The 144179-nt window shown below is 44.7% G+C and overlaps 1 protein-coding gene, 2 non-coding genes and 1 pseudogene across 4 annotated transcripts; 2 read left to right on the forward strand and 2 right to left on the reverse strand.

Moving 5' to 3' along the window:
• Window positions 1-23769: 23769 nt before the first annotated feature.
• Window positions 23770-24223, forward strand: LOC129036919 (large ribosomal subunit protein eL27-like; annotated as a pseudogene).
• A 4633-nt stretch (window positions 24224-28856) lies between these two features.
• MTMR12 (myotubularin related protein 12) lies at window positions 28857-112833 on the reverse strand. Of its 2 annotated transcripts, XM_054488620.2 has the most exons (16): window positions 112572-112833; window positions 76527-76587; window positions 73821-73963; window positions 71669-71741; window positions 70654-70784; window positions 68540-68633; window positions 64374-64503; window positions 56957-57032; window positions 50332-50438; window positions 49564-49688; window positions 45091-45169; window positions 43640-43710; window positions 40587-40759; window positions 36561-36728; window positions 35380-35541; window positions 28857-32091 (listed from the first exon to the last, which is right to left on the reverse strand). In XM_054488620.2, the coding sequence occupies exons 1-16, from the start codon at window positions 112650-112652 to the stop codon at window positions 31522-31524; spliced, it is 2244 nt and encodes a 747-aa protein (XP_054344595.1). In that variant the 5' UTR covers window positions 112653-112833; the 3' UTR covers window positions 28857-31521. The 2 variants fall into 2 exon arrangements, with proteins under 2 accessions (XP_054344595.1, XP_063520764.1); XM_063664694.1 differs by lacking the exon at window positions 35380-35541 and having other exon boundaries at window positions 112572-112823.
• Window positions 36370-36479, reverse strand: LOC129037629 (U6 spliceosomal RNA). Its single transcript, XR_008502871.1, has one exon. It is a non-coding gene; the product is annotated as a U6 spliceosomal RNA (small nuclear RNA).
• LOC129037628 (U6 spliceosomal RNA) lies at window positions 109462-109566 on the forward strand. The gene has a single exon (XR_008502870.1). It is a non-coding gene; the product is annotated as a U6 spliceosomal RNA (small nuclear RNA).
• Window positions 112834-144179: the final 31346 nt, after the last annotated feature.

Consider the following 144179-nt stretch of genomic DNA (forward strand, 5'->3'; position numbering starts at 1 on the left):
TGTTGTGATGGACATTTAACTGATGTCCAAATGTTCACTATTCCAATGGTTCTGCCATAAACTCCCTTTTACAAACAACTGCATGCTGAGTGTTTCTATAAGATACATTCCATGTCATTAATTAAATATGAATTGATGAACAAAGCAGCTTATGTTGTGTTTGTTTGTTTGTTTTGAGACAGGGTCTCACTCTGCCGCCCAGGCTGGAGTGCAATGGCGTGATCTTGGCTCTCACAGCAACCTCTGCCTCCTGGGCTCAAACGATCCTCCTGCTTCATCCTCCCGAGTACCAGGGACTATAGGCATGCACCACCATCCCTGGCTCATCTTTGCATTTTTTTGTAGAGATGAAGTTTCGCCATGTTGCCCAGGCTGGTCTCGAACTTCTGGACTCAAGCGATTCACCTGCCTCGGCCTCTTAAAGTGCTGGGATTACAGGTGTGCGCCACTGCGCTCGGCCACAGCTTATGTCTTGATTTCCCCAACTGACATGAAACATACTCTCTGACACCCTTTTTTCCTTTGCCTTTAACTGTTTCTTTTTTTTTTTTTTTTCTTTTTTGGAGATGGAGTCTTGCTCTGTCTCCCAGGCTGGAGTGCAATGGCACTATCTCGACTCACTGCAACCTCCACCTCCCTGGTTCAAGCGATTCTCCTGCCTTAGCTTCCTGAGTAGTTGGGATCACAGGTGCCCGCCACCATGCCCAGCTGATTTTTTTGTATTTTTAGTAGAGACAGGGTTTCGCCATGTTGGTCAGGCTGGTCTCAAACTCCTGACCTCAGGTGATCTGCCCGCCTCAGCCTCCCAAAGTGCTGGGATTACAGGCATGAGCCACCACTCCCAGCCTCGTTTAACTGTTTCTTTAGTGACTTCTCCCAAGGAACTTTAGAATGGCTACTCACTAAGGAAACAGAATACCCTAGTGGCAGGAAAATTAAGATTCCGAAGCTGATGTTAGGTAAGACCTAGAATTTGAGGTGAGCAATTGGAAAGCAATTTCACTCTCCCAAGGAGTTTCTTAATGAAAGTGGCCTTGAAATAGATTTACCATTCTTGGTAACTCTACTATTTTTAGTTCCTTGGGTAAAGTTAATACTCGGTTATATTATAGGCTTTTAAAATAAAAGAAGGCCAGGCGCGGTGGCTCACGCCTGTAACCCCAGCACTTTGGGAGGCTGAGGCAGGCTGATCTGAGGTCATGAGTTCAAGACCAGCCTGGCCACACAGTGAAACCCTGCCTCTACTAAAAATAACAAAAATTAGCCAGGTGTGGTGGCAGGCTCCTGTTATCCCAGCTGCTCGGGAGGCTGAGGCAGGAGAATTGCTTGAACCAGGGAGGCAGAGGTTGCAGTGAGCTGAGATGGTGCCACTGCACTCCAGCCTGGGCGACAGAGTGAGACTCCATCTCAAAAAAATAAAAAATAAAAAATAAAATAAAAAAATGAAAGAAAGGAAGGCTTATAACACAAATGTAGAAAGTTTCCATTTGAATTAGTCATCTCTCACCGTAGACAGCCATCCTGGGGACAACATGGAAGCATCATTGATTCTTTTTTTTTTTCTTGAGATGAAGTTTTGCTGTTGTTGCCCAGGCTGGAGTGCAGTGACGTGATCCCAGCTCACTGCAACCTCCACCTCCCAGGTTCAAGCGATTCTCCTGCCTCAGCCTCCCGAGTAGCTGGGTTTACAGATGCATGCCACCATGCCCGGCTAATTTTTGTATTTTCAGTAGAGACGGGGTTTCACCATGTTGGCCAGGCTGGTCTTGAACTCCAGACCTTAGGTGATTCACCTGCCTCGTACTCCAAAAGTGCTGGTATTACAGGCGTCAGCCACTGCGCCCGGCCCATCATTGATTCTGTTATCCTATTAGTCTCTGCTAATACATTTGCCTGATTGTTCTAATGGGTACCTCATGACCTGGAAATTTTAATATCTTTTCCAAAGGTCATTACCCACTTTGAGGTAATATAGCCTTAGCTAAGTCTGAAATCATAGCTCTTTTCAGCCTTTTGGTCTGTCCTATCAGTTTTATTTTTATTTATTTATTTGTCTCAGTAAAAGGGGAAAGGGGAGAAATGAGTAGGTTTGCTTTCTGCAAAGGCCAGACCACTGGGCAAAGAGGAACATAAATGTCAGATGGGCCTTACACACTGAATTGTACTGCACCTGACATGTTAGTAAAACAATGGCAATTCTTCCAGCTACATCAAAGACACACCCACCATTCTGAGATGTGCTCCCACTCTTAACCAAGCTCTTAAGGGGCCGGGGTGTCAATTCTATTCCAGTTACCGCTGACCTGACATCTCCCACTTGTTCCTCATGAGAAAAGTTTCTTTTCTTTTTTTTGGAGATGGAGTGTCCCTCTGTCACCCAGGCTAGAGTGCACTGGCGCAAACTTGGCTCACTGCAACCTCCGCCTCCCGGGTACAAGCAATTCTCCTGCCTCAGCCTCCGGAGTAGCTGGGACTACAGGCGTACGCTACCATGCCCGGCTAATGTTTTTTGTATTTTTAGTAGAGATGGGGGTTTTACCATGTTGGCCAGGCTGGTTTCGAACTCCTGAGCTCAGGCAATCCACCCTCCTCAGCCTCCCAAAATGCTAGGATTACAGGCATGAGCCACCACGCCCAGAAAAAAAGTTTCTTTTCAATGGTGGTTTGTTTGTTCATTGACAGGCATCTTTCAGATTGCCTCGCTTCAAAAATAAAAGAATGTTTTTGGTTTGCAATAGAAAAATAAACCTACAAAGGCTATTAGAATTTGAACTAAGAGTTGAACCTTAAGACAGGGATGATATGAAATTACGAAAGATGAGATTGAAGAGATCAGTTCTTTGGCTGATGGGATTTAAATGGCTGAAATAGACAAGATGAAGTACCAGTGTCCAGCCCCCGTGGTCTCTCCACTGTGCTATTTCATCAGGAGTAAAGTAGGGAGAGTAACAAAGTGGTGTGATGGAAGCAAGGAGGTCCCTCCATCTTTCATTTCTGAAACTTATTACCATCCTTTACTTCCCTCCCTGTCCCCTTCCATTAAACATGCTCATAACACTCCACAATTATCACTTTTGTTTTTCTCCTGCCCCAGGTAAATTATTTCCATGGAAGTAGCTCAGTTATATGTGTGTGTGTGTGTGCGTGTGTGTACAGGTGGTTATTATGACTACCAGTGGTATAGAAAGTTTTAGTTGCTCCCCATTCTTTTTTTTTTTTTTTTTTTTGAGAAGGAGTCTTACTCTGTCGCCAGGCTGGAGTGCAGGGGCACGATCTCGGCTCACTGCAACCTCCGCCTCCTGGGTTCAAGCAATTCTCCTTCCTCAGCCTCCCGAGTAGCTGGGATTACAGGCACCCGCCACCACGCCCGGCTAATTTTTGTATATTTAGTAGAGATAGGGTTTCACCGTTTTGGCCAGGCTGGTCTCGAACTCCTGACCTCAGGTAATCCGCCCGCCTCGGCCTCCCAAAGTGCTGGGATTACAGGCGTGAGCCACCGCGCCCAGCCGTTGCTCTCCATTCTTGCCGACAACTGGTATTGCTGGCTAAACATGTTTTACATATTTGTGTAAATATGTAAAATATGTGGAGTGTTATGAGCATGTTTCATGGAAACATGAAGGCACTGTCTCACTGAGGTTTTAATTTTCATTTCCTTGATGATTAATAATGTTGAGCACATTTTCTTTGCTTATAAATATGCATACATTTTTAACCCAGCAATTACATTTCTGGGACTTTACCCAGAAGAAATACACATACACACACACACACACACACACACACACACACACACACAGAAACCGGGAATATCCAACAATTGCATTTTGGTGAAATATATTATTTTTGGTGCATTCATACTGGGAAGTATTACAGTTGCCTAATGATAACCATCACCATTAATAGCTCATGGTGGTTAACTCTAAGTGATAGAACAAGTGATTTTTAATATGTTCTTAGCTTTTATTTTCTGACTTTTTCATAGCGAATATATATTCCTTTTATATTCAGAAGAAATGGCAAGGGATACTTCTACTTTATTTTGGAACAAACAAAAAATACAATCTTAACCTGACAGAATACCAACAATTCAATCATGAGCAATGTTTTTTGGAGGTCAATGAGTTCCTCATTTAAAATGCAAGAGGTGCACCCATGTCTTTCTAAGTCCTATTCTATCTTTAAAAAAAATTGGGACCCCCTTGGAAGAATGGCTGGATATGGGGCTGGGGCAGGAAAAGCACAAGGTTAGCCAGGAACACAGGAACATCCTGATATGCCAGAAAGTAAGAAAGTGAGAAGGAAGGAAGGAAGGAAGGAAGAAGGAAGGAAGGGAGGGAAGGAGGGAGGGAGGGGAGGGGAGTGGGGTAGGGAGGGGGGAAGGAGGGGAGGGGAGGGGAGGGAAGGGAAGGGAAGGGGAAGGGGAAGGAAAATACGGGGACATGTCAAAAGGACAAGAGCTAGTTTGAAGGAGAGCCCGCTGGCCAAGTCTGGGATAATTTTGAGCTAAAAATAAATCAGGACAGTAAAGGATTACAACTTATTAAATAAAACATTAATCATCAGGTCAGGTGCGGTGGCTCACGCCTGTAATCCCAGCACTTTGGGAGGCCGAGGCGGGTGGATCACGAGGTCAGGAGTTCAAGACTAGCCTGACCAGCACCGTGAAACCCCATCTCTACCAAAAAAAATACAAAAAATTAGCCGGGCGTGGTGACGCGTGCCTGTAATCCCAGCTACTTCGGAGGCTGAGGCAGAAGAATCACTTGAACCCAGGAGGCAGAGGTTGCAGTGAGCCGAGAACGCGCCACTGCACTCCAGCCTGGCAACAGAGCGAGACTCCGTCTCAAAAAAAAAAAAAAAAAAAATTAATCATCAATTCAGGCTGCTAATAAGTAGGTAAATAAATAGATGGAGGTAGTAAGGGAGGGCTTTCCTTATAGTGAGATGTACATTAGATTGATACATGTGGAGGGAGGGATGGGGTTGAAAAATCACTGTTTTGCTACCATCAAAGCAAAAAATTGGGCAAGAAATAGCATTGATTGCTAAATCTAGGGAGATAAAGTTTGATGAAAGACAGGATATTTAGTCAGTCCTAACGTGGCTCTCCACAGATTACTTATTAGTTGCAAAAGAAAAATAGTAACTCATCAGTGAAGAAACTGGACAATACTGGGATCAGGTGACTAAAATTAACCCAGGGACAGATTGACACAGTGTGCCTCCAGGTACCCTGAAAAGAATATAACATCACTTTTTTCATAGTTTGGCAGGGGACCAAAAACCTGAATTAAGTCACGAGGAAACACCAGGCAAGCCCAACTGAAGAATATTCTATAAAACAACCGATTTGTGTTCTTTAAATATATCAATGTCATGAAAGAGAAAGAAATTCTGAAGAACCATTCCAGATTAAAGAAGATTAGAGAAACATGACCCCTTCAGGCATATGTGATCCGTGGTTGAAACTTGGACTGGGGGGATCCTGTAAAGAACTTTATTGGTATAATCGACAAAATTGGAATATGGATTATAGAATAGGTGAAAGTACGTATCAAGGTTAAATTTTCTGATTTGATAATTGTATTTGGATTATGTAAGAAACTATATTTGTTCTTAGGAACTACACACTGAAGTATTAAGAGTATAATGAAGGCATGATCTTTATAACCTCAAATGGTTTGGAAAAAATAAATACAGAGGGAGAGAAGAAGAGAGAATAATTAAACAAATGTGGCAAAATGTAAAAAAGTTGGTTAATCTGGACTGGGCGCGGTGGCTTACGCCTGTAATCCCAGCACTTTGGGAGGCCAAGGCGGGTGGATCACGAGGTCAGGAGATTGAGACCATCCTGCCTAACACGGTGAAATCCCGTCTCTACTAAAAATACAAAAACAAAATTAGCCGGGCGTGGTGGCGAGCGCCTGTAGTCCCAGCTATTCGGGAGGCTGAGGTGAGAGAGTGGTGTGAACCCTTGAGGCAGAGCTTGCAGTGAGCAGAGATTGTGCCACTGCACTCCAGCCTGGGTGACAGAGCGAGACTCCATCTCAAAAAAAAAAAAAATTGGTTAATCTGAATCATGGCTATATGAGAGTTCTCTATTACTTTTGCAACTTTTCTTTACATTTGGAATTATTCAAAATCATGCCCGGCCTAAAATTTAATTTTTATTTGCTCCCAACCACTTGATTTTGCCCTCCAAAGAGCAGCTACACTTATGACTAAGACTTTTTGTTTTATTTGATGAATACCAATGTTAGTTCAAGAGAAATCATTCCAGTAGATGAGATCAGTTGTTGGGTGGAAATGTGTGTTTAGAAATGCTGCTGATACTTCAGGGAAATATCCACCCAGCACTGCACCAAGTCCACACATGGTCCAAATAGAACTAGGGAAGAAATGCTAATCTGAATTTTTTAACCTCTTATATAATGAACATTTCATGGTATAATTTATGGTTTTTCCAACCACATTTCAGCTTGTATGACTAAGTAAAGCCTGCCAGTTTATTATCCAGAATACAAAGTTAGGTGTGCAAAAACATAATCTTGTGTGTCTATAATTAGACTTTATTTATTTATTTATTTTTCTTTTTTTGAGATGGAGTCTGGCTCTGTCACCCAGGCTGGAGTGCAATGGCAAGATCTCGGCTCTGCAGCCTCCACCTCCTGGGTTCAAGCAATTCTCCCACCTCAGCCTCCAGAGCAGTTGAGACTACAGGCACACTACACCACGCTCAGCTAATTTTTTGTATTTTTAGTAGAGATGGGGTTTCACCACGTTGGCCAGGCTGGTCTCGAACTCCCAACCTCAAGTGATCCACCCGCCTCGGCCTCCTAAAGTGCTGGGATTATAGGCATGAGCCACCGCGCCCAGCCTTTAATTTCTATCTAAAGCCTTCACTCTGCTTTTGTATGAAAACTTAATTTTAGTCAATTTGGGTGAAACTGTCAATTCAGGATGTTTTCAGTCGTTTCTGGGTTTTCCCACTTCTTTTTAGAGTCCTATATAGGCTTTAAGGGGAGATCCTCTTAAACAATACTAAGACGTGGCATGAGAAAGGAGCTTTGTAGTGAATTCCTATAATTTTACTTTGCATTCATTTTGAACGCAAGTGGACTTCCCCATACCAGAGGCAAGGTTTAGTCACCCTTGACACAGTTTCCCATTTTCTTTCTTTTTTTTTTTTTTTTTTTGAGACAGAGTCTCGCTCTGTCGCCCAGGCTGGAGTGCAGTGGCCTGATCTCAGCTCACTACAAGCTCCGCCTCCCGGGTTCACGCCATTCTCCTGCCTCAGCCTCCCAAGTAGCTGGGGCTACAGGCGCCCACCACCATGCCCGGCTAATTTTTTTTATATTTTTTAGTAGAGATGGGGTTTCACCGTGTTAGCCAGGATGGTCCCGATCTCCTGACCTCGTGATCCGCCTGCCTCGGCCTCCCAAAGTGCTGGGATTACAGGCATGAGCCACTGCGCTCAGCCAGTTTCCCATTTTCTGCCTCTGCCCAGTTCCTCAATGCAATGGATCCAGATGTCTGCCTTATGCAACCACTACCTGGTGACCACTCCCTCCCAGGGACAACAGGATACAACCCACTTCATTGGTCCCACTGATCCCCGCACTGCACTTTGTACGTATGCTGCAGTCCCATTGTGACTCCGGGGATCTGCCACCTGCTTGCTGTTAACCTGCCAGGTAGAACTCCCTGCAGGAAACTCACCTGAGGAACATCCTGGAGCCCAAACCCACAGGTTTCTCTGTCTGTTTATTGCTCCCCACTTGTTGATGGAGCGCACATGTCCCAAGATAGCACCCTCCTTCCATTAGCCTTGTGTGTGAGGCGGTCACCCGCTTCCCTCTGGGATCTGTAAGTCATAAACTACTTCTGCTATTTCATGTTTCATTGAGATGTCGCTTTTACGTCTCACCTAACTGCCACGCAGAGCCCAGCTTCTTTCCTGGCCAGGGCTCTCCTAGGGAGTGGTGGTCTTGGCAGGAATAAACTGGACAGAGGTCAGACAAGAGCTGCAAGGGTGTCTGCCAGGATAAACAAGTTTATCCCGTGAGAGGGACAGCTGATAGAGAGTTGGACACAGGCATCAGGTCAGCTGCTAAAATTGAGAGGAGTCCCCTAAAAGGCACATCATAAACATCGTGATCAAATCTCCTGAAGACCTGTCAGGGCTCGGCTAGAGTTTACAGCCACTCTCCAGAGGAAGACCTCAGGACCAGATGAGAGAAAAGTAGAAGGCGGCTCTCTACGGGCCTTTGTGGCTGCGTGTCCCCGCCCTGCACAAGACCCTTCGAATTCCTTGACCCTCTCCGCTCCTCCAGACTACTCTTGGGGGTATGGAAACCATCTTGCTCTTCTCCCCTGCCACTCTAGACCACCTCGGACTTCTCTTATGATATGCCTCCCGGCCCTGCCACCCCATCATCTACCCTACCAGCCCTTTCCATGGTGTGTGGGGAATTCTACGAAATGTGCTCTTTTGGGGGCTACCAATGGGGAGTGAGACATAGGTCTCCTCTACTCTCAGATTCCCAAGTCAACATTACGGGTTGCAGGGCAGGAATGCTGACATTCCTCTGCACATATTCAGGGGACTCAGGGGCAGTCCCAGGGAGCAGGGGGCTCTGCCTCTGCCCTGCTCTCCACAGACTCTTCTTCCCAGAGGAGCTTCAGTAAAGGGAGGTGGGGGAAAGGGAAAAAGGAGTCCTTCAGGGCCCTGCTCTGCTCTTAATACTTGCAGTGTCTTATGCTGAGCTCACGCCTGTAATCTCAGCACTTTGGGAGGCCGAGGTGGGCGGATCACCTGAGGTCAGGAGTTCGAGACCAGCCTAGCCAACATGGAGAAATCCCATCTCTATTAAAAATACAAACATTAGCCAGGCATGGTGGGCACCTGTAGTCCCAGTTACCTGGGAGGCTGAGGCGGGAGGATTGCTTGAACCCAGGAGGTGTAGGTTGCAGTGGAGCCAAGATCACTCCATTGTACTCCAGCCTGGGCAACAGAGTGAGACTCCGTCTTAAAAACAAAACAAAGCAAAACAAAACAAAAAATACTTGTAGTGTCTTTTATGATGGTGTACAAATTAAAAGCATTACACAGGAAAGAAATCACATCCATTAACTTTTTTTTTTTTTTTTTTTTGAGACAGAGTCTTGCTTTATTGCCCAGGCTGAAGTGCAATGGCATGATCTCCGCTCACTGGGTTCAAGCAATTCTCCTGCCTCAGCCTCCGAAGTAGCTAGGATTACAGCTGCCTGCCACCGTGCCCTGCTAAACTTTTTTGTATATTTAGTAAAGACTGGTTTTTACCATGTTGGCCAGGCTGGCCTTGAACTCCTGACCTCAGGTGATCTACCCACCTTGGCCTCCCAAAGTGCTGGGATTACAGGCATGAGCCACTGTCCCTGGCCACATTAACTGTTTAAAATACTCATGACCAAGTTTTTCCAAAGTTGGAATCAGAGGAAGCATGGTTTCTCTTCTGTGTAAACTTTAAGGTGTTAGTCTGTCCAGCACTTGGAAGGGAGGGTGTTTGCTACATGAACTTTCACTGCATGGTGCAGTGTTCCTAGGGTGGATTCTGCAAACTGGTTCACCCGGTGTGCCTCTCTGACCTTCTGCTAACACGCAGCTAACCACATAGCACTAACTAAATGCTGCACACTATTTTGTTTGAAGCTTTTTTTTTTTGACACAGGGTCTCACTCTGTTGCACAGGCTGGAGTGCAGGGGTGCAATCACAGCTCGCTGCAGCCTCTGCCCCCTGGGTTCAAGCAATCCTGCCACCTCAACCTCCTGAGTAGCTGGAACCATAGGTGTGTGCCACCACGCCCAGATAATTTTTTGTATTTTTTGTAGAGGCAAGGTTTTTTCACGTTGCCCAGGCTAACTTTAAATGTATTAATTCATGTCATCCTCATGAAATCCCTATGAGGTACATACCACTATTTTCCCCATTCTCCAGATGGAGAAACTGAGGTAAAGAGAGATTAATTAATTTCCCAGAGTTATAGTTAGAAAGTCACAAAGGATTGGAACCTAGGTAGTCTGGGGTCCGAGTTTATGCTATTGATAACTACAGTATGCTACTATGATCAGAAACATCTGTGTTAGCTGAAAATGGAGGAAATCCATTTTTCCTAAACAATTACAGATACAGGCTCATAATTTTTTTTTTTTTTTTTTTTTTAAGGCAGAGTCTCACTCTCTCACCCACGCTGAGTGCAGTGGTGTGATCATGCCTCACTGCAAACTCAACCTCCTTGGGCTGAAGCCTCCCACGTAGCTGGAAATAACTACAGGCCAGCTAATATTTTATTTTTTGTACAGATGGGTCTCACTATGTTGGCCGGGATGATCTTGAATTCCTCGACTCCAGTGATCCTCCTGCCTCAGTCTCCCAAAGTGCTGGGATTATAGGAGTGAGCCACCATGCCTAGTGACTCATATTTTATTTAACAATTCTGTTGACAGAACAATAATTTTCATTGCACACCCATTTCCTGAAAAAGAACCATGTTTCCAAAAGAATCATGAAAAATAAAATAAAAATAGATTACATTTTGTATTAGGAAATCCTCGGTGATCTACTAAGGACTGTGGCAAAATAACCTACCACCAGATGTGTAGGCACAGCTCTGCTAGATCTGTCAGCTCTTGCAAGATCTTTCCACTTTAAATTTCGCTTTCAGCTTAGTTCCAGCTCAGCAAGAAGTAACCTTCCTTCGTGAAATTTACGACATGTTCTCAACATGAGGCGGCTGCTGGCTAAGTGTTTTAGCCAACTGTTCTACATAACAAATTACCCCCCCAAATTTAGTAGTTTAAAACAACCAAACAATTTTTATGATCTCACAGTTTCTGTGGGACAGTTTTTGTAAGGCGGGATGGCCTAACCAGATCCTCTGGCTCCAGATCTCTTACAAAACGGCAATCAAGGTTTGGTGTGGAGCTGTAGACCAGGTTTCTGGCTCACTGTTCAAACGGGGGAGGATCCATATCTGAGCTCATTCATGCGGCCATTGGGAGGCCTCAGGTCCTCAATGACTGTCACCAGAGACATCACTTTCATGCCACACTGACTTCTCCATAGGGCAGCTGTACACAATGACAGCTTCCCTTTCTCAAACCAAGGGCTCCCACAAAAGGCGGAGAGGTGTCACAGTCTTCTGTGATCTAATCACTTTCGCCATGTCCTATTTGTTAGAAGCAAGTGACTAGGTTCCCCCATCCACGAGGAGAGAAGATAGAGAAGATTACACAGCCATGAACCCTGGGAGCCATGTTAGAGGCTGTCTGCCCTACCGAGTAATTTTTTTCTTCCTGTTAATTAGCATTTTTGCCATCCTGGTTTGTTTTTTCTTTGATGCAGGGTCTTGCTGTGTTGCCCAGCTGGAGTGCAGGGATGTGATCACGGCTCACTGCAGCCTTGACCTCCCGGGCTCAAGCAATCCTCCTACCTCAGCCTCCTGAGTAGCTGGTTCTGTAGGCATGCACCACTTTGCCCACCTATTTTTAAAATTTTTAGTAGAGGTGGGATCTCCCTATATTGCCCAGACTGGTCTCAAACTCCTGGGTCAAGCGATCCTCCTCCCTTGACCTCTGAAAGTTCTGGGATTACAGGTGTGAGCCACCACGCCTGGTCTCCATCCTGTTGTAATAAAATGTTATAATAAAAAGAAACCTCATCTCTACTAAAAATACATACATGGAGGTATGTGTTCAGGTATTTGGACTCCCACATGAACAATCTGTAACATTTGGAGGTAGGAGGCTCCCTTTGTTTGGAACATGCCTACCCGCCTCTGGTATACCTTTGCCCTGCCTATGATCTGTGAGTTAGAGTTAATTACGCACGAAAAGAGACTGAAGAGACCCAGTGGGCATCCAGGTCTGGGAAATGCAGCTGAATAGAGCGGCAGTGCTGTGGGACCACCAGGTCCACTGTGCTTCCAAGACTTTGTTCTGAATAGTCTTGGGGCCCAAGCTCGGTGTGGAGAGGGTGAATGAAGGATGGGTGGTTTGGGCAGGGGAGAAGAAATGCAATTGGCACGAAAGCTGCTGAGAGGACATTCTGTGAATCCTCTAGGGGGGTGGCTTGGCAAGTCATTTCACCCCTCTGGGCTTGAGTCTATCCTCTCTAAAATGACACGGTTGAAGAAGATACTCTCTACATTTTGTGACTAGTAGAGAGAATTCGTGAGACCACTAATTAAGAATGAGTATATTATCCAGCCTGGCCAACATGGTGGAAACCTATCTCTACTGAAAATACAACAATTAGCCAGGCATGGTGGTGCACACCTGCAATCCCAGCTACCCGGGAGGCTGAGGCAGGAGGATCACTTGAACCCGGGAGGTGGAGGTTGCAGTGAGCCGAGATCGAGCCACTGCACTCCAGCCTGGGTGACAGGGAGAGACTCCATCTCAAAAAAAAAAAAAAAAAAGTATGAGTTTAGGTGTTTAAAAATGAGAGGTAGAAATAAATGCTGATTTACAATGTTATCACAATCTATGAGATTTTAATAATTTTTTTTCTAATTTTAATAAAGTTCCATGTTGTTGTGAAGACTATTGCTTTGTAAATAGTGTGGGGGGTACGTGTGTGTGTGTGTGGACAGTACATGTATGTGTGTGTACAGAAGAGTACACACACACACATGCACACCACACATGATTACCATGGAAGCCGCCATGTCAGTGCTCCATGATTCTGACCGTCTGCAGGTGACTGGCTTAGGGCTGTGTACTTATCCCAGCTGAGACACTCTCAATCCTTACTCTGGAGATTTAGATCTGAAAGTCCCAGGGTTATACATTTTTAAGTCAAGGGCTTTAGGACGCACATTTTCCCTCACTCGGACCAGAGAAAACTGATTCAGAGAGAAAGTGGGGAGGGAACAGAGTAAACAAACTGAGAGAAGCTCCTGAGATGGAGAAAGAACGTAGGCAGCATTTGCATTTCTGGTTCCAGTAACTGGGGAGGCCCTGCTGTTTCCTGTCATTGAGTTTCTGAGATGGAACAGGATCCTTATGATAACTTCTCCCTTTGGTTAAAGCATAACCAATTTGGGTTTCTCTCTATTGCAACCAAAGGGAAAAAAATCAATAGCTAACTCACAAGTTCATTGTAGGGAAAAAGTTCAGTTAAAAAATATATAAAGAGGCCGAGTGTGGTGGCACATGCCAGTAATCCCAGCACTTTGGGAGGCTGAGGCGAGTGGATCACTTGAGGTCAGGAGTTTGAGACCAGCCTGGCCAACATGGAGAACCCCATCTCTACTAAAAATACAAAAATTAGCTGGGTATGGTGGCGGGTGCCTGTAGTCCCAGCTACTCAGGAAGCTGCAACAGAAGAATAGCTTGAACCCGGGAGGCAGAGGTTGCAGTGGGCTGAGATTAAGCCACTGCACTCCAGCCTGGGTGACAGAGCGAGACCCCAACTCAAATAAATAAATAAATAAATAAATACATGAACATCTAATGTGTCAATAAAAATAAAATATAAAAAGAAGAAAAAGATGACCAATAAATCCATCGCTTTGAGATAACTTATCTTAACATTTGGGAATGTTTTCCTGCTACTTTTCTATGCATTTATGTAAATTAAACTAGAATTTTGACTTTTTTTTTTTTTGGAGACAGAGTCTCACTCTGCGGCCCAGGCTGGAGTACTGGAGTGCAGTGGCGCGATCTCGGCTCACTGCAACCTCCGCCTCCCGAGTTCAAGCAATTCTGCCTCAGCCTCCCGAGTAGCTGGGACTACAGGCACCCACCACCAGGCCTGGCTAATTTTTTGTATTTTTAGTAGAGACAGGGTTTCACTGTGTTACCCAGGCTGGTCTTGAACTCCTGAGCTCAGGCAATCCACCCGCCTCGGCCTCCCAAAGTGCTAGGATTGCAGGTGTGAGCCACAGCGCCCAGCCATGATTTTTAAATTCATACTTTTTTCACTGAATATATTGTGGCAAGACATACTATTTGATTGCACAACAGGGTGCCTATAGTTAATAATAACTTAATTGCACATTTTTAAATGAGTGTAATTGGATTGTTTGTAACACAAAGGATAACTGTTTGAGGGGATGGATACCTCATTCTCCATGATGTGCTTATTTCACATTGCATGCCTGTATCAGAACATCTCGGCCCAGCACAGTGGCTCACGCCTGTAATCCCAGCACTTTGGGAGGCTGAGGTGGGTGAATCATGAGGTCAGGAGATGGAGACCATCCTGGCTAACATGGTGAAACCCCGTCTCTACTAAAAATACAAAAAATTAGTTGGGCTTGGTGGCGGGCACCTGTAGTCCCAGCTACTCAGGAGGCTGAGGCAGGAGAATGACTTGAACCCGGGAGGTGGAGCTTGCAGTGAGCCGAGATCGCATCGCTGCACTCCAGCCTGGGCAACAGAGTGAGACTCCGTCTCAAAAAAAAAAAATATATATATATATATATATATATATATCATGTACTCCACAAATATATACACCTACTATGTACCCACAAACATTTTTTAATGTTAAAAAAAGAAAATATTATGGACATTTTCTTATGTCAGTTAATATACTTCACAATATGATTTTTTTTGACAGTCTCACACTATTGCCTGGCTGGAGTGCAAGGGCACAATCTCAGCTCATTGCAACCTCCACCTCCTGGGTTCAAGTGATTCTCCTGCCTCAGCCTCCTGAGTAGCTGGGATTACAGGTGCCCGCCACCACGCCTGGCTTATTTTTTGTATTTTTTAGCAGAGATGGGGTTTCACTATGTTGGCCAGGCTGGTCTCGAACTCCTGACCTTGTGATCCACCCACCTTGGCCTCCCAAAGTGCTGGGATTACAGGCGTGAGCCACTGTGCCCAGCCCACAATATAATTATTATGATTATGACAATTTGTGTTTATGAGATTTTTGTAAATGTATTCTTGTAGTATGAGTGCAAAGAAAAATTCAGTTTGATTTGATCTATTTCTGAGAATAAGATCTGTGATGTAATTAATAGGAAAGAAAAAATGACTAACATGGACGGGCGACATTAATTTCTACTAAACGAGATAAAGAATAAAGTCTTTGCATAATGTAATTTCCTTAGAAAACTGATAATTGATAAAAGCCACTCTTTCTTTCTCCTTTACCATTTACCCAAACACAAGGAAGTAGTTCTAGAAACACAAATAGTTTTTAGAAAAAAAAAAAAAGTCAACATTTACTAAGCACTCCCTATGACCAACATTGTACTATGCACCTTTCATGGTTTACTTTTTAAAATACTCAAGTATTTATATGTAATATCTAGTCAAAAAATGGGTATTTCAAATTCCCCTCTTGATACTTACTGCAAGAGAAATGACATCAATATAAGTTTTGCTGGCCAGGTGCATAGCTAGACTATACCTATATTCCTAGCTACTCAGGAGGCCAAGATGGGAGGATTGCTTGAGCCCAGGACTTTGAATCCAGCCTGGCCAACATGACAAGACCCTATCTCTAAGAGTAAATATATAAACAAATAAATAAAATGGGGGTTCTCAATAGATAAAATATTTATTTATTTATTTTTAATGGTTTAATGTTTAATGATAATCATTGTTTTGCCATAGAGTAACTAGACATGACTGGCAGTTTATATAAATAACCCATAATCAGTCCACTTCAGTACAAACCAAATAATCAGTTTCTCTCTTTCCTTTTTGTGAATTTTCCTGGGTCATATTGACAATTTTTCCTAATACTACACACTGTTTCATCTTTGTCTTTTTCATGCATGCTTCATTGACACATATAAAATTAAATGTCTGCATCTTGAAGGTCCCAACAGTTAGTTCTTTGGTTCCCAAATCTTTTGTTTGTTTATTATTGTTATTATTTTACTTTAAGTTCCGGGATATATGTGCAGAATGTGCAGGTTTGTTACATAGGTATATATGTGCCATGTGGTTTGCTGCACCTAACAATCCATCATCTAGGTTTTAAGCCCCGCATGTATTAGGTATTTGTCCTAATGCTCTTCTTCCCGTTGCCCCCAACCCCCAACAGGCCCCAGTGCGTGATGTTCCCCTCCCTGTGTCCATGTATTCTCACTGTTCAACTCCCACTTATGAGTGAGAACATGCAGTGTTTGGTTTTTCTGTTCTTGTGTTACTTTGCTGAGAATGATGGTTTCCAGCTTCATCCAAGTCCCTGCAAAGGAGATTATCTCATTCTTTTTTATGGCTGCATAGTATTCCATGGTGTATATGTGCCACATTTTCTTTATCCAGTCTATCATGATAGGCATTTGGGTTAGTTCTAAGTCTTTGCTATTATAAATAATGCTGCAATAAACTAGATAAAAGATTTATAATAAAAGTAGTATTATGTTAATATAAAAGTTGAGATAAAGTACAAGGTCAAAGCCAAGGTCTGATTACATTGCTTTACCATGAGACCCCCTTCACTTCCCTGAAAACTGATGCTGAACAATGCAACATAGCTTCTATCCTTGGGTTCCTTTCTCAAGCTTTTTCTAATCATTGCTTTTCTTATGTGGAAGCAGGCAGGGGCCTAGTGATGAAGGGTCCTATTAGGCTGGGACCTGAGGGGCTGAGGAGTCATATTTATCCTAAGGGCAACTAGAGGACTTAAAGAATTGTATGTAAGTGGCATGATCTGGTTGGCATTTTAGAAAGATTCTGGCTGCAAAGTGGGGCTCAGATTGGAGAGAAACAGGAAGGATGTGATCAGAGAAGTTGATAAAGGAGTCCAGGTGACAGCACAGGACGGCAGGGTGCAGGGTGGTGACAGTGCAATGGAGAGAAGTGGAAGGACTCAGTGAACCTTGGGGGTCAATTAGGGCTAGGGAGTGAGGGGAAACAAGACATCTAGAACAGTTCCCAGATCTCTAGCTTAGACAACTGAGCGAACGGCACACACATTTTATAAGACACAGAGTTCTGAAGGAGAAGCCAGTTTGGAGAGAATAAAATGAGTTTAATTTTGGATGTGTTGAGTTTGCAGTGCTTTTAGACATTCGAGTATTGTGATATGGGTCGAAGCAGGAGATGAGATTTGTTGGTCATCTGTGTATAGGCAGGAGGTAAGAATTTGGAGGTCATCTGTGCACACGAAATAATGAAGGCCACCTCCCCCAGGAAGAGGATTCAGAGTGAACACAGCCAGGCGGGGTGGCTCACGCCTGTAATCCCAGCACTTTGGGAGGCTGAGGCAGGTGGATCACCTGAGGTTGGGGGGAGTTCAAGACCAGCCTGACCAACATGAAGAAACCCTGTCTCTACTAAAAATACAAAATTAGCCGGGTGTGGTGGCGCATCCCTGTAATCCCAGCTACTCGGGAGGCTGAGGCAGGAGAATCACTTGAACCTGGGGGGCGGAGGTTGCGTGAGCTGAGATGGCACCACTGCACTCCAGCCTGGGCAACAAGAGTGAAATTCTGTCTCAAAAAAAAAAAAAAAAAAAGAAGAGTGAACAGAGACCGACGGAGGGCAGGAGAAAGACTATTCTCCCAGGGAGGGCGAGAAGGAGCAGCCAGAGGGACGGAAAGGAAGCCCCGAAGTACAAGATCATGGAGATCAGGAGAAGAGAGGCGTTCAAGAAGGCAGTGGCCCACAGAGCTGGCCACAGAGGGAGCCAAGCTGGGTCTGACAGACGTTGACAGGAGCCTTGCCGTGTCTGTTCTCTCCTTCCTGGCTTGTCACACTCAGTTCTAATTGATAGAGAAGCTGAGAACTTGTCCTGAACACTGTCCTTTGGGTTTGGTGGCCTGGAGTGGACTGACAAGTGAGTGTGACACGGGTCAGTGAAAACTCAAATGAAGGTGACTCTTTAAGGCACCCCCAGCCCGTGGCCTATTAGGGACCGGGCCGCGCAACAGGAGGTGGGGGGTGGGTGATGGAGCATTACTGCCTGAGCTCCGCCTCCTGTCAGATCAGCAGCAGCATTAGATTCTCATAGGAGCGGGAACCCTATTGTCAACTGTGCAAGCAAGGGATCTAGGTTACACACTCCTTATGAGAATCTTAACTAATGCCTGATGATCTGAGGTGGAACAGTTTCATCCCAAAACCATCCACCCCAACCCCCGCTCCTCCTTGGTCTGTGGAAATATTGTCTTCTCAGAAATCAGTCCATGGTGCCAAAAAGGTTGGGGACCACTGCTTTAAGGAGTTTGGCTGGCCAAGCGCGATGATGCATGTCTGTAGTCCCACCTACTCAGGAGGCTGGGAAGATCCCTTGAGCCCAAGAGTTCAAGTACAGCCTGCGCAACATAGCAAGACCCCATCTCTAAAAATAAACACATAAAAAATATTATTATTATCATTTTTTTGAGACAGAGTTTCACTCTCATTGCCCAGGCTCGAGTGCAGTGACACAATCTTGGCTCACTGTAACCTCCACCCACTAGGTTCAAACAATTCTCCTGCCTCAGCCTCCCACATAGCTAAGATTACAGGCATGCAGCACTACACCCGGCTAATTTTGTATTTTTAGTAGAGACAGGGTTTCATCATGTTGGCCAGTCTGGTTTTGAACTCCTGACCTCAGGTGATCTACCAGCCTCAGCCTCCCAAAGTGCTGGGATTACAGGCATGAGGCACAGCGTCTGGCTACATTATTCTTAAAATAAATAAATAAATAAATAAATAAATAATAAGTTTGTCAGGCTGGTGAAGACAGGGAATAGGGGTGGGGAGTGTAGCTTGAAGAGGAAGGTAGGATCCAGGCATTCATTTTGTTTTGAGATAGGCTAGACCAGGGCACATTGAATGGGTGGGGTCTGTAGAGACCAAAGGACTGGGAGACAGAACATAATAGAAAGCAAAAGGCTCCTGAGGGATAATGGAGGGGGGGATTGGGAGGGTGGGGGGCACAGGTATAGGGCCTGGGTGTGGGGAGAAGGAGGCCGAGACTTCCCCTGGAACAGGTAGGACTGCAGGAGAATGGTGGGCCATGGGCCATGGAGCCTGGACTGGTGCAGAGAGAGGAGCTGGAGCCACAGCCTCCCTTGACAGTGCTCAGTTAGATCCGCAGGGTTCGGGAGGAGTTTCTTTCCTATCTTCTTTATTAATAAAACTGCCCTTTCATCTATTTTTTTATTGGTTTTTATTTTGGGAGACAGGGTTTTGCTTTGTCCCCCAGGCTGGAGTGCAGTGGTGCGATCTCTGTGCACTGCAGCCTCGATCTCCTGGACTCAAGCGGTCCTCCCACCTCACAGTTCCTGGAGTAGCTGGGACTACAGGCCTGCACCCAGCTAATTTTGTTTTTGTTTTTGTAGTGATGGGGTCCCACTATGTTGCCTAGGCTGGTCTCGAACTCCTGGCCTTAGTCAATCTCCCACCTCGGCCTCTCAAAGTGCTGGAATTACAGGCATGAGCCACCATGCCTGGTCCAAACTGCCCTTTTTATCTCTGATTGTGGCTCTATCTACAAATATTAAAGATGATTTTTTATAATAATATAACAAATCTCGAACCTAATGGTTTAAATTCACCCTCCTGAATTAGCTTCTTCAGCATGTATTTACTGAGTGAAAATTAGACAGCAGGGCTACCACGCCAGGGCAGTCACTTCTGTGTCCTACAGTAGGTCCCTAGTTAAAATGAATATTTGGCCAGCAGCCAAAATGGAAAGACAGGCCTCAAAGAAACTTACAGCTGCGGGACAACTTCCCTCTCCCCAGCCTGTCCTTTCTGAGAGCCACAAATACCTTCGACCACCTGATTTAAGCAGAGGAGTACCCAAAAATGCGAGCCGTTGGGGCCTAACCACAGAACTACATCTCTGAACGGAGCAGCCGTGGCTGTCGCGCTGGAATTCACGTGTCTAAGCTGCTCTTTGTCTTGACAATTTGGCTCCTTTCTGCTTGAGTCAGTCCAGAATAAGTTCTCCTTGTGCCTAGAACACACTGAGCCCTTATTCCCTGGCATGTGCTATGTTATTAGGAAGAAAACCAGCAAGTTTTGAATCTGCTCGCACAGTAGAACTATGCATCAAACTGGTTATGCAAAAGGCAGGGAATGGTATGTGTTACGTTACATTTTTCTTACCACCTACCATAAACAGAGGCTGTTTAATTTCTTGGCTTTTCATTCATTTTTTAAAAAAAAATCACGAAACGTTTCTTTCCTGAACAGTGTTCTGTAGTGTGAACGATTTGGGGGTGGTGCTGCACATTTGAGAATGTTACTGTGCTTCAAAGGCTTGGCAGGACTTCTTGAACTGAGATGAATGTAGAGGTGCTTTGTATATTCAAGGAGTTGTACGGGTTTTTTTTTTTTAATTTTATAAAAACTCCACATTAAGGATTCAATCACATAATCATCTAGTTAGTTTTGCCATTTCCTGTGAAGCAAGGGGCGGTGTGGGTCAAATCTTCAAGAGTTCTGGAAAATCAGCCCCATACCCAGAAGCCTCAAGACAGGATGAAACTCGATTCCCTGGTAGAAATAGGAAGGGCATTTTAGACATGGCCCCCAGGCTTTGGGAATCTAAAAATGATGCCCCTTCATAAAGGGGAGGCACAGGCAGCCCACAAGCAGGACTGGGGAGAAATCAGGCAGTTTCTGTTGAGGTAGGAGGGAGCTGAAAGCGTTAGTGAGGAATGGGCCTGAGACAAGACTGTCACAATTCCCTGCACGTGCCCTTTGAGAAGCCGTGGAAAAATGCACTAGAGGCTGGGTGCGGGGGCTCATGCCTGTATCCCAGCACTTTGGGAGGCCGAGGAGGGGGATATTGCTTGACTTCAGGAGTTCAAGACCAGCCCGGGCAACATGGTGAAACCCCGTCTCTTCTAAAAATACTAAAACGAGCCAGGCGTGCTGGTGTGCGTCTGTAGTCCCAGCTATTCAGGAGGCCGAGGTAGGAGGATCGCTGGAGCTTGGGAAGTTGAGGCTGCAGTGAGCCCTGATTGTACCACTGCAATCCAGCCTGGGTGCCAGAGCAAGATCCTGTCTCAAAAAAAAAAATAAAATAAAATAAAATAAATAAATAAATAAATAAATAAATGTATTAGAACTCCACCTCAATTCAGAGCAATTTCCATGAGACAATGCAGACTGAGAAAAGCAAGATAAAGAGATGTGGTATAAACAATACCCCTGCCCCACCTCAGATTCATATGTTTAATTTGAACCACATGAAAATGTCATTTTTGTAGTAAAGAGTGGTCAAATGTTGGCAGTGTCGTATTGGTTCAAAATGGTTAAATGTTGGGAATTGGGAATCTTATATATATATATATACACACACATATATATATACATATATATATACATACATACACACACATATATATATATACACATATATATACATATATATATACACATATATATACATATATATATACACATATATATATATATATTTTTTTTTTGGAAATGGAGTCTCACTGTGTTGCCCAGGCTGGAGTGCAGTGGCACAATCTTGGCTCACTGCAACCTCTGCCTCCCAGGTTCAAGGGAGTCTCCTGCCTCAGCCTCCTGAGTAGCTGGGACTACAGGAAGGCATGCACCACCACGCCTGGCTAATTTTTTTTTTTTTTTTTTTTGAGACAGAGTCTCACTCTGTCACCCAGGCTGGAGTGCAGTGGCACCATATTAGCTCACTGCAACCTCCGTCTCCTGGGTTCAAGCAATTCTCCTGCCTCAGCCTCCGGAGTAGCTGGGATTACAGGCATCCACCACCACGCCTGGCTAATTTTTTTATATTTTTAGTAGAGACGGGGTTTCACCATGTTGGCCAGGCTGGTCTCAAACTCCTGACCTCAGGTTATCCACCCACCTCAGCCTCCCAAGGTGCTGGGATTGCAGGCAAAAGCCATTGTGTGCGGCCCCTAATTTTTTTTTTTTTTTTTTGAGACAAGTCTCACTCTGTCGCCCAGGCTGGAGTGCAGTGGCTCAATGGCTCACTGCAAGCTCCGCCACCATTCTCCTGCCTCAGCCTCCCAAGTAGCTGGGACTACAGGCGCCCGCCACCACACCCGGCTAATTTTTTTGTATTTTTTAGTAGAGATGGGGTTTCACCATATTAGCCAGGATGGTCTCGATCTCCTGACCTCGTGATCCACCCGCCTAGGCCTCCCAAAGTGCTGGGATTACAGGCGTGAGCCACTGTGTCTGGCCTGTATTTTTTAGTAGAGGTGGGGTTTTGCCATGTTGGCCAGGTTGGTCTCAAACTGCCAACCTCAAGTGATCCACCTGCCTTGGCCTCCCAAAGTGCTGGAATTACAGGCATGAGCCACTGTAATCCCTTTTAAAATAAAAAAGGTAAGAAGCTGTAGCTGCCTCAGAGAAAAAGAGGGAGACTATTACTTAGAATTTGTGGAAACCGAAAATTATCAGCCCCACATTTAAAAATTCTGCCTTGACTAAAAAATGATAGCCTGTTGACACAATTGCTTTAAAAAGACAAGGCCCTGAACTAGCCATGATACCTTTTTTTTTTTTTTTTTGACGGACTCTCACTCTCGTTGCCCAGGCTGGAGTGCAGTGGCATGATCTTAGCTCACTGCAACCTCCACCTCCCGGATTCAAGCAATTCTCCTGTCTCCCGAGTAGCTAGGATTATAGGTACCCACCACCATGCCTGGCTAATTTTTGTATTTTTCGTGGATACAGGGTTTCACCATGTTGGCCAGGTTGGTCTTGAACTCCTGTCCTCAGGTGATCTGCCTGCCTCAGCCTCCCAAAGTGCTGGGATTACAGGTGTGAGCCACCGTGCCTGGCTGTTTTCTTATTATTTATTTATTTATTAGAGTCTTATCAGAGCAAGACTCTGTCTCAAAAAAATATATATATACATATATACAATTTGGGCATTACCTCATGTTGCAGAGGCCTGGCCCCTGGGTGGGGGATTGTTACACAGTGTGCTTGGCTAGGCTAGACCAAGCCAGCCAGGTGCCTGGCTTGGAGGCTTTGTCAGAGATGCTGTCCCCAAACTTGCTGTGGCAGGAAGGCTGTCCATCTCCCAGCGGACCCCATGGACTGCAGTAGGCGGTCCCTTGCCCACATCTCTGGCAGTCCCTGCACACACCAACAGATTCCCAGGAGCAACCCGCCCTCAACTAGTGGGGAGAGGAGTTGTTGTCAGTACCCCAACTTCCTCACTCTCCTGTGGGACTATTCCAAACATGCTCCACACGGTCTCTTGGGGGTCCCCAGGGGGCTGGCCCCAGTTGCCCACAGTAATCACTCGTTCCTCACTGTATTCGTTATTCTTTGTTTTCCCTTTCTCCGTTCCCCATCATTTCACAGTGGTACCTGGGAACACTGCCCAGATAAACCACTTGCACCCAAATCCTTGATCCAGAGCCTGCTTCTGGGAGAATCCAAACTAAGACATATAGACCTCAGGCAAAGAGCTCCTAGGCAGCAGCCATGGTGCACAGAAGGCCACCAGCAGAATTCATATGCCCTGGGCTCCCGCACAGCTCTAAGGAATGAGCAAGGAGGCCCCCAGATATAACCATGAATATCCAGTAAATCAACTATAATGTAATTATGATAGAATTTCCAGTAAATCTGGTAGGATATCATAGATTGACCTAAGTCAACTTGGCCATTCGGCAATGGTGATGTCCTTCTGGTGTCAGTAGCTTCTGGCAGTTAGAGGCAGGCAGGGCTATAGCTCCCTGCTTCCATCACCACCACCTTCCCAGCAGTGGTGTTTTACAATGACAGCGGGAGCCTTGGACTTTTGTTAACAGCCCAAAATTTCCGCCTTTTTGCTGTAGGCCCAAGTGGTTGCTGCCAAAATGGGCAAATTCATGAAACCTGGGAAGGTGGTGCTTGTCCTGGCTGGACGCTACTCTGGACGCAAAGCCGTCATTGTGAAGAGCAACGACGATGGCACTTCAGATTGCCCCTTCAGCCATGCTCTGGTGGCTGGAATTGACTGCTCTCCCCTCAAAGTGACAGCTGCCATGGGCAAGAAGATCTCCAAGAGGTCAAAGATCAAGTCTTTTGTGAAAGTTTATAACTACAATCACCTGATGGCCACAAGGTATTCTGTGGATATCTTATCCCTTTAGACAAAACTGTCATCAATAAGGATGTCTTTAGAGACCCTGCTCTTAAACGCAAGGCCCGACGAGAGGCCAAGGTCAAGTTTGAAGAGAGATATAAGACAGGCAAGAACAAGTGGTTCTTCCAGAAGCTGCGGTTTTAGATGTTTTGTTTTGGTCATTAAAAATTCAAAAGAAAAAAAAATAGTCATATTCCCTGTTCTTAGACTCTGTGGAGGATTCCCACTCCGTGTCCTCAGGCCTCCACACAATACCTTTCATGAAAGTTTTACTCTTAAGTTAGATACAGGCTGGGCGTGGTGGCTCACACCCATAATCCTAGCATTTTGGAAGGCCGAGGCAGGTGGATCACTTGAGCTCAGGAGTTAGAGACCAGCCTGGGCAATATGGCAAAACCCTGTCTCCACTAAAAATACAAAAATTAGCCGGGCACGGTAGCACGCCCCTGTAGTCCCAGCTACTAGGGAGGCTGAGGTGGGAGGATCACTTGAGTCTGGGAGGTGGAGGTTGCAGTGAGCCATGACTGCGCCACTGCACTCCAGCCTGGGTGACAGAGTAAGACCCAGTTTCAAAACAAAAACAAAAAGATGCAACGAGACAGCAGGACCAGCTAACCCTGCAGTCCGTCTGGTGATGTGGAGGGTTTTTAGGCCTTGTGCTCTGCTCTGATGCATTTATACTGCTGGGCCTGATGGATTTGTATATCCTGTAGGTGAGAGTGAGGCCTCTTTGATATTTCTAGCCAACCACATACCTCAAGTACCCGCTCATTGCACTTTTGAAAGATGATTTTTAACATTCCATGTGCTGCTCAACAAACCTTCTGGGATAGATTTTGAAAACATTTGAAGTGCTTATGTAGCCACCTTTGGAACCTGGGTTCCTGTTTAGGATACTTCAAATGTTAATTGTTCCTGGGGTGGAGATTAAGTTTAAACACACACAGACACACACATGCACACACACACACATCCCTCTGTTTACATGATGTATGTAAATGACCACACACATAGATAATAATAGCTCCATGTATTGAATATTTACATTATAATAGACACTTATCCTTAACCCTCCGACTCTCCAGTGAGGTGGGTTCTGGGCATGGTGCCATTTTACTGATGAGCAAATGGAGATGGAGGGATGTTATCCTAGTTTGTAAGCTGCAAAGCAGGGGTTCAGACTCAGGCAGTCTGGCTTCAGAGAGCCAGAACCCGGCACGGTGGCTCATACCTCCAAACCCACCACTCTTGGAGGACAAGGCAGGAGGATCACCCAAGCTCAGAAGTTCAAGACCGGCCTGGGCAACATAGTGAGACTCCATTTCTACAAAATGGAGGTCAAGGCTGTAGTGAGCTGTGGTCACACCACTGCACACCAGCTTTGGCAACAGAATGAGATCCTGTCTCAAAAAAAAAAATTTTTTTTTTTGGCCAGGCTCAGTGGCTCACGCCTGTAATCTCAGCACTTTGGGAGGCCGAGGTGGGCGGATCACGAGGTCGGGAGATCGAGACCATCCTGGCTAACACGGTGAAACCCTGTCTCTACTAAAAATACAACAACAACAAAAAAATTAGCCGGGCATGGTGGTGGGCGCCTGTAATCCCAGTTACTCAGGAGGCTGAGGCGGGAGAATTGCTTGAACCTGGGAGGCAGAGGCTGCAGTGAGCCGAGATCGCGCCACTGCACTCCAGCCTGGGCGACAGAGCAAGACTCTGTCTCAAAAAAAAAAAAAAAAAAAAAAAAAGATATACAATGCTATCGTCTACCATCACTCCAGAACATTCCCTTGTGCCCCTTCCCAGTCCACCCCTGCCCCATCCCCACCAATCTCTACTGTTTCCCCCCACCCCACCCCCATCAGCTGGGGAGAGAGGAGAGGTCTTTTCCATCCTCTCCCGGAGGCTACTGCAGTAGCGTTCCAAGCAGAGTCCTCAGGGTCAGTCTAGGGATGAAATGCCATCCGTCTGCATTCTTTTCCTTCCCAGGAATGGCATGCGCTTGTGCCCTTTCAGTGCTGGGGATGAGTAAGCACAACATTCATTGGGCCCCAGACTTCTGCGAAGACAATTTGAAAAGTCCTCCATTCAGGATTTCATAAAAACATTCAGGGCCAGACAGCCCTTTATGCAACTGGCTAGCAAAATGAAAGTTTTTTAAAAACAAGTCCAAAAAGCTTATGTGTGTGAACCTACAGATTATATATCGAAAAAAGCTTACTGTGAGTATTTTCATATGGTAACACACTTCATATCCTTTAATTGCTAAGGGCAGGCAATATAATAGGGGATTTAAAAAGAAAAGAACCTGGGTCTGAACCACAAAACAGGCTGAGATGTCTGTTTTTAGACACAAAACCACTCAAATTACTTTTCAATATATGATATTTAAAACACTGATTTTGCACTACCCACAGCTAGCCTGGTTATCAACAAACTCAAGTGTAGGCACTTGGACACATCCCCGGTTACACTGGAACCCACGGTACAAACAGGATCTTGCCTCTCCCACCCTCATGCTAGTACTTTTCAGGGTGTTGTACGTGTGTGTGGAAGGTGGACCCAATAAGGCCATGCATCTCTATAGCTCTTGTCTGTGCAGCAGGGCAGGGGCATCCTGTGTGCTCAGCCCCAAATTGCCCTGCCCCAGGGATGCATTTATAAATAATCTAGAGCCACAGTGGGACACAAGCCCAGCACACGACCACAGGAAGGGCTCAGAAAACAGGCTTGCTTTATTTATTTATTTATTTATTTATTTATTTTGAGACAGAGTCGCACTCTGTCACCCAGGCTCGAGTGCAGTGGTGTGATCTCTGTTCACTGCAAGCTCTGCCTCCTGGATTCATGCCATTCTCTTGCCTCAGCCTCCCAAGTAGCTGGGACTTCAGGTGCCCGCCACCACGCATGGCTAATTTTTTTGTATTTTTAGTAGAGACGGGGTTTCACCATGTTAGCTAGGATGGTCTCGATCTCCTGACCTTGTGATCGGCCTCCCAAAGTGCTGGATTACAGGTGTGAGCCACCACGCCTGGCCAGAAAACAGGCCATAGACAGGCCCCCCTCTGCCTCCAACTCCCTTAATGATAGGGGACATGAAGGCACAGGGGCTAGTTCCCAATAGGAGCCGACCCCCCATCCTGTTTCACACTGGACGGAGAATGTTCCACTCTTTACTCCCCAAGTCCCTCCATGCCCTCACCTGGACATCAAGGAACAAGCAAAATCAAGAGTGAGAGACAGCTAAGTCCACCAAAAGTACAAGAGCTAAACAAATGTGGAAAATAAGATGAGAAGCTGCTAAACTCTATGGTCACAACTACTACTTGGGAATTTAATACAAACACCAAAGAAGCAAAACATCTGAAAAGCACGTGGCATCCATGAGAGCTTATTAAATTCCAGGGATGTCTCAGAGCTAGCTTTCTGGACATAGCAGTGTGCTGGCCAGATAGGAAAGCGGGATGGGGACAAGCAGCAGAGTGGGAAGCCTCCTCTGTAGGTAGGAAAGGTCAAAGAAATATGAGCCTTGTTTCTCAGAACATACAAAGTGCTATGTCTCAATCTAGTTAAGTATTAAACAAAACGAATTAGAAACAAATCCTACTCTCATAAGCCATCTCACCCTGTGCTCGCTCACTTAACCTCTCTGGAAGCAAAAACAAAGCCTTTTTCTATCTTTCGTGGTTTAAATGTACTCAGATCTCTTCCAGCAATTTTTATTCCAGAGTAATAGAATTCTAATTTTACAGATCCCCACAAAAAGCAAAGAGGTAATAATATTTAATTTCAGAGTTAAAAACTCTTTTCTTTTAATCACCCTATCCCCACCCTATTTTTTCTTCAGCATTTTATCATCACCTAGGATTTTTTTTTTTTCTCAGACAGAGCCCTCCTCTGTTGCCCAGGCTGGAGTGCCGTGGTGCGATCTTGGCTCACTGCACCCTCCGCCACTCAGGTTCAAGCGATTCTCCTGCCTCATCCTCCCAAGTAGCTGGGATCACAGGCATGCGCCGCCACACCCAGCTAATTTTGTATTTTTAGTAGAGACAGGGTTTCACCACATTGCCAGGCTGGTCTTAAACTCCCGACACTTCAGGTGATCTGCCCGCCTTGGCCTCCCAAAGTGCTGGGATTACAGGCGTGAGCCACAGTGCCAGCTAGATTTTTTATTATTTTTACTTTAGATTCAGAGGGTACATGTGCAGGTTTATTACATGGGTATATTGCGTGATGCTGAAGTTTGGGCTTCAATTGAACCTATCACTCAAATGGTGAACACAGTACCCAATAGGTAGTTTTTCAACCCTTCCCCGACTCCCTCCCCATTTTGAGTCCCCTGTGTCTGTTGTTCTTATCTTTATGTCCAATACCCAATGTTTAGCTCCCACTTATGAGAACATTCAGTATTTGGTTTTCTGTTTCTGCATTAATTCACTTAGGATAATGGACTCCAGCTGCATCCATGTTGCTGCAAAGGACATGATTCCATTCTTTTTTATAGCTGTATAGTATCCCATGGTGTATATGTACCACATTTTCCTGATCCAATCCATCATTGATGGGCACCTGGGTTGATTCCATGTCTTTGCTATTGTGAATAGTGCTGTGATATACATGTAACTGCAAATCGCCTATTTTAAATATTTGTTTGGTTATTGGTTCCCACCATCAAACCTGCCTGTGCTCCACAAGAATGCAAACTGCACTCTTTCCTGCTGTCCCCATTGGCCCTGCCAAGTACCCAGTACATGCTCAATATTTCCTGAAAGAATGAAAGGGATTACTCCATGTGTTATGCCAACCACACCAAGTACAGTATTGCTTGTAAATTGTGCTTTAATTTCTGCAATCAGATATGATGCAGTGAGATACAAGTATAAACTTTCATTGTGCATCCAGAAAATAAAAAGCACAAGTATACAGGTTTAGCTCAACAGCTTATTCCCTTATAAAGAAAAAAAAGTTTTGAATTAAAGCTAGTTTATCTTCAGTGTAAAAACTTGGAGGTATAAACAAACTCAAGATATTATATACAGTAAATTAATTTACATTTCCAAACTTGCACAGTACAGCATTTTAAACAAAGTAAATGGTCTCATTTCAGCTTTCACTGTTAAGCATAATCCACATCCCAATCTCAGATAAAAATTTCACAATATATAAATCCATTGAGAATTCTGTACACAAATACAAGTTATAGAAATCTGATTTCAAATATAAATACAAAAATTGTCATGACCTTACATGTTACAACAGCTTATTTTTCTATTGTAATTTTAAAAAATCATAGAAAAATATTTCAATGCACATTCAACTGCTATGACAAAGGCCATGACCTTGTGCCTTTAAACCATACTTTGTAGAGTGTAAAGCATCACACCGGGCATTTTTGGAATGAAAATTACAAAGCCTGAAGAGGCTACTGTATAAATATTCACGTTATAATGTGGTAACAAAAATAGCTCCATAGCATATTTGGGAGGCAATGGGGCAGAGAAGGAAGTGGAGGTTAGTGGCAATTGAAGAAGGCCTATAGAATGTATGTGAAGGTAGCTAAGGAACTAGTTAGTGTATTTTAAAATCCCTATTGCAAGCCTAACACTGACCTCGCTAGTAACTCTTAAGGCAATCAAGACGGAACATGTGCTTGGCCCCCAGATGCATGAATCCTGCCCTCCCCTCAACCTTTGTTCATCTTAACAGACCAACCTGGCTCCTGCATTAATATGGAGTGGGGAGAACAGCAAAACAATTCACCGTATGTACAAAAGACAATTCAGTGCAAACCTAGAAACTTCTCTTAGTCAATAGTTTCCAGTTTTCTTTTTTTGAGACGAGGTCTTGCTCCATCACCCAGGCTGGAGTGCAGTGGCACGATCTTAGCTCACTGCAACCTCCACCTCCCACGCTCACGGGATCCTCCCACCTCAGCCTCCCAAGTAGCTGGGACTACAGGCATGCACCACCACACCCGGCTAATTTTTGTATTTTTAGTAGAGACGGGGTTTTGTCATGTTGCCTGGGCTGGTCTCGAACTCCTGGGCTCAAGCAATTTGCCCACCTGAGCCTCCCAAAGTGCTGGGATAACAGGCATGAGCCACCACACCCGGCCTCAAATTTTCTTATTGCCCTTGAGCAACTGAAAGTTTTTCCAAACATGTAACATTCAAATTGGGATCCATACTGAAGAGCAAATATATGTAAAAGGCAAACATTCAATTTAAAACGTTCTAATGAGTTTTTTTTTCCTTTTATGCGATTTGACAGGGTTCCATTGAGAACAAAAAAAACTGCTCCTTACAAAGTATACTTTCCTGCATTAAAAAAAAAAAAAAAAAATTTATATATATATATATCATTTAGACAGCAGATCCAAGAAGGTGACCAGGCATAGTCAAGTTTCTTCTATGGCTTTTTAAAATCACTGAGGTATCATATGATAATCATCACTTCTGATATTTATGTTTAAGCTGCTTTCCTATGAAAGCCACATTCAAAAGTGACCCAATCCCATCAGTCCATAAAGGTAAAAGAATGTGAGGAACTCGGCTCAGGGGCTGCGGCAGAAAACTGCAATCACAAGTGCTCCAAAGCCTCAGCAGGCAAGTAGAAAAAGGCGAAGCGATTTGTTCCAAACAAGGAGAGACTCCAGAGGAATGGAAGCTCCTCAGGAAGGATCTCAGGCAAAGAAACAGATCCCCGCAGCGTAACCAAGAGGTTTGGCAGTGAGACACTGGGACTACACGCACCAAGGCAGGGAGTGCAGAGGGACAGCGGCGAGTGGTGTGGAGCAGGCAGAGGAAGACCTGGGGCTGGCAGCACAGAAAAGAGGGTGGTGGCTTGCTAGCCCCCACCCACAGGCAAAGTGACACGGTCTGTGAAGAAGGGAGGGCGGTCTGAAGCATCAGGATGGATGACACCAGTGGAACTTCCCAGGTGTTTTACAGGCAAGGGGGCGTAGAAAGGAAAAAATGTGATGGTTTAAGTAAATGCCACACATCTTAATACCTCTATCTGAATCTTCAACTCGCCATACAAATACATAAAGCTGAACTTGCTTCTATAATTGAGATGGGTTACACAGAAACTTACTATTCCCAATGACTGGATAAATTATCTTGGCACAAAGAGGATCTGAAGAAAGTATCAAGTCCAAGAATATCTTACTGAAGCCCTTTCTGGTAGTAAACTGGCCATTGTGGGCTCTGTATAATACTTAGGCATCAGAAAACAGCCACAACCCTATTACGGGTCAAGTAATAATTCCTTCCAATTAATAATACTACAGATGCGGTTTTAATTGCATAGTCTTTTAGAATCATGAAAAATAATGAGAGCCACCTCTTTGCCCGAAGGCCCAGGTTTATTCCAACGGAGTGCTGGGCTAAGGACCCTGCCAGCATTAGCTGTAGCATGACACGAATCCAGGGATCAGCTGTCCCAATCTCCCACATTCCTCTTTCACAATCACTCAACAAACAGGTCACACATCCCCTAGGTCCACGAACTCATCTTCTCGTTTGGCTAAATCGTCTTCATCTCCCAAAGCTTTCCAGCCACTGGTGGGTAAGACAGGCTTAGAGGAATGTCGCTGGAGCAGAGCGAAAGGAAACAAAGACGAGAGGCGGGCAGAGTTCCTCAGCAGGCAGGGGGCCTCGGCCTGGGGGACCTGCTGACTATGGTGTCTCTCGTCGATCTTCTCTTGTAAACTCTGGACTTCCTCCATCATTTCCAAGAGTTTGCTCATAGTGGCCACTTGGCCACCACCTAGGATTTGGGCTTCTGGAATCCAACGCAGGTAGCGCTGGGCCCAGACTTTGATTTCGGGCCCCTCGATATGCGGTAACAACAAACCATGGTAGTCAGTGGACTTGCTATGCCAGCTGTCATAGAACTCTCGAAAGTTGTCTTGGAGCTCATCAGAAGAATTAATAAATTTGCTAATTCTCTTGCCCAGAAGGTTTTTAATTAAATGATCTGTTTCTTCCCTGAAAAATCCTCTTTTGGGAGATGACTTAGACTGTGTAAGTGGCAAAGAAAGTTGTCGTTGATGCTTTGAGAGAAAACACAAATAAAAATCGCTGGTTAACATAACAGGCACAGTTAACAGATGTTACCTTAAAAAAAAAAGAGCACAACCCTGCTTTAACAAGTTCCAAGAGACATCAGCGTTGCCATGTGAATGCACACTCATTAACACGCTGTAACATCCAGAGGTGGGGTATTCCTGTGTATTCCCATGGTGCACACTGTACCAGAAACAAATGGGAAAGCAGGTGCACGTGGCAGCTGTGCAGAAAGGCATGCTGGGACACAGAGAAAGGAGCTTTTGGTGCCCTCCTCCTCTGTCACAGGGGCACCACAGGACAGAAAGTACTTCTGAAAAAGCTGTTTAACTTAAGATAGTTTAATGATTTAGGGGAACTTGTGGGTCAGGCCTATTCATGTTCTAAAGGGAAAAAGATGTTTCTTCTTTGAGAACTTTAAGGCTGTTAACCACTACAATCTTCTGAACAACTGCAAGGAGGCACTGCTAACTACCAGAAGATACTATCGCATGGGTGAAATAGCAGCTTATCAGGCATCCAGTGGGAGTTTAAGCCTAAGTCATAAAGATTCTTTTAGATAAAGAAAACAGGCAGGTGAGAGCAAAGAAATGTGATGAGCCAGCTAAGTTGACCAGGCTTGTCTGGCAACCTGCATGGAGTAGAAAATGGGAGAGCATTTTCACATTTTCATATTTCCCCCCTTGGTCATTCTCTCTGTGGCCAGAGCAGAGTATTATATTTGGGGGTGCACTGTGAAAGGGTTGTGAGGCTGGGCGCAGTAGCTCATGCCTGTAATCCTAACACTTTGGGAGACCGAGGCGGGCAGATCACCTGAGGCCAGGAGTTCAAGACCAACCTCAACCTGGCCAAAATGGCAAAACCCCGTCTCTACTAAAAATACAAAAAATTAGCAGGGTGTGGTGGTGGGCACCTGAGGCTGAGGGAGGAGAATTGCTTGAACCCAGGAGGCAGAGGCTGCAGGGAGCCGAGATCACGCCATTGCACTCCAGCCTGGGCAATGGCAGCGAAACTCCGGCTCACACACACACACACACACACACACACACACACACACACAAAAGGGTTGTAAAAGATGGATGTGGTCGGAAGGTCACGAGGGTTCCCCAGTGCCCAAAGCAGAAGTAAAAACATGTGGGGAGAAGCTGTTTGTCCAGCTCTTTTGCTACTGTTCATTTGAAGTAAGAAGAGATAACAACTTAATTTTCAGGCTCACTCTAAAACTCTCTAACATATTTCCATCAGTGGTTCTTCCTTGTAAAAAGATATTCTTTATTGTAAAGAAAATTATTTCCTTATTATGAAATATGGAATAACAATAAAAACACTAAAAAGAAAGCAAAACCACCCACAAGACCACAACTCAGAGGTGACCAGGATTTGACTTTCCATCCAGGGTCAGGAAAGATGAAGGCCAGGATTCAGTGGCCTCTTTTTCTCCATCGTGAAGTCCAGGCAGGGCAGGGACTACACTGAACCACCACCCAGTGCTTCCTGCCTGCCTGCTCGGTTCTGTGCTCAGTACTCACATTCACTGAGCATCTCATTCTCAAAGTCATTATTATTGCCCCACTTTACAAGCAAGGAAACTAAGGCATAGAGCTGCTGACATGCCAGCAGCTCTGCAGGTCAAAGCCTGGCCCGGGCCTGCGGGTGACACCGAGGCTGCACACTGGAATGGGTCCCCCCCACCGTGTGGCATTTGCACGGCTGCACCACATGCTGCTCAGCCCCTGCTTCCTCAGAGTCTCTGCAGAACTTCCCCCAGGCCACCAGGCCACTCAACACGTCGCCCCACCTGATATCTGGTCTTCTTACCCAAAGGCTTCAAGGTTTCTTGTCGCCCCCATCCCAACTGTGATTTAGCTAGTGCAACCTGAAATTCTCCACCCCTTCAGCTCAGTCCTTTCCCACCTGCCAACTCCTGGAGCTTAGGCTGTCTGTCCCTATCTCCCAAGGAAAAGAGACGATTAGAAAAGCTAGGTCTGAGGAGAGAAATGAAATCCATTATTGGAAGAGGGAGCCTTAAGTTCCCCCCCATAAAACAAGGGACATTGTCCTCGCTGTCTCTGAGGTCCCCTGCCACTCTGGCACAGGTTAGTTTCTGTGGTGCCAATCCAGCTCTCATGACAATGTGCATGCAGCCACCAGGGGGCGCAACACACTGAAGAAAAACCAATTTCTGGCCAAGCTGTTCTGGGGCTCAGGGCAATTCCGGTCAAACCGGCAGGAGAGGCTCAGCCAGAAAGGGGAAACTCCATCCTGGGCCTGCAGCCCCTAAAAGGGCAGAGTGGCTGTTCTGAGTTGTTCAGCAGCCAACATCGTCTCTGCTGGCCGTGGCTCACCCAGGTCCCCAGTCCTCTTTAGAATGGAACCAACTCTGACACCAGAAAGGGCCAGGCTTTCTGAAGCCCTCCAGATCAGGCAGGATAAGGATGGCATGGAGAAGGCAGTGACACGCATCGACTTAGACTTACCATCACTGCTCTCTCCTTTGTGGACTCTGTGGGGGAGAAATTCTGGGCCTGGAGACAGAGCTAGGAAATGTCAGTTAAATAATTCATCAGTTAGGGAACTTTGGGATTATCAATTAAAATGAATTTCTGGCATTTGTGGTTCATAGCATAGGTCAGCAAACTGGCCACCCTTCAGGCCAAATCTGGCCTGGCGCCTGTTCTCGTAAACACTGGAACACAGCTATGCCTACTTGTTCACCTACTAAGACTCCTTTTTTTTTTTTTTTTTTTTTTTTTTTTTAAGTAAAGGAATAAAGAATGGCTACTCCATGGGCAGAGCAGACTAAGGCTTCTTTTGTCCTACAATAGTAGAGGGGTAGTTGTGACAGAGACTTTGCAGCCCTTGACAGTTTTGCAACCTATGGTTTACAGGCACAGCTCATTAAGAAAAGTCTTACTATTTATTATAATAAATGAACTGGTATTGGCCAAGTAAAACCCACACAATCAATGTTCCTTTTACTCTACTAACACACACACACACAGGCAGGACAAGAGGCACGATTCCATGGAGTATGACCAGGGCGGCAGCATCCACAGTGACATATGGCAAATGGCCCTGTTGCACCAGGGCAAAGGTGATTTGCTGAAAGCAAAGGATTCTAATGGCCCTTGACAATTTGACCATCACAAGTCTCAACTCTGCAGACTGCTTCGAGGGGTAGAAAATGCTGGCAGACAGGATCCATAAGTACCTTTTATCATTACATGCATGGGGTCTGGGCAGCTGAAGGGGGTTTAGACATGTGGACATCTTACTTTGAAGCGCATTCCTTTCCGCTGGCCTTTGTCCAGTTTTGGCTTTTCCACATAAAGAGGGTTTTTGAGCAATGTCTGGGCTTTGGGTTCAAACTGCACCGACCAATCCCACACGGTGAGCAGATTCAAAGGCTTGCTCTGTGCATCCTGGCCTTCTCTACCCTGCCAAAACAAGCACAGGTCATGCTGTCTTCCAGGGAGGGCTGAGGAAGGCAAACACATACTTCTGGACACAGGCACCAGGAAGCATGCTCCTGCTCTGCCCTGAGAATGAATAATCATGGGCATTTAAGGCTGAGGCTACCTGTGGTTATTCACTACAAGCTTTTGGTGGGGGAGGAGGGCAAGAACAAGGACGCTTCCTTTCCAGCAGTCTACATGCCAGCCGCTGTGCTGGGTGCTTCCACAGCCTCGCGAAGTAACTGTTGTTTTTCCAATTTTATATTTGAGGAAACCAAGACTCAGAAAACTGAACTGCCCAAGGTCACAAAGCTGGTGAGTCACAAGGCTGAGCTCTGACAGCAGGGCTGTTGCTCCTACTTCACTGGGGGATTTGGTAATCCTCCCAGCTCAAGCAAAGCCTGTAGCCCTCAGGAGGCTGCTCAGAAGCACTGAGATTATCTAATTGGGGGTACAGTCCAGGAAGGGCCAAAAGGGTTAAGATGGAAGGAAAAGGCTAGCTTCCCTGCTCTGCTGGTCCCCATTCTCTTCACAGAGGAGTTCCAGGCATCAGGCAAAATGGGAGGACATCTGGTCTGTCTTTCAAATGGACAGCTTTGAATTTTGCTTAATTCCCCAGCTTCAACACTTGCTTCCGGTTCCAATATTTACCATGTGACCACGGGTGAGTTACTTATCCTTTTTTTTGCCTCAGCTTCCTCCAGGATAATAAAAATGCATACGCCATAGGGTGCTGTAAGGAGTAAATATTAATACCTAAGAAGCTCTTAGACCAATGCTTGGTATATAGTTAGTGTTCAATATCTTTTTTAAAATACGGAACGTCTCATGAGTTTGCATGTCATCCTCTCGCAGGGGCCATGCTAATCTTCTCTGTATCATTCCAACTTTGTTCAGTGTATGTGCTGCCAAGTGAGCACCATTTTTAGCATCAGTATTACTGCATCCTACTTGTGAGAAGAAGCCTCTTTAATACACAGGTTCCTAAGAGGGACTCTTACCATGTTCGCATCTTTTTGATGAGGTGAATTGAAGAAGAAGGTGCTAAAAATAGGTATGTACAGGCTATCTGACAAAACAGTCAGGTAAGTCTCTGTGAATTCAAATGCCGGGGGATGCTGGTGCACCAGCTGCCAGACACAATCTAGGAAAAGCAGGAACACAGGAACCTGCATGAAAACAAGATATGTTACTTGGTGGGTAGAGCCCAGAGCAAGCCATCCTGAGTTCAGGGGGTAGCTACCTCAACAGCTGTAGAATAAGCACTTCTGAGGACTTCATTCTCTGGGAAACACAGAACACTCCAGAAACACAGAATACTCCATTCCATCCCAAGTGAGAAATACGCTCAGCTGAAATCACATGCTTGCGACCTACATGCCTATCTGTGTCAAAGACATTTCAAAGATGAAATATGTAAAAACCTCATTATGGATCAGTGTTACAGATGAGCATCTGCAATTGATTCTGATAACAGAAAACACTAACTTAGAAACCCGATTAAGCAAAATATTATCTCCTCCAAAAAAATTCCATTCTTCCATTAGTAGTACTGTATTACCAAAAAATGTACTTAATTTTGAGTGCTACTTTGTCAATAAAAAGTTATGAGGGGTGGGAGGGAACTTCCATTCCCCACCTGCCCACACACTAACTGACAAGGTTTGATCTTGGAGACCAACTTGGAAGGAGAAGCCTCCTGTCCACCCCTCAGTGAGGGCCCAGAAGACAATGGGGATGGGAGACAAGGGAGAAGCAGTGAAAGTGAGTTTCAAAATGTTTTCAAAATGTATCTTTACAAATCTACAAGCCTCATTTATTAGCTCCCAGAGGCGAGCCCTTGATGAGCAGGGAGAGTAGTTTCTAGTGTGCTTTACCATTTAGAAAGCGCTTATCCTCCCTGATTCACCAGTGATCCTGCCAGGGGGCTAAGAGAAGCTATGTTAGTCTCTCCCTTACAGAGGAGGAAAGGGAAGATTGGAGATGCCTGGAGGCCGGTCCCCAGGGTCTCACACAGGGCTCACATTTCTTTTCAATTTTCCTTCAAAACTCCAATATGTCCATGTTGAGATGCTAAGAAACATTTGTACAGCAACTTTATTTCACACTTCGTTTTATGCATAATATCATTAAATAGAGTGGAAAATATTTGAACTGCAATGTATAGGCAGGGCAATAGGCTCAGAAAATACGAGTGACTTCTCCAAGGGCTGGGTGAACAGCAGCAGATCAGGTCTCTTCTTAGACCTTAGACTCTTTCCCCATTAGACATGGTGCCTGCTAGTCCCCCTTTTCTCAAGATAAACAAAAACATATGGGTAGGCGCGGTGGCTCATGTGTGTATTTCCAGCACTTTGAGAGGCTGAGGCAGATGGATCGCCTGAGCCCGGGAGTTTGAGACCAGTCTGGGCAACATGGCAAAACCCATCTCTGCAAAAACTACAAAAATTAGCTAGGCATGGTAGTGTAGGCCTATAGTCCCAGCTACTCAGGAGGCTGAGGCAGGAGGATTGCTTGAGCCCAGGGGGTTGAAACTGCAGTAAGCCATGACTGTGCAACTGTATTCCAGCCTGGACAACAGAGAGAGACCATGTCTCAAAAACAAAACAAGGCCGGGCGCTGTGGCTCACGCTTGTAATCCCAGCACTTTGGGAGGCTGACGCGGGTGAATCACCTGAGGTCAAGAGTTCGATACCAGCCTGACCAACATGGTGAAACCCTGTCTCTACTAAAAATACAAAATTACCCAGGAATGGAGGGGCATGCCTGTAATCTCAGCTACTTAAGAGGCTGAGGCAGGAGAATCACTTGAACCCAGGAAGAGGAGGTTGCAGTGAGCCAAGATCATGCCATTGCACTCCAGCCTGGGCAACATGAGCGAAACTCCTTCTCCAAAAAAAAAAGAAAAGAAAAAAACAACCATACTCGTCTCCACAAAGTATCAGCTCTCTCTGCCTCCCATGTTATGTAAATGCCATCAACCTTTCAAATTAGTTCCTTCAAGTCCCTTCCAGGACTGAAAGATGTGATTTCTATTCAGCTCAATGGGACACAGATGAGTACAGGCCAGGCCTGAAAGAAACCATCTTGCTCAGTGAGAGAGACCTGGATCACCCAAGGAACCTGCCAAGCCCTTACGATCAGGAGCCATGGCTCTGCGTGCCCATAGCATTCTGTGTCAAGCTGTTCTGCACCACAGACAGACATGCTGACTACCTGGAGTATGAAAAACCACAAGTCACACTGCTAGCATACGTCAGCGCTGCAGGTGAGTTGATTAAAGAAAGTTTGTGTTTTCATTTTTCCTTCCACCAATCATCAATAAGGCAGCCAAGGGAGTGTGTACAGCTGTCATCTAGACATGTACACCACAATTTGGGGGGCTCATTTTCACCAAGTGACCTAAAATGCTAACTCTCATGTGCCTGAACTTGGAGGTCCAGGCCTGGAGTGATTAATCCAGACAGAAGCAGAAGAGGCTGTGGGGACAGTCCCACCCATGCTACCACTAAGGCCCTGGTAACAGATGGCATTAACATAACCCTGTGCTTTATTTCTTTTTTTTTTTCTTTGAGACGGAGTCTCATTCTGACACCCAGGCTGGAATGCGGTGGCACAATCTCGGCTCACTGCAACCTCTGCCTCCCGGGTTTAAGTGATTCTCCTGCCTCAGCCTCCCGAGTAGCTGGGACTACAGGCATGTGCCACCATGCCTGGCTGATTTTTTGTATTTTTAGTAGAGACGGGGTTTCACCGCGTTAGCCAGGATGGTCTCGACCTCCTGACCTTGTGATCCGCCTGCCTTGGCCTCCCAAAGTCCTGGGATTACAGGTGTGAGCCACTGTGCCTGGCCCCTGTGCTTTATTTCAAAAAGGTTTATGTGCAAGGAAAATTGACTCTGAATGGCCAGGTGCAGTGGCTCATGCCTATAACCCCAGCACTTTGGGAGGCTGAGGCAGGTGGGTCACTTGAGGTCAGGAGTTCAAGACCACCCTGGCCAACATGGCGAAACCCCATCTCTACTAAAAATACAAAAAATTAGCCGGGCATGGTGGCGCACACCTGTAATGCCAATTACTAGGGAGGCTGAGGCAAGAGATAAGCTTAAACCCAGGAGGCAGAGGCTGCAGTGAGCTGAGACTGCACCACTGCACTCTAGCCTATGCAACAGAGCAAGACTCCGTCTCAAAAAAAAAAAATTGACTCTGAAAATCTGAAATCATTCAGTTCCAAAATCTAAAACTTTATTTATTTTGAGATAGGGTCTCACTGTCACTCAGGCTGGAGTGCAGTGGCACAATCATGGCTCACTGCAGCTTTGACCTCCCGGGCTCAAGCAATCCTCTCACCTCACCTTCCCTAGTAGCTGGGACTGTAGTCAGGAATCACCATGCCCAGTTTATTTTATTTTATTTTTATTTTTGGTAGAGACAAGGTCTGTCTATGTTGCCTAGGCTGGTTTCAAACTCTGTTCTCCCAAAGTGCTGGGATTACAGGTGCAAACCACCATGCCAGGCCTCCAATTTTTGGATTAAGGATGCTCGACCAGTAATGGAGTGCAAATATTCCAAAATCCAAAACAATTTGAAATCTGAAACACTTCTGGTCCCATGACTTTCAGACAAGGCATGTTCAACCTATATTTTCTGTAGAAAACCTGCACCCTGCATATCTATTTATTGCAAAGACTAATTTTGTAGAAAAGGTAGGAGTCTCCCTCACCGAGTTACTTTATATTTAAGTCTTATTAATAAATATTATTCCCACTGTGAAACATGTATACACCCTTGGTGTACACAATTTAGAAACCTCTGAACATACTTGTTAATATCTCTTTCCTCTGGGAAAGGTTTCACTATTATTTAAAGTATCCAAAGTCATCACACAATGAAATGATCCTAGTTTTCTAAACAAACCTGTTCGGCTTACACTTTGCAAGCAGCAATCCTACATCTGATGACAGGTATTAAATAAGAGATTCAGTAGTTCTCCCCATGACGGAAACAGTCTGCAGTGAGGGAACTCACCTCCTCTTTGTCGTTCTGGCGGAGATGGTTGCAGCGATCCAAGAAACAGTGGCCACCCATGACCCACTCCTTTTGGATGAGGCTCTGGAAACCAATTCTGGTTCTGCAGTGGGGGTCCATCATCAATTGCACCAGAGAGGAAATGAGACAGCAGAGGTCGGATGCATTCTCCTCTAGGAGAGGCCCCAGCAGCAGTGCAAAGAGGAAGGAGGACATAAAATGTTAAAAAGTTTCAGAATGCTCTCACTTGCACAGTTAAAAGTAGGATTCCCAACACCAAGGTCTACTATTAACGGTCATGTTCTTACTCCCTAAAGGCAAGGGCCAATAAAAAAGGGTTACGTTTTCAGACTGAGAGATGAACTGCTCTAGCATGTCTAGTACAGGTTCTGGCATACACTGGTACTAAATATGGATTTGCATACTGAATAAATAAATGCAGCATTGCAAAGCTACTTTCAGCATGTGGGGGTCTAGGTGTGCCACACAGAGACAGCAGAATCACCCACATAATGATGACCAGCCAGGCTCCGCAGGCCAAGACTAAAGCTCTTCCCTCCTAGGGTGTGGAAGCCTCCGTCACTGAACTCCTCCTGGGGTGTGGACGCCTCCGTCACTGAACTCACTATTTCACGGCTCAGCTGCTTCTCAAACTCACCTCAGACATCCCTTCCTCTACTCCTAAGTCCTCCACTAACTCTACTTTGGAGGAAGTTTAATATTTCTTGACTGTAGCAAAATTATTTCTATTTTCAGCTCTAAGGCTCTGTCCTTTTCTGTTTGAGGGGCACAGAGGTGCCTGCTTCTCCTGCCTAGCCTAGGAGACAAACTCTCCTTGGTCTACTTCTACATGCCCACCTGCCATGCACTTTCCAAAACTCATCTGATGAAAAGTCCACTCACATACTTGTTTAACATTCATGACTTAGAGCAAAAGAACCACATATCTTTATCCGTGCATTTGTCTTAGAGTTTTAAGATCCTAAAAGTCCGGGTCTACATCCCCATAGTTTCCCTTTCACAAAAATAGGTGCAACTCGAGTTGTTTTTAAAAAATGTCCATGAGGAGGATGGTGCTAGTATCATTGGCGTTAGAGAAACTTAAGAATGAATTGTAGGCCGGGCGCGGTGGCTCATGCCTGTAATCCCAGCACTTTGGGAGGCCGAGGCGGGTGGATCACGATGTCAGGAGTTCGAGACCAGTCTGACCAACATGGTGAAACCCCAACGCTACTAAAAATACAAAAATTAGCCAGGCGTGGTGGTGCACGCCTGTAATCCCAGCTACTCAGAAGGCTGAGGCAGAAGAATCGCTTGAACCAGGGAGACAGAGGTTGCCGTGAGCTGAGATCGCACCACTGCACTCCAGCCTGGACAACAGAGGGAGACTCCGTCTCAAAAAAAAAAAAGAATGAATTGTAACTAGGGAGGTGCTCATATTGTGATAACTCTTTCATCCTGACCCCTATAATCACAGAGCACTATGAGTCCAAGCTTACACTTCTCCCTCCAGGAAACAAGCCTCAACTATGGGATGACATGGGTTACAGAGAAACAGATTTTTATTTTTGTCTTCTAGTGCTATCAGTTTTCAAAACAAGTGTTTTTTTTTTTGGAGACAGAGTCTCACTCTGTCACCCAGGCTGGAGTGCAGCAGCACAATCTCGGCTCACTGCAACCTCTGCCTCCCAGATTAAAGCAATTCTTGTGCCTCAGCCTCCCGAGTAGCCAGGACTACAGGCACACAGCACCAAGCCCGACTAATTTTTGCATTATTAGTAGAGACAGGGTTTCGTCATGTTGGCCAGGCTGGTCTCCAACTCCTGGCCCCAAGTGATCTGCCTGCCTTGGCCTCCCAAAATTCTGGGATTGCAGGCATGAGCCACCATGTCCAGCCACAAGTTTCATTTTTAAGGAACTCTTTCTTCTTGGATCTGAAGGGTGTTAATGATACTCCCTTGGGTAATGGAATGAGGGACTAAAAGAGATTTCAGTGGTGAGACAATTCAGTAGTCCATCCAGGAGTGAAGGACGTCTCAGTTCCATCAGTCAAAGATTCAAATTTCACTTTATGCAACTCTGTGATTAATGTGTTCTGGCCCTGAGTCCTTCCATTTCTTAGACCTCCAATCTTTCTCTCTCCTCCTTTTCACTAGTTGCTCAGTACTCAAATAATGCTCTGTTCTGTCACGGCTGGTTAGATCTTTTTCAATAGCACACTTAAGGCAACTCTCTCATTAGGTTGTAAACTTCTTGAAGGCGGAACAGAGCCCTGCACATGGCAGGGGCTCAATAAATGTATTCAAATCTAAGTCGGTCAGCCAATATCAGATGGACAGAAGCCACAGAAAGATACATTTTCCAGGCTGCCCTTAGAACCCAGGGCCAACAGTTACAGAGTTTCAGAGAATGATAAAAGCTTGGGGGTATAAAGCATGAGACAATCTACTTAATCTATAGTGTGGGGCTATACGAAACATAATATTTCTAAACAGCAGGTAATGTTTTAGCTCATATGTAACTAGTTACAGCACCAATCTTCCTTGCATGGTGGTTCACACTTGCTTTCGCACATTCTGAATGTTTGCATCATGTACAGCAAGTTAAGCCCACTGAGGAAAAGGAACTCACAGGCCACCAAGTTTCTACGGTAACTGAATAAAGTTGCCAACCACAAAGATATAAAAATAACAACCAAGTCATCCATGGATCTCTTTATATAACAGGGATTCTAAAAAGATTTTAACTTTAACCAAGCTCAGTTAATATAAAACAAAATCCAAAACATTAAGAAATGTGAGCTTTGGTAAAGATACCAACAATTCCTTCGTGGATTGTGAATAGGTCTGCCAAGTGCAAAGTGAAAGAATTTTGTTTTAAACTCTAACACTGAAATCCAAGGCAAAGGATTCCAAGGTTAGGGAGAAAGGAATAGGAAGGATTTCTACACTAACTCACTCCTTTTGTTTCCAAATACATAAAGCTACATGTACAAAAATTGAATCTCAAGTGAAAGAAAATGGAAATCATCCTTTATGCTTCCTATATATTACCTAAAAGAAGAACATTCATGTTTTGTGCTTCCATACATTCTGTAATCTCTATTGCTTTTTTCAGGCAACGTCTAAATAGGAAAGAGACAAGAAAAAGGGGCATTAGTTCATGAGCTTGGTAACACAAACATTATGTAGTTTAGAGATAGTCTGACTTGACCTTCAGTCTTCTCTCTTATTTTTTTTTTCCATGCTAAAATCCTCTAGAAAAGAAAATAACTTCTATTTACATTATTTAGATACCGGGATATATTCCTGCCCATTAGAAACTGAAAATTTTCAGAAGGGAATCCTAAAATTGATGTGAAAATGCTCCTAGGTAATTTCTAAACTAGACATTCTTATTAAAAACTCACGCCTGAGTCTGCTGGTGAGCAAGATTCATAAAAATCCATACCTGGAGAATGCGAGACATGACCAGATTACTTTACTTAAGGTGACCTGCTGAATGTATCAGAATGGCTAAAAAGCTCCAATATGCTCAGAAATCCTTTTTGTCTCTCTCTACACGTTATTCCCTTTGTGACTGTTGCCGCTATTCCCAGCTTTGACTTGTATAACTGGGGGCCTTCACATATGTTGTCTTCTGCTTGCAGAGGTGTCCTCTCCTACCCCCCAGCCACCTTCCCTTCCCACACCCCGACTCTTCATCTGGCTAGAGATGCTCACCCTTCTCTGCCCACCCTACACAAAGAAGGGTTCTTTGCTTCCATAACATTTATCCCTGTCTGCCATTATATATTCAAATTATGAGACGTGTAGCAGGATGCCTGAAGCACAGTTCAGTGTCTGGAGGGCCAAGGCTCCTTTCCGCAGTACTCAACTTCAGAATGGAGGGAGAATGTGTGTGAGGCAGTAGGAAGCATTGCTCTCCCTCCTGAAATGTAGCCTAGCATTAGAGCTACTCTCTCATCCTGATCATCATTTCTGTTTTGCACCTTTCTCTGTCATATCCTCTATTTAATGGCAACAGAGAAGAGCTATTCGATATAGAAAGTAGGAAAGGCAATATAACTGTTTTCTGGAACTCCCAAACCAAAAATACCTGACATTAATCATGGTTTTTAAAAACACAGATAATATATGCATAAGACACAAGATTAAAAAAAGTATTCAGTGAAAAGTCAGTATCACTCCTGTTTTTACCCTCAATTTCCTCCCTGGAGGCCAGCACTGCTGCCTCAATAATAATTCTGGGTTGTCACACTCTTTCTGTGTTTTTTCAATGCCTTGTCTGTAGACTACATCTCCTTGTAAGCAGGTGGCATGTTCATAAATTCCTATCAAATGTGCACAGAAATAAGTAGCAAATATAAAATCTAGCTGTAGAACATGTGATCTAAGAATATTTAACTGTCAAATATCAAACAGTTAAATTATTTGTCAGTTTGATCTACTACCCTGAGTTAGACAATTACAAAATTCATGAGTAAAACAATGGTTTGAAATACCTGATTATGTCAAGCCAGCTGCTACTTTCCAACAGAGAAAACCATTTTATATCTGTGTCCCAAAATTCAGTACTGTTATCTGAAGAAAGAAAAAGGAGTAAAGACGTCAGGTCATTGTTCACTGACATACTTGCCACAAAAATCCTGTGCTCCTCAACTGTGTCATTCAGATTAACAGTCCTGACTCAGACTGCAGAATCCAGGCACAGGACCCTATTTTGAGTAAGGGTCATTTCAAAACTTTGGCTGAAATGGTTTCTGAGCTGTAGGCCCCTAGAAGATTGTGGTGGTCAAAAAGAGATCTTTATTGCTAAAATAAGAAATTCCTACAATGCATACACAAAGCCATGGTTCATCCTGTAAGTCGACAGAGAGTAACATGCTTTAGGCAGAAATAGTTGACATCCAGGCTGCTAATTCTAGAAGTGGAAAATGCAACTGGATCCATCCTGATGCCACAGAAGCCTAAGGGTCAGGCTTAACTTTTATTAGAATCCCAATGCACAAGTTCATCCACCCAGCATACCATGACACGACTCCTCCTACATGCCTTATAAAACAGAGTACCTTAAATCTTACAGAAATCCAATATATTTAAAAGTTGCAAACTCAGGCTGGGTGCTGTGGCTTATGCCTATAATCCTAGCACTATAATCCCAAAAGCAGGAAGATCACTTGAGGCCAGGAGTTTGAGGCTGCAGTGAGCTATGGTGGCGCCACTGCACCCTAGCCTTGGCAACAGAGTGAGACCCTGTTTCTAAAAAATGAAAAAAAAAAGGCCAGACGTGGTGGCTCACGCCTGTAATCCCTGCATTTTGGAAGGCCGAGGTGGGCGGATCACCTGAGGTCAGAAGTTCGAGACCAGCCTGACCAACACAGAGAAACCCTGTCTCTACTAAAATACAAAAAAATTAGCCGGGGGTGGTGGCGCATGCCTGTAATCCCAGCTACTTGGGAGGCTGAGACAGGAGAATAGCTTCAACCGGGGTGGTGGAGGTTACGGTGAGCTGAGATCGCACCATTGCACTCCAGCCTGAGCAACAAGAACGAAACTCCATCTCAAGAAAAAAAGAAAAAAAAAGTTGCAAACTCAAATCAATAAAAGACAGATATCCCTGAAAGTCCTGAGTGACTGAAATAAAACTAGAATGAGTGTCCTTGATTAAATAGTAAACATGTATTGTAATGTTTTAGTTTGAGTTAGAGTCATACATTGCTGTTTCCCCTGCAAGAATATAAGCTCTTGGTGTTATATTTCTCTTTATCACCAATGCCTAGCATAGTTAGTATATACAAGGGGACTTCAAAAAGTATGTGAAAACATGGAATTAAAAGATGAAGATAAAAAATATAAACTTTATTTCTCAACATAAGCTCCATCAAGTTTAAGACACTCTCATCCCCCCTAAAGAACTGAGGGTCCTAGGAATTTAACCATGTCATTGCAGTCTATTTTACATTATTAACTGAAAAAAAAATGGGTTCCCTTCAAGGATTTTTGTGTTTTTTTTGAGATGGAGTTTTGCTCTTGTCAGCCAGGCTGGAGTGCAATGACACAATCTCAGCTCACTGCAACCTCTGCCTCCCGGGTTCAAGCGATTCTTCTGTCTCAGCCTCCGGAGTAGCTGGGATTACAGGTGCCCACCACCATGCCTGGCTAATTTTTGTATTTTTAGTACAGATAGGGTTTCACCATGTTGGCTAGGCTAGTCTTGAACTCCTGACCTCTGGTGATCCGCCCACCTCGGCCTCCCAAAGTGCTTCAAGTATACATGTGAGCTACTACGCCCAGCCCCCTTTAAGGATTTTTTAAGATTAGAAAATGAAGTCAGAAGGAGTCAAATCAGACTTTTAAGGTAGATGTCTAATGAGTTCCCATCAAAACTCTTGCAAAATTGCCCTTGTTTGATAGGAGGAATGAGCAGTAGAGAAGGACCCTCTGATGAAGTTTTCCCGGGCATTTTTCTACGAAAGCATTGGCCAACTTTCTTAAAAAACTCTTATGGCTGGGCATGGTGGCTCATGCCTATAATCCCAGCACTTTGGGAGGCCAAAGAGGGTAGATCACTTGAGGTAAGGAGCTCAAGACCAGTCTGGCCAACATGGTGAAATCTTGCCTCTACTAAAAATACAAATATTAGCCGGGTGTGGTGGTGCACACCTGTAATTCCAGCTACTCAGGAGGCTGAGGCACAAGAATCACTTGAATCCAGGAGGTGGAGGTTGCAGTGAGCCAATATCACACCATTGCACTCCAGCCTGGGCAACAGAGTGAGAATTTGTCTCAGAAAAAACAAAACCTCTCATAATAAGCAGATGTTTTTGTGCTTTGGTCAGAAAGTCAACAAGCAAAATGGCTGGAGCATCACAAAAAACTGTTGCCATGACCTTTGCTCTTGACATATCTGCTTTTGCCCTGGCTGGACCACTTCCACCTCTTGGTAGCCATTGCTTTGATTGTATTTTGTCTTCAGGATCGTACTGGTAAAGCCATGTTTCTTCTCCTGTTACAATTCTTTAAAGAAATGCTTCAGGATTTTGATCCCACTTGTTTAAAATTTCTGTTGAAAGCTCTGCTCTCATCTGAAAGTGATCTGGGCACAATGGTTTCGGCGCCTATTGAGTAGACGGTTTTTTTTGTTTTGTTTTGTTTTTTTGTTTTTGAGATGGAGTCTTGCTCTGTCACCCAAGCTGGAGAGCAGTAGCATGATCTTGGCTCACTGCAACCTCCGCCTTCCGGGTTCATTTTCCTGCCTCAGCCCCTCCAAGTAGCTGGGATTACAGGCACCCACCACTACGCCCGGCTAATTTTTGTATTTTTAGCAGAGATGGGTTTTGCCATGTTGGCCAGGCTGGTCTCAAATTCCTGAACTCAAGTGATCCGCCCGTCTCAGCCTCCCAAAGTGCTGGATTACAGGCGTGAGCCACTGCGCCCAGCGAGTAGGTTTGCTCAACTTTATCCTTTCAGTCAGAATTGGGTAGGCTGAACCAACTGAGATGTCTATGGAGTTGACTATTGTTTCTTCTGCTGTCGGTCCTCTTCAATTAGGGCAGAAACAAGATTAATTTTTTCCTCGCAAATTGATGTGGACAGTTTGCCACCACAGGCTTTATCTTCAACATCATCTGCTCCTTCTTAAAAATGAGTTGTCCATTTGTAAACTGCTGATTTCTTTGGGGCATTGTCCCCATAAACTTTTTGTAAAGCATCAATAATTTCACCATTCTTCCACCCAAGCTTCACCATAAATTCAATATTTGTTTTTGCTCCAATTTCGGCAGAATTCATGGTGCTCTAATAGGGCCTGTTTTCAAACTAATTTCTCACCCTTCTTAGCTCCTCAAACCAGATCCTGCTCAGCATGTTATAATAAGTTAGTATGAGTTATTTTGGGGTAAAAAAGTTTTGGTATTCATGCATAGTTTTTTCATAATATACATTTTCCATGAACTTTTTGAAGACCCCTTGTTCAATGGAAACACAATAAATGTCACTGAATGAATCCCAAAACAGTTAAGAATTTGCTAGGCTAAAAAGTCCAAGTTAGTCCAGGCAGTGGCTCATGCCTATAATCCCAGCACTTTGCAAGGCCAAAGTGGGAGGATCGCTTGAGCCCTGGAGTTCAAGATCAGTCTGGACAACATTATGGGACCCTGTCTCTACAAAAATTAGCCAGGTGAGGAGGCGTGTGCCTGTAATCCCAGCTACTTGGGAGGCAGAGGTGGGAGGATCACTTGAGCCTGGGAGTTTTAAGGTTGCAGTGAGCTGTGATCATGCCACTGCACTCCAGACTGGATGACAGAGGTGACACCCTGTCTCAAAAAACAATGTCCAAGTTAGGAAAAGTTACCTATAGGCATGACAAATCTCAGAGCGTAAACACTCATTCCAGAATGAAGAGAATCAATGAGTGACTGAGCAGTGTTAAATATGAGGCACCAGTAGGCAGCCTGGGCAGGAAAATGGGGGTAGCTGAGACAGGCATATTTCATTTTCTACTTTGTACATTTCTGGTAGAACTTTTAATATTGTTAGAAACTGTATATTCCCAATCAGGGGAAAAAATTAAAGTATTTCCACTTTGGGAAAAAGTCTACAGAGGAAAGCGAACATTATTCACTTTATAAATTACTGCAAATTACTGCACTTTATAAATTACTACATAGTTCAAAAACTTTTAAAGGAAGAAACCAAAATGCTCACCACTGGGCAACTGGTATGCTGAGGAAGGGGAGAAGAGGAGGGTGGCTGTGTGATCACTGCCACAATAAGGAGGCAGGGGGGAAAGCCTGGAGAGAGATGGAGAGGGAAGTGTGGTAATGGCAGCCAGACCCCTGGCTCCATGACATCACAGCCCTGGGCTCTGCGTACTAACATAAGGAACCCAGGGAAAAGGCACCAACTTTCACCTGATCTGCATGGCATGTCTTTCCCCATATGACACAAAAGTTTTTGCTCAGTATTCTTCTCACCTATCAGAAATAGCTGTTTAAATTTAGAGTATGCAGTCTGGATTTCCTGCAGGGATAGGAAGTTGCTTGATACGTCTTCCGTTTTAACAATTTCATAGGGTGGCCTGTGGATGGTCTTGTAAATTCTAGGTATCAAAAAGGAATATGAGATTAGAAGAGCAAACACAAATTTTGCTTAAGGATTTACTACATGCCACAATCTGTGTCAAGGGCTCAGTAGGCATTCTCCCATTTAATCTTCACCTACCAGGCAATTGCTGCAGGACTCCTGTTCCCAGTCAATGGGTGTGGAAATGGAGGTGCATAGAGTAAAACTGCTTGGCCCAAGATTATCTAATTTATAAACTGATAGAACCATGATTTGGACAAAGGCAATGTAACTCTGAGTCTATTCCTTTTTTTTTGTTTTAAATTAATCTACTTTGAGTTTTTTTTGCTTTGTTTTTTTAAATTTGAAACATGTAGAAAGTAGAATAGTATCGTGACATGTACCATGACCTAAATTTGACAACTGTTAACATTACAGACATCATGTCACCTCCCCGCTGAAGACTTTAGTGTGCACCTCTAAAAACAAGCAGGTGACACTCTTAATTATTATGTTATACTGACTCCTTTCAAATTAACTCAAAATGATCACTGTAATTTGTATTCCCCTAGCACTAAGCTACCAGTAGGTAAACAGAAATAGACATACTACTAAGAACTGTTCCCTGCTTCTTGGAAAACAAGAATTGAACAAGAACAAAATGTAGAACTAGTACTGACCCATCTAAGAAGCTCTTTTGGATTTGTAAAATGCCGTCATCCTGTTCTTTGGGCAGTGCTGACATTTTCAAAAGGGCACTTCCATTGTGGCAGGACCAACACCATATCTGTAGAAACAAATAAAGCTTTACCAGATACAATAAACACAACCCAACAGGGGACACATACATGGAAATCTGTAACTTCAGTATGAAATGGCTGGACATACTTTATTAAGCCTGGGAGTATTTAGTCACAATGAAAAAGAATGATTTAGTTTTAAAAAATAAAACAGGTCTAGGTAGTCAGACACAGACTTATGGTCTAACATATACCTTTTGACTTATCAGCTGTTAACCCAGATGATGACAACAACAACATTATTATTATCAGGATAGTAGCTATCATTCAAGTGCAGCTTATTACATGTTCAGGTATTTTACATGAATTAACTCATTTAATTGTTATGGTAACTCTCTGTGATGGGTATGATTATTTATCCCCCTTAACAGCAAGAAACTGAGGCTTGGAGAGATGGAAGGACTTTCCCAAGTTGTACAAAAGTAGCTGCAGTGTGACTCTAAAGGCTGTGTTGTATATGGATGGCAAAAAGGGGGCAACTCTCATTAGAGAAAATCCACACTAGGAAGAATGGAATGTTGGCTATTTGACATAACTGAATTCAAGACTTGTGACATGCAAGGCACCACATTAGGTTGTGAGAGGGCACAAAGATACTAAGACACTGTATCTACCTTTAGAGCTTAGTTTCAAAAGGGAAATAAGCTTAGGAATATAATAAAATAAGGTAGAATGTATTATATAACTGAAGAAAGAAATTTCAAGGAACAACAAAAACAAGGCAAGGAGAAAGAAGTCACATGAGTGACCAAGAGTGGGAGACGAGGCTGTTTAGGCTTTCTTCTGCTTTGGCAACAGGTTAAGGTGTTCAGGCTTTTTTCAGGTTACAGTGGGGGGTTTTGTTTGTTTTTCAGGAACAAAAGGAGATTAGAACTGATCTTGGGGCAAAGTAATCTGCCAGTGGAAGCTAGAATGGAGAAGAAAGACAGACTGGTTGGACAGGTGAGTACAGTTGTGGACTTTGAGTCCTGCATAAAGGCCTGGCTAAGTGCTTGAGAGTGGCTAAGGTCCAGCCCTTGCTTTGCTGACCAAGCCATTGGCCTGGGTTCAAAGATAAACCTGGAGGAAAGACCTTTTATAATTCAGCTGCCCAGAGGGAGCACCTTTTTGCCATTCATCTGCCAGGTATAAACCATGCGTTGGATATGCTAGCAGTGGCGCAGACCCAGAGTTAGAGATCGGCATGACAATCCAGGTGATATTGTGCACTACACTTAGAAAATCACAAAGGGGAACTGGTTCGGGATTTCTGGGGAAGGTGATGGAATCAGCACATATTGGGTGTCTAGTATCAACAGGACCTCCATGTGGAGATATTCAGGAGGCCCCTAAAATGAGAGGAAAGCAGGCCTTGCACTCTAGAAATGGGAGCTTATGGCCTGCTGCAGTGGGGGAGCTGATGAGCCCAGCCAGAGAGCAAGCACAGAGCGACACAGAACTGCTTTAGGAACTGCTGAAAACAGCAACAACTCCTCTCTTGGGGCCAAGCCACACTTTAAGATTCATGATGAGGTGGAAGTGTTAGAACGTAAGATAATCAAAGGGCCCTTTGCTGTTTTTGCATTCCCTTTCTCAATGCCATGCTAAGCGATGTGCAGAAACCACCATACAGTTTTCAGCTCTCTGCCTAAGGTGGTGAAATTTTGGTGCCCAGGCAATTGTGCCTCCCTTAGTTGGCACAGCCCACTTGGATAAAGGGGGAGATACTCTTAGCCATGACTGGATGGTGAGTTCTAAGAGACTAAGTGTTCTTAACCCTTTTTATCTCCTCTTCTGGAGCAGAAGGGGCAGAAAGCATAGTCCCTTGGTGATATCCAACTATAACTCATTTTCCATCTGGGGCACATGTAATAACTTCTAATCATAACTGTCTCATCTCATTTGAGGCGTGAAGGCCAACTCCCTTACTCCCTTACTATTCTCTGCGTGAAACAGTAAATAGAAAAAAGCAAAGTTCCTGGTCAAAGAGGCTTCTTGCAGAAATTTAGCAAAAAGTCTTCTATTGCTGCAATTTCTCTCTGGGAACTGTGAGGGCCAGAATTCTTAGTATGAGTGACTTCATAGGCAAGAATCACAGTTTGTTAATCGTATTTGTTTTTTTAAAAAAAGGATTACTCATTATTCAGTACATTTTAAGGTCCCTCTCTTAATAGAGTCAAAAACAGAGCTTTAATAGAACATCTACAATCTGAGGCAGAAGGCAGTGTAAGCAGGAAAGGACCATGAAGGAGGTCAGCAGGCCAAGGGAGCACAGTGTTTCCAAGACCAGGACAGGAACTTAAAAGACAATGTCATCAGAGTCAAACACTGCAGTCATATAGGGAAATGGGGCTGCACACGATGTAAGGACTTCTGGGAGGGAAATGTCCACGGTGTGTGGGGAGTAGAAGTCATGTTGCAAGAAGAAATGGTAGAGAAAACAAGTATAGACTCTTTAAATATGCTTGGCAGTACAGGCAGAACAAGACAGCCGCTTGACTACTAAGGAAGTGCCTCAGGTTAAGGGAGACAGAAGGATGTCTTCAAGAACAGACATAGCAGAACAGACTTGGGAAAGGCAACCACGGAAGAGGGAAGGCCCATGGAACTGGGCTCCAAACAAGGCAATCAAGAGCCCAGAGACCCAGATTCTGTATGAAGGAAACAGGAGCCCAGAGAGAAACTACAGGAGGCTGAGTAGAAGGAAGCTGAGGGAGTTCTTGTTGCTGTCCTGGATCCCACTGGACTAGGGAAAAGGTTGTCACTGGGAGTTAAGAATGATACAAAAAACTTAAAGGGATGAAAACCTGTTCATGCAGAAAACAATGATATAGGAACCAAAAAGACGTAAATAGCATACTGCTGGGCGGGACAAAGCATCACCAGTGGTTTTTACGGTCTGTTAAGCACAGTTTGCTGTTTGGTTTGAATAATCCATAACAATGTTCATTTGCCCCAGAGGAAAAAAAGATACTCAGGATTGAAGAACAGTGGCCAAAGCCTTTAGAATAGCAGCAAGGACATGAATAAACTGACCAATTATACAGGTCTTCCTCGAAAAGAAGTGAAAGCAGGGAAGAACAGACTGGGTGAAAAGCCAGGGTAGACAGCATGGAGACGTGGAAATGTTCTGAAACAGACTGTGAATATACTAAATGTCACTATGGGAAGTTTTATGTTATGTGTATTTTACCACAATTTTTAAAGATTCTGTGAATGAAATGAAAGATCGACTGTTCATAATCTAGCCCTAAACTACCTCTTCAATCTTAGCTTCCTATGCACCTACTGCAAATTACCTGTTACTATTGATTTGAGTGCTTATATGCCAGGTCCTAGAGAAAATGTATGTACATGCAATCTTGCAGATCAGTGGTTCTCAAACTTTTTGATCTTAGACCCCTTTATGTTCTTAAAAATTACTGAGGACCGTGAAGAGCTTGTGTCTACATAAGCTATAGCTATTGATATTTACCACATTAGAAATTAAAACTGAGAAACTTTTAAATACTAATTCATTTTAAAACAGTAATTACCAATTACCTGTTACTGTAAATAACATTTTCCACCCAAAAACATATAGGAAGATAAATAGCTTTATGTTTTTGCAAATCTCTTAAATATCTGGTTTAAGAGAAAATAGTTTGATGTTCTTATCTCTTAACAACAAAAATAAGCATGGAGAATAAGTGTAAATATGAGTAGGTTCAATAGGAATGAGAGAAAGAAGAACAAGGTAAAGACGAAGCCAGAGAGGGGCTTACGGACACTCACATCACCTAGTTGTCACATTTTCTGTAAGTCTCTTAAGAGTCAGAGGAGACATATGCTAAACAGAAAACAGTCCAGATCACCTAAAGCAGGGGTTTTCAACCTGCATTTTGTGCCCCCACCCCACCCACGAGGGGACATTTGGCAATATCTGGACATATTTGTTGGTTGTCACAACTCACGGGATAGGGGTGCTACTGGCACCTCAGAAAATGCTACTGGCAGTGCTGATGCTATATATTCTACAATAACAGCCCCCCACAACAAAGAATTATCTGGCCTAAAATGTCAATATTGCCTAGGTTAAGAAAGCCTGTCTCAAAGAAAACTAAAAACAAGAGGCTATAGTGGTACTGTGTACATTTAAAAGGATTGGGTATTCTAGGTTAAGGTACGTAATTTCACCAATTCCAAATATAAAATAAATTACCTTTTAATTTGCTTAAGACCATTTCTGGTGATCTTAATGTTCCAGTCAAATGAAAATTTTATGTTAAAAGAAAAGAGAGGGAGAAAGAGAGAGAGATTGAGGGCTCTATGTTTCCCGGGTAGATGTATAAATTCCATCTTGTGTAATACTTTTTTGCTGTCCATTCACACAAACTCCACTGTAACTTTTAGGACGTACAAATATAGGAAGAACTAATGAAGTGAGAACACCTTCTCACGGTTTTCTTTTCTTTTCTTTCTGAGACAGAGTCTTACTCTGTTGCCCAGGCTACAGTGCAGTGGCACGATCACAGTTCACTGCAGCTTCGAACTCCTGGCTCAAGGGATCCTCCCACCTTAGACTCCAGAGTAGCTGGGACTATGGGCATGTGCCACCTTACCAGGCTAATTTTAAAAAATGTTTTGTAGAGATGGAGTCTCGCTTTGTCGCCCAGGCTGATCTCAAACTCCTGGGTTCAAGCGATCTGTCTGCCTCGGCCTCCCAACGTGCTGGGATTATAGGCATGAGCCACTGCGCCCTGCACTTCCCACAGTTTCTATCAAAGTAATGTCTCAGGTTCCTCACTCAAATCTTATCAGAACATTTGCTACTTCTCATGCCCAAGGCCTGGCTAGAATGCAGAGTATTTACATTTCATATACTGCAGGGATGGAGAAGCAGCCTATTCCTACATATGTGAACAGTTCATCTCTGTTTCTTCCCACAGAGCATACCCCCTTTTCTAGATCCCTCTATGAAAAACTGAAAGATAGAGACTCTCATTTTCATTCCTCTAAAGCATCCGTTTTCGAAGTGTAGTATACACTACCCTGGGAGGTCTCAAGATCCTTTCCGGTGGTCTGAGAGGCCACAGCTATTTTCATAATAATACTAAGATATAATTTGTCATATATACCGTGGTGACTTTTGGTACAAAAGCAGTGGTGGTAAAATTGCTGGTGACAGTACCAATCAAGGCAGGGCCACCTAACTGTACTGACGCTCACTGTATTCTTCACTGCCACACCAGCAGAAAATAAAAAGTTTCCCTTCAGAATGTCCTTAATAAAGAACTAAAAATTATGAATTTTATTCATTGTGACCAACTCTGTCCCCAAAACATGCTTTTAAACATCTGAATCAGTAGCATATATTTAGAAATTAGGAAAACTCACATAAAAATCTGTATCTAGGCCAGGCGTGGTGGCTCACGCCTGTAATCTCAATACTTTGGGAGGCCGAGGCAGGCAGATCACCTGAGGCCTGGAGTTTGAGACCAGCCTGGTCAACACGGTGAAACCCCGTCTCTACTAAAAACATAAAAAATTAGCTGGGCCTGGTGGTGGGTGCCTGTAATCCCAGTTACTCGGGAGGCTGAGGCAGGAGAATTGCTTGAACTTGGGAGGCAGAGGCTGCAGTGAGCAGAGATTGGGCCATTGCACTCCAGCCTGGGCAACAAGAGCGAAACTCCATCTAAAAAAAACAAAAATAAAAACAAAACAAAACAAAAATCTGTATCTATGGCTTCTCCTGAAAAATCAGGACATCTGGCAACACTTGGCTCATATTCCCATGTGGCATATACTGCCTAGCACTGAAGAGATGTCCCCCTAGACCAGGCGAAGGGCCTCTGGTTCACCACAAGGTCATACTCATTACCTGCTTGGCCTCCATGGGCTTCTGGGCACATGACCCTGCTTAACCATACCTCCACCCATATGGGAGTGACCCTTTTGGTGAACCAGCTGTGCACACAGCACAGTACTTATTTATAATTCTCATTCCTTACTAAATATCCTGCAGGCCTGGCAATTCCCAACCACCAATTAGAAACCGGAGTAACTGCCAGAGTCTTGCTTTCTTTGATCAGTGACACATTAAATATGGCTCCAATCCCACTCTATTCTGTGAAAACTAAGAAGCACTCCATGTTGTCTCTGGGAGAAAACACCACCATGCCCATACAAAGATTAACAGTGTGGGCCAAAAAGAAGCTTAAATCCTACTACCCTTGGCGTGCTTTGGCTCAGGTTCAAAATGACTCAGGTGTTAAACCGGGCTTGCTTTCAACACCAGACAGATCTACGATCCTCTTAAAACTCTGTTAATGTCTCTTCTAAAAACTCAAGTGCATTTGTGAAAACTTTAGAACCCTGTCCCAATCACGTTTAAGAGACTCCTCTAGGGAGTCCCTAAGATATTTTTGGATTGTTCTTGGACTGAAAACAAACTCTAGAACAAACGCCAAGGGCTTTCAGTAGGATCATTTTGCCAGGATAGACCAATGCACGACCCACACCTCTTAGGGTTCCCAGATGCACTTACTGGTATGCCGTGACCCTGAAAGCGCTGCACATTCTCTTCAGGAAGAGGGGTGGGGACCACAAAGTATGCTGGCAATCTAGAAGAAAGAAATGTTATCAAGTTTTAGTACAACACTTAATTCACAAAATATGAAAGCTCAACTTCAATGGATACGATGAATACAAGCAGAGTGTTAAGCAGATGGGACCATATTTCCCTGTTCAGAACCAGCTCAGAGGAACTGCTGCTCTCGGCGTGGCATGAAGTACTCTGGACAAATCAGTGGGGAATCTAAGTTCAAACTGTGGCTCTGCCTGTGATTCTGTACAACCCCAGGTAAGTTATTCTACCTCTCTGGGTCTGTTTCCTCTTTCAAAAATGAGGGGATAGGAAAATATGATACCTAAAAGCATTGAATTCTGAAATTGGGAGTATTGTTCTCATATAGTAGCCATATAAGCACCTGTGTTGTTTTCAGTTAAACAGGAAAAACAGTAATTATGAGGTTTGCTGCCCAGACATTTTATCAAGTGCTCTGACAAGAACATTTAAGTGCTACTGTGTACCAACCACTGTTCTAATTACTTAACACCTCTTATTTAATATACTTACCAATAAGTACCGAACATTACTTATCCATTTAATCCTCCCAACAATTCTATGATATGTAATATTATTTCCATCTTACAGATAAAGAAACTGAGACACTATTCTGCTAAGACTCTTCTCTGGTTACACAACTAGTTAGCACACAGTGCAGCTGGGACCTGAACCCAAGCAGTGGGACTTCAACTTCTATAGGAGAAAATTTAGTCTCGAAAAAGAACAAACTGTTAAGTAGTAGGACATGGTAGAATGAAAGATCAAAATTACTTGGGGACATCATCTCTCAGGCAGCAGATGTAGGTTTCTGTTAATAAGAAAACTGCCCAAGTTTCTATCACTGTGAATCTATAAGAATCCGTAAGCATCTTGTCCTCAAAGAGCTTGAAATAAAGCCTCACAAGAAATAAGGTGCTTATGGTGTTAAGTTACAGTGGAAAATAATCAATGGCGTTTGTATGCATGCTGCATGAGTGATGTAGATCAGTTCATAGGAGATGGAGCAACAAATAAATATCACCATGGGGATGTGATCATCAAAACCCAGGCTGTGGAAAACTACCAGTCAAGTTTCTTCAACATATTGCAAGAAAAATATGATGGCTTGAAAATCTATAGATAAAGCAATTTAACAAACCTATCAATCTCATTTAATCTTGATTACTTTTAAAAAAAGATTAAAAAGATGACAGAGAAAGGGTTTAAAAATTTGTAAGACACGGCTGGACACGGGGGCTCACACCTGTAATCCAGCACTTTGAGAGGCCGAGGTATGGTGGCTCATGCCTATAATCCCAACACTTTGGGGGGCCAAGGTGGGAGGGCTGCTTGAGGCCAGGAGCTTGAGACTAGCCTTGGCAACATAGTGAGACCCTACCTCCACAAAAAAATTAAAAAAAATTAGCTGGACGAAGAGGCACACACCTGTAGTCCCAGCTACTTGGGAGGATCACTGGAGCCTCCAGGAATTCAAGGCTGCAATGAGCCATCACTGTGCTACTGCACTTAAGCCTGGGTGACACTGTCTTTAAAAAATTAAAATTAAAACAAGATAATCCAAGAGAGGGTGAAGCAGGTGGGGGTACAGAGAAAACAAAATTGGCCATCAGTTGATAACTGTTGAGTCTGGGTACTTGAGGGTAAATGGGAATTCATCATATCTTCTTTCATTTTATACTGCTTGAAATTTTGCATTTAAAAAATCATCAGCCAGGCATGGTGGCTCACGCCTATAATCCCAGCACTTTGGGAGGCTGAGGTGGGTGGATCATGAGGTGAGGAGTTTGAGACCAGCCTGGCCAAGATGGTGAAACCTCGTCTCTACTAAAAATACAAAAGTTAGCTGGGCATGGTGGCAGGCGCCTGTAATCCCAGCAACTCGAGAGGCTGAGGCAGAAGAATCGCTGAACCCGGGAGGTGGAGCTTGCAGTGAGCCAAGATTGCGCCACTCCACTCTAGCCTGGGCAACAGAGCAAAACTCTGTCTCCAAAAAAAAAAAAAAAAAAAAAAAGAACTTGGACTGGGCATGGTAGCTCACATTGTAATACCACCTGAGTTCAGGAGTTCAAGACCAGCCTGGGCAACACGGCAAAATCCCCCTTGCTACTAAAAATAAAAAATAAAATATAAATAAAATATAGATATAAGTTTTTTGTAGTCATATAAAATATAAAAAATTGAGCCGAGCATAGTGGCGGGCACCTATGGTCCCAGCTACTCAGGAGACTGAGGTGGAAGAATCGCTTGAGCCCAGGGGGCAGAGGCTGCAGTGAGCAGAGATCGTGCCACTGCACTCCAGCCTGGGTGACACAGTGAGACCCTGTCTCAAAAAAAAATCCAAAACCAAAAAATCTTAAAAGTAATTAACGAAGAAAAAAGTTCCAATAAGATTGTGATAGAAAACCAGGTTTGGAAACTAATGGTCACTAAGACACTTCAAACCATCAAAACTGTGAAGAATGTTTGCCTTCTGAAGTTATGAAGTACTTGAAATATTTTCTTGTAAGTCTGCCTGAATGGGTGACTGGTAAGGCATCCCTTTTTCAGGTGTAGTCATTGAAGTAAAAACCTCTCCACAGATCAACTGCTCTTAAACTCAGGCTGCTAATTCAAATCAAGTGGGAAGATTAAAAGATTACCAATGTCCAGGCTCCATCCAAGAACTATTAAATCAGAAGCTTAAAAGCTCTCCAGGTAAGCAGTTGGGATGAACACTGTTGTTCCAGAAGATCCTGCTACTCACAGTTTCAGCAGCATGAACTGGAAGCTGATGAGGACTGCAGACACTCTAGCCTCCCCCAACCTACTGAGTCAGATTCTGAATATTAGACAAGAGCCTCCAGTGATTAGACACACATTAAACAGAGACGCACTGCTCTAGATGGTAGCTTACAAACAGGCCACTGTTTCTCAACCTTTTCAGGACAGTCATCTGTGCAGTTGTTTAAACCAGATCCTGAGCTCCTTCCTCAGTGGCTCATGCTATAAAGCTGGACTGGGGCCCCATGGTTTTAAAAAATTTCCATGTCTTCCCCAACTAGTGAGGTTGAATATTTTACACTGTTAGTTCATTGGTGAGTTTTCTTATAGATGTTTTTTCACACACACACACACACACACACACACAAAAAAGTCAGAACCAAATGTATTGGCAAATATCCCATCCATCACCCAGCAGAGAAGGCTGTACAGAGACGAAGAGCACTGCAGTCAGTGAGAGGTGTGGAGGGTGTCCTCTCCTGACAACTTAATTCCAGGTGGATTCCATGGAGTCCCCACTGTGACATTCCCATTGGATACAAGCAATCAATCCTCCCTCCTTGGAAAGCAGTCATTTCAGTCATTAAGATGAGTTTAGAACACAAAGTAAACAGTTCCTGCAAATACAAGATGACTTTACTCATGGAAAGTTGTGTTATCTACTCAGGCACAACCTCCCAGAACAGCAATGTCTTCCTGTGCCAGCAATAGCTCCTAGGTCCCTCTGTGTGGTACACACTCCACAGGGCCACATACCATCCTATGCGTTTACAGGGAAGTGGGATGAGAGAAAGGTTTGTTAGGAGGAGAATGAAAAAGAGAAGGAAGAGACCTGTGGTACCAGAATAGCCAGCTCTGACCTTGTGGGAAAGTGAAGTAGACAGTTCCTTGTTCTTACCCAAACTGACTGCAGGACCCCTCTGAATACAAATGGGGCTTTTCCTTCTTTCTCCTATTTATTGAGCTCCTCTTAGAAGCCAGCCACCGTGTTATACTGAGGATATAACAATGGGCAAAAACAGCATCCTTTAACTTCACAGAGCTGTAGGTTGCAGAAACTCACATTAACCAAATGATGATACAAAATAACAACAAACTTACCATTGCAGGAAGCGCTGTGAAGAGGGGCAGACAGCGCAATGAAAACTCACAAGGACACCTGACTTAGCCTTGGGAAAGCTCACAACTTAAGTGGTACCTGGGGCCAGGCATAGTGGCTCAAGCCTGTAATCCCAGCACTTTGGGAGGCTGAGGCAGGCGGATCACTTGAGGTCAGGAGTTCAAGACCAGCCTGGCCAACACGGTGAAACCCCGTCCCTACTAAAAATACAAAAATTAGCTGGGCGTGGTGGCGCACGCCTGTAATCCCAGATACTTGGGAGGCTGAGGCAGGAGAATCGCTTGAACTTGGGAGGCGGAGGTTGCAGTGAGCCGAGATCACACCACTGCACTCCAGCCTGGGTGACAGAGTGAGACTCGGTCTCAAAAAAAAACAAAACAAAACAAAACAAAACAAAAAAACAAAAAGCAGTACCTGGGGTAAGATCTGACTGATGAAGTGGAGTTAATTATACCTATGCATCTAGAAGCAAAAAGGACTTCCAGACAGGAGCCTGTGGGTAAGACCTGTGGCAAGGAGGTCAGTACGGCCAGAGGGGTGGGACACAAAGCTGCAGTCAAACCATGAAGGGCCTTGAGGTGCTTGTTGAGGGCTCTGTTCTGTACCAAGAACAGCGGGAAGCCACTGAAGCCAGGGACAAGTGCCATGAGATGCGTGTGGAGTAGCCTGCTTGGCATGCGACATGGAGAATGGATGCTGGGGCACCAGTGGATGGGGGAGACCACGGAGCAGCGACTACAGTGGTCTGGAGGGAAACAAACCACAGCTTTTCCTGTATATTTCTGACATGCTAACACCTATGCAAATGCCAACTAATTAGTATGTGGCAAGATTTTTTTTAAAAACAATTCTGGGAACTTATGTTAGTATCAACATCTTATTACAAACTATCATCTCCTAGGAGCAGGGGGTTTCTAACTTCTTTCTGAGCAAGAGCTAGCTTTATCCTTTCAAGCTTTAAAACCGGGAAAGAGAAAAGAACAGGGTGTGGCTGACAATGAGGTTCTTAGTGGGGGTCAGGACCCTGGCAGGCCCTTCCCCACTGCCACCACAGCTCACACTGTGAAGGTGCTGCAGGGCGGCAGGGAGGGGGGCCAGTGGCAGCAACCTGATAAATATTGAGAGTGATCAGAATCAAAACTGATTACTGAAGAGGCCTATCAGAACCACGATACAAAGAGCTCTACAAAAATACAAAGTTGTATGAATCTGTTAGCAGGGTGTTAGGGAGTATGTTCCAAAATGATAATATTCAAGTTTCTGAAAACAGATTATACAGTCAGTCATGCTTTAAAAATGTAGGTCAGCCAGGCGCAGTGGCTCACGCGTGTAATCCCAGCACTTTGGGAGGCCGAGGCAGGCAGATCACTTGAGGTCAGGAGTTCAAGACCAGCCTGGCCAACATTGTGAAACCCCGTCTCTACTAAAAATACAAAAATTAGTGGGGCGTAGTGGCAGGCGCCTGTAATCCTGGCTACTCAAGAGGCTGAGGCAGGGGAATCACTTGAACCCAGGAGGCAGAGGTTGCAGTGAGCCGAGATCGCGCCACTGCACTTCAGCCTGGGTGACAGAGTGAGACTCAGTCTCAAAAAAACATGTAGGTCAGATCATATCTGCCTCTGCTCAGCCTCCCTCTCATTGTCCTCCCATCAAAGTCTCTGGGCCCATCATCTCCCACACTTTTCCCTAGCTTGCTCCTCCCCTATCCCTGGGCACCTTGCTGTTCCTCCCCCAGGCCTTTGCCCTTACTCCTCCCTCCACCTGGAATGCTCCTCCCTCGGGTGTCCTCTGACTCAACCTTTCACTTCCTTTATGACTATGCTCACAAGCCACCATGCAAAACCTTACTTCCACCACGCAAAACCTTCCCGACCAACCCTCCCACCATCACCTCCAGCACTCCCTAACCACGTGCTGGATCTGTTTTTCTCCATAGCACTTATCTTTTAACATGCTATAATTTACTTCTTTATTCTACCATCATCTTCCCCCCTCCAGAATGATAGCTCCAAGAGGGCAGAGGTTTTCAGGTGCCCTGTTGACTGCTGCCATCTCTAACAGCTAGGACACTGCCAAGCACATAGTAGGCACTCAAAAATTTTTGGTGAATGAATAAAAGAAGTGCTCAATAAAAGGGAAGAAAAAGGCCGGGCGCGATGGCTCACGCCTGTAATCCCAGCACTTTGGGAGGCCGAGGCGGGCGGATCACGAGGTCAGGAGATCGAGACCATCCTGGCTAACAGGGTGAAACCCTGTCTCTGCTAAAAATACAAAAAATTAGCCAGGCGTGGTGGCAGGTGCCTGTAGTTCCAGCTACTCAGGAGGCTGAGGCAGGAGAATGGCACGAACCCAGGAGGCGGAGCTTACAGTGGGCCGAGATCACACCACTGCACTCCAGCCTGGGGGACAGAGAGAGACCCTGTCTTAAAATGAATAATAAATAAGTACATAATAAAAAGCTAGTATTGATGTGGAGAAAGAAACTCTCATACACTGTTGGTAGGAATGTAAAATGGAACAGTCTCTGTGAAAAAGTCTGTAAGTTCCTCAAAAGGGTAAACACAAATTTCCACAGGATCTGGCAGTCTACTTCTAGGTAATATACCCAAGAAAAATAAAAACATACATCTACACAAAAATTTATAATTGAATGTTCATATCAATATTATTCATTGCCAGGCACGATGGCTCATGCCTGTAATCCTAGAAGTTCGGAAGGCCGAAGTGAGAGGATCGCTTGAGCCCAGGAGTTCAAAACCAGCCTGGGCAACATGGTGAAACCCCATCTCTACAAAAAGCAGAAAAATTAGACAGGCATGGTGGTGCACGCCTGTGGTCCCAGCTACTCAGGAGGCTGAGGTGGGAGAATCACTTGAGCCGAGGCGGAGGTTGCAGTGAGCCGAGATGGCACCACTGCACTCCAGCATGGTGTAGCATGGGTGTCAGAGCAAGACACTGTCTCAAACAAAAACAAAAAACCAAAAAACATTATTCAAAGAGCCAAAAAGTGAAAATAACCCAATTGTCCATCAACTAATAGATGGATAAATTAAATGTGCTATATCCACATTACGGAATATTACTTGGCAATAAAAAAGAATGAGATTCTGATACAAGCTGCAAAATAAACAGACTTTGAAAACATCATGCTAAGTGAAAGAAGCAAGTCATAAAAGATCACATATGATATGATTCCATTTATATGAAACGTTCACAACAGGCAAGTCTATAGTGATAGAAAGTAGATTAGTGGTTGTCTAGGACTGGGGAGGAACAGAGAGGTATTTGGGGAAAATGGGGAGTGACAGCCAATGGGTATGGAGTTTCTTTTTGGGATGATGAAAATGTTCTAAATTGACTGTGGTGATGACTGCACAACGCTGTGAATATACGAGAAAACACTGTACACTTTTAATGGGTGAATTGTACAGCATGTGCCCAGCATGGAAAGCTTACCTCTCACAGACTTTATAGCCTTCGTTGACACTCACTGCTTTGTACTTCATGTTGCCTTTGGTCCGCTCCAGTTCCCAACACCAGTCCTTAAGTGTGTCAAACATTACGGTATGGTTCTTGGGATCAGTGACTAAGAGAACAAAATGTAAAAGACAATAAAATCTTTCCATGAAGCACTGGTACTTTTATTATGTGAAAGTCCCTCCTTAGGTTTTGCTTTCCTCCACTAAGCCCATTTTTATCCAAGCAGAATGAATTGATTGCTTAATCCTAACCTTGTTCCATTTTTTGTCATTAATCCAAAATTATGACTGAGTCTCTCTTTTTTTTTTTTGAGATGGAGTCTTGCTCTATTGCCCCTGCTGGAGTGCAGTGGCCCAGTGGTGCCATCTCGGCTCACTGCAACCTCCGCCTCCCAGGTTAAAGTGATTCTCCCGCCTTAGCCTTCTGAGTAGCTGGGACTACAGGAACGCACCACCACATATGGCTAATTTTTGTATTTTTAGTAGAGATGGGGTTTCACCATGTTGGCCAGGTTGGTCTCAAACTCCTGACCTCAAGTGATGCACCCGCCTCAGCTGCCCAAAGTGCTGGGATTACAGGAGTGAGCCATTGCTCCTGGCCAGCTCTGTCCTTTTACATTGTAGGAACTGAGTTCCATTCCTTGGATAAGTAATTTATAGCTCCATTTCTAGTCATCTGACCATGAGTTAATTTATATAACACAAAAAGATCATGTGAAGCACTAAAAGACAGGCTTGGCACAAATGCTAAAGTGACAAAATATTTTTAGCCCTGCCAATGTGTGCATAAAACAGCCAACTAATTTGAATAGTATCTCAGGATCTTCAATGTAAATCCTCCTTCAGTTTGAAGATGCACTGCTTGTAAGAGGATTTGCCTAGTGTGACAACTGGTTCCTGAAGGCCATAAACAGATGATGGCCATGGTGAGGATCAGGGCCTGCTAGCCAAGGCTGAATCATGGTTATGGGTAGGTACTTCTATCCCCAACCCAGCCCTGCCACTACCTGCTAGGACAAAATGCCCTGGAGCACCGCTCTTGCAGCCTAGCAGATGTGTCCTTGGTCTTCTCCCAAGCCGCAGCACTTCTTGCCGGGTATTTACACATGTACCACAATAGTCTTGAGTATATACACAAATTCTATCACAAATAGTTCAAGTCTTTGCACATCTAAAAAACCAAGCCTTCTGGGAAGAACAAAGGGTTTACAAAAACTACCCCAGCTCCTTTTCATAAAACCAGATCATAGCAAAAATAAGAATAATGATGATGATAATAGTGCTTATATAGCACTTACTAGGTACTAGGTACTGTTCTGAGCATATTACTTTTTTTTTTTTTTTTTTGAGACGGAGTCTCGCTCATTCGCCCAGGATGGAGTGCAGCGGCGTGATCTCGGCTCCCTGCAACCTCTGCCTCCCAGGTTCAAGCGATTCTCCTGCCTTGGCCTCCTGAATAGCTGGGATTATAGGCACCCACCAACACGCCTGGCTAATTTTTGTATTTTTAGTAGAGACGGGGTTTCACTATTTTGGCCAGGCTGGTCTTGAACTCCTAACATCATGATCCACCCACCTCGGCCTCCCAAAGTGCTGGGATTACAGGCATGCACCACCACGCCCAGCCTATATTACATTTTATTAACTCAATCCTCACAACCCTATAGAATAGATAATACAATAGGTAAGATCATTTCCTCCATTTTACAGATACAGCACAGAAAGGTCAAGTAACTTGCCTACGTCACAAAGCTAGGCAATGATGGAACTGGGATTCAAACCCAGGAAACTATAAAAGAAATTTCCGTAAAGTTCTAATACTGCCCCCTCCAAACCCCACCAAAAAAAAAAAAAAAAAAAAAAAAAATTCCCCATGGATATAAGGTAGTAACAACATTCCCATTTACCACAGTAGGCCATCTTCTAGCCAATACAAGGAAGTTCTTCCCTAAAACGCCACGTCATAAACATTTAGGACCTTCCAACCAAAACACATTTGTGAATTATGAAGCCAGGGAATAATTAAAGGTATTCAAATTGCAAAACACCCACCTCTACAAACCCCTACTCAATGAAACAGCTATTTGGTCAATTAGCATCCATGAGTTATAACCTTTACTTCTCAAAACAAATGAGGGCTGGAAGGAAGTAGAAGAAGAGTGTAATTAAATCAGAATAAAAGATGCTATTAATACATATCCTGGGCCTCTGGCACAAAAAGCCACCAGAAGGTAATGAAACTGCCAAGGTCGATCAAGGTAAGGGTTTTGGCATGCTGATCCACATATGTTGGCAGGCCGAGAAAGTGTCCTATGCTGGGTACAGAACAAAAATCAGGATACAAGGAAAATCAGAATTCCTGAAAATAGAATATGATTTTGCAAATGTGCACTCAATAAATGCTTATACAAATTATAGCAATCAACAAGTCATATTTGTATATGTCATATTACCACAAACTCTAAGTCAGCACCCAGTTAATCAGCACTTGTATATATAGCTACAGTAAAAATCTGTCATTCACAAAGATAAACTGAATGAATTAAGGGATAAATTTTATGTTCAACCTAATATTACTGGGAAGTGTATTTCATGTCAGTGTAATTCTCTAAGCATAATCTGTCCTCAATAAATATGCAGTTTTACTCTCAATTAACTCCCAATTAATGACTGCACCTTATGTGCCATCCATTAACAATTTATAATTCTCACAAGACTTAATGCTGCTATTTTTAAAATAAGAAAGCAGAGGTTTTCTTCTTTTAACAGAGTTAAGTGTCATCCCCAGGATCACACAGCTAGAAAACAGCAAGGCCAGGATTTGAACACAGGTCAAATGGACACCAAAACCTATCTATACCTTTTCTATGAAATCGCCATAGCTCCCAAAATGCAGCATGCTCTCTGAGATAGCCACATCTCTGTACACGCCAATCCCTCTGCCCAAAATACTCCTTTAAGCCTACCAGATGCTCCACTATCTGCTAAGGCCCAGATTTCTCCCCCAGAGGGTGGGCGCCTCCACAGAGGACACATCACTCAGCTTCCTCTCCTATATGACTTTATGCTTCTTTTTTTTTTTTTGACTTTACGCTTCTTGAGGGCAAGGATTTAGTCCTGTTTATCTCCATATACCCACAGAGCCTGGCTCACAGCAAGCAATCAATACATATTTACTAAAAGAATGGATAGTGACAAAGCAACTCTGCCTTCCAGAAAGCTTTATGACAAAGCCTTGTGTGCTTTTTAAAAGAAACTGCTAGGCTGGGCGCGGTGGCTCATGCCTGTAATCCCAGCACTTTGGGAGGCCAAGGCAGGCAGATCACTTCAGGTCAGGAGTTTGAAACCAGCCTGGCCAACACAGTGAAACACTGTTTCTACCAAAAATACAAAAATTAGCCAGGTACGGTGGCATGCACCTGTAACCCTAGCTAATCAGGAGGCTGAGGCAGGAGAATCACTTGAACCCAGGAGGTGGAGGTTGCAGTGAGCCGAGATCCCGTCACTGCACTCCAGCCTGGGTGACAGTGTGAGAGTCGTCTCAAAAAAAAAAAAGAAAAACAAAAAAACCAACAACAACAAAAAAAACTGCCACTTCCCTGACAAAAAGTACATAGGACTCAGGATCACTAAACATCAGCTTCATGTTAAGAGTAATGGATGGAGGCGGGCGAGGTGGCTCACACCTGTAATCCCAGCACTTTGGGAGGCCAAGGTGGGTGGATCACTTGAAGTCAAGAGTTTGGAACCAGCCTGGCCAACATGGAGAAACCTCATCTCTACCAAAAATACAAAAATTAGTCAGGCACGGTGGTGGGCACCTGTAATCCCAGTTATTCAGGAGGCTGAGGCATGAGAATTGCTTGAACCCGGGAGGCGGACATTGAAGTGGGCCAAAATCATGCCATTGCACTTCAGCCTGGGCTACAAAACGAGACTCCATCTTTAAAAAAAAAAAAAAAAAAAAAATCACAGGAAAGAAAATGTAGATATCTGAATGAATCACTCAAGCAAGGGGTGACCAATTGGTAGAGGAGACAGGAAAAAACAAAACAACCCATAGATGTGTTTTCCCCCACTGGCTTCAGGTGGGAATCGGAAGGCTTCTGCTTACCCTCAAATTAGAACCCAGAAGATATTTACCTGTATTGTTTTGTGCAGCAGTCGCATAGGAAAACAGAAATAATCGTTTAAGCAGTTTAGGAGCCTGGGTATGATGAATTATGCCACTGACAATCTGAAAAAGAAGCGAACAATGGATATAGTTATGCTTTTGACAGATAAACACTAATAGAGACAAGAGTCAAGGTGTCTTAAGTTCTCAGTCATGCCAAAGGGGTTCCAATGGACAACATATTAATTCTCATTTGAGATCTGTATCTATGACATTAGCTTTTTGGAATAATGGCAAGTCAACAGGATGCTAACCATTTTGTCAGGTCTTCTTTCTTTCTTTTTTAAAAATTTTTATTATTTTTAACTTTTTTTTTTTCTGAGACAGTCTCGCTCTGCTGCCCAGGCTGCAGTGCAGTGGCATGATCTTGGCTCATTGCAACCTTTGCCTCCTGGGTTCAAGCAATTCTCCTGCCTCAGCCTCCAGAGTAGCTGGGATTACAGGCCTGCATCATCCTGCCTGACTAATCTTTGTATTTTTAGTAGAGATGGGGTTTCGCTATGTTGGCCAGGCTGGTCTTGAACTCCTGACCTCAAGTGATCTACCTGCCTCAGCCTCTCAAAGTGCTGTAATTACAGGCATGAACCATCCTGCCCGGCCTATTATTATTATTATTGAGACAGAGTTTCACTCTTGTTGCTCATTGCAACCTCCACCTCCTGGGTTTAAGTGATTCTCCTACCTCAGCCTCCTGAGTAGCTGCGATTATAGGCATGTGCCACCACGCCCGGCTAGTTTTTTGTATTTTTAGTAGAGACAGGGTTTCGCCATGTTGGTCAGGCTGGTCTCGAACTCCTGACCTCAGGTGATCCACTCACGTCGGCCTCCCAAAGTGCTGGGATTGCAGGCATTGGCCACCGTGCCCAGCTCAGTTTGTCAGGTTTTCTAAGAACTCTGAATTTCTAGGGAAAATTTTAAAACATAGTCTAATTTCTAAAAAACAAAGTGCTAAAAAACGTGAGTGCCACATTAAGTCAGATACTCCAAAACTCTGACATGTCAAAGACTTACAGCTGATATCGGATGATAACCAAGACACAGCTGTTCTGGTCCATTGTTGAGGCCTTTAGGACCTTCTTATGGAAGATAAGGGAAAGAAATCAATCTATCACGCTTTCTGTTTCATGTGAAACTAAAATATATTTGGTTAAGTGACTAAAACCATTGTTCAAATTGAAGTTTCTGCCTTCTCAGGAAATTTTCTATATCTATACTCTTTTGTTGCTCAGAATAGGTATCAGTCATGTTTATTATTCTAACTGAACTACCACACTACTTAAAGGAAATTAAGGAGTTACCACTAAGTGTGCAAACTCACTGCAGCCAAGACAGTATACATGAACAGGCCTTCTGCTAGGTTTCCCCTGATGTATTTATATCATCAGAGGGAAAAGTCTGAGATCAATATCTTAGTAAGAGAAATCTTGGATACCACTGGACTTCAGCCGGGGTGACAGTGTGAGACTCGGTCTCAAAAAAAAAAAAGAAAAAAAAAATCTTGGAAATTACAACAAACATCAAATTGATACAACCACTTTCTGAGTTCACCTACTTGCATATCTCAACTTGCTGTGGCGACCAGGAGATTACGTTTACTTAGTCTCTAAAAGCATGTCTGATTATTTGGCTTTGCTCATCTGACCTGTATACTTCCTCCTTTCCATGCACAACCACTACCTCCCAGAGGTAAACTCATTTACTCATAGAAGGTGGAATTCTCCATCACTACTGTCTTTTGGAAAGACTGTCAGAGGTGGGAGAATAGTGATAAACTTTTAGCTGTCTCATCCTTTCTTCATGTTCCCCTACCGCCTCCTGACCTGGTTTACCACCTCCCACCATTTAGCGGCTCCAGGAATAAAAACATTATGAAGTATTAAAGGTAGCATGTGCCAAGATGATACACAGGCACGCTTTATCAAATTACTTTTCACATTCTAATCAAAGAATATGGGATTACAACCAATTTCAAGTTCACAGAGTGAAAGCCTCCCCTCAACCTTCATGCAACGTAAGCAAAAACTAGAGCTAGTGGGGAAAACCTGATGGGAAATAAAACCTAAAAACACATGCAACTAGTTACCCTTTTGACTTCCTCTTCCTTTGTGTACCTCAGACAAAACTGGAACACTCGAAGGTCTTTGCAGTGGATGATGAGCTTCTCAGGGTATTTCTTCAGTTGTCCAAAGAGAGTTTTCTTTTTCTCGTCAAACACTACAGATCAGCAATGAAATCAGGAAGGGAAATTATGTTACACAGCAATAAGTGAATGCTAAAGAAACAAAGTAGATGATCAACTTCTAGGGATACTTCCCAAGAATGAGAGGAAAGGTACTGCCTGACTTTTAAGTGACTGCCAAAGGAAGCCCAATCTCTTCCAGCAGGGGCCCTGGCTCTCTGAGAGCAGTCAGCGTGCTTCACTCCTCTGGAGTAAGCACAAGAACAGACTGGCCACTGTTGGCAGAACTGATTCCAGTGGCCCAAAGAAAACCCACTCTGAAAGCTGAGCTTATAAAAGATGAAAGGGAAATGACTAGAGACATGCTTTCGTGACAGTCAACTCCTGAGTTTACAGCTAGGACCCCTCCTAAGACCCCCTCACTGTCCCAGAATGTGGACCCACTCAGCGCCTAGTAGTCTTGAGAACATCATAAATGATCACTGAATGATTTCTGAAGATGCCCCGAATACAAAAATAGAGAAGTGGAACAGAGAGAGGCTTGGCAGGAGAGGCTTGTTTAGTCAGCAGAAAAGACATCCTAATGCAATACAATAGACCTTTTTATCAGAGCAGCCTATAAAGTAAAACCTACACAGCTAACTCTGATATCAAAAAGTCTGATCAACATCTAGCATATAATGGCGTCGTGTGAAGTATTAGAAAGAACAGGTTCCAAGTTCAAGTCCAAACTCCTCTAGCTAAGTGACCTTACATAAACCACTTTACATCTCAATTTTAGCATCTATAAAACAGATTTAAACAAGATGATATATGTGAAAAAATTTTTAAAAATTATAAATGGTCATAAAAATATTATTATCATTATCAGCTATACTCTCAAAGGTTGCCAACACCCCAGGGAAAAACAGATACTTACCTCCATAAATCTGATCAACACAGTGGAGTGTAATGTCATTTTCTCCTATAACCTTATTCTTAAATTGAGTTTCCTAGAAGATTCAAAAGGAAACAACTGTGACTCCTCTGCACACTGTTAGACATTTATAGGCAGAGTAAATCACCATTCTCTACTTGGATATTAAGAAAAATGGGGGCCCGGGTGCAGTGGCTCACGCCTGTAATCCCAGCACTTTGGGAGGCTGATGCGGGCGGATCACGAGGTCAGGAGATCGAGACCATCTTGGCTAACACGGTGAAACCCCATCTCTACTAAAAATACAAAAAAATTAGCCAGGCGTGGTGGTGGGCGCCTGTAGTCCCAGCTACTCAGGAGGCTGAGGCAGGAGAATGGCGTGAAACCAGGAGGCAGAGCTTGCAGCGAGCTGAGATCGCACCACTGCACTCCAGCCTGGGTGACAGAGCGAGACTCTGTCTCAAAATAAATAAATAAATAAATAAAAATAAATGGGGAAATGCAGCGACATTCCTAAAAAAGGGACGATGAAGTGTGTGTGAGAAAAGCTCCTGAGATTCATTCTGAGACAGGGTTTAGTTCTGTCACTCAGGCTAGGCTGGAGTGCAGTGGGGCGATCTTGGCTCACTGCAACCTCCACCTCTCAGGCTCAAGCTAACTTTGCACCTCAGCCTCCTGAGTAGCTGGGACTACAGGCACACTCCACCACTCCTGGCTAATTTTTGCGTTTTTTTAGAGACATGATTTCCGCATGTTGCCCAGGCTGGTCTTGAACTTCTGAGCTCAAGCAATCCACCTGCCTCAGCCTCCCAAAGTGCTGAGATTACAAGTAAGAGCCACCGTGCCTGGTCCAGAACATGCCATTTCTGGGCCCCTCCTAGGCAAACCCACCATGCCACACACAATCACTTTGAGAAGTGTGGGGAAGTTATGTACAGGTTAACATTTCTCCACACAAATGTGAATAGGGGATTGACAGAGCTACCTGAAGTCAGCTTCAGGAAGAACAAGAGATTCAAGTTTCCGGTGAATGCTCTCTTTTACAGGACTATGAACCAAGCCCAAGGCCAGATGGAAGAGGCAGTACTGGTGCTGCTGTTTAAAAAACAAGGGTGATCTGGGACAGTTGGCACATTGTGGCAGGATGTGCCTTGGTTGGGTTTCCACTAACATATGGTGCTCTCCTAGTGGTACGGGCAGTTCTCTCCTTACCTGATTGCTCATTCTTCATGAATAGGAACAAATTTCACAAGGCTACTGCTACTAGGTTCAGATTAAACGTAAGGTGAGCCAGGTGAGGCGGCTCATGCCTGTAATCCCAGCACTTTGAGAGGCCAAAGCGGATGGATTTCTTTAGCTCAGAACTTTGAGACCAGCATGGGCAACATGGCAAAACCCTGCCTCTACCAAAAATAACAAAATTAGCCAGGCGTGAATGTCACATGCCTATGGTCCTAGCTACTCAGGAGGCTGAGGTGGGAGGATTATTGGAGCCACGACTGCGCCACGGCACTCCAACCTGAGTGACAGAGTGAGACTCTGCCTCAAAAACAATTAAAAATAAAAAACAAAACAAAAACAGAGTGAACCCAAATTCAAAGGCTGCATTCACCATCGGTTTCATTACTGAACTCAGTTCCTGGGTTTAAGGAAGAGCTTAGTATAGAGAAAACATGGGGAACTAGTATATTTGGAAGATGTTATTCCAGTGAGTGACATATATTGCACTGAAATACAAAAGAAAATTAAAAGTTGACAGTGTCAACACATGAGGTCAAAAGCAAGCCAGAAAGACATGAGGCACGGGTGAGAAATTTCTAAATGGTCCTGCCACTGAAAGGAGATCCTGAAGGACAGAGAGCAGGCCAGTGAAGAGAAGGACTCTGTTCTTTGTGTGTATTTATGTGGGGTGGTGGGGAGGGTGGGGATGATGGGAAGTGGAGTAACTGAGTAGCTGGGGGGAAAAAAGACAACAGAGCTACAACTGTGCTATTCCCCCCAAACTTCACCAAATGCAGTTCATACATGCAGGATTTCTGTCCTTTGTGTTTATGTGTGTTAGGGGGTAGAGTAACTGAGAAGCTGGGAACAAAAGACAACGGAACCACAACTACACTGTTGCCCGCAAACTCTGCCAAATGCAGCCCATACATACATCATTATCCAATGCAGATTCATCATCACCCAAGAAGGCAATCTTGAAGTCTGTGCAGACAAGCCTCCCATAGACCCCATGCTGACAGGAATCTTCCTGGACATACTTCAGTACTGTGCTGGCTTCACAAAGCAGCTGTTCACCTGGTGGAAACCAAAACAGGTCCTCCTTAGAGTTCTCAGGAAACATACGATTTGCAAACACTAAAGGCTTTCCAGCCCTATTTACATAAGGACAAACATATAATACAACACGGGGCTTCAGAACTTTACACTTTTCAGCATGGCAGGAGCTGCAAAAACATAGGACAGAAGATGAGGCAGAGTGGAAACCACCAATTGAGCCATTGAAATGGCTCAGATTGAAATGGCTCAGATACACCTCCGTGCAGGACATTTCTCTATCTTCTCATTGGGAATAATGGAAATTTCCAAATAGGTGCTAATGATCTGAGCTGCACTTTCACGCAGAAATCTTAGTGTTTTCATTACTTTGACCCAAGCAGATGTTCCATAGAAGCAATACCCTAAGTGAACACAGATGGGCTTGCCCCAGTCTACCCTAAAAAAACGCAGATCCCAAGCCCACTTTCCTGTGAGAAGGGGCAGCTTCTAATACCGGAAGTGCTGAGAGAGAGTGGCAGTGCCTCCCTGGCCATGGGACTTCCAGGCAGCTTCCATAGATCCAGGAGGTGCTGCAGCCTTCCACAGCATGACCACCCTTGTTCTGGCTCCACGCTGGGAGGAAAACAGAGGTCAGAGGTTTGTGGGGAAAAAACGTGTTTCCTCTTTTTCTTAGTTAAGCATATTTCCTTTCAATGCGTCACCTCTCCTCCTCCATCTGCAGCACCCAGCTGACGTGAGAAGCTGCAGCCCCTGGAGACAGAAAGTATCCCTCCTTGCAGTCAAAATGAGGAGGATTAGGGAATAGGTCAGTATTCTCTGCCGCCTGGAAGCAGAGGAGCTCACGGGGGCAGGCAAAAGAGAAGACTAAGGGGGAAATGAAAAACTAAGTATAAATGTTTTGCAACAACAACAAAAAAAACCCAAAGGATTTTTCTTCTCATGCAACAGATAACCATCTTCTCCTTGGAATCTCCCACTTGATAGCTCCTTCAAGGTCTTTAAATTTACTTTTTGGCTCAAAATTTATTTAATCTACCTTTCAATATGAAAACGAACAGTTTCAGACACTCAGAAGGGACACGTATTATGGTGGTGTTCTCTCATCTTTCAAGGGGTTAATTACCTCTGGCTGAAACACTAAGGAAATACCGGAAGATGGCTCAGTCATTAGGTCAGCCTCTCAAGAGATCACAGTTTGAAGGAAATAATGAAGACAGGGCCTCATTAGAGTTTAAAATAGTCCCAGAAAAAGTGTCTCTGCCAAGTCCATGGGGGAAGACATGCAAGGCTTCCTGTGCTTTCACCTCCCAACGTGAAATACTTTTAATGGTGAGGCTCTCCCCAAGACCAGGCCAGCCCCGTCCCATGCTCATGTACTAGAGACCAGAAATTAGCATGCACTAGCTAACACAACATTCCTGGTGAGGCCCTCTGCAAACATGGCATGCTGTGCCATAATCAGCTGGTTTATACCAAATCACAGAGTCTAGAAGCACAAAAGTTGGGAGCTAGAAATGATCTTTGTCTAGTTTGTGAAACTAGGCTCAGAGAAGTTAACTGTGAACTCACCGCTGCACACCTACACCTAGATGAGACTGTGAAGTAATTCAGGAGGGGAGAGAATATGCATAATGCTAAGCTAAAAATAAAATTTCCGAATCTATAACACCAAGAACAGAAAAACAAGAGGAGATAAGGTTTAAGTCATCATTATAGAAAAAAAGCCTCTGACATTTAAAAACATCAAAAAAACTTATAGAATTCTTTTACCAAATAAGGTGGATCAGTCAGAAACTTGCACAGATTTATATCCCCTCAATAAACTGGAAAAAAATAAAAAGCAGCAGAATAAAGCCTGTATTGTTTTGGGGAAATGTACCTAAAAAAACTTATTTTAAAAAAGCTATTTTGAATTAAGAAAAAGAAAGTAGAAAAAGAATTAAATACATGGATCACAGAATATCCCATATATGGAGAGGATACACCACCAAGTAGTTTCTATTCCTGAACATGGAAATGATTAAAATGTAACTTAAGCTAAAGTCACTGTCCTCTATCTCAAAAATATTCAACCAATCCAGGCTCCTTCACAATGACTGCAGGGCGAAGTGCTGGCAGCCCCAGGGCTGGTAAGCCCCAGCATCCCCAGTACATGTGCTCACATGCACAAATGGGTATTGACCAAGAGGTAAAGCCACCCACCAATGGTTGCCTTGGGAGGCCATAGCAGTTGAATTGTTTTCCTCAATTCTCTACAGACTGGGGATCAGCATACTGGAAGAGGCCATTAGAATGGCCTGAAAAAGTCCTCATTTGCTTGCGAAAGCAGTGAGAATATTCCAGGTTTATTTTCATCAGTTTGGGGGAAGAGGAAACAAGAAAAATTTTTTGCAGATGTTGTAATACTCAGACCCAGGTGTGTAGTTATTGAACTAAAAACCTTGATATGTTTGTTCAATTCATTACTGTTATATGTGAGAGGATGAAAACAAAGGAGTTTAAATATAGCAAGGCTAGGGATGATGTAATTTATCATTGGCTTTGCCTTGCATAGGAGTTACTATGCTAACATGACAGTTACCTGGCAACAAGTGAAGAGTTACTTCCTTCTCTGTTACTTCCTTTTCGTTTGTGTGAATTTCCTAAAAGAGAAGAGCAAAGGATATTTTTCTTTGTTTAAGGGTTTAAAATGAATAACATTAAGCCATGCTTTCAGAATACACACTAAAATATCACATACCTCAGGAGCTTTTCGTTTATGTTACAAGCTACTTTTTTTTTTTTTTTTTTTTTGAGACGGAGTCTCACTCTGTCGCCAGGCTGGAGTGCAGTGGCACGATCTCAGCTCACTGCAACCTCTGCCTCCCAGGTTCAAGTGATTCTCCTGTCTCAGCCTCCCAAGTAGCTGGGACTACAGGCATGTGCCACCATGCCCAGCTAATTGTTTGTATTTTTAGTAGAGACGGGGTTTCACCTTGTTGGTCAGGATAGTCTTGATCTCTTGACCTTGTGATCCACCCGCGTCAGCCTCCCAAAGTGCTGGGATTACAGGCGTGAGCCACCGTGCCTGGCCCAAGCTAGATACTTTTTAAAAACAGGAACTGTTCTAACTAAAGGAAGACAGAAAATTCCAAGTTATGGATATTTAATGTATTAAACTAATTATTTAGGACTGATAACTAGTAGCTGTCCCAAGTAGAGGGGGTGAGGTGGGCACTCCTTATCTCTCCTTATCTAAGGAACAACTTGAAGTGTCACACAGCAAAGCAAGGCTGCTCCAACACAGAATCTGAAATAAAAGAGATGGCCCGGCGTGGTGGCTCACACCTGTAATTCCAGCACTTTGGGTGGCCAAGATGGGCAGATCACTTGAGTGAGGTCAGGAGTTCGAAACCAGCCTGGCCAACATGGCAAAACCCCATCTCTACTAAAAATACAAAAATTAGCCAGGCATGGTAGTGAGCGCCTGTAATCCCAGCTGCTTGGGAGGCTAGGGCAGGAGAAACACTTTAATCCGGGGCGCAGAGGTTGCAGTGAGCCGAGATTATGCCACTGCACTCTGGCCTGGGTAACAGTGGGACTCTGTCTCAAAAAAAAAAAAAGAAAAAGAAAGAAAGAAAAGAGACAACACGCCACAGCATGATCCCCTCTCCTTCCAGTGAGGATCAAGGGTTGAAAGCAAAAGATGATGTGTTCTTGAAAGAATATGGACACATAAATAAGGCCCAAAGGTAAGAATAGGAAAACATGAATGTATCAAGTCAGTATTGATCCAGCTCATCTATAGCACACCAGGGCTCAGTAAAGAGAGCTGGAACATTCTTTGTCCATTCAAAGTTACCTAAAACCACAAGACAGTGCCAAGGGATACAGTCATTTCTAACAGAGAATCAAGGCCAGTTTCTGGGTCACTGCTTCTCAGTAAAAATATATTCAACTGCCTCTATTTGGGGCCCAAATTTATTTATTGGATATTCAAAGATAATTAATTACAAACATGAATGAATTAATAGACCAAAGCAATGATCATATATGGCTGTTAACATAACAAAGAGAGGCACCATGGGCCTCCTAATAAAGTGTACCACACCATCCAGGAAGTGTTCTTGCCAAAATATCTAACCTTAATCTCTTTGAACTTCCACGGCAATCAGCCAATGTATCAGAAACACTGGGACAGAGAAACATGTCAAATAATACAGTGGGGATATAATCAGTCAAATTCTGACTGTGAAAAATTCTACAAGACACAACCAGTTTTGTCAACAAATAAAATCAGATTTTTTTTTTTTTTTGGTAGAAGGCCCTGGGTGGGAAATTTTCTGAATTTGTTAATTCAGACTGAAATATGGCATTAGAAGAAACTTGGGTACAGCCTATCTTGAGGCTGAAGAAGAATGTTAGGGCTTTTCCTGAGAACCCATTTTTGAGCATGGTATAAATTGGGTGACTAAGATGCCTATAAACCAAGTCCCTCTGAGGCAGTGTGGTCAGATCATGTGGGAAGCTTGTTATCTAAACACTCTCTGGCACCATAAGCCTGCGGACTTAATAGTGCAGGGATGCAGGCTAGCTCTCTGATTTTGTAAAAAGCTCCCCAGATGATTCTGATGTACTGGTCTGGGGCTTAAGCAAGAGGAACTATTCTTGCATGTTAAAAGCTATGAGTGTTTTGGTAATTTAAAAATTCTTGGCCAGGTGCGGTGGCTCACGCCTGTAATCCCAGCACTTTGGGAGGCCGAGGTGGACGGATCACCTGAGGTCAGGAGTTCCAGACCAGCCTGACCAACATGGAGAAACCCCCGTCTCTACTAAAAATACAAAATTAGCCGGGGTGGTGGTGCATGCCTGTAATCCCAGCTCCTCGGGGGGCTGAGGCAGGAGAATCGCTTGAACCCGGGAGGCAGAGGTTGCAGTGAGCCAAGACTGTGCCTTTGCACTTCGGCCTGGGCAATAAGAGCGAAACTCTGTCTCAAAAAAAAAAAAAAAAAAAAAAGTAAGTTATGGCTGGGCGCAGCAACTCACACCTATAATCCCAACACTTTGGGAGGCTGAGGTGGGAGGACTGCTTGAGCCCAGGAATTTGAGACGGGCTTAGGAAATAGAGTGAGACTCATCTCTACAAAACAAACAAACAAAAAAATTAAAAAATCATCCAGGTATGGTAGTACACACCTGAAGTCCCAGGTACCTGGGAGGGTGAGATGAAAAGATCACTTGAGGCCAGGAGGTCAAGGCTGCAGTGAGCCATGACTGCACCACTGCATTCCAGCCTGGGAAACAGAGCAAGACCCTGCCTCAAAAAAAAAAGTTACTAACCAAGGATCTGCAAGCCCCATTGAACTCAGAGCCTACATTCTTCGCTGCTATGTACCAATTCTAACAAACATGGTCTCCAGTTTCCCATTGCAAAAGAGAAAATCAATGTAGCATCCATTGCTTGTAAAGGAAACTCTTACTACAAAACTAATCAGAACAAATAAGAAAAATTCCGTTAGGAGAACTGTACTTCACGTTCAAGGATCTGTCACACACAGCAGCATTCCCCAACCTTTTGGAGCTAGGTGTTGGTTTCACAGAAGACAATTTTTCCACAGACCTGGCAAGGGGGAAGGGGATGATTTTGGGATGAAACTGTTCTACCTCAGGTCATTAGACATTACTTAGATTCTCATAGGGAGGGTGCAACCTGGATCTCTTGCATGTGCAGTTCACAATAGGGTTCGTGCTCCTGTAAGAATCTAATGCCGCCACTGATCTCACAGGAGGCGGAACTCAGGAGGTAATCCTTGCTGCCCCCTACTCCTACATTCACCTCCTGCAGTGCTGGCACAGACTAGTACCAGTCCGCAGTCTAGGGGTTGGGGACATACAGGACAAAAGCACATGGATGTTAAAGTCAATTACCACTCTTGAGGACTTGCTGAGAGGCAGCCTGGTGGTATTTACTTCACTGGTTCTTGAAAAGTCAATTCTTTGGACTCTTACCAAGTTCACATTCAGAGTGCACATCATCTCAAATGTGTGATGATCCTGGGGCACCTTAGGAGAGGTAGAAAAAGGGTAGGGCCCTGCCAGAAAGATCTTGAAAAGAACTGGGGTGTGGTGTGTGGGGGTACAATGAAGCTCTCATAGGTCAAAATGCTTATAAATGCTCCTATCCGCTTTAAATCAAAAACTGAAATTGTTGTTCTCAGATTAATTTTATCCAGCCAGAGGGACAAACTCTAAGAAGCAACATCTCTAAAGGTTCCAAAACAATTTCTTTCCATTGCATTTGACACCAAAGTGCTAAAAGGACATAACACAGACATTTCATTTCCTAAAAGCTGCCCTACTTTTCTAGAATGAACACTTAATACTCATTTTTTCCAGCTAAGTAGAAAATCTGTGGGAGAAAAATGAATTTGCATCTACATATTAGGTAGGTATCCATGTATATCTTAAAACAAAATTTTTTTAAGTAGAAAGTTGTATTTTTTTATACAGCATAGTACTAATAATTTAAGTTTTTGTCTTTCTCTATGTTTCTCCAATATTTTCTCTGTGCATGTACTAAAAACAGAAAGAATACCGACCTGGGGCCGCAGTCCAAATATGGCTCTGGCATCCACAGACGTGACTTTGGTCATGTCATTTAAACTGACTGTCAGTTTCAGTTTCCTCCGATATAATAAAATGGAAACAATACTACCTAGCATGAGAGCTTTAAGAGATACATACATAACTTCGGTGACACAGGTGCTTGGTAATGTAATTTGTTATAGTTGTTGGGGGTAGCAGGATCTGCGTTTCTGCTTGATTTCCTTTCATGAGTAAACAAAGAGCAGGGGAATTATTCAAGAATCTGTCGGCAGGGTGTGGTGGCTCACACCAGTAATCACAGCACTTTGGGAGGCCGAGGTGGGTCGATCACTTGAGGCCAGGAGTTTGAGAACAGCCTGGCCAACATGGTAAAACCACGTCTCTACTGAAAATACAAAAATTGGCCGGGTGTGGCAGCGTGTGCCTGTAATCCCAGCTACTCGGGAGGCTGAGGCACGAAAATAGCTTGAACCCGGGAGGTGGAGGTTGCAGTGAGCTGAGATCGTGCCACTGCACTCCAGCCTGGGCAACAGAAGGAGACTCTATCATTTAAAAAAAAAAAAAAATCTGTTACATGAGACTAGTAACTTCTACTTTTCTCCCAATCCTGTTTCCCATATTAAACTAAATTGACTCTACTCAGGAGGTCTCACAATTCTTTTTTCTGTGGATCAGGAATTCCTGAAATTAGTAACACTGAAGTTGGCCCTAAATCTGTAAGACTTTAACTACATTAGGAATATCTGAAGCCAGGGAAAAGGAAATAGCATTTTTCTATTAATACGATTTATCTTCTAGCAGCACACCATGATTTATGTCTGGTCATTATGCATCTTATCTTTTGCAATAGAAAGCACTTTGAACCCTCTGCAAGACCAAAAAAGTAGACAGATGGCTTTCTTAAGAAACCACATCTGGGCCGGGCGCGGTGGCTCACGCCTGTAATCCCAGCACTCTGGGAGGCTGGGGCGGGTGGATCACAAGGTCAGGAGTTCGAGACCAGCCTGACCAACATGCTGAAACCCCGTCTCTACTGAAAATATAAAAATTAGCCAGGCATGGTGGTGCACGCCTGTAATCCCAGCTACTCAGGAGGCTGAGGCATGAGAGTCACTTGAACCCGGGAGGTGGAGGCTGCAGTGAGCTGAGATCATACCATTGCACTCCAGCCTGGGAGACAGTGCGAGACTCCATCTCAAAAACAAAAAAAAGAGACCACATCCGAGAGGAAGGACCTGCTTGGGCATACACACACAAAAAAGCTTTCTCAGCTACTAATTTTGTTGACAGTAGATCAAGTTGCTAAAAGGTGGTAACAAATTGAGAATAGAAACCTATATAACCACTGGAGCACTGGAATTTAAGGTGCCACACAGTACTCAATCATCACAAGTATCTGGCTGGGTGCAGTGGCTCATGCCTGTAATCCCAGCACTTTGGGAGGGCGAGGCGGATGGCTCACGAGGTCAGGAGATCGAGACCATCCTGGCTAACATGGTGAAACCCCGTCTCTACTAAAAATATAAAAAATTAGCTGGTGAAACCCCGCCTCTACTAACAATACAAAAAATTAGCCAGGTATGGTGGCGGGCGCCCGTAGTCCAGCTACTCTGGAGGCTGAGGCAGGAGAATGGTGTGAGCCCGGGAGGCAGGGCTTACAGTGAGCCGAGATTGTGCCACTGCACTCCAGCCTGGGTGACAGAGCAAGACTCCATCTAAAATAAATAAATAAATAAATAAATAAATAAAATAAAAAAATAAAAAATAAAAATCATCATGAGTATCTAATCCTTTCTGGTTAACACTTCAAAAAAATTATAAATATACACTATGCAAGTCTTACAGATAATCAACTCAGGTAAAAAACAAATACCATCATCACCACTATCAACTGCTTCCCCCTTCAAACAAAAATGCATACCAATCCCAAGAAGAGAAATAACCTAGAGGACTCCAAAAAATCAGGGTATACAAATAAGAATCATAAAGAAATCCTTGCCTCAAAAATAAGTTTAATTGGAGTTTTTCTTTGAATTTGATTTTCACAAGTTGCCTGTTTGGGTGGGTAGGAAGGACGGAATGGAGAGTATTCACTGGCAATGTCTGTAGTCTCTTCATCCCTATATTTCACAATCGCTTTTTGAACTCCACAAGAAAAAGAAAGAACTGACAAATATGGAGGTAATATATTTCAATATTCTTAAGAGAAAACAGATTTACCATTCTTTGCTTGTTGATCCCAGGAGAATGAACATAGCTGAATGAAGGAGAGCAGAGGTGGATACCAACAAGGTACGAGAGCACCCGTATCTGGATGTGCTGAGTCCTACATGTGGATCTTGGAGTGGGTTCCCCTGAAATTCCCCTATGTGCATCCTACTCCTAACCATGCTGTATTCTGAATGTGTATAAGCTGTTGTTTTCATTGGCAAATTTGTTGGATGAGTGATTAAAGGCTGTCCAACCTTTACAATTGAATGAGTAAATATAATCTCTTTCTTAGTGGCATTACAAATTACTACACTGTGACCAATAGTCACTTGTGGACTGTAGACATCACAGATGTCCAATCTGTGAATGCCAAAGTCTACCGTTCCTTTTTCCAAAGTGGGTACAGGGCCAGCCCTTACTGAGGTTGAGAAGTGAATAATAACAAACATTTCTTGGGCTCTAAGTGCCAGCTACTGTCTAAAAAGCTTTATATTTATTTATTAACTCATTTAATCCTCACAGCAAACCTTTGCAATAGAGTTATTATACCCACGATTGTCTCTATTTTACAGATGAAGACACCCTGCTAATATGTGGCACAGGTGAAAGTCAAACCCTGTGTGCAGTCTGTGTTCCTGGCCCAGTCTGCGTTCTTATTCAATGCCACACTGTCATGTGGAAAGAAGGAATGAAAGGAAAAAGGAAAAACAAGGCAGAATGATCAGTGAAGTACCTGCTAGATCCACCTGAAACCAGGTCAAAGCGAGCAACACAAAGTGACCAGGGAAAGCCTCGAATGAGAGTTACAGAGAGGCCAAAGGAAGCTAAAGGGAAAACAACAACAAAAGACACCTGCAACCCAACCTAAGTGACATTGGCCAGCTGCATGGAGAAGAACCTTGAGGCTCCTCAACACCTACTGAAAGAGTTACCTCTTATGACTCACTCCACTGGGTCCTCTGAGGCATGAGTCTCTTAATTTTTCAAGCCAACTGACTCGAGAGTTCAATGGGACTCCAGGAAAGGCTCTAACCATGAATAACACTGGTATGTATGCCTGAGCAATTCTTGCTTCCTTTCAAGAGTATGTAATCTTGGCCAGGCGCAGTGGCTTATGCCTGTAATCCCAGCGCTGTTGGAGGCCAAGGTGGATGGACCGGATCGCTTGAGCTTAAGAATTCGAGACTAGCCTGGGCAACATGGCCAAACCCCATTTCCACACACAAAAAAATTTTTTTTAATTAGCCAGGCATGGTGGCATGTGCCTGTAGTCCCAGCTACTCAGAAGGCTGGGGAGGGAGAATCACCTCAGCCTGGGAGGTCAAGGCTGCAGTGAGCCATGACTGCACCACTGTGCTCCAGCCTGGGTGACAGAACAAGACCCTGTCTCAAAAAAAAAAAAAAAAGAATAGAAAAGAAACAATAGCTAGGCTTAGTCACTAATATGGATGGCATCACCAAATGCTCTACTCATATTGCAATATACTGGAAAAGGGAGGATTCCTCTAAAGCTTAATGGAAAGACTATTACTTATGAAGCCTTTTCAGAGAAAGCAGTAGATAGGCCCAGCACATCCCAGGATCTAACAGCCAATTCAATCAGCATCCAGTGAGAGCTGCCTGTGTACTATCCCTGTTCTTTGGGGTGGTGGGAGCTTCTTAAACCATAAACTGGTTTTACAGAAGGGTCTAGAGTTGCCCTTAAGCCTCTGCGCCTTTAACTCTGACACTCCCTACCAACTACCTAGTTAGTAGATGTTGACAACCTTACTTCTGCAGCTGTGAAACATGAGGTAATATTCCTCACTTATTCCATTAACTATCATGTTCAATGTGCAGCAAAAAGGTAGAAAAATGTATAGTTCTTTAATACTCAAGCAGAACTGGTTCTACTGGTTAGGCTGACAGACTTTTCTTAAAAAACTAACTCTGAAAATCATGCAAATTTTCAACAAATGCATCAGTTAAAAATGGTCTATGTGCTTTGTATAGCACCACTTGCTGCTCCATTTGAATTTGAACAAAGCTTGCCATTATGGCACAAAGGAAAGGCAAAAACTGCTGGCACCAGGATCACAGCATGTCCAGGTTTTCTAAACTAGAACATCTCAGTGGGGCTTAAATTCAATTAGAACAGAAGCATGGACCGGGCACAGTGGCTCACGCCTGTAATTTCAGCACTTTGGGAGGCTGAGGTAGGTGGATCACTTGAGGTCAGGAGTTTGAGACCAGCCTGGCCAACATGGTGAAACCCCGTCTCTACTAAAAATACAAAAATTAGCCGGGTGTGGTGGCACACGCCAGTAATCCCAGCTACTTGGGAGGCTGAGGCAGGAGAATTGCTTGAACCTGAGAGACGGAGGTTGCAGTGAGCCAAGAATGTGCCACTGCACTTCAGCCTGGGTGACAGAGCGAGATTCCATTTCAGAAAAAAAAAAAAGAGGGAACAGAAGCATGACAGCTTCAAGTGATCCTTCTGCCTTGGCCTCCCAAAGTGCTGGGATTATAGGTGTGAGCCCCCTGCCCGGCCACTGTTAATTCCTTACTTCAACATTTACTCCAGTGTTATGGCTACTTTTTATTTGTTTATTTTATTTTTTAAAAAAAGATGAAGACATGAAAAATAAGTCTTCCAGTTTCCTCAAGTTTTCCCCCGCAGATCAAAAGAAACTGGCTACATCTGTTCTGGATCCCACTGTGAGTATCGGCAATTCCCAGAACCCACAGCTGTGACTACCCCCACATTATCTAAGAACCTCGCCCATGCTGAGCCAGAAGCACTCCCATTCTGGCAATGTCTAGGCCAGACAAGAGATGAGAATTTGAGAACTGCCACCCATTCTTTAGCAAGCTTATGGCCCAAAGGAGACACACCTGCTGGAACCCATATCACACAGCTGGTCTAGCATCAAAAACGTTGCCAACCTAATCTCTTCTCAGAACTATGTTTCCGAGGAGTGGCCCAAAATCACAGGTCTCCAATGGGCCTGAGTCAATATTTAAGTTGTGTATCTGGTTACTCAGAGTTGCAAAATGACCCATCTCTAGTATATACCAATTCATTTCAACAAATAGCTCCTGAACATGTTAAGTACCAAACGCTAAGGATAAAATGATGAATAAGGCCAGACACAGTGGCTCATGTCTATAATCCCAGCACTCTGGGAGGCCCAAGGCAAGTGGCTCACTTGAGCCCAAGTTCGAGACCAGCTTGGGCAACATGACGAAGCCTTGTTTCTATAAAAAATATAAAAATTAGCAGGGCATAGTGGCATGTACCTGTAGTCCCAGCTACTCAGGAGGCTGAGGTAGGAGGATCACCTTGAACCTGAGGAGGTGGAGGCTGCAGTGAGCTGTGATTATGCTACTGCACTCCAGTGTGGGTGACAGTAAGATTCTGTCTCCAAAAAATAAATAATAAAATGATGAATAAGAATTGACTTTTATTAGCCAGGCATGGTGGCATGCACTTATCCCAGCTACTCAGGAGGCTGACATGGGAGGATTGGTTGAAAGTTGAGGCTGCAGGGAGCCATGACTGTGCCACTGTACTCCAGCCTGGGCAACAAAGTGAGACCCTGTCTCAAAAAAAAAAGGATTGACTTTTGCCCTCATGAAATTCAGATGACAAAAAATAACTAGAATACTAAGTAATGAGTGCTGTAAGTACCAAGAAGGCTACAAGATTCTGTCTCTACACATCATCTCATTTATTATTCAGAGCTTAGTTAACTACTATTATTGTTTCATTTTAGAGATGAGGAAAATGAGAGTAAGCCAGGTTAAGAGAAATGGGTCTCAAGCCTTTACCTGAAAGGCTTTATCTGACGAGGGTTGTACTCTCAACCACAATCCAACCTGCCTCCCCCGGCCGACCATGCCTCCTCTCCTGGGCACTGCTCCTCTCCTTGAGTTCACATGCTCTTTTATTTACTGAATGATCATGTCTTATGCACCTGCTCTCTTCCACGCACAGCAAACACAGGAATGAACACAACACACAGCACCTAAGTCCCCAGAGAACACAGGAGTCTGACAGCCTTGGTAGAAATGTGCTATGTTAGAGGAAATACAGGGTACAATGGGAACACTTAGAAACACTGAACTACATTCAGAAAGGGTCAAAGAAGACTGCTGCACTCAGCAAGTGTTATTTATACTGAGATGTGAAAATGAGCAGAAATTAGCCAGAATGGCCACGTGATGGTTAATATTGAGTGTCAACTTGATTAAAGGATGCAAAATATTGATCTTGGGTGTGGCTGTGAGGGTGTTGCCAAAGGAGATTAACATTTGAGTCAGTGGGCTGGGAAAGGCAGACCCAGCCTTAATCTGGTGGGCCAATCTAATCAGCTACCAGTGAATATAAAGCAGGCAGAAAAACATGAAAAGGTGAGACTGGCCTAGCCTCGCAGCCTACATCTTTCTCCTGTGCTGGAAGTTTCCTGGCCTCAAACATCAGACTCCAAGTTCTTCAGTTTTGAGACTTTGACTGGCTCTCCTTGCTCCTCAAGCTTGCAGACAGCCTATTGTGGGACCTTGTGATCATGTAATTTAATATTTAATAAACTCCCCTTTATATATATACACATACATACATATATCCTGTTAGTTCTGTCCATCTAGGAACCCTAATACGGATTTTGGTACCAGCAGTGGTTCTAGAGGAACAGAATATTAAGGATGGCGTTCTTTCATCTGTCGTGGGGTTTCTGGAGTTGGCTGCTTAATATGATTAGACCCAAAAATGCTAAGGCCTCTACTGATAATGGAAGTAGAGAACACTGATAGTCCTTGGCATGAACTGTTTAGAAAGTTATGCAAAACAAACGCATTTGACACTCCTGATTCATCGCTCATGAGAGGCAAGGAGTTTAGTGACTCTATACATAATACCTTTGACCATATGTGGAGAACCAAGGAACATAATGAAGCTGGTTGATTGCTCCTAAGTTCAGTGGACAAAGTGATGAATGAAAATGACAAACTCAGGGATTCTATTTCCTGGATAGAATCTCCCTTCAGAAGCAGACACTGAGCCTCAAATCTGCTAAGACTGTCCTGAGTGAGAGTCTTATTTCTGGCAGAGAAAGAGCTGAAATTGTGGAAAAACAGATACAAGCTCTTATCATGCGAGTGGCTGCCCTGCAACGAAAGGTGCATGCACAGCCTCGCCAGGTGTCTTTTGTTAAAGTGAAGGCATTCATGGGAAAAGAATGGGACCCTGCAACTTGGAATGGGAACGTGTGGGAGGACCCTGATGAAGCTGGGGACACCAAGCTTGTAAACTCTGATGAACTTTTTTTGCCAGAAGGAACAGCTTCCCCATCCCCAGCAGTGGCAACATCCCCTCCCTGACCCATACTGCCATCAGCCTTTCCACCTTTGTCTGAGATAAACTCTGCACTGCCTGAGGCAACACTGATGGCCTCCCCTGAGGCAGCTGCCAGGCAAGATAATGTTGATTCTCCTCAGGAGACACCCCCAACACCCCTGTTTGCTTCTAGACCTATAACTAAAGTCCCAGCAGGTGAGGTGAGGTTGAGATTGTGACACATGATGAGGTGCGCTACACTTGAAAAGAACTGCTTGAGTTCTCTAATTTATATAAACAGAAATCTGGAGAATAGGCATGGGAATGGATATTAAGGGTATGGGATAATGGTAGAAGGAACATAGAGTTGGATCAGGCTAAATTTATTGATTTGAGCCCACTAAGTAGGGACTCTGCTTTTAATGTTGCAGCTCGGGGAGTTAAAAAAGGTTCTAATGGTTTATGTGCTTGGTTAGCTGAAATATGGATTAAAAGATGGCCCACTATGAGTGAGCTGGAAATGCCTGATCTCCCTTGGTTTAATGTAGAGTAAGGGATCCAAAGGCTTAGGGAGATTGGGATGGTGGAGTGGATTAGTCACTTTAGACCTACTCATCCCAGCTGGGAGGGTCCACAAGATATATCCTTGACCAATGCTTTGCAAAACAGATTTGTGAGGGCAGCACCTGCATCTTTGAAGAGCCCTGTAATTGCTCTTCTTTGTATGTCAGATCTAACAGTGGGAACGGCAATCACTCAACTACAAAATTTAAATACAATGGGAATAACTGGATCCCTAGGTGGCAGGGGCCAAGTGGTGGTACTTAACTGTCAAAGACAAGGTGTTCGTAGTTACTGTAATGGATGGTAGAGACAAAGCAGCAATCAGAATAGTCTGACTCACGTAGAGCTCTGGCACTGGCTAATTAATCATGCTGTTCCTAGAAGTGAAACTGATAGGAAGCCTACTGCATTCCTACTTAATTTATATAAACAGAAAACTTCCAGGTTGAATGGACAAAAGACTAGTTTGAATTATAAAAACAGAGAATCACGGCCCCTCAATCAATTTCCAGACTTGAGCCAGTTTACAGACCCAGAACCCCTTGAAGGAAGGGGAGGCTGGGTCCCCTTGAGGAAGGACCCCACTACATTACCGACAATTAACGCAGTGGATCTTTCTCTCATCCTTCCCCAAGGAGACCTCTGACATTTTACCAGGGTAAGTGTGCACTGGGGAAAGGGAAATGATCAGACATTTGGACTAACGGACACTGGTTCTGAGCTGACGATGATTCCAGGGTACCCAAAGTGTCACTGTGGTCCTCCAGTTAAAGTAGGGGCTTATGGAGGTCAGGTAATTAATGCAGTTTTAGCTCAGGTCTGACTTACAGTGGGTCCAGTGGGCCCCCAGACTCATCCTGTTATTTCCCCAGTGGCGGAATGCATAACTGGCATAGACATACTTAGCAACTGGCAGAACCCCCACATTGGCTCCCTGACTGGTAGGGTGAGGGCTATTATGGTGGAAAAGGCTAAACAGAAGCCGTTAGAGCTGCCTCTACCTAGAAAAATAGTAAATCGAAAACAATATCACATCCCTGGAGGGACTGCAGAGATTATGCCACCACCAAGGACTTGAAAGACGCAGGGGTGGTGATTCCCACATCCCTGTTCAACTCTCCTATTTCGCCTGTGCAGAAGAAGATGGATCTTGCAGAATGACAGTGGATTCTCGTAAGCCTAACCAATAGGTGACTCCAGTTGCAGATGCTGTACCAGATGTGGTTTCATTGCTTTAGCAAATTAACACATCTCCTGGTACCTGGTATACAGCCATTGACTTGGCAAATGCCTTTTTCTCCATTCCTGTCCATAAGGCCCACCAGAAGCAATTTGCCTTCAGCTGGCAAGACCAACAATATACCTTCACTGTCCTACCTCAGGGACATATCAACTCTCCAGCTTTGTGTCATAATCTTATTCGAAGAGACCTTGATCGCTTTTTGCTTCCACAAGGTATCACACTGGTCCATTACACTGATGACATTATCCAAGAAGTAACAAACACGATGGACTTATTGGTGAGACATTTTTGTGCCAGAGGATGGGAAATAAATCCAACTAAAATTTAGGGAACTTCTACCTCAGTAAAATTTTTAGGGGTCCAGTGGTATGCGGCCTGTTGAGACACTCCTTCTAAGATGAAGGATAAGTTGCTACATTTGGCCCCTCTTACAACCAAGAAAGAGGCACAATGCCTAGTGGGCCTATTTGGATTTTGGAGGCAACATATTCCTCGTTTGAGTGTGTTACTCCAGCCCATTTACTGAGTGACCCAAAAGGCTGAAAGTTTTGAGTGGGGTCCAGAAAAGGAGATGGCTCTGTAACAAGTCCAGGCTGCTGTGCAAGCTGCTCTGCCACTTGGGCCACAAAACCCAGCTGATCCAATCGTGCTTGAGGTGTCAGTGGCAGATAGGGATGCCATTTGGAGCCTTTGTCAGGCCCCCATAGGTGAATCACAGTGGAGGCCTCCAGGATTTTGGAGCAAGGCCCTGCCATCTTCTGCAGATAACGACTCTCCTTTTGAAAGACAGCTCTTGGCCTGTTACTGGGCTTTGGTAGAAACTGAATGTTTGACTATGGGTCAAGTTACCATGCGACCTGAACTGCCCATCATGAATTGGGCACTTTCTGACCATCTAGCCATAAAGTGGGTCGTGCACAGCAGCATTCCATCATCAAATGGAAGTAGTATACACATGATTGGACTCGAGCAGGTCCTGAAGGCACAAGTTACACGAGGAAGTGGCTCAAATGCCCATGGTCTCCACACCTGCCACCGTACCTTCTGTTCCCCAGCCTGCACCGATGACCTCATGGGGAATTCCCTATGATCAGCTGACAGGAAGAGAAAACTAGGGCCTGGTTCACAGATGGTTCTGCAAGACATGCAGGCACCACCGAAAGTGGACAGCTGTAGCACTACAGATCCTTTTAGGACATCCCTGAAGGACAGCAGTGAAGGGAAACCTTCCCAGTGGGCAAAACTTTGAGCAGTGCACCTGGTTGTGCACTTTGCATGGAAAAAGAAATGGCCAGATGTCCGATTATATACCGATTCATAGGCTGTAGCCAATGGTTTGGCTGGATGTTCAGGGACTTGGAAGAAGCATGATTGGAAAATTGGTGACAAAGAAATTTGGGGAAGAGTTATGTGGATGGTCCTCTCTGGGTGGTCAAAAACTGTGAAGATATTTGTATCTTCATGTGAGTGCTCACCAATGGGTGACCTCAGCAGAGGAGCATTTTAACAATCAAGTAGATAGGGTGACCCGTTCTGTGGACACCACTCAGCCTCTTTCCCCAGCCACCTCTGTCATCACCCAGTGGGCCCATAAACAAAATGGCCATGGTGGCAGGGATGGAGGTTACGCATGGGCTCAGCAACATGGACTTCCACTCACCAAGGCTGACCTGGCTACGGCCACTGTTGAGTGCCCAGTTTGCCAGCAGCAGTGACCAACACTGAGCCCTCGATATGGCACCATTCCTCAGGGCGATCAGCCAGCTACCTGGTGGCTGGTTGATTATATTGGACCTCTTCTATCATTGAAAGGGCAGAGGTTTGGCTTCACTGCAATACACGCTCTGGATATGGGTTTGCCTATCCTGCACACAATGCTTCTGCCAAGACTACCATCCATGGACTCATGGAATGCCTTATCCACCATCATGGTATTCCACACAGCATTGCCTCTGACCAAGGCACTCTCTTTGTGGCTAAAGAAGTGCGGCAGTGGGTTCATACTCATGGAATTCACTGGTCTTACCATGTTCCCTATCATCCTGAAGCAGCTGGATTGACAGAATGGTGTATTAGCCTTTTGAAGTCACAATTACAATGCCAGCTAGGTGACAATAATTTGCAGGGCTGGGGCAAAGTTCTCTAGAAGGCCATGTATGCTCTGAATCAGCATTCAATATATGGTACTGTTTCTCCCATAGCCAGGATTCACGGTCCAGGAATTAAAGGGTGGAAGTGGAAGTGGCACCACTCACCATCACCCCTAGTGATCCACTAGCAAAATTTTTGCTTCCTGTTCCTGCAACATTATGTTCTGCTGGTCTAGAGGTCTTAGTTCCAGAGGGAGGAACGCTGCCACCAGGAGACACAACAATTCCATTAAACTGGAAATTAAGATTGCTACCTGGACACTTTGGGCTCCTCCTACCTTTAAGTCAATAGGCTAAGAAGGGAGTTACAGTGTTGGCCGGGGTGACTGACCCGGACTATCAAAATGAAAACAGTCTACTCTCCATAATGGAGGTAAGGAAGAGTATGCATGGAATACAGGAGATCCATTAGGGTGTCTCTTAGTATTACCATGCCCTGTGATTAAGGTCAATGGGAAACGACAACAGCACAATCCAGGCAGGACTACAAATGGTCCAGACCCCTCAGGAATAAAGGTTTGGGTCACTCCACTAGGGAAAAAACCACAACCTGCTGAGGTGTTTGCTGAAGGCAAAGGGAATACAGAATAAGTAGTAGAAGAAGGTAGTCATCAATACCAGCTACGACCACGTGACCAGCTGCAGAAACGAGAACTGTAATTGTCATGAGTATTTCCTCCTTCTTTTGTTAAAAACGTTTGTGCATATATACATTTGTTTGATTTCCTTTTCCTTTATCATATGACATAAGATTTATTGACTTCATATCAGCATTTAAGTATTGTTAACTTTATGTAATGGTATTTGGGTTGGTGATTGGTGAGTTTCCAGTTGTAAGAAGGATAGTTGTATTATGTTAGGCGTAATTATGACCTTATTATTGTCTTTATTTGAAGATTATGTATGATCTCAGGAGATGTGTATGAGTTCAAGTTGACAAGGGGTGGACTTGTGATAGTTAATACTGAGTGTCAACTTGATTGAATTGAAGGATACAAAATATTGATCCTGGGTGTGGTTGTGAGGGTGTTGCCAAAGGAAATTAACATTTGAGTCAGTGGGCTGGGAAAGGCAGACCCATTCTTAATCTGGTGGGCACAATCTAATCAGCTACCAGTGAATATAAAGCAGGCAAAAAAAACATGAAAAGGCGAGACTGCCCTATCCTCCCAGCCTACATCTTTCTCCCATGCTGGATGCTTCGTGCCCTGAAACATCGGACACCAAGTTCTTCAGTTTTGAGACTCTGACTGGCTCTCCTTGCTCCTCAGACTTGCAGACAGCCTGTTGTGGGACCTTGTGATCATGTAAGTTAATACTTAATAAACTCCAGATATATATAGGAGATATATATATATCCTATTAGTTCTATCCCTCTAGGGAATCCTAATACAGGCCAACGCTCACTTTCTCGGGCTCTTCTTGGTCAAGTCTCCTTTCTGGGCAGGGTCCTCTTACTTCCTCACAAACCCTGTGTTCCCCGGATGAGCTCTCTCACTCAAAGGTGTTTCAACAGTATAGGCTGATGATCCCCAAGTGGTACTTCACTCCGGATCTGCCTTCAGAGCTCCAGGCCTGGACACCTCAACAGCCTCCTGGCCACCTGCACCAGAATGTCCCTCATATCCTTCAAATTGACATTTCAAAATCAGCTCATCACCACCCCTTGCCAAATCTGCTCCTCTGAGCTCTGGTTCAGGACCAGCCACCCAGCTGGCCACCCCAGAAACCTGAGAGTCACTCTTACCTACTCCTTGCCTCTCATACCCTATGCTCTGCTCCATATTGCCCACGTCTATCCATCCCTGTTGTCGCTCTGACTTTGGGCCACCATCATTTCCTAGCTCGCATGGTCCCGATTGCCAGTCACACTGCCTCCAACTGGCCCCTACTGCATCCACTGGGACCACCCAACCCACTGTCTCCACTCCTGTCCATCCAACTCACTGTCAAATCCACTGTCCACACAGTTCAGGTCCTGTGAGGCTTTCTGTGGTCAAAACTCTCTCCATCAGAACACTGAGGTGCCCCTTTGCTAGCTACCCAAACCACACTCTGTATGTGCCTCCAGAACAGCACTTTTCCTTTTTTCCTTTTTTTTTTTTTAAAAGACAGAGTCTCCCTCTGTCACCCATGCAGGAGTTCGGTGTCACAATCTCGGCTCACTGCAACTTCTGCCTCCCAGGTTCAAAAGAGTCTCATTCCTCAGCCTCCTTAGTAGCTGGGATTACTGGTGCCCACCATCACATCTGGTTAATTTTTTTTTTTTAGTAGAGACAGGGTTTCACCACGTTGGCTAGGCTGGTCTTGAACTCCTTACCTCCAGTAATCTGCCCACCTCAGCCTCCCAAAGTGCTGGGATTACAGGTGTGAGCCACCGCACCTGGCCAAGCATAGCACTTTTCACGCTGAACTGCAAGAGTCTCTTACCTTGTCTGTCTTGCCAACCAATGATACAAACTGAGGGCTGAGGCTGTACCTTTATGGATTTTTAGCCTCAACTCCTAGCATATAATTCCTGACAAGACAGTAAATTGTCAGTAAGTCTGCTGAAAGAATGGACACATGAAAACATACAAAGAGACAATAATTCTTGATCCTGATCATATTCTTCAATCCTATGCATAGCTCTTGTGAAATTAAAGAAATTGCTCTATTAAAAATTCCTACCTAAGTGTATTAGTGCCAAGTATCACCGAACTACTGTCACATTCTTCTCTTAGCTGGCTTCCAGAAATACATTCTGGTCTCACTAATAGAGTAGGGGCATAGCCAAGGTCAGACTTTTAATTTGGAGCTTTCTCACTGAGAATACAGACTAAAGACTGAATGAATCCATCTACTATCCAGCTGTAGGAAGCTAAAAACCAAAATAGGATTTGTTTCCTGAAGCTGATTCCCAAGGCTGCTGGTACCCCACTCCTGGCCAGAGGGCTTGACTCCCTCCGAGCAGGCCTGACTAGCAGGCTCATTCCCCATGCTTCTGAAAGCATGACAGGAGGCAGCTTTGCTGCTGACCACAGCTCTATTCCACTAGCTATATACTTTCGGCAGTTATAAGCAACAATTACTCTGACAACAAATCAAGAGAACAGCATCTGAAGCCAGGGAGGCAGACATGCAGTAAGAGGCTAACTGACAATGTCTGGTCTCAAGGTAACAAACCACATACACAAACCCAACCTGGTACCTGGTCTTTCAGTATTCTGCTGTTTACGCATTATGCAAATCAGTTCTCAGCCCTAAAAATGTACAGGTTGAATATTCTTACAAACATGACACTCAAGGGATTTTGGATTTTCAGATTAGAAATACTCAACCTGTATTCATTTCAGAGGGCTACTTGGAAACTCGACAGAGCATTTCAGACTATGCATCTATTATCCACAATGATATATGCCTAAATTAAACACATAAAAATATGTCATAGGAGTTTACTATGTCCACTTTCAATGTCCTACGTCACTTATCTTGACAACAATCTGTATGGTATTTTCATCCCCACTTTACAGATAAGGCCAATGAAGCACTAAGGGTTTAAACAATAAACCCAGGTTCACAGAACTAAACAGATGGTAAAGCCAGAACTCAGTATCAATTCTGACACCAAGCTTAGTACTTTTGAACTTTAAACTCTGTCTTTGTAAAAGCTTTATTAAGGCTGGGCATGGTGGCTCATTCCTGTAATCCCAGCATTTTGGGAGGCCAAGGCGGGCAGATCACCTGTGGTCAGGAGTTTGAGACTGGCCTGGCCAATACGGTGAAACCCCATCTCTACTAAAAATACAAAAAAAAATTAGCCGGGCATGGTGGCACACACCTGAAATCCCAGCTACTAGGGAGGCTGAGGCAGGAGAATTGCTTGAACCCAGGAGGTGGAGATTGCAGTTAGCTGAGATCACGCCATTGCATTCCAGCCTGGACGACGAGGTAAGACTCTGTCTCAAAACAAACAAACAAAAAAAACTTTATTAAGATATAATTGAGGTCAGACACAGTGGCTAATGTCTGTAATCCCAACACTTTGGGAGGCTGAGGGCGGGAGGATCTCTTGAGCCCAGGAGTTCGATCAGCCTGGGTAACATAGTGAGACCTTGTTTTTACAAAAAATGAACAAAATTACCTGGGCATGTTGTGTGTACCTGTAGTCCCAGCTACTTGGGAGGCTAAGGCAGGAAGATTGCTTCAGCCCAGGAGGTTGAGGCTGGAGTGAGCTGAGATCACACCACTGCATTCCAGTCTGGGCAACAGAGCAAGACCTTGTCTCCAAAAAAAGAAACGAAAAAAAAAGGTATAATTGGCTGGGCATGGCGATTTACACTTTGCCTGTAATCCCAGTACTTTGGAAGGGTGAGGTGGTGGGAGAGTGGGGATTGCTTGAGGCCAGGAGTTTGAGACTAGCCTGGGCAACACAGTGAAACCTGTCCCTACCAAAAAAAAAACTTAGGGACAGTAACACGTGCCTGTAGTCTCAGCTACTCAGTAGGCTAAGGTGGGAGGATCCCTTGAGCCCAGGAGTTGAAGGTTGCAGTGAGCTATGATCATGTTACTGCACTCCAGCCTGGGTAACAGAGGAAAACATTCTCTTTAAAAAAAAAAAAAAAAAGCCGGGCGCGGCGCTCACACCTGTAATCCCAGCACTTTGGGAGGCCAAGGCGCGCAGATCACAAGGTCAGGAGATCGAAACCATCCTGGCTAACATGGTGAAACCCCGTCTCTACAAAAAAATACAAAAAATTAGCTGGGCGTGGTGGCGGGCACCTGTAGTCCCAGCTACTTGGGAGGCTGAGGCAGGAGATTGGTGTGAACCTGGGAGGCACAGCTTGCAGTGAGCCGAGATCACCCCACTGCACTCCAGCCTGGGTGACAGAGCGAGACTCCGTCTAAAAAAAAAAAAAAAAAAGATACAATTTACCAACCATGTAATTCACCAAAGTATTTAATATAATGTTTAACAATATAAAGTGCTGAAATAGTATTCAGTATATTCATAGTTGTACAATCATCACCACAATCAATTTTAGATCATTTTCATCATCCCAAAAGGAATATTCTAAGGCAAAGCACCTCATACCAAAGCTGACCTGTTATTCCCCACTTAATCCCTCTGTTTACAGTGTACCTCTAACCCTAGGCAACCACAAATCTTCAACTTTTTTCCTATTACAAAGTAATACCTACAAATGTTCTTTCAGTTGTAACAAGTCTCCAGGGCAGGGGAACAGGCAATGACCTTGGACAATTCATTACCCTCAACAGCTAAGCAATGCTTATTCACTTGGCCATTCTAAATCCTTTTCTTCACATTTAGACCCTGCTTTTTTCCTGACCTCAGGTTTTTTTTTGAAGGAAGAGAATATCTGCTCATTAAGATGCAAACTAAATTCCTCACTCTGTTTTGACAGCTCATCATTTCTTGAAGTGCAGCGAAAGCATTACTCATTTATGATTCTTAGCAAGGATCACTCTCACCAGGCATTCACTAGGCCTTTAAACAATCCCAACACCTCATTAAACTCTCCCTAATAAAGAAATAAATAAATAAAACTTACATTAAAAAATAAATGTTAGGACCCAAATACCAGTATAAGCCTCAGATCCCACAGACCTGATCTCACCAAACAGTTAACTGGCTTGGTTCTCTTATTATCTGTGAACCACACCCAAAGATGGTTGGCAAGCTTGATGGGATAAGAACCTGCCTCAGGAAGCAAAAGGTCACACAGAAAAGAAATGGCTAGAGCCAGAGGCCTCCCAAATCCAAGCTAATGCTCCTTCAACAGAACCAGAAGCAGGCAGGACCTTGGCTGTGCCTTGAAAGCTAGTTAGGATTTGGATCAGTGGAAGGGGCAAGACGCATGGAGGCTCTTAAATGGGAAGACGACAACACGAAGGCCGCATTCAGCAGAAGGCTGGCTGTGGTGTGTGGGCATCTGGGGGTGGCGCAGACGGGGAGCAGTGGGAAGTGGAGAGGCCAGTCAAGCTCTTGTGGTAGGTGGCTGCACGCACCAGGAGATGCTAGACAGAAGGTGGCCATGGAAACACAGACGGATCACCACAGAGGGCCCCACAAAGGGCACAGTGGGGGCTGTGACTGGTTTGGCATATGAGTGATTAGGGAAAGAAGGGTGCTGTTGGCAGAAGCTGGGAAGGCTCACTTGAAAGGAGAGAGAAGCCAGGCTGAATTGCAGGTATCAAGCTCTGGACTTAACATACTGCCCAAACCCCAAGTCCTCCTAGAAGCCCTTGAGACAGATGAAGATACTGTTACAGAACAGAAAGGAAATCCGTGAAACGACTCACTGAAAAAGAAAACTGTGCAGGAAGGGAGGCCCTCTAGGTAGACTGTAAAGGTACCCATGGTGGGTATGGCACAGTCCTATAAGAGGGACAGCATGCCTGGCTCCAGACACACACTTAGAGTGCCAGAGAAGAACAATGCTGAGGCTGGGCGCGGTGGCTCATGCCTGTAATCCCAGCACTTTGGGAGGCCGAGGCGGGCGGATCATGAGGTCAGGAGATCGAGATCATCCTGGCTAACACAGTGAAACCCCGTCTCTAATAAAACTACAAAAAAAAATTAGCTGGGCGTGGTGGCAGGCGCCTGTAGTTCCAGCTACTCTGGAGGCTGAGGCAGGAGAATGGCATGAACCTGGGAAGCGGAGCTTGCAGTGAGCCGAGATCGCGCCACTGCACTCCAGCATGGGCGACAGAGCGAGACTCCATCTCAAAAAAAAAAAAAAGAAGAAGAAGAACAATGCTGGAAGGAAATGAGGTCAAGTCTTGCCACAATCAGGACCTGCACTGGTGGCCCAAAGAACACACACATGAATGTGCACACACACATACATACACATACACAAACACACACACACACAAACACCTGCAGCTTCTGGGGTGGTGAAGAATAATGGCAACTAAATAACATTTAATAAATGTTCACTACATACCAGGTACTGTGTAAACAGCTTTCCACAGATTGCATCACTTAAGACTAAGCAACCTTACGGGCTACTTTTATTTTATTCCCATTTAACAGATCAGAAAACTGAGGCTCAGAGAAGTTAAACACCCAGCCCAAATTCACCATTAGCAACTAGGAAGCCCTGTGTGACACCAAAGCCATGCTCTTAACTACCACATTATACTGAAAGTAAAGATTGTTGTGTTGGGATATGTACAAGTGCCAGAAAAAAGGTGTCAGGTGGCAGGTATGGGGCTGTCACTGCTTTATGATTTAAGCTAACGGATGTGACTGACAGCAGCTGCAGAGACACATGGCATTGCCATCTGTGCCTCCCCTTCTACCACCGCCTCTAAAACTGCTCTATAAACATTAAGTTAGGGGAAGAGCTGGGAGAAGTTAAAAGGCTTGGAGCAGGAAGAAGGCAAGAGGAACCAGGGACAGATGAGAGGTGCCCACAGGCTCATTAAGGGCCAGACTGATCTATGGTACAGCGGCATGTCACAGAAAGAAGGAATCCTCATAGAATCTTGGAGATACTCCTGCAGGTCCTACCAGTGACCCTTGGATTCTACTCCTCAAGACTTCTCTCTCACCATCACACACGTGTGCACACACCTTACATAAGAGATGGGGAAAGACGTCACCCAGTCCTAACACAGCTATGAGCCTTTCACACCCCTCTTGCCTGCTTGCTACATTATCCCCCTCCTCCCCACACCAAATCTGCTTTAATGTCGACCTTTCCAAGTCCTACACAGCTTTTGCATAAGACCGGATGCTGCCTTGGGTTCTGCAGCGGGTCTTGCTCTGTGCCCCCAGAGCACTTGGGCATGCCTCCCTCATAAGTAGGCAGCTCCCACCTCTGTGCAGAGAACTCTGGTGACCAGCCATCTCCCCAAGAGAATGTGAAGCTCCTGAGTGCACAGACTGTTTCTTTGCATTCCTAATTTCAATAGTGCTTAGCAAATGGTAGATACATAAAAATGTTGCTTAAATAACAAATCTTCCAGTTCAAGTTATTAATAATAACAGCATCTAGCAGCTGCTGAGTATCTGCCATGTGTCAGGTCCTTAGCTGGGTTTATATGGTTTATTTCTTCTCATCCTCTAAATAAGCCTGCAGGGAAGACACCTATTCACGTTACACATAAGAAAAGGAAGTCTCGGATAGGTGAAGTTACATGTCTAAGGTCACCACCAAGTGGCTGAGTCTGGATCAGAACTTTCCAAAATCAAAGTCTCTTCCACAATGCTATGGCACCTTGTTTCCATCCCCAAACTCCTACTGCGGTTGGTTTATTCCTCAATTGCTCCTCTGTAACAGGACCAGACACAGAGACAGCCACACCCTCACCACACTGAGGGCCTCTCTCATGCACCCCAGAGCTCCCATACCCCCTCTCTGTCTGCTACCCAGATTACATCTGCCATACTTACTGTGCTCCTCAGGCACTACTTATAGGTACACCAGGTTCTTCCTGTCACCCTTTTAGCATGGATCATCTTTATTCAGCAGGTAGCAGAAAGTGATCATTAAAACAAAAAGAGAAAAAGCAGCCACTTCTCTTCTCCAGAACGTAAAGCTGCATAAAGAGATTTGTAGGGGCCAGGCACAGTGGCTCACACCTGTAATCCCAGCACTCTGGGAGGCCGAGACGGGTAGATCACCTGAGGTCAGAAGTTCAAGATTAGCTTGGCCAACATGGTGAAATCCCATCTCTACTAAAAATACAAAAATTAGCCGGGTGTGGTGGCATGCGCCTGTAGTCCCAACTACTCAGGAGGCTGAGGCAGGAGAATTGCTTGAGCCTGGGAGGTGGAGGATGCAGTGAGCCGAGATCTCGCCACTGCACTGCAGCTGGGTAACAGAGCAAGCAAGACTCCAACTCAAAAAAAAAAAGAAAGAAAGAAAGAAAAAGATTTGTAGGGCAAGTGAATTTGAAGCTAAACTAGGCAAGCTGGGGTGGGGCTGGGGGCTGCAGACAGATGACAGGTAGGTAGGTAGGTAAAGAGTGAAAAAAGAGGGGCCAAGAGAATACATTTGGGCATCAAAGGAGAAGGCACAAAGTATAAACACTGAGGCCAGCCCAGGAGTCCCTCAGAGATAAAACAGGGGTACCTGCTGATGCCAAACAACTCATCCCTGGGATCTGAGCCCCAGATTCCCTTCTTTAACTAACAAGATACCCAATACCACAGACTGACTGACCCCCTAGGGAAAGTGCTATTCCCAGTGGTTTGCATAGACAGGTGGCAAATATTCACGGGGAGACCAAGAGTGAAAGAGAATCATTACTTCTTCCAAGGACAGGGACACATTGGGAAGTTGATCTCAAGGGATTCAATTTTATGTTTGGAGGAACACAGATTTTTTTATTTGAAAAACAGGACTCATTCACTTCAAGTATTCTGAAGTACTTCAATACTCTTAGCAAAGGCCGGGCGCAGTGGCTCATGCCTGTAATTCCAGCACTTTGGGAGGCCGAGGTGGGTGGATCACCTGAGGGTAGGAGTTTGAGACCAGTCTGGCCAACATGACGAAACCCTGTCTCTACTAAAAATACAAAAATTAGCCGGGCATGGTGGCACACCCCTGTAACCCTAGCTACTCAGGAGGCTGAGATACCACAAGAATCGCTTGAAACTGGGAGGCAGAGATTGTGCCACAGCACTCCAGCCTGGGTGACAGAGCGTACTCTATCTCAAAAAAAAAATAAAAATAAAAATAAACAAAAAATAAAAAACAACAAACAAAAAAACTCTTAGCAAAAGCAAAAAAACAAAAACAAAAAACAAAAAACATTGTCTGAAACAGGAGCTGGCAATCTGTCACAAGAGGAAGGTCATCTTCAACATATTTCATCACTGTGGCCAGGGCTTCCCTTGCCCCCACTTATACATAAGCCCTATCTTACGGCTGAAATCCCTCCCTTCCCAAAACAACTGAGGTTTCGCATGCCACCTCTGAAAGCCTGTGCACCAGCCAGGCCTATAGGAAATGAAGGACAGGGTATGAGAGGGAAAAGTGATGGCTATTATTTTAGGAAAAGCATTTAAATGTGAAATCAAAACAGCATGGTTTTACAACTGCCTTTGAAATAAAGAGAGTATTAGTTTCAGAGACAATTTGATTTTATTTATGCTAGTTATGATTTTACTTGATTTGATTTACTCATATCTTAAATGAACCACTAAAGAGATGTGATAAATGGACAAAATTTAACCTTTGAAGAGAGACCATTAGAAATTAGGAAAGACGGGCCGGGTACGGTGGCTCAAGCCTGTAATCCCAGCACTTTGGGAGGCCGAGGTGGGTGTATCACAAGGTCAGGAGTTCGAGACCAGCCTGACCAACATGGTGAAACCCCATCTCCACTAAAAATACAAAAATTAGCCGGGCATGGTGGCACGAGCCTGTAATCCCAGCTACTTGGGAGGCTGAGGCAGGAGAATCACTTGAACCCGGAAGGCGGAGGTTGCAGTGAGCCGAGATCACGCCAATGCACTCCAGCCCAGGGGACAGAGCAAGACTCCGTTAAAAAAAAAAAAAAAAAAAAAAATTAAGGAAGAGGGAAGAAAAATAAGTCCACACAACGAAACTAGCAAAATGTCAAAGGCCAAATGTTAATAATGAAAAAAGTCAACAACTAAGTGTTCTCATTACATTGGAATTTTAAATATAACCAAATCATTCGCAAATGTATAAAGGAACAAGGAAAAGAAACTTTTAGAGATAGCAAAAAAGTTTCTAAGAAAGAGTTACCACACAGGGAACTTTCCTGGCATGACAACATGGCAACAATCACAACAAAATACTCCCCTTTTATTAATACCTTAGCTGGGAAAGATTTATGCACTCTTAAGATTAATGATTAAGCACTTTCTGAAACCATCCAAGTGGCTCTGACGAAACTTCTGAATAACAACAATAATGGCCCACATCTCTTAAAGGTTAACTACATGCTAAGTATCCTGTGCTAAGGGCTTTACATGCGTAATGGCATTTGATATTAATAAATGTTCATACATGTCTATTACATAACATGGACATATCATTATTCCCATTTTCGAGGTAGAAATATAACTGAAGCTTAAAGGAACTGGCATTACAGCTAGTATGAAGAGCTACTGACAAGCTCTTGCTTTCCTTAGAGTTGCGATACAGGAGGTAAGCAAAGGGGAATAAAGGAAGGGTGAGGCCCTGGGGCCTTTCCATCTCTCCCAGCACTGTACTCCCTTCCAGAATCCCTCTCTATTTCCACCTCCCCTATTCCTCCTCCCAAAGCCAACAGGAGATTAGAGATTAAAAGAATTATTTCAGTTCAATCCTGCCTCCCAATCTCAAGAGGTTTATTTCAAATGATTCATTTTGAAAGCTTAGAAGACATTTTTACATAGCACTCATCCATCATAAACTTGATTCAGTGAGAATAAACTCATGGTGCTAGGCTGAGACAACTTTGGCTTATCAATGTTGCTGAATTTGTAGTTGATCAAAACTCCATCTACCAGGGATGTCTACCACTGCTTTTTTATAAACCTCATGTAGGCCCCCACAGGTGGCTACCATGGGCATCATCCTAACAAAGCCAAGATCTCAGCTTGAGCCCTTTTCAGAACCTGCATGTTCTCTTGTCAACGGCTACAAACCCACTGCCCTCTGTCATCTCAAAAAACAAAAAACAACACGTCAGAAGTCACAAGTACAACTTGATGAGAAACTGAGAGTGGGTATTTACTGGAAAAACTTAACCTATATAATCTACCAATATGGATCAAGCATAATATCTTCACACATGACAACCACATGTAGGCTATAAATTTTTACACAATTACAAATGCAATCATAGGCCGGGCGCAGTAGCTCACGCCTGTAATCCCAGCACTTTGGGAGCCGAGGCGGGTGGATCACAAGGTCAGGAGATCAAGACCATCCTGACTAACACAGTGAAACCCCGTCTCTACTAAAAATGCAAAAATCAGCCAGGCGTGGTGGCACGTGCCTGTAGTCCCAGCCACTCAGGAGGCTGAGGCAAGAGAATCACTTGAACCCAGGAGGCAGAGGTTGCAGTGAGCCGAGATTGCGCCATTACACCCCAGCCTGGGAGACAGAGTGAGACTCCGTCTCCAAAAAAAAAAAAAAAAAAGAAAAGAAAAGAAATGCAGCCATATGAGATACACACTCAGGAACAAAACACAGACATACTTATAAATGGAATCATTGCTTTGGTTAAGGTACCATCATTGGCACTTTTATTTTTCTAACTTCCAAACTCTGCAACTTTACTAAATTGTCTTTATCATAATAAGGTATACATTTTTTTTGTAGCAATAGGAAGTTTTTTAGCCCTTATGATAATGGAATTTTCTCCAAAGCACACCATCACATAGGGTGGTTTAATGTGGAAGAACACCCAACATCCTGTTTAAGATGTTTAGAGAAAGATCTAGAACTTTAAACTTCTAAGTGTGGGGTCCCCACAGCCCAAACTTCTGATGGTAGCCCTGATTTTAACGTTCGAGCTAAAAGTAGGGTGCAAGAAGTATCTGCTCTTAGACAGTGGCTGTCCATGTGGTAGCTGTTTGATCAGGCTGCAGGAAGTGCTGCTTGACAGAGCCTCATGATGCTTTCTGAGGCTCCATCTGCAGAAGTTGTGTGGTGTTGGATAAGACTCACGGAGATGCTGCAGGAAGCACAGGCAGGAGAGAAAAAGCAGAAGCTTTGGACAGATCATCAGGCTAAAGCCACAGCTAAGAAAGTGACCATCTCTGGAGGGACCTTTAATGTCTTCTGATGGCCTACCAATGACCTCCACACTCAAAGAGAAAATTCTGCAATTAAGAAATTAGCTGGGTGAGTTCTGGAAAATTTTAAAAAATTAGTTGAGAATGGAGAAAAGGTTATGAATTCTTTCCTTTTTTTTGAGACGGGGTCTTGCTCTGTCACCCAGGCTGGAATGCAGTGGCCCGATCTCGGCTCACTGCAACCTCTGCCTCCTGGGTTCAAGAGATTCTCCTGCCTCAGCCTCCTGAGTAGCTGGAATTACAGGCGTTCGCTATCATGCCCGGCTAATTTTTGTATTTTTAGTAAAGACGGGGTTTCACCATATTGGCCAGGCTGGTCTCAAACTCCTGACCTTGTGATCCACCCGCCTCGGCCTCCCAAAGTGATGAGATTACGTGTGAGCCACTGCTCCTGGCCAGGTTATGAATTCTTAAAAAAAGAAGGCAAAGGATCTAGACTTTGTTTTTGAAGTTACTTTTACTGCTAGGACTAAGGCAGGAGGTCTGTTTAAGACAAGCCAATCTCTTCTTGTTATCATCTATCCGCCAAAGACATCAAAGTTAGTGGTCCAATAAAAATCATCCCAATAATTTCATCTGTTCTGTAAATTGATGTATCCCCACTCAATACCTAGAACAATATCTGGGATACCACAGCTGGGCGCGCTGACTCAACGCCTGTAATCCCAGCACTTTGGGAGGCCAAGGCAGGTGGATCACCTGAGGTTGGGAGTTCGAGACCAGCCTGACCAACATGGAGAAACCCTGTCTCTACTAAAAATACAAAATTAGCAGAGTGTGGTGGCGCATGCCTCTAATCCCAGCTACTCGGGAGGCTGAGGCAGGAGAATCACTTGAACCCGGGAGGCGGAGGCTGTGGTGAGCCGAGATTGCGCCATTGCACTCCAGCCTGGGCAACAACAGTGAAACTCCATCTCAAAAAAAAAAAAAATCTGGGATACTGCAAGTGCTAAGTAAATATGTGCTGAACTAATTAATTCTATCTTTCGAAAACACCAGCTCTAGAGACGAAAACAACCAAGAGATCCCTGTATCTGCTCGGCAGTTACCTGGTTGACAAGCTAGCAAAAGCCAGAAAAAGAAATTGCTACTAGAGAACACTACTAAGGAAGTACTCTAGTGTACAAAGGCTAATCATGATATAAACATGTTTCACTAGTAATATTCCTTACATTCATAAATGTAAGAATAAGAGAATGGGCCCCGAGATCAGACTGCTCTAGTTTAAACCCTGGTACAAACTCCATGACCTTAAACAAGGTACTCAACTTCTGAGTCTCAGTTTCCATATCTAAAGACAAAAAAGATGGGTAATAATAGTATTCCCTTCATGAAACTTGTTGAAAGGGGAAAATGAGATATGCGTAGTTCCTGGAACACAGAAGTGCCTAATAAATACTAGTATTTATTCGTTTTTATTTTGTATATACCCACAGTCATATCTCTGGGAAGACTACAGGATCATATATTCACTTCTCCTGACTAAAAGAAATGGCCTTAAATAAGAACTAGGCAACAGAATGCATTTTTTCCTGAGAGATAAATGAAAAAATAAAAAAATAGCTATTAACACCATACATATTTTTTTTACTCTTCTCAATCTTCATCTCTCTTGACTTTTCTTCCCACAACTAAATAAAACCTTTCCTGAACTCATGTGACCCTGGTTTAGCATTGGCACTGCTGGCTAGTAGGAGAGAGTTTTTATCTCTGTTCTGCAATAACACTGTGTCCATGGGCAAGATATTAAACTTTACAGGGCCTCAATTTCCACATCTGTATGATGGAGGATGAGTATAATGGAGGCAGAGTATATTATCTTTAAATTCTCTTCCAAAGCTAAAAATCCACAAATAAGTGCCCGCTAACTATTATTAGTTCATTCAGGTCAAACACTGACCTAAACTCTTAGAAAGTATATTTTAGCCCTTGTACCCACAAAATGGGTACAAGTACAGCCACCCTCTGAAAGCTAAATTTTGCCTGGCCAGTTTTAAAGGTCTAATTTTAAATGACATTGTGGGATAGCAACTGACACGGAAAGATGTTTACAATATATATTTTTGGTGAAAAAGGCAGATTACAAAATATGATCAGCAATATTAATCCCAATTTGGTTAAAAAATATATATACCTACACATATATCTGCTTGAAGTGTACAGAATATACTCCGAGTTGTTTATGTTTATAATTGTTCTTTAAAAAATGTTTTCGCTTATCTGTACCTTATTTTTCTACAAAGAATGCTTATGGCTTCTGAAATAATTCAAACAGGTATTTTATTTAACAAGAAAGATGGATTTGGTATCCAAACTATAACCATATCCCTCCCTAGAGCAGAGCTCAGCACCCAGCAGGTCACCCCACAGAGGCACCGACATCCTTTGCACCCTGTGTCTGGGGCTGGGCTGGGGTGGAGGTGCTGCGATGTTTTTAGGTACCAGCCATCAGGTACCATCAAGATGGCTCCAGATCCCTCCCTCCTATTCATCTCAACTTTCAGAGCCATCAGCTGCCCACTTAACTAGCTTTACCAACTTGTAATCCTCTGAGCAGAGTTTTCAAAACATAATCAAAGATCCTAAATTATGGTCCTATATACAAAATTATGGTTTTAACTGTCACATTCACTGATTTAGAATAGTCAAGGATAGAAGAATCCATTTTACTCTGGCAGCAATCCAATTTTAAAAGTCAGAGTTAACTACTGGTCCTCATTTTACGCTGTCCGATGCCAGTCCTTTCTGATCATGAGGAAAAAAAAATAAGCTCATCGTGTTTAAAAGCATAATCTTAAAATACTTTATCCAGTTAAGCACTTTTGTTTCCAACACAAAGTGCTGACTCTTGACAGATTCTCTGGCATACTGAAGGCCACCACTGCTGAACCTATCTGATCAGCCAAGAACAAGCTTATCACCAGGTACAGGTATCATTACATCATAAGGTATAAAGGTTGTTCTGGCAGCTCAGTCATCTACCAACAAACAGGTGTCTAAGAAACTGAGATTTCCCAGCTACCAAAACCCATACAAAGAAATAAGCAACAGTTGGCTGGGCGGGGTGGCTCACGCCTGTAATCCCAGCACTTTGGGAGGCCAAGGCGGGCGGGTCACGAGGTCAGGAGTTCGAGACTAGCCTGGCCAATACGGTGAAACCCCATCTCTACTAAAAATACAAACATTAGCTAGGTGTGGTGGTGCACTGCTGTAGTCCCAGCTACTTGGGAGGCTGAGGCAGGAGAATCGCCTGAACCTGGGAGGCAGAGGTTGCAGTGAGCCGAGATCATGCCACTGCACTCCAGCCTGGGTGACAGAATGAGGCTCCATCTCGAAAAAAAAAAAAAAAGAAATAAGCAACAGCATGACATACATCAAGGCAGTTCAGAGAAAGGCAACATGAGGGAAAGCAGGGTAGAAATAGGAGAGAACAGTTCAGAAAAGTGTCCTGAGGAACTCCTCCCACTGGGTACGCCAAGAGAAGGTTACCAGACCCAGGGCTCTCAGAAGCACATAAGCCATGCCTCGATGTTGCTCACCTGCATTTCCCACAATATGATTACCTGGCAAAACCTATATACTTAAAAATATATTGCCTTCTCACCCCTTCCTACCCTTATCTTCTTTTTTTTTTGAGATGGAGTCTCACTCTGTCGCCAGGCTGAAATGCAGTGGCGCGATCTTGGCTCACTGCAACCTCTGCCTCCTGGGTTCAAGCGATTCTCCTGCCTGAGCCTCCCGAGTAACTGGGACTAACTACAGGCACGCACCACCACACCCAGCTAATTTTTGTATTTTTAGTAGAGACGGGGTTTCACCATGTTGGCCAGGATAGTCTCGATCTCTTGGCCTCATGATCCACCCACCTCGGCCTCCCAAAGTGCTGGGATTACAGGCGTAAGCCACCACGCCCGGCCTTACCCTTATCTTTTAAAAAACCATCCACAATTTAGGACAGAGCCGTATCCTCTGTTACAAAACATGTTTAGAGTCAGACTACAACAAAGAGGCATAGTGTCTGCACAGCATTATTTCAATGCAAGAAAATAAAACTGCCAACTATAAGGATCTGAAAAATGTGACCACTTCAGGCTTATTTTGAGGCTGAACCACTCCCCTTCCCTAATTATCCCTCAAAGGAAATACATCAGGCACTGTGGGCAAAGAGGGAAACATGTCTAATTACAACATGTGCACTTGGTGGATGAAGAATTTGAACATTCTTGAACTCTGGCCACATTTCAGAAGACTTTCCACTCATAATTTAATTTCACTGAAGAGAAAAGTTTAAAGATCAGTTGCACTTCAACCAGGGCTCTATCAAAAAAAGACACAAAGAATACCCAACAAGCATAGGCAACCAAAGCAAAAATGGACAAATGGGATCACATCAAGTTAAAAAGCTTCTGCACAGCAAAGGAAACTATCAACAAAATGAAGAGATAACCCACTGAATGGGAGAAAATATTTACAAACCATCTATCTGACAGGGGATAACAAGAATATGTAAGAAGCTCAAACAACTCAATAGGAAAAAATCTAATAATCCACCTAAAAATGGAGAAAAGATCTGAAAGACATTTCTCAAAAGAAGATATACAAAAGGCCAAAAAAGGTATATGAAAACGTGCTTAACATCATTGATCACCAGAGAAATACAAATCAAAACTACAATGAGTGCTCGCTTCGGCATCACATATACTAAAATTGGAAGGATACAGAGAAGATTAGCATGGCCCCGTGCAAGGATGACAGCAAATTCGTGAAGCATTTCACATTTTTAACAAACCCTTAAATGTTAAAAACAAACTATGAGATATCATCTCATCCCAGTTAAAATGGCTTATATCCAAAAAAGATAAGCAATAACGAATGCTGGTAAGGATGTGGAGAGAAGGGAACCCTCATACGCAGTTGGTTGGAATGTATATCAATACAACCACTGTGGAGAACAGTACGGAGGTTCCTTAAAAACTAAAAATAGAGCCACCATATGATCCGGCAAGCCCACTGCTAGGTATACACCCAAAAGAAAGGAAATCAGGGCCAGGCACAGCGGCTTATGCCTACAATCCCAGCACTTTGGGAGGCTGAGGCAGGAAGATTGCTTGAGCCCAGGAGCTTGAGAGCAGCCTGGGCAAGACAGCAAGACATCACTTCTACTAAAAATTTTAAAATTAGCCAGGTACTCTAGCATGTACCTGTAGTCCCAGCTACTTGGGAAAATCGCTTGAGTACAGGAGGTGGAGGCTACAGTGAGCTGTGATCATGCCACTGTACTTCAACCTAAGCGACAAAGCAAGATCCTGTCTCTAAAAAAGGAAGGAAGAAAGAAAGGAAATCAGCACATGGAAGAGAAATCTGCACTCCCATGTTTATTACAACACTATTCACCATAGCCAAGATTTGGAAGCAACCAAAGTATCCATCATCAACAAATGAGTAGATAAAGAAAATGTGGTACATACACATGAGTACTATTCAGCCATAAAAAAGCATAAGATCCTGTCATTTGCAACAACGAACAGAACTGGAGGTCATTATGTTAAGTGAACTACGCCAGGCATAGAAAGACAAACTTTGCATGTCCTCACTTATTTGTGGGAGCTAAAAATTAAAACATTTTAACACATGGAGATAGAATGATGGTTACCAAAAGCTGGGAAGGGTAGCAGGGGAAAGGGAAGTGGGGATGTTTAATGGGTACAAAAACACAGTTAGAATAAGATCTATTAAGTGATAGCACAACAGGGTGACTACAGTCAACAATAATTTATTGTATATTTTATAACTTAAAGAGTATAATTGGATAGTGTATAACACAAAGGAAGGATAAATGCTTGCAGTGATGGATACCCCATTCATGCATTGTATGCCTGTATCCAAAGATTTCTTTTTTTTTTTTTTTTTTGAGATGGAGTCTCACTCTGTCGCCCAAGCTGTAGTGCAGTGGCGTGATCTCCGCTCACTGCAGCCTCCGCCTCCTGGGTTCAAGCGATTCTCCTGCCTCAGCCTCCCAAGTAGCTGGGATTACAGGTGCGCACCACCATGCCTGGCTAATTTTAGGGTTTCACCATGTTGGCCAGGCTGGTCTCCAACTTCTGACCTCAGGTGATCCACCCACCTCAGCCCGCCCAAAGTGCTGGGATTACAGGTGTCAGCCATCACGCCCAGCCCAAATATTTCATGTATCCCATTAAATATATACACCTACTATACCCACAAAAAATTTTTAAATTTTTAAATGTTTTAAAAAGACACAAAGAGAAATTGACCATATTGCTTAAATGTGATACCACAAGGGAAGCCTGCTGAAACTTTAAGATGACCCTGACTCCACATCAAGTGCTAACAGAGGAAATGGTTTGTATTTTACAACTAGGACTAAAAATAAGACCCATTTTAAGAGCACTCTCCCCTGGAGAAAACACACATATCTTGAATTTAAAGATACATATGCAAATGCCTCAGGCCCCAGGTGGTCTTTACAGAAGCAGTCCCTGATCAGATCTCTCATCCACAGCCCACGTGCTTCTGCACTACAGAGGTGGGAAGACATCTGCAACAAATTTGGCGGTGCTTCTGCACTTCTGCTGGAGAGAGGGGCAGAAAAAAACCTTCACAGATCCAAAATGAGAAGGCTTCTCATTAGGCATTTGGATTAAGAACTATTGCTCAAGAAGCCCTGAGCAAGGCCTACAAGTTCTGATCTCTCTAACCTCCTCTCCTACGACTGTCCCCCTTGTCCATGGGCCTCTGCCATGCTGGCTTCCTTGACGCTCCGCCAACCCTTCAGACACACTCCCACCTCACGACTGGGGGCTGTTCCCTCTACCTGGACGACTCTTCTCTCAGACCTCTAGTATCTTCAAGTCTCGGCTCAAATGCCACCTTTGCGAGGAGGAAAAACATTTCTTTTCTTTCCCATGATATTTATCACCTCCTACTACACCGTATAATTTACTTAAATATCTATAATTCACCCCGTTTCTCTCCTCCCCCTCAAATAAGCTCCAGGAGAACAGAGATCTCTGTCCTGTTCACTGCTGTCTATCACAAGCACTTAGTGCCTGACACACAGTAGGAGCTCGAGAAGTATTTTCTGAATGAATGAACAAATTTCTTGACCTGAAGATTCAGAACAGTAAGAAGTGGGTGGAAAGGATGATGGTGAGGGGATGAGGAGAAAGAAGCGACAGCGGAGAATTCTCAAGGGAGAGGCAGAGACTGGCTGAGGCCAGGCCGACCCCCGTTTCTCCCCGCAGCGCTGACGGGAGGCGGACGTAGGTGCAGGGCATCCCGCCAACGGCACCCGAGGCACTCAGACGCAGGCAGCGGAGGCCGGCGGGCTCCTGGGCTCACTGAGAAAGTCCAGAGGCAGGACAGACCCACGCGGGCTCCGAGCAGGCCCCGTTGGGGGCTCCGACCCCCGGCCCTACCCCTCCCAGCAGTGCCCACAACCCCAGGTCCTCTCCAGAATCCCCAGGGGCGTTCCGGGCCGCAATCCCTCGTCGGCTCGGGCCCCTCCACCAGCCTCCAGCGATCGGGCCCTGCGCTCGGGCACCTGCCTGCCTGCGCCAGGGTCCTCACTCCGGCCCGCGCGGAGGCCCCAGCGCGCTCCTGCGGCCCCAGCGCGCTCCTGCGGCCTCAGCCCGCCTGGCTACCCCGTCGCCAGGCACAAGGGCAGGAAGCGCTCCGCGGCGCTCCCCGCGGCAAGGAAGGGGCTCCCGGCGCCCCTCGCCCCGGCCGCCCCTGCCCGACGCCCCGCCTGCGCGGCGCCCCCTCACCTCAGGGCGTACGTACGACACGAAGGAGGGCTTGGGGGCCTTGGTGCCGCCGCCACCGCCGACTACTCCTTTCCCCAGCATACCGCCGCCCTGGGAAGCAGCGACGCGCGAACACAGAGGCGGCGGCTCCGGCTCCAGCTGGGGCAGCAGCGGCGGCCACCAGCACTAGCGGCTGGGGCTCCGCCCATCCCCAGGGCCGCGACCGCCGCGGTGCCGCCCGCATCCGGCTCCGCCGCTGACACCGCTCGCCCCGCCCAGGCCCGTGGGCCCCGCCCACCCCACGCGCTGGCCCAGAGAGCCGGGAGACCTCAACTGGAGGCCACGCCCCCCCCATCACGGCAGGAGAGTTTGACCCGCCGAGATTCACCGCCTTCCTGCGTCAAAGCCCGCCCTCATGCTGTCTCTGATTGGCCCGAGGCGTTGCCGGCCGAAACCCGCTCCCAACCCATTCTTGAGTGCACTTGGAGAGATGTTTCCTCCAACCAATCCAGAGAGCGTTCTCTCCGGACTTTCCAACGATTGGATGGCGAGGATAAAACCGTCGTCCAATGATCCTGCAGTCACCAAGTTGTAGTTAACAGTGGTTCACGGCAGTCGTTTTCTTCCTTTTGCTTGTGTCTTTGGAATAAAACGTCCAAAAATGGGATGTATGGAATCTTGCTATAGGAGTTCCCAACTTACATCGATGACGTTCAAGGTTTTTTATTTTATTTTATTATTAGTTACTTTTGAGACGGAGTTTTGCTCTTGTCGCCCAGGCTGGAGTGCAATGGCGCGATCTCTGCTCATTGCAACCTCCGTCTCCCAGGTTCAAGCGATTCTCTTGCCTCAGCCTCCTGAGTAGCTGGGATTACAGGCGCCCGCCACTACATCCAGCTAATTTTGTGTGTGTGTGTGTGTGTGTGTGTGTCGTTCCGTCGCCCAGGCTTGAGTGCAGTGGCGTAGTATAGGCTCACTGCAACCTCCGCCTCCCAGGTTCAAGCGATTCTCCTGCCTCAGCCTCCCGAGTAGCTGGGATTATAGGCGCCTGCCATCACACCCGGCTAATTTTTGTATTTTTAGTAGGGACGGAGTTTCACCATGTTGGCCAGGATAGTCTCAAACCCCTAACCTCGTGATCAGCCCGCCTCAGCCTCAGCCACCGCGCCATGCCGCTAATTTTTGTATTTTTAATAGAGACGGGGGTTTCACCATGTTGGCCAGGCTGGTCTCACTGACTTCAGATGATCCACCCGCTTCGGCCTCCCGAAGTGCTGGGATTACAGGCGTGAGCCACCGCGCCCAACCTCAAGGTTTATTATTTTAAATGTAAACAAAAATGAGACAAACGATGACTCACGCCTCTAATCCCAGCACTTTGGGAGGCCGAGGCGGGTGGATTTCTTGAGGCCAGGAGTTGGAGACCAGCCTGGCCAACATGGAGAAACCCTATCTCTACTAAAAATACAAAAATTAGCCTAGTGTGGTGGCGGGCGCCTGTAATCCCAGCTACTCGGGAGGCTGAGGCACGAGAATCGCTTGAACCGAGGTTGCAGTGAGCCAGGATCGCGCCACTGCACTCCAGCCTGGGTGGCAGAGCAAGACTCTGTCTCAAACAGAAAAAAAAAAAGTGTCAAATCAAGTGTTAACAAGGCAGTAAGGAATAAGTTTTAAGTGTTTGATAATAAAAGACTTTGTCAACTTCATTTTTCCAAACCTTTTCCCTTCTTTGTGTTTCCAACAGGAAGAATATCAAGAGCCCTTAAGAGACTTCTATTTACTCTACGAAGTTATTGATAAAACCCTCATTTTTTAGTCCAGATTGCAAAGAAAATTCATTTCAGCTCTACATTTGGTGCCAAGCGTTGCAGATACATAAGATAGAATCCAGCTCTTAAGAAATTCAATCTAGTGGAAAAAAACTGATAAATATTTGCAGTTAATTTTTTAGGCGTGAGGCACTGTGCTAAGTGCTCTCATTGGTGACCTTGATTTTTACCCTCTTAATCTCCATGTGCTCCCCGTTCCCAAATACACTCCAAGTAAATATAAAATCTTAGTGAAAACAAATGTGCTTGCTTTTGCAAACATAGTTTCAACACAAGTCCTGCAGCTCCGTTTCCAGCTAGATTGCCACCTGTAAGCCTATTTGGTATAGCTGTGCTGCAGTCACCACTGAGTTTCCTTATCCCTGTTTCCAGGTGACAAAACAGAGATGAAGTAATTTGCCCAGGTCTCACAACTAGTCACCGAGAGAGCTGGGATTTCAACCCAGGTTTGTCTCATTCGAAATCCCAAGTTCTTAACATTATAATTATACAAATTTAAAAGGAGCACAATGAAAGTGTGGTCAATTCTATTTGGGGAGTCCAAGTTGAGGCCATCCTTACAAGGTTGAGAAGAATTCTGCACAGAAATAGAGTTATAACTAAGCATTAATCAGGCTGCAGTTTGGCCCACTTCTTTGTGTTGATAACTCAACTTCAGGTAACACTAGGTACTGACCATTTGCATCCCTGTTGCTTCAATAGGTAGGATTTCTGGCTCTGGAATCATAAGGGTTTTATTTAAGAATTGCTTAGGCAGATCCTAAGTTCCAGCAGAACAGCCGACATCAACCAATTTAAAGACCGTCCCCACCCCAACACACACACACACACACACACACACACACACACACACACACACACAGGAACCGACTCAGTGTGAGAATACAATTTCTTCATCTCTCTGTCTCATGACTTCGCCTTCGCCCTGCACTTTTCAACCAGTTAATGATCTCCACACTTTGGTTCACTTCAAAACCCTTAAATACCCTAGCCCCAGGCAGGGTGCAGTAGCTCACACCTGTAATCCCAGCACTTTTAAAGGCCAAAGTAGGAGGCTCACTTGAGTTCAGGAGTTCAAGACCAGCCCAGACAACATGGTGAGACCCTGTCTCTACGAAACATTAAAAAATTAGTCGGGCATGGTGGTGCAAGCCTGTAGTACAAGGTACTCAGGAGGTTGAGGTGAAAAGATTGTTTGAGCCCAGGAGTTTGAGGTTACAGTGAGCTGATATGTCACTGCACTCCAGCCTACGTGACAAAGCAAAATCCTGTCTCAAACCCCCCCCCAAAAAAAGCCTAACCCCAAACTCCTTGACTCCTCAGGGAGATGAATTTGAGGTTTCCTCCTGTCTGCTCATCCAGCAGCCCTACAATTAAACCTCTTTCACTGCTATAACCTGTTGTCTTGGTGTATTGACTTGTCCAGTGCATTGGGCAACAAACCTATTATGGTTACAAAGTAAGGCTTCATAAAAAAAGATATTCCTCATGGGAGTGTTAAAGAATACGTTTCTTTGTCAAGACTAATATCACTATATTTTTCAGCAGTCTTCACTTTTCGAAGTAGAATGGCAGGGCAGATTTTTAGACACTGAGAAAATGTTTCCTTTCTCACTTTTCAAAGTATTTTGAATTTCCATGACCTTTCACCCAAGTTGTTAGTAAATGTGACTATGTCCAAGGCTGGCTTCTTTGGACATGAAACTAGTGCAATCACACAGAATCTCATACTTAAGAAGGCTTGCAGGCCGGGTGCAGTGGGATTACACCTGTAATCTCAGCACTTTGGGAGGTCAAAGCAGGCAGATCACTTGAGTCCAGGAGTTTGAAGCCAGACTGGGCAACTTAGGGAGACTTAGTCTCTACAAAAAATACAAAGAATTAGCCTGGCATGGTGGTGTGCACCTGTAGTCCCAGTCTCAGCTACTTGGATGGCTGAGGTGGGAGGATCACTTGAGCCCTGGAGGCAGCAGTGACCCCTGATTATGCCAATCACTCCAGCCTGGGTGACAGAGCAAGACCCTGTCTCAAAAAAAAAAAAGGGCGGGGTGGGTGGGGGCTTGGGGTTTAATCCTTTGTAGTTTCATCCTTGAGCTTTTTTTTTTTTTTTTTGGTGGTCGGGGGAACAGAGTCTCACACTGTTGCCCAGGCTGGAGTGCAGTGGCGTGACTCCAGCTCACTGCAACCTCTGCCACCTGGGTTCAAGTGATTCTTCTGCCTTAGCCTCCTGAGTAGCTGGGATTACAGGCGCCTGCCACTGTGCCTGGCTAATTTTTGTATTTTTAGTAGAGATGGGGTTGCATCATCTCGGCCAGGCTGGTCTTGAACTCCTGACTTCGTGATCCACCCACCTCCCAAAGTGCTGGGATTTCAGGTGTGAGCCACCACGCCTGGCCGGCCTTGAGATTCTTAGTAATTTTATCTTTGAGTTTGTGTTTTAAGTGGAGGTTAATGGTTGATGAGCAATGGGGCACACACAAGGGGTCTTGGCGCCTCAGCTCATGCACAGCCCCACCTCCCAGCTCCTCCTCTATCCTCCTGGGTGCCTGCTACCCCATTGCACTGTGGTTCTGCCTAGCCAACTCCACACTGCTGCCCACTTCTACCCAGGGCAGCAACCAGGTCTCATTGCCCAGAGGTGTGGGCGGGTGGAATCTCCTGTGCTGCCGTCACCATCCATCCTCCCGGTGGGTGCCTGGGCACTGTCTCACAGAGGATCAGGGTGAGGCACAGCTCTCTGACCCTCTCTGGTGTCTCCAGGTTAAGGTGGCAGCTATCTCTGCCCTAGGTTGGCAGTGCCTCAGTGACTGGCAGGGGCTTCCGCCCACCCCCATCCAGGTACCAAATATGGCCTGGGTGGCAGAGGCAGCCATCCCTTAGGGGTCACTCATCCACTATGAGAAGGGGAGTTGACTTCCCCACCCCCTGGCCAGAGCCCCACATTCTCATTTTGTGTTTGGCCCTGCAAATGATGCAGCCAGTCCAGCCTATTCCCTGTCTTATCTCTGTGTCTTTGGGCAAAGTACTTCCTCTCTCTGTGCCTCTATTTCCTCACCTAAAAATGAGGGTGACAACAACAATAATAACTACTTCACAGTGGTTGGGGATTGTATTAGGTTCTCTAGAGGGACAGAACTAATGCTATATATATATAAAGGGCGTTTATTAAGTATTAACTCACACAATCACAAGGTCCCACAACAGGCCGTCTTGCAGGCTGAGGAGCAAGGAAAGCCAGTCCAAGCTCCAAAACTGAAGAACTTGGAGTCCGATGTTCGAGGGCAGGAAGCATCCAGCACGGGAGAAGGATGTACGCTGGGAGCCTAGGCCAGTCTCTTCACATTTTTCTGCCTGCTTATATTCTAGCTGCTCTGGCAGCTAACTAGATTCCGCCCATCCAGATTAACGGTGGATCTGCCTTTCCCAGCCCACTGACTCAAGTGTTATCTCCTTTGGCAACACCCCCACAGACACACCCAGGATCAATACTTTGTATCCTTCAATCCAATCAAGTTGACACTCAGTGTTAACCATCACAGGTACTGTTCGGAAGATTAAACAAGTTGATTCAGGTGATGTCTGGTACACAGCAAGAACTAAATAGGTGATAGCTATCCTCTGTAAGATCTCACCAAGTAGAACGTAACTTAGTTTCAGGGATTATAGAAGGAAAAGCAAAGTGACTCCTCCCTGCTAATTAACTGTGGGACTTGGTTAAAGAAAGAAGTTTGATTGTTTGTCTTTGTCTTTAACTTCTGGCCCAAACCTTGGACTAGATTTCTAATTTCATAGTTTTGTTTGTTTGTTTGTTTGTTTTTGAGACGGAGTCTCACTCTGTCTCCCAGGCTGGAGTGCAGTGGCGCAATCTCGGCTCACTGCAAGCTCCGCCTCCCAGGTTCATGCCATTCTCCTGCCTCAGCCTCCCGACTAGCTGGGACTACAGGCGCCCGCCACCATGCCTGGCTAATTTTTGGTATTTTTAGTAGAGACAGGGTTTCACCGTGTTAGCCAGGATGATCTCAACGTCCTGACCTCATGATCCACCTGCCTCGGCCTCCCAAAGTGCTGGAATTACAGGCATAAGCCACCGCGCCCAGCCTGTTTTTGTTTTTGAGACAAGGTCTTACTCTATTGCCCCAGCTAGAGTGCAGTGGTGGGATCATGGCTCACTGCAGCATCAGCCTCCTGGGCTCAGGTAAAGATCCTCCCGTCTCAGTCTCTCAAGTAGCTGGGACTATAGGCACATGCCACCACGCCCAGCTAATTTTGTTTTGTTTTGTTTTTTGTAGAGATGTGGTCTCACTATGTTGCCCAGGCTGGTCTCAAACTCCTGGACTCAAGTGATCCTCTTGCCTCTGCCTTGCAAAGTGCTGGGATTACGGGTGTAAGCCACCATGCCCAGCCCTAGATTTCAAATTTCTAGTTCACGATACCAAATTTCTCATCTTTCAAATCATCCTGTGTTATGTAATTAATTTTTCCTGACTTTCAGCATCCATTTGTGGTCAGGTTAGTTTGCAATGTGAAGATTCTGATAACTTGACACTATTATGAGATCCTTGGGCTTGTTGCTTTTCTGGCCAGAAGCCTCTGTGGCTGGTAGCACCTTTGTCTGAGTTTGGTTCGGGACCCCTGGGCCCATTCATCCTGGCAGGCTGTTCAAGGCCCGCACTACCAGCCTCGATCCTGCGCCTTCAAAAAGACTGGAGAGGAGTGGCTAGGGGTGTGTGAGTGAGCGAACATAGGATCCAGCCACTGTGCACACTCAGGCATGCTGGCTGTTGCAGTGGGGCAGGCAGCTCCAGGTGACAGCTCACTGTGAGGCTGCAGCTGAACCGGGTGCACCGCGAGCAGCTTCCATAGCTAGCACCAGGGAATGTGGCGGTGCCTGGAAGCTTGGAGGCTCCGAGAACCACTGGACCGAAAGCAGGAGTCACAGCCCTGGCTTGGGTAGCTCCCAGGTCTAGGCTCCCTGAAGGGCCACAGCTCTTCTCTCCTTCTCTCTTCTCTCCTCCTTGTGGCCCACAATATGGTAAGGGGCATGTTTCAGCCCTGTTTGTGTTACAGCTATTTTAGTGCTACCATTTGGCAGGTCCCAGGTTCTTGTCCTGCATCTGTGAAGAATGAGGTACGCAGACAAGTGGAGGGTGAGCAAGACAAAGAGAAGCTTTATTGAGTAATAAAATAGCTCAGAGGAGATCCTCAGTGGGCAGCTCCTCTCCATAGTCAGGGTGTCCCGATGAGTGTTTAGCTCTCAGCAGACAGGGCAGCTCTTCTCTGCTGTGCAGGTCGTCCTGATGAGTGTCCAGCTGTCAGCAGAGAGAATAGCTTCTCTCTGCAGCTGGTCACCCCGTCCTTTTCCATTATTTCTCCATCCTCTGCTGGAGTCTGGCTGAGTTCGGGGGTTTTTATGGGCCTCAGAGGAGAGGAAGTGCATGCTGACTGGTCCATGGTAGGCCATGGGTGGGCCCAGGAAAAAGCACCACAAGTTCCCCCTCTGGTCCAGGGGCCTGGTGGCCCAGCCCCCAGACTTCAGGCCCTCCCTGGTTTGAAGGTGGGACTTCACCAGGGACCACCCCCTTCTGCCCAGGAGCCTGCCTGCCTCCTGCTGCTGTTCATGGCGCCCAGGCTATTCATGCCAAGGGGCGCCTGTAGGCCAGTGCCGGGCCTGTTCTCAGCACCCTCTTGGCCTCTTTCCCATGCTTGTCAGTACCCAAAGTCTGGAGGGGGCCAAGATGGCAGGGGGCGGGTGTGTCAGTGCTGTTTCAAGAGTGTGCACACCCAGCGGGGCTGTGACAGCACCCATGCTCAGCCTCAACTCCACCCCATGATCCTCATGAGGATGTGCCAACAACACCCCATGAGGTGTGCCAACAACAGGAAAAGGCCAGGAAGCAGGAGCAGACACCTGCAAGGGAAAGGGGGGCCTTCTTGGGCCCGCCAAAAGTGCAGAGATGCCTGGGTCTGCAGCCGCAACCTGGGCGGCTGCAGCCACTCCTGGGAGGGTGGGGTTCCTGCCTGCTTCTGGCTCCTGCCAGCTCCCTAGAGTGCAGCACCACCCTAGGCCCAGCTCTGCCTTAGGGCCCCTCTCTGCCTGCCCATCTGTACCTGACCATGCTGCTCCCCAGCCAGTGGGCAGCAGGCTCCGGTGCAGGTGGGTGCTCCTAGGGGCGGGCTCTGGGAACTGTCTGCCTCCTCCCCACACCCTCCCTGTTGTGGTGGCAGGTGAGAGTGGCAACACGGGGCTAGGGGCCAGAGCAGTGGAGGCTCCGGGCCTGGGAGTGGGTTCTGCCTGGCTGTATGAGGGTGGGGGAGCGCAGTCGGCTGCCTCAAGGACACAGGGGTCCTGCCACTCTCACAGCCACTCCTGCCGCTACTGCCTGTACTGCCCCCAGTCCCAGCCAGTGTGATGACAGCAGCTGCTCCAGACGGCCCTCTGCTGCCATCAACACTACTACTGGATCCGTATACTTCCAGAAAACTATAGCTAACAAGTGAGGAAAGTTTTTAAAGACTGAAAGGCCAGCTGCTTTGCTACGGTCTGAATGTGTCCTTCCCAAAACTGATTTGTTGGAATTTAATTGCCAATATGATAGCATTAGGAGGTGGGCCTGGCTGGGCACAGTGGCTCACACCTGTAATCCCAGCACTTTGGGAGGCCGAGGCAGGCGGATCACCTGAGGTCAGGAGTTTGAGACCAGCCTGGCCAACCCAAAAATACAAAAATTAGCTGGTCGTGGTGGCAGGCGCCTATAATCCCAGCTACTAGGGAGGCTGATGCAGGAGAATCGCTTGAACCCGGGAGGCAGAGGTTGCAGTGAGCTGAGATGGCGCCACTGCACTCCAGCCTGGGCGACAAGAGTGAACTCTGTCTCAATAAAAAAAAAAAAAAAAAAAAAAAGAGGTGGGCCTTTAGGAGGTGATTAAATCATGATGGCAGAGCCCTCAGGGATGGGATTCATGCCATTATAGAAGAAGACCCAGAGGGTTGCCTTGCCTTCAGTCATGTGAGGACACAGCAAGAAGGCATCAGCTTGAAGTGTTACCAAAATGCCAGGGGTTGGTCTAGGTTCTGTTGCTTGGAGCACAGAAAGTCAATCACTGAGACAATGAGTATTGCCAGGGAAGAAGGCTTTTTCAGGTGCTGCAGCCGAGGAGATGGGAGATCAGTCTCAAATCCATGTCCCTGACCAACTAAAATTAGGGGCTTATATAGTGGGGAAAAAAATATGACTATGTGTGAGAAAACAGGAATTAGGGAGGGGCAAGAAAGAGAAGTTGGTTAAGAGGAAGCAAGTGATCAGTTAGGCAGTCATGATAGGTGAGGAGTTTGGCATCTCATTGTCCAGTTGTGGTGATCTGGTAAGTTTCAGTTCCTTGTTACTCTCTGGGAGGACTGATGGTTGGTTTCCTGAGAAAGGAACTCAGATAAGACAAATATAACTTCCTCAAGTTTTAAGACTGGGAGGATGTGGCCATGCTGTGGCTCAGGCCTGTAATCCCAGCTCTTGGGGAGGCTGAAGCAGGCAGATCCCTTGAGCTCAGGAGTTTGAGACCAGCCTGAACAACATGGCACAACCCCTTCTCTAGAAAAATACAAAAAATAGCCAGGCATGGTGGCACACACCTGTAGTCCTGGCTACTCAGGAGGCTGAGGTGGGAGGATCACTTGAGCCCGGGAGATCAAGGCTGCAGTGAGCCATGATCGTGCCACTGCACTTCAGCACTTCAGCCTTCAGCCTGGGCAACAGAGAGATACCGTGTCTCAAAAAAAAACCAAAAAAAAAAAAAACAAAAAAAAACCCCCAAAAAAACAGACTGAGAAGATCAATTTCTATGTTTATTCAAAGAAACCATAAACATCAGTTTTATAGGACATTTGGGCCAGTTTCAGAAGCAGAGCAGCCCTTACCAGACGCCAAATCTGCTGGTACCTTGATCTTGGAGTTTCAGCTTCCAGAACAATGTGAAATAAATTTCTTTTTTTTTTTTTGAGACGGAGTCCCTCTCTCTCTCCAGGCTGGAGCGCAGTGGCACCACCTCAGCCCACTGCAACCTCCACCTCCAGGGTTCAAGTCATTCGCCTGCCTCAGCCTTCGGAGTAGCTGGGATTACAGGCAGGCGCCACCACGCCTGGCTAATTTTTGTATTTTTAGTAGAGACGGGGTTTCACCATGTTGGCCAGGATGGTCTCAAACTCCTGACCTCAAGTGATCCACCCGCCTCGGCTTCCCAAAGTGTTGGGATTACAGGCGTGAGCCACTGCGCCCGGCCAATAAATTTCTAATATTTCTAATATTTATAAATTCCCAGTTGAAGGCATTTTGGTAGAGCAGCAGGAATGAACTAAGGCATGCTGGTGAGGGCTCCACCCCAGGCCTGTGTCCATGGACGTAGGTAAGGACAGGCGTTTCTGTTTTTGTGCCCAAATGTTGCATTTCCCAAGACCACCCTGGCCACCACGCCCCCATCCTGTGCCTATAAAAACCCCAAGACCCTAGTGAGCATGCACATAAGTGGATGAACATCGGCCGGGCGTGGCGGCCTATGCCTGTAATCCCAGCACTTTCTGAGGCCCAGGCGGGCAGATCACAAGGTCAGGAGATCCGACCAGCCTGGCCAATATGGTGAAACCCCGACTTTACTAAAAATACAAAAAAATGTAGCCGGGCATGGTGGCAGGCGCCTGTAGTCCCAGCTATTCGGAAGGCTGAGGCAGGAGAATAGCTTGAACCTGGGAGGCGGAGGTTGCAGTGAGCCGAGATCACGCCACTGCACTCCAGCCTGGGCCACAGAGCGAGACTCTTGCCTCAAAAAAAAAAAAAAAAAAAAAAAAAAAAAGGTGCTGGATATGAGAGGAACACACCAGCGGAAGAAGACATAGGCGGCTGGACGCTGAGAGGAATGCATTGGCGTAAGAGCACACCGACAGACACCTGCAAGCCAGCAAGCCATCAACCAGCAGAATGAGGCGGGGTTTGGCAGGGGCGGTCAGAGGAGAGCCCGGGCCACTGAGTGGCCTGACTCCAGGGAAAACCACCTTCCCACTCCATCCCTTTCTGGCTCCCCCGTCTTCTGAGAGCTATTTCCACTCAATAAAACCTTGCGCTCATTCTCCAAGCCTACTTGTGATCTGATTCTTCTGGTACACCAAGGCAAGAAACCCCAGGATACAGAAAGCCCTCTGTCTTTGCGGTAAGGCAGGGGGTCTAATTGAGCTGACTAGACAAGCCACTTATGGACGGCTGAACTAAAGGAGCACCCTGTAACACATGCCCACTAGGGCTTCAGGAGCTGTAAGCATTCAGCCCTAGGCACTGTCGTGGGGTCGGAGCCCCACAGCCTGCCCATCTGCATGCTCCCTCTAGGGGTTTGAGCAGTGGGGCACCAAAGAGACGAGCCACACCCCCATCGCACGCCCCTTCCAGGGAGACAAGGAAACTTTCCCATTTCACTTCCAGAATCAGTTTTGATGCAGTGATAAAACCCACGCTTTTTTTTTTCTTTTTCTTTTTTTTTTTTTTTTTTTTTATTTGAGAGGGCGTCTTGCTCTGTGGCCCAGGTTGGAGTGTGGCAGCGCGATCTCAATCTCCGCTCACTACTACCTCTGCGTCCGGAGTTTAAGCCATTTCCCTGCCTCAGCCTCCTGAGTAGCCGAGATTACAGGCATGCGCCACCACGCCCCCCTAATTTTTGTATTTTTAGTAGAGACGATGTTTCACCACATTGTCCAGGCTGGTCTTGAACTCCTGACGTCAAGTGTTCCACCCGCTTCAGCCTTCCAAGGTGTTGGGATTACAGGCATGAGCCACCGCGCCTGGCTCCCACACTTTCTTTAAAGAGCAGAAAGGGGACCGGGCGCGGTGGCTCACGCCTGTAATCCCAGCACTTTGGGAGGCCGACGCGGGTGGATCACGATGTCAGGAGATCGAGACCATCCTGGCTAACACGGTGAAACCCTGTCTCTACTAAAAATACCAAAAATTAGCCGGGCGTGGTGGCGGGTGCCTGTAGTCCCAGCTACTCGGGAGGCTGAGGCAGGAGAGTGGCGTGAACCTGGGAAGTGGAGCTTGCAGTGAGCCGAGATCGTGCCACTGCCCTCCAGCCTGAGCGACAGAGTGAGACTCCGTCTCATAAAAAAAAAAAAAAAAAAAAAGAAAGAAAGAAAAGCAGAAATGGAATGAGTACAGAGGACAAACTAAAATCTGCTTCCATCTTGCTTTTTATTTATTTATTTATTTATATTTTTTTCCATCTTGCTTTTAAGGTTCTCCAGCTATCAGCATATTTTTACTTGGTCTTTAGGGTGTGAGGTCAAATCTCCTTGGGAGAGTCTCCCAGCTGATTGACAAATTCCTGTATGCTGAGGTCAAATAATTTTCCATCTATTCACAAACACAGATGGAAGCCCCTAGACTTTGAAATATTTTACTTTACAGAAAATACTTCATGAACATTTCTTCTCTTAATGCTTCCCTAAGCTTTCTTGGAGAATTACAAATAGGAACAAATCTTAGCTCACGTAGAAATGTATGCCAGACCAAAGGCAGCCCCATTTCTTCCCACAGACAACTGAAACTGACAGGCAACAGCACACTCCCAGCTGTGGCGGGGAGCATTTTACTGTGGCAGATGGTTGAAGCGTAGCCAGTTGCATTTCCTCCTCTTGGGAGTCACTTGAAGCAGCCTATTTGTGTGTGTTACTCACATGTATCCAACAGATGCTTAGCACATAGCAGGAATTTAATAAATATTTTCACCTGAGTGAGTGAAATGGCATTCATTAGATGAAAAGCAGAGAGGCCAGTGACTGACTCAGCACAGAAGCAAGAATTAAAACTCTAAGTGGGTGTGGTGGCTCACACCTGTAATCCCAGCACTTTGGGAGACTGAGGCGGGTGGATCACCTGAGGTCAGGAGTTCAAGACCAGCCTGACCAATATGGAGAAACCCTGTCTCTACTAAAAATACAAAAATTAGCCGGGCATGGTAGCTCATGCCTGTAATCCCAGCTACTCGGGAGGCTGAGACAGGAGAATTGCTTGAACTTGGGAGGTGGAGGTTGTGGTGAGCCGAGATTGCGCCATTGCACTCCAGCCTGGGCAACAAGAGCGAAACTCCATCTCAAAAAAAAAAAAAAACAGAAACCAAAACTCTAGCACCCGGTTAGACCTGCCGTTTTCTTTTCTTTTAATTTTTATAGAGACAGGGTTTCAGCATGTTGGCTAGGCTAGTCTCAAACTCCTAGGCTCAAGCAATCTGTTGGCCTTGGCTTCCCAAAGTGTTGAGATCACAGGCGTGAGCCACTGCACTGGGCCTCCTGCCTGCACTTTTAAGTGGATACAAACTAGGACCTGTTTTTATGTATATATAATTTGTATATATATTCAAGGACTAAAATGCCTCTTGCCAAAATTCACCTTTAGCAAATGGTCTGGTGTCTGCAGACTTCTCTCTTCTTTCACTGGAACTAGAAAATTTCTTAGCCTCTTACTGCAACAAAGGGTCTTTCAGCCCTCCTGTGAAAATGGTGAGGAGCAGACCTGGATGAAAAAGCATTTGGATTGTTCTTAATCTTGTGGTGTCGTAATATGAGGGCCTGCTGGGAAGACTTTGTGGTGATTCATTGATTTTTGTTTGTTTGCTTTCATTTTTTTGCTATTTCACAAAATACACAACCTAAGCTGGTGGCATGGTGGGAGACTTGAGGAGCCTACTCTTTGTGATCTGTATTCTGCCTTCTACAAAGCACAAGTTAATGACCTGGTTGGTTTATTCACCAAGTAGGGGTTACCAGTGGTCACTGTGACTCACCTCTTAGTCTCTCCTAATAAGACTGGAAGTTCTCAAGAGCAGGGATGATCTCCTTTATCACGAGCACCTAACCAACCACTGACACTACAATATTAAGTGAGTCCTCAGTGAGGACTGGAGAAATGAGGACTCTCATCCATTAGGGTGTGAGTGTCAACTGATGGGGCAAGAGGAAAGGTAATTTTGCAATGTACATAAAAAATTGTCACACGGCCCGGTGCAGTGGCTCATGCCTGTAATACCAGCAATTCAGGAGGCCAAGGTTGAGGGGAACACTTGAGGTCAGGAGTTTGAGATCAGCCTGGACAACATAAAAATTAACCAGGTATGATGGCGTGTGCCTGTAATCCCAGGTACTTGGAAGGCTGAGGCAGGAGAATTGCTTGAACCCAGGAGGCTGAGGTTGTAGTGAGCTGAGATTGGGCCACTGCACTCCAGCCTGGGTGACAGAGCAAGACTCTGTCTCCAAAATAAATAAATAAATAAACCATCTCAGGGCTTTGACTTCTAAAAGTTTAGCCTACAGATATACATGTGTAAAGGTTGTAAAGTTTCATGGTCGAAGGCAGATATTCTGGACTCAGACTGCCTGGGCTCAAGTCCTGCCTCCACCAGTTACTAAATATGTGACCCTTAATGATGCATTTATCTTCTTGGACCTCAATTTTCTCACCTATAAAAATGATGGTTGTGAGGATGATAATGGCAACTACCTCACAGGATTGAATGAGTTAATAAATATAAAGTGTTTAGAGTGTTGACATATATGAGAGCCAAGATATAGTGAGTGATTAAAGCAAGGTGCAGAGCAGTATGCATTTGTAAAAATGGGTGGATTATAGACTACATGTATCTCTTTTTTTCTTTTTCTTTTTCTTTTTCTTTTTTTTCTTTTTTTTTTTTTTGAGACAGAGTCTCATTCTGTTGCCCAGGCTGGCTCATTGCAACCTCCACCTCCCGGGTTCAAATGATTCTCCCGTTTCAGCCTTCTGAGTAGCTGGGATTACAGGCACATGCCACCATGCCCAGCTAATTTTTGTATTTTTCAGTAGAGATGGGTTTTCACCATGTTGGCCAGGCTGGTCTTGAACTCCCGACCTCAGGTGATCCTCCCCCTTTGGCCTCCCGCAGTGATACCTATCTCTTTATATTTGCATAGAACATCTTTAGATAGATACAAAGGGAACTATGACATTCATTGCTTTTAGAAAGGGAAATTGGGGCCGGGCGAGGTGGCTCACACCTGTAATCCCAACACTTTGGGAGACCGAGGTGGGAGGATAACGAGGTCAGGAGATCGAGACCACCCGGCTAACACAGTGAAACCCCGTCTCACTACAAATACAAAAAATTAGCCAGGCGTGGTGGCCGGCGCCTGTAGTCCCAGCTACTCGGGAGGCTGAGGCAGAAGAATGGTATGAACCCAGGAGGCGGAGCTTGCAATGAGCCGAGATCGTGCCACTGCACTCCAGCCTGCGTGACAGAGTGAGACTCCATCTCAAAAAAAAAAAAAAAAAAGAAAGGGAAACTGGGCCAGCCACAGCGGCTCACGCCTGTAGTCCCAACACTTAGGGAGGCTGAGATGGGTGGATCGCATGAGCTCAGAAGTTCAAGACTAGTCTGGGCAACATTGTGAAATCCTATCTCTACAAAAAATACAAAAATTAGCCCGGCATGGTGCCACATGCTTGTAGTCCTAGCTACTTGGGAGGCTGGGGCAGGAGGATTGCTTGAGCCCAGGAGGTGGAGGTTGCAATGAGCTTAGATCACACTATTGCACTCCAGCCTGGGTGATAGAGTAGGCCTCTCTCTCAAAACAAACAAACAACCAACCAAAAGGAAACTGGGTGTTTGGAGAAATTATTGGGAAAAAAATGCCCTTTTTAAACTTTTGGATTTTGAGCCATGAGAATTATTTCCTAGCCCCAACAATAAATAAATTAATTTTTTTGCTGTCTCAATGTAGCTTTTTTTAACTGAGGTGAAAGTCATATAAGATAATATTAGCCATTTTATAGTAGGAATTAAAATAATCTAAATTTTAACATAAAAACATGAGCCTTTACCAAGAACGTCACCATTTTCTGTTTCTGCCTGTCTTGGTGTGGGTCACCAAGTCATCCCATCCAAATGTCTACTCTCAGTGCTACCAGCTCTTTTAATATCTTCCTTAGAGACTGTTGGAAGTGGTCTAGAGTTAGACTCTTTCTGAATTATTATTATTATTATTATTTTTGGAAACGAAGCCTTGCTCTGTTGCCCAGGCTAGAGTGCAGTGGCGTGACCTCGGCTCACTGCAACCTCCGCCTGCCAGGTTTAAGCGATCGTCCCACCTCAGCTTCCCAAGTAGCTGGGATTACAGATGTGTACCACCACACCTGGCTAATTTTTGTATTTTTAGTAGACACAGGGTTTCGACATGTTGGCCAGGCTGGTCTTGAACTCCTGGCCTCAGGCAATCCACCCACCACAGCCTCCCAAAGTGCTGGGATTACAGGCATGAGCCACTGCGCCCCGCCCTCTTTCTGAATTCTTTTTTTTTTTTTTTGAGATGGAGTCTTGTTCTGTCACCCAGGCTGGAGTGCAGTGGCATGATCTCGGCTCACTGCAACCTCTGCCTCCCCGGTTCAAGTGATTCTCCTGCCTCAGCCTCCCGAGTAGCTAGGATTACAGGCACCCGCCATCATGCCTGACTAATTTTTGTATTTTTGTAGAGACCGGGTTTTACCATGTTGGCTAGGCTGATCGTGAACTCCTGACCTCAGGTGATCCGCCTGCCTCGGCCTCCCAAACTGCTGGGATTACAGGCCTGAGCCACCATGCCCGGCCTTTTTCTGATTTCTTAAGCATCTAGAATCTGTTTGCTATCTTAGTCTGTCCACGTGAATATGTCTCGGATTGACTGGAATAGGTCCATGTCTTTTCTTCTTGAGAGCTACTGCGAGCTCCTCAGGGTCAAAGGCCCCTCCTGCGCTCCCCGATATGCCCTGTTCCCAAAGTGCCGTCCTCAGTGCTTTGAGTAGATCAGCAGATGGACAGAAAAGCCTTCAGGACTTTACTGAACCATGGGAGCCGCGGGACAAGGACACTGTGCCCTCTACAGGATGATTTCAAAAGTGGTGACAAGAAAGGTATTCTCAGCACAGACTGGGAAATTCTCCCACGTAGCTGCACAGGATAAAGGAAAATGACAAAGGAGGCTGGGCCTGGTCCTTCCCTGCCCTCTGTCACCAGGCCTCCTCTGGGCACACTTACTGGGCCCACAACCACATCAGGCATGGAGTAGAAGCTCGGCTTGAGCTGCAGGCCACCTGAGGGCTATAGAACTGTAACTCCCAGGGCTGCGGAGTTACAGTTTTGAAGGCGGGGTCATTTTGAAGGCGGGGTCACAGGGCCTGGAGAAGTAAAACAACTCGTCCAGGATCACAGTGCTGGTCAGTGCCACCCTGACACTTACTCTGACCATGTAACTTCTGAACCTTGATTCTAAGCCAAGTGGTCTGATGCAGGCAACTGAATGCGGTTATTTTCTTTTATTTTTTTTGGAGACGGAGTTTCGCTCTGTCGCCCGGGCTGGAGTGCAGTGGTGCGATCTCGGCTCATTGCAAGCTCCACTTCCTGGGTTCACGCCATTCTCCTGCCTCAGCCTCCCGAGTAGCTGAGACTACAGGCGCCCACCACCATGCCCGGCTAATTTTTTTGTATTTTTAGTAGAGACGGGGTTTCACCGTGTTAGCCAGGATGGTCTCGATCTCCTGACCTCGTGATCCGCCCACCTCGGCCTCCCAAATGCTGGGATTTCAGGCGTGAGCCACCGCGCCCGGCCTGAATGCAGTTATTTCTGAGCTTTTTCTTTGTCAATCCAGGCCTTATGAGCCAGTCACAGTTCATTTCCAGCTCCTTTCTCTGTTTTCCTCCCTCTCCCCTCTAGGCTGAATTGAAGGCTCTAGGAGTGCGCAGAGCCTCTAATTGAGGTGGGATGGGTGGGGTTGCCCATCTCCCTGACTTGGGTCCCAAGGCTGGGCTTGTCCGTTCCTCGGCAGGGAAGGTGCTTGGCTCAGAGGGTGCTAACTCAGGCCTGTCGTCACTCCTTCCTGCTCCTGTGCAGCTCGCTGGCTCGGTGCTTCCTCAGAGATGCAGCTAAGTCCTTTCTCACCCTTTGGCTGGCTTATGCCATGTCCTTGAACCGGTGTGCTCATTTCCTCTGCTGGGCGGCCTCCCAGTCGCACCTTGGCTCTCTCTCCTCCTAATTACTTGCTGCGTCTCACTTGAGGGCTGTGGAAAACTTGGGAGACATAGAGACAAGCTCTGCAGCACCTGGAAAGGCCATGGCTCCATTTTAACCACTCCATACCATGCGTGTGCATGTGTGCACATGTGTGCGTGTGTGTGTGTGTGTGCATGCAAGTATGTGTGTGCGTGCGTGTGTGGCAGGGTCGAGGGAGTTGGTCAGGAGGTCCATCAGCTACAAAACTCGCAGACAGAGGTGCAGGACTCAGGCCCATTCTTCTCTCATATCCCCCAAATGACAGGCAAACTGTGGGGAGGCGATAAGTGGAATGACACTACCTCCTTCTCCCTCTGCTCTTTCCAGACCTGTGTCTCTCCTGGCTCAGAGCCCTCATGGTGCGTGTATGTGAATGTGTGCGCGGTCATGTTGGGAGGGAAGGAGAGTTGGGAGGTAGGAGAGGGAGGGAAGTAGCAGCTAGAAAAACCTATTGTGTTCCCCATTTAAATTTCTCTTGACTCATTCCAGGATAATAGAGGTCAAGTTCAGGCATCTGACTTACGGATGATCTCCATCCAGGAGGGAGGAATGAAGAAGCTTGTTGATGTCTCAAATTATTAAGATTGACACAATTAAATGCTTTACATGTCATTCAATCAAACAAAGGCTGCGCATTACAAATAAAAATGTGTTCTTCCTTCTGGATTTTATCTGAGATCAAAGCATTAAGTTTAGATCTGAGAATTTCTGGCTGGGCTGAGCTGATCAGGGAAGGGTGAGAAAAACCAGGCTGTCTGTTCTTCACGTTGAAGGAAGATGACACTGAGACAATCTTCTCTTCCTTCCAAGTTTTGTTCAGGGGCTGAATAGGGTTTGAAAATCTGGAAGAACAATGAGAAGACACCTGTTTTCCACAGAGGAGGGCTGCTGGTGTTTGGAGCCTAATGATCTTAGAAAGAAGGAAGCTGTTGCTGACTTAGGGGCTGGGAGAACCTTCTCAAATAAAAACAGGCCAGGCATGCCTCCCTGCTGGGACATTTGATCTTTGCTTAAAGTGCAGTCAGACCTGTTTTGGGCTTGGCTAACCGTTCCCACTCACTGAAGAGCTGAAAGGCTTATTGTTCAGGTGGCTGTAAAAGAACCCAGAGGTTGTGAAAGGCCCACTGTTTAATATTTGTAAAGGTCATCTGTCTCAAGGTTAAAATGTAATCAAACAAATTTTTTAAAAATCCTTTTTGTCCAAAGGTAAAAAAGAGAACATAAGGAATAGAAAGTGTTAAGCTGCAAAGAAACGTCTCTGTATTTTACAGAGTAACTTTTCTGCTTGGGCATTGTTCATGATCAGCCGTTTCCCTGTCCCCCTACCTCCCTCCAGAACACTGGAGTCTATTCACCATTCATTCACCTGGCCGCTGGAACGGGTTCTGAGAGCAGCCAAGTAAAGCACCAAACAAGGCAACCTCAGACGCTGCAAATGTCTTACACACGTTTAAGTTGTCTGAAAAGAAGTTTTATGGCTTAGCTGAACTGGGAGCCCAGAAAGGGTGCGGGGCCGGGTGGGGAGTCCATTTATTTTCTCACCTCATGTGAGACGACATCGACTGAAAAGAAAATAACAAGAGAAACTCAGTTTGAAACCACATAAGGGCAGAGAAGTAATCCATTCATTTTTAGAAAGCTCTGTTCTCCTTTTTTACTGGTCTCTTCATGTCACCAGGACAACACCTTTCCCCATCCCAGAAGAAAGACTCTGTCACACTCGGTTAGAGAAGAAGCATCTCACAAAGGTCTGTGAGGCTGAACTCAGACAGAAAGCAGGACATGCATATATGTGGGGAGGTGAGAGCAAGGACTTTGCTCTGGAGGTTACTGTTGGTTATAACACAGGGAGAAGTCAAAGACAAGACAAGAAGGACAGATTGGAGCCACAGTTGATGGGGCTTTGAATACCATGCTAAAAAGTTTGCAATTTATCCTTAAGCATATTGCAATTTATCCTTAGGATAATTTTTACGCCTTTTAAATTTAAATTTTATGTTATATTTTATTTTGAGACAATGTCTCACTATGTTGCCCAGGCTGGTCTTGAACTCCTGGCCTCAAGCCATCCTCCTGCCTTAACCTTCGGAGTGGCTGGGACTTATAGGCATGCACTACTGTGCCCAGCTTACGGCTTAAAAAAAAAGAGAATTATTAAGTCATCATTATTTAAGAATTATTAATTAATTCACTATTAAGTAGGAAAAATAATTACAGAATTACTAGAAAGTAGATATTAGCAATTTTAATCAAATAGAAATCAAAACCCCAAACAAAACAAGCCATAATCATACTACACAGGGTAAACACAAGAACATTTTGGGGAAGAGTGGTCCATATGTATATTCATGTCTATTTAAACAAAAAGAATAATGATTTACGCCTGTTTTTTTGTTTGTTTTGAGATGGAGTCTGGCTCTGTCGCCCAAGCTGGAGTGCAGTGGTGCGAGCTTGGCTCACTGCAACCTCTGCCTCCCAGGTTCAAGCAATTCTCCTGCCTCAGCCTCCCGAGTAGCTGGGATTACGGGTGTGTGCCACCACGCCTGGCTAATTTTTTAATTTTTAATAGAGACGGGGTTTCGCCATGTTGGCCAGGCTGATCTTAAACTCCTGACCTCAAGCGATCCACCCACCTCGGCCTCCCAAAGTGTTGGGATTACAGGCGTGAGCCACCGCACCCAGCCTACACCTGGTTTTATGACCTGATGTTTTTTTCATCAAACATTATAAAGTAGATTTCTTCATGTGTTATTCGCCTACATAGTTATTTCGTCTTTTCCTGACCTAACATTCCTGAGGAGTTGACACCTCTCATGAGTAACAGGGATTGAAAAAGGAATGATATTTAAAAATGAGCACTCCCCTTTAATTAATTAATTAATATATATACAGGGCCTCACTCTGTCTCCCAAGCTGGAGTGCGTGGTACAATCATGGCTCACTGCAGCCCCGACCTCTCAGGCTCAAGGGATACTCACACCTCAGTCCCCCAGTAACCAGGACTACACGTTCATACCCCCATGCCTAGATAACTTTAAAAATTTTGGCAGAGATGACATCTCACTGTGTCCCCAAGCTGGTCTCGAACTCCTGGGCTCAAGCGGTCCTCCTGCCTTAATCTCCGAAAGTGCTGGGATTACAGGTGTGAGCCACCACACCCAGCCAGCACTCTACTTTTGACTTACTGGTCTGTATATTAATTTAGATGATTGGGCTGCATTTCATTAAAGTCCTTATGGGACAATTTCAATTGTTTTTAATGTTGCACACTTGCCAATAATGCTTCAGTATATATATATAATATATATATGAATTTATAATTCTGTACACTTTTAAAAGAAAAACTTCAGCAGAATTAAATTTAAAAGAGTTTAATTGAGCAAAAAATGATTTGCGAATTGGACAGCTCCCAGAATTACAGTGGATTCAGAGAGACTCCAGCACAGCCAAATGGTGGAAAAAGATTTATAGACAATAAAAGGGAAATGATGCACAGAAATGGGAAGTGAAGTATAGAAACAGCTGGACTGGGCCGGGCGCAGTGGCTCATGCCTGTAATCCCAGTACTTTGGGAGGCTGAGGCGGGCGGATCACGAGGTCAGGAGATTGAGACCATCCTGGCTAACACGGTGAAACCCCGTCTCTACTAAAAACTACAAAAAATTAGCCGGGCGAGGTGGTGGGCACCTGTAGTCCCAGCTACTCGGGAGGCTGAGGCAGGAGAATGGCGTGAACCTGGGAGGCGGAGCTTGCAGTGAGCGGAGATGGCGCCACTGCACTCCAGCCTGGGTGACAGAGCGAGACTCCACCTCAAAAAAAAAAACCAAAACCAAACAAACAAAAAAACAGCTGGAATGGTTACAGGTTGGCGTTTGTCCTATTTGAACACAGTCTGAACAAGCGGCAGTCTATGAGTGGTTGAAGTATGGCCACTGGGATTGGCCAAGACTCAGGTGTTGTTACAAGCGCTCATGCTCCTGAATTAGGTTTTCAATCTTGTCTATTAAGCTAGGTTACAGTACATCCGCAAGGGCTCAAATATAGAAGAATGGAGTCCTTCTCGGGCCATATTTAGTTTGCTTTAACAATTCCCTCCTTTTGGTCATTTTCTCAATTTTAAAAGATTGACTAAAACTTTAGTCATTGATGTCACTATCACCATCGTAAATGTATTTATTTGATTTTGAAACCCACTGGGAAACAGAACAGTGAGTTTTGCAAAGGTAGGAGCAAGGACTGAGTAGAGGATACCTACCTATGTTGGAAGGTCCCGTTTTTAGAAGAAAAACAAAACCTGGTGTGTTCTGGTTTAGTGTTTATGTGTTTCCTTAAAATTTTAGTTTGATTATGTCACATTTAGCATGAGTGACTCCATTTTTGTTTAGTTTGGTCTGTTTGGGGTCTTAGTATATGAGTTCAGTCCAAAACAATGGCCTTCCATAATTTTGTTTAAAAATTCCCCCTTTTTGTTCAGGTTCTCACTTAGGTGAGAGTGTGATCACAATTTAGGGCCTTAGTGTCACTCTCAGTTACTACCATTTTGCGTTTCTGGTCTCAGTATGTCATTCATAGGTTACAGTGTCCTCATGGCCGTATACTTCTTTCAGTTTTTGTCATTCCAGTTGAAGAGAGACCATTTGACATTTTAGAGAGGGCTGTATATACACATTTAAAACATTTGAGAGAATACAGTGTACCAGGGAGACTATTATTATGACTACTGGGAGGATAACACCAAGAGTTTGGAGTATGTTCTTTATTCAGGGTCTCTATAAATGAAGCCAGCTAGAATCAAATAGATCAAAGAATGAGTTACATGAAGAGATCGCGCCACTGCACTCCAGCCTGGGTGACAGAGACTCCATCTCAAAAAAAAAAAAAAAGAACTCTTCTTTATGACAGAACGATATAGAAAGACACATAAAGCTTACCAGATTGGCTATAGTTCAAGAGTAGCCTCATAAATCCTTTTTTTTCATTAATCAAGACTTCACAGGAGATAATGATTTTTATCATTCATTCAACCAGTTTGTACAGGGAGAGAGAGGCAGAAGTCTGACTGGTAAGAAATTTTTACTCTTTTGCTGACATGTCAGGCTTCTGGGTTCCCTTTCCCCAAGTGGCCCTAGTGACCTGCTGGCTGCACCACAGCCCTGGGGGCCAAGCTGCAACACAAAGGAAAATAATATTTTTCTGTCTCATGGAACCACAGGCAAAAACCTCTCAATTTTGCAAGTTGCCACCCAACTGGCTGCATGGAGGCACCAAATATTAAACTGGCAAGGCTCAAACTTGCCCTAGTGGGGCTCTGTCATCTTTAACCCATCTTTAACCAAGAGGGACTTTACTGAGGGGAGGGCCTCTAACCCAATGCCATCCTTTACTCAGGTAAAACGTATCCCATTACTTATTCAAAGTCAGTCAGTTGGTGCTGTAGTCTATTTCCTTTAGATGGGGACAGTAACTAAGTTAAAAGGTTAGCAGATTTTAATTTTTGGGAGTCCTCATTTTTAAATGTACTTCAGTCTGTTGTGGTTCATTCAGAATGTTCCACCGTAAGTTACCTTTAGTAAGATTTCACCATTTCTGTAAGACTTGCTATTTTCTGTGTTTTCTGTGTTTAACGTGTAAGTTGGAAGGAGTTCAGTTTTCCAGAAATTAAGGATCCCACTTTTACCTAAAATATTGGCTTTGCTCTCAGGTGCCCTTAATTAACTTAGTCAATGATTTGTTTTCCTACCTAAGCATATAAGAAAAATGAAACAAAGGGGTAGAACACAAACATCTCCGTGAATTTTTAAAAGTCAAATCTTACACCCCCTGTAATATTACCATTTACCACCAGTTTCTTTCTGATTCAGTCAGTTTTAAGAGGCATCCACTGGATCCAAGCCAAGTAATTACCCACTGGTATCACCTGTTAAAAGAAAAAATTCAGCCAAATTAAATTTAAGCGAGTTTAATTGAGCAATGAATGATTCACGAATTGAGTAGACCCCAGAATCACAGCAGATTCAGAGAGACTCCAGCACAGCCAAGTGGTGGAAGAAGATTTATAGACAAAAATGGGAAGCAACACCTATGGGTGATGGGACTAGGCATGTACAGGATCATGGGACATAGAGAACCTTTTTCTTCCCAAAGGGGGAAACTTGGAGCTAATGGGATGCTGGAGAAGATCTCTTTGCTAGTGACAAGTGGCTGTCTGACTTTTGATTCAGCGTTGCTGCAGTGGGTGGGTGTTTCTCTGACCTTGCCTTCCCCACCCTGCTGCAGGCAATGCTTTTTTCCCTTTCTCTATTTTTTCTATTACTGAGGGCAATTGTCCGCTCTTTGATCTTGCCCAGAGACCACATGCTGAAATTCCTGGTCAGAAGATCATTCCACCCCACTCTGAGTGGCTTGAGTTTGTAACCACGTGGCAGTACTTTCTTTTGGTCTCTGCCATTCAGTGGACCACAAATTTGGAATTCATGTCATAGTAAGCTCTAAAGATTATCTTGAGCAGTTAAAAGTCATTGCAAGCTCAAAATTGGCTGCTCTAAGCCCCTTCTGGGAAGAGCAATAGCAACTGCCCAATGCTGTAACCTGTGAGGTTACTTTTGGTAAAATTCAAAAGCCAGAAATATTGGCAGTTTAGCCTGGCTAAAGTCAAGCAATAAGAGATTTAAGAGGACTTTTTTTTTTTTTAAGAGCTCTATGGATAAAAGTCAGCTTATTCAAGCTGTAACAGTCTGGGACTCCTTGGGAAAAACAGAGGAGGCGCTTCAGACCCTGTTTTGGGAAAAACATCTGTTTTCCTCATGAAATCCCAGGAATTAGAAGTGAGTAGATCCTTCTCAAAATCTAAGGCTCTGTTCTGTTTTGCTTTGCGTTATCTGTCGTTTTTTATTTTGGGGGGTATCAGAAATTATTTTACATTATGAGAGTGCTTTGATGTGTAATAGCTAGGTAGGAAATATACTTTGGGGATGGTTAATGGCAGTTATGGGAGGATACTCAGCTCTTTGTACGTTTGGATTAGAGAAGCATGCTGTTGGCCACCTGGAAGGTAGGGCAATATCTGAGAGATAAGACTTCCATGGGGAATGGGCTAATTGGCTTCGGATTGTTTTGCAATGAAATGTAAGTTGCCAGGCATGGTGGCTCACGCCTGTTAATTATAGCACCTTGGGAAGCCAAAGCAGGCAGATTGCTTGAGGTCAAGAGCTGGAGACCAGCCTGGCCAACATGGTAAAACGCCATCTCTACTAAAAATACAAAAATTAGCCAGGCATGGTGGTGCATGCCTGTAATCTCAGTGACTAAGGCATGAGAATTGCTTGAACCTGGGAGGTGGAGGTTGCAGTGAGCCGAAGTTGTGCCACTGCACTCCAGCCTGGGCGACAGAGTGAGACTCAAAGAAATGCACAGTAAAATCTTTGCACTGTCTTGTTCTGTTGCATTTCTCTTTTGGGGATCCAGGATTCAGTATAAAAATGGGACCCTTCATTTTGGGGGTCTGTTTTTGTCTTCCAGCTGTGCCTGTCATAGAAACTGTATGCTTTCCTGGCCTTTCCCTCCAAGGGCTCTACCTTGAGGCCCACAATCCAATTAAGAAACTGGCAAATGAGGCTGGGTGAGGTGGCTTATACCTGTAATTCTAGCACTTTGGGAGGCCAAGGCAGGTGGATCATTTAAGGCCAGGAGTTTGAGACCAGCCTGGCCAACATGGTGAAACCTTGTCTCTACTAAAAATACAAAAAATTGGCTGGGCTCAGTGGCTCATGCCTATAATCCTAGCACTTTGGGAGGCTGAGGCGGGGGCAGGTCATGAGGTCAGGAGATTGAGACCAGCCTGGCCAACATGGTGAAACCCCGTCTCTACTAAAAATACAAAAATTAGCTGGGCGTAGTGGCGCACGCCTGTAGTCCCAGCTACTTGGGAGGCTAAGGCAGGAGAATTGCTTGAACCCGGAAGGTGGAGGTTGCAGTGAGCTGAGATCGCACTATTGCTTTCCAGCCTGGCGACAGAGCAGGACTCTGTCTCAAAAAAAAAAAAAAAAAAAAAAATTTAGCCAGGCGTGGTGGCAAGCACCTGTAATTCCGGCTACTCAGGAGACTGAGGCATGAGAATCGCTTGAAGTTGGGAGGTGGAGGTTGCAATGAGCTGAGATGGTGCCATTGCACTCCAGCCTAGGGACAGGGCAAGACTTTGTCTCAAAAAAAAAAAAAAAAGTCAAGCGCAGTGGCTCACACCTGTAATCCCAGCTCTTTGGGTGGCCAAGGCAGGCAGATCATGAGGTCAAAAGATCAAGACCATCCTGGCCAACATGGTGAAACCCGTCTCTACTAAAAATACAAGAATTAGCTGGGCGTGTTGGCACGCGCCTGTAATCCCAGCTACTCAAGAGGCTGAGACAGGAGAATCGCTTGAACCTGGGAGGTGGAGGTTGCAGTAAGCCAAGATCATGCCATTGCACTCCAGCCTGGTGACAGAGCGAGACTTTGTCTCAAAAAAAAAGAAAAAAAAGAAACTGGCAAATGAAAAGTCTTACAACTACTGGATCTTCTTCTGTCTACCTATTTATATGTGCTGTGTGTGATGTTTATATATGAAAGAGCTGATTAATTGGCTTATAAAATGATAGCTTAATTCAAATATTTTGTCAGAAAAGTAAAAGGTACAATGTCTTTTAGTTCATGTGACTTAAGTAATTTTGGGAAGTAAAAACAGTTTTACATGCAAGGTGTGTAAGAAAAGTGAAATGTGTTTTTAGTAAAATATATCTATATCTATATCTATATCTATATCTATATCTATATCTATCTCTCTCTCTCTATATATATATTTTTTTGAGACTGAGTCTCGCTGTGTCACCCAGGCCCAGGCTGGAGTGCAGTGGCGCGATCCCTGCTCACTGCAAGCTCCGCCTCCTGGGTTCACGCCACTCTCCTGCCTCAGCCTCCCGAGTAGCTGGGACTACAGGTGCCTGCCACCACGCTTGGCTAATTTTTTGTATTTTTAGTAGAGATGGGGTTTCACCGTGTTAGCCAGGATGGTCTTGATCTCCTGACCTCATGATCCACCCGCCTCAGCCTCCCAAAGTGCTGGGATTATAGGCATGAGCAACTGCACTCACCCCAAATAAAATATTTTAAGAAGGCATGGGAATGTGGGGTTTTTTTTTGCTTAAAGGGTTAAATGATTGTTTCAAGTTAGGATAAAGCTGAAGGTTTGTGAAAAATTAATATTTTTTTTTGTTTTTTGTTTGTTTGTTTTTTGAGACAGAGTTTCACTCTTGTTGCCCAGGCTGGAGTGCAATGGCATGATCTTGGCTCACTGCAACCTCTGCCTCCCAGGTTCAAGTGATTCTCCTGTCTCAGCCTCCTGAGTAGCTGGGATTACAGGTGCCTGCTGCCACGCCCAGCTAATTTTTTTCTATTTTTATTAAAGACGGGGTTTCGCCATGTTGGCCAAGCTAGTCTGGAACTCCTGACCTCAGTTGATCCGCCTGCCTCGGCCTCCCAAAGTGCTGGGATTACAGGCATGAGCCCATGCGCCCAGCCAAGGTTTTATTAAGAATTGGGTTTAACATTAATAGTACATTAATGCAAAGGTGAAACTGGCTTATTTGGTATAAAAATCATATAGGAAGCATTGCCAAATATGAAATGGTGGCTTTCTTTGCACTATATTTGTATAAATACATTATTGGTATGTGTTCCAAAATTATGGGAAACTCCTATAATTCTGATATGACATAGTGTATGTTATTAATAATTATAACTGTTATGTAAAATTATTGTGTGCCATAGAGGTAACCAAAATTCCTAATCCATTGTGGCTTAAATAATGGCTGGTCTAAGAGTTCTTGTCATCCACAGACTATTGTTGTTTTGTTTTAATCCTCTTCAAAAGGTGGTGTATAATCAGCTATAGGACTTTGACAAGTGCTGTTGAATGCAGGTTTCTGACAACTTTGAAGACTGTGGCATTAGAATAGAGGAAAAAACTTTCAGGACTCTCATGGAGAGTTGAAATGTTCATGAATATCAACAGGAGTTAACTGCAAGGACTGAACTAATGGAAGACTGAAGTAATCTTTTTTGACCTTTTGCTTAAAATATTGCTAATCCTTTGTTTTGTTTTTCAGAGTCAAGATAACTTTTCTTTTGAGCTCTTTACAGCTTTTAACAATCGAGTAAAGTATATTCCCGTGAACAAAATTTGGAGTATATTTGTTTTCTCTCTACCTGATTTATCTTTTCAAAAAAAGCTTATTTTTGCAAGCAAATCGGTCTTAGTATGATTTGTCTTTAGCAAAAATGGAAGACTGGAAAGAGAAAAAATCAGGTTTCAAGAACTATGGTACACCTGTGATTAGATTCTAGTCTCATCAGTAGTTTTTAAGTTTTTTTTCATTCTGCAATTTAGACCGACTGCTTATTCCTGTGAATCAACAAGTGATCTTTGGCTACAGCTTAGAAGAAACAAGAGAGATGGATGGGTACTGTGAAAAAAGTCTGGATAAGTATTCTAATTCTAGGCACATATTGGAATCAGCTGGCAACCCTGTATCAGCTTGGTTCCAACAGTTGCCCAGTTCATGGAAAGTCTTCTATTTAGTTTACTTGGGATAATTTTACTTATTTTGCTTTACTGTTGTGGAATATACTGCTGTTGTACTCTTTGTGTAGGAATGCAGGATAAGCTTACTGAATGTTTTCTTAAATTGAACACTTATTAATCTTCTAGATATTACCTTTTGTTGGAACTCAAAGTTATGAATGGCCCTCACCATACTGATGCTTTCTTACTGAGTGCCTCTCTACCACAAATACAAGAGACCCTAATTTGTTAGGCAGGAATATCATTGCCCTTATTCACCCTGAAGAAGTTACAGAAGATGGATTTTTGTCCCTCTAGAACTCAGGATTAAGGGTTTTCTTATAAAAGGCAGGGGGAAAATATGCCAGAGGCATTCAAACCAGAGCAACTCCATCTTGAATAGAAGCTGGGTAAAATAAGGCTGAGACCTTTGGGCCTGCATTTTCAGGAGGTTAGGTATTTGTAGTCACAGGAAGAGATAGGAGGTTGGTACAAGATACAGGTAAGAAAGACCTTGCTGATAAAACACCATGCAGCAAAGAAGCTGGCCAAATCCTACCAAAACAAAGATGGTGATGAAAGTGACCTTTGGTCATCCTCACTGCTCATTATACATTAATTATAATGCATTAGCATGCTTAAAGACACTCCTACCAGCACCATGACAGTTTACAAATGCCATGGCAATGTCAGGAAGTTGCCCTACATGGTCTAAAAACGGGAGAAACCCTCAGTTCCAGGAATTGCCCACCCCTTTCCCAGAAAACTCATGAATAATCTACCCTTTGTTTAGCATATAATCAAGAAATAACAATAAGTATAAGCAGTTGAGCAGCCCAGGCTGCTGCTCTGCATATGGAGTAGCCATTCTTTATTCCTTTACTTTCCTAATAAACTTGTTTTCACCTTACTCTGTGGACTTGTCCCGAATTCTTTCTTGCGTGAGATCCAAGAAATTGGGACCCCTTTCCAGTAACAATACAATTAAAAATTTTGTCATCTAGAAATATCTTATTTTCCTTTTAGCTCATCTATGTTTTCTTCTTCTTCAACTCCCAGTGCCCTTTCTTCTACCTCAACTCCCAGTGCCCTTTCTTCTACCTCTTTCTCTTAGTCCAGAGAGCAGACAGGATGACAGGCAGGCTACTCCAATGTGACTGAGATTTTCAGAAGGTAAATGGATTTGGTCTCTCCAATGAAAGGATGGATTTTCTTAAGGCTGTAGCTTGCTTAAATTTCAGGCCTTCTTCCTGATATTTCTTTTGAAAAAAATCAGTGAAGAAAGTGCAAGTGTTTCTCTGTGGCTGTCTGTTACATTAAGTAGAGGAGCATTAAATATTCTAATGTATAGGAAATACCTGATTACAGAATTTAAAAATTTAGAATGGCAAATAACTAGAGATTGTTCCCAAACTTAACAGATATGGTTCCATGTTAAAGTTGGAAGAATACATAGGTAAAGTGTCTGGGGTCTGAGATATAATAAAATCAAATGCCAACAGGGCTAGCCTGGTAGACAAATAGGAAATGATGGAGGCTGTGGTAAACTGTTCAGAACAGGTTATGTCTAAAATTTATCTTCTAAAGGGAGTGGCCCCTACTCTCAGCTTTAGCTAATTGTTACCATGTAGAAACACAAGCCCTGTGTCATCAAGTTTTCTCATTTTTCTTTTTCTTTTTTTTGAGATGGAGTCTTGCTCTGTTGCCCAGGCTGGAGTGCAGTGGCATGATCTTGGCTCACTGCAACCTCCACCTCCTAGGTTCAAGAAATTCTCTTCCCTCAGCATCCCAAGTAGCTGGGTCTACAGGCATGCACCACCACACTGGCTAATTTTTGTATTTTCAGTAGAGACAGGGTTTCACCATGTTGGCCAGGCTGTTCTCGAACTCCTGACCTCAGGTGATCTGCCCACTGGGGCCTCCCAAAGTGTTGGGATTACAGGCGTGAGCCACTGTACTCAGCCTGAACTCTTAATTTTCATGTATTTTTAGAGTAATCAGTTCCTACAATCAATTTAATCACCTTTTCATACTTTTATTCCATAGGTTGCTTCCTTTTTTTAGAAAAAGGCTTTCACATTAGGTTTGTTGCTAAACTGAATAGTCCTTTCCAAACTAAAGACCCAATTTCTTTAATATTAAATAGCATGTCTCACTTGGGATTATATTAGAATGAGGTGAATATATTAGCTTTGTATTTAACATAGAATCAGCTTAATTAATGTTAAAAAATATTTTTCAGGCCAGGCGCGGTGGTTCACACCTGTAATCCCAGCACTTCGGGAGGCCAAGGCGGGCAGGTCACTTGAGGTCAGGAAATGGAGAGCAGCCTGGACAACACGGTGAAACCCTGTCTCTACTAAAAATACAAAAATTAGCCAGGTGTGGTGGCACTTGCCTGTAATTCCAGCTACTCGAGAGGCTGAAGCAGAATGGCTTGAACCTGGGAGGTAGAGGTTGCAGTGAGCCATGATTGTGCCACTGCACTCCAGCTTGGGGGACACGGCAAAACTCTGTCTCAAAAAAAAAAAAAAAAAAAAATCAGGCTTTAAGTTAGTAATATAACTGTTTCATATTTCCAGATTTTATTTTACACCCAATATTATTACACTAAGCAAGATAAAGGAAGACTAAAATTACCTAGACTACAGGTAATCAATAAAATTCACCAGGGCCTGTTGTGGGGTGGGGGGAGGGGGGAGGGATAGCATTAGGAGACATACCTAATGTTAAACGACGAGTTAATGGGTGCAGCACACCAACATGGCACATGTATATATATGTAACAAACCTGCATGTTGTGCACATGTACCCTAAAACTTAGAGTATTAAAAAAAAATTCCTTAGGGAATGGGGATATTATGATTTGCTTAATATTCCAATTAACATACTGATAACTATATATACACGATTTGGCTGATGACAAAATACCCTTAATACTAAATTTAAAATATAGTTTAGTTTTGCACTGTATAGTACATTATGGTCACTGCTATAAAGCATTTATTAAAGCATGATCCACAATTTGTATCAGAACCATGTACATTTTTTGTTTGTTTGTTTTAGATGGAGTCTCGCCCTGTTGCCCAGGCCGGAGTGCAGTGGTGCGATCTTGGATCACTGCAACT

The sequence above is a fragment of the Pongo pygmaeus genome, chromosome 4 (genome assembly GCF_028885625.2).
Source record: "Pongo pygmaeus isolate AG05252 chromosome 4, NHGRI_mPonPyg2-v2.0_pri, whole genome shotgun sequence".
Lineage (NCBI taxonomy): Eukaryota > Metazoa > Chordata > Mammalia > Primates > Hominidae > Pongo > Pongo pygmaeus.

Excerpts from the sequence above, each read along its gene's own strand:
- MTMR12 (XM_054488620.2), bottom strand. The coding sequence starts at position 112,652 with ATGCTGGGGAAAGGAGTAGTCGGCGGTGGCGGCGGCACCAAGGCCCCC. Across the intron at positions 64,504-68,539 it reads TGCTGCACAAAACAATACAG|TCACTGATCCCAAGAACCAT; the intron begins GTAAATATCTTC and ends TTGTTCTCTTAG. Across the intron at positions 36,729-40,586 it reads GCCAGAACGACAAAGAGGAG|GTTCCTGTGTTCCTGCTTTT; the intron begins GTGAGTTCCCTC and ends GTTTTCATGCAG.